Source organism: Ursus arctos, unplaced genomic scaffold (genome assembly GCF_023065955.2).
Source record: "Ursus arctos isolate Adak ecotype North America unplaced genomic scaffold, UrsArc2.0 scaffold_18, whole genome shotgun sequence".
NCBI lineage: Eukaryota > Metazoa > Chordata > Mammalia > Carnivora > Ursidae > Ursus > Ursus arctos.
In genome coordinates, this window is record NW_026622852.1 from 6,972,041 (window position 1) to 7,116,219 (window position 144,179).

The window sequence follows — 144,179 nt, forward strand, 5'->3', positions numbered from 1 at the left end:
ATAAACACTTAAATATATAAAGAAAATGTTAACAGATACAAAAGGAGAAAAGGCAGCAACACAACTAGAGTAGAGGACTTTAAAACCCCATTTTCATTAATGGGAATATTATCCAGACAGAAATCAATAAGGAAACAGTGGATTTGAATGAAACATGAGAGCAGAAGGATTTAACAGCCACATATAGAACATTACATCCCAAAAGAGTAGGATACATATTTTTTTCCCAATTGCACATGGAACATTCTCCAAGATAAATTACATGTTAGGCCATGAAAAAGAAGTCTAAATAAGTGTAAGAATACTGCAATTGTGTCAGGCATCCTTTCTGGCCACAACAGTATGAAACTAGAAACCAACTACAAACAAACAAACAAACAATAACAGCAACAAAACTGGGAAAAACATAAACACGTGGAGGCTAAACAACATGCTACTACTGAATAACCAATGGATTAATAAAAAAAATCAAAGCAAAATTAAAAAAAAATACCTTGAAACAAGTGAAAATAAAACACAATATTCCAAAATCTGTGCACCATGGCAAAAGCAGTTTTAAGAAGGATGTTTATAGCAGTGCAGGCCTACTCAAAAAACAAAACAAAACATAAAGACTCCAATTTAACAATCTAACCTTACATTTAAAGGAACTAGAAAAGGAACAAACAAACTCCAGTTTATAGAAGGGAGGAAATAATACTGGTCTGAGTGAAAATAAATGAAATATAGACTAAAAAAAATGGAAAAGATCAATGAAATTGACTTGGTTCTTGAAAAGATAAACAGAATTGATAAACCTTTAGCCAGACTCATCAAGAATAAGAAAGAGGAATCAAATAAAGTCAGAAACAAAAGAGAAATTACAGCAAACACCACACGTAAACTAAGGATAACAAGGAACTACTACAAAACACTATATGCTAACAAATTGGACAACCTAGAAGAAATGGATAAAGTCCTAGAAACATGTAATCTTCCAGGACTGAATCAGGAAGAAATGAAAAATCTGAATAGACAGAGTACTAGCAATGAAATTGAATCAGTACATAATCAAAAAACTCCCAATAAACAAAAGTCCAAGACTAGATGGATTTCCATGCAAGGTGATTTCTACCAAACATTTAAAGAAGAATTAATACATATTCTCCTCAAACCAGTCAAAAATAGAAGAGGAAAGAGTGTTTCCAGATTCACTCACAATGCCAACATTAACCTGACACCAAAACCAAAAACACTACAAAAAAAGAAAGAAAGAAGAAAGAAAGAAAGAAAGAAAGAAAGAAAGAAAGAAAGAAAGAAAGAAAGAAAGAAAGAAAGAAGGAAGGAAGGAAGGAAGGAAGGAAGGAAGGAAGGAAGGAAGGAAGGAAAGAAAGAAAGAAAGAAAGAAAGAAAGAAAGAAAGAAAGAAAGAAAGAAAGAAAGAAAGAGAAAGAAAATGCCAATTTTCCTAATGAGCATAGATGCAAAAATGCTCAACAAAATCTGTAATACTAATTCAACAATACATTAAAAGGATGATTCACTATGATAAAGTGAGATTTATTCTAGGGATGCAAGAATGTTTCAATATTCATAAATCAATCAACATGATATACCACATTAACAGATGAAAGACTAAAATTCATATGATCTACAAACCATAAGAGACTCTTAATCATAGGAAACAAACTGAGGGTTGCTGGTGGGGAGGGAGGTGGGAGGATGGAGTGGCTGGGTGATGAACATTGGGGAGGGTATGTGTTGTGGTGAGTGCTGGTGTCGTGTAGGACTGAGGAATCATTGACTTCTACCTCTGAAACAAATAATACATTAATGTTAATTAATGTTAATTAATTGAATTTAAGTAAAAATTCATATCATCTCAATAGATGCAGAAAAAGCATTTGATGAAATTCAACATGCATTTATGTTAAAAACTCAACAAAGTGCATACACAGGAAAGAGCTCTCACAGGGAATAGATATAAAGGCCATATATGACAAACTCATCGCTAACATCACGCTCGGTGGTGAAAAGCTGGAAGCTTTCTCTCTAAAATCAGGAAGAAGACTAGGATGTCCACTTTGCCACTTTTAACAACATAGTAGTGGAAGTCCTAACCATAGTGACCAAAGAAGGAAAAGAAACAATAAACATCCAGGTCGGAAAGGAAGGAGTAAAACTGCCACCATTAGCAAATGATATGATACCATATACAGAAGCCCCTAAAGACTCAAAAAATGATTAGAACTATTAAAATACCAATAACATTTTTTTGTACAACTAGAACAAATAACTCTAAATTTGTATGGAACTGCAAAAGACTCCAGATACCCAAAACAATCTTGAGAAAGAACAAAGGTAGAGACTCTCTAGGTATCACTCTCCCAGATTTCAAACTATACTACAAAGCTATAGTAATAAAAATAGTATGGTCCAGGCACAAAAATAGACACATAGATCAACAGAACAGAACAGAGAGCCCAGAAATAAGCCCATGTTTATATGGTCACTTAATCTCTGACAGAGAGGCAAGAATATACAATGGAGAAAGGATTCTCTTCAATAGATGGTGTTGGGAAACCTGGACAACCATATGCAAAAGAATAAAACTGGACTACTTATGCCATAAGTAAATTCTAAATGGACTAAAGACCTAAATTTAAGACCTGAAAACATAAAACTCCTAGAAGAAAACAGACCATAAGTTCTTGGACTTCAGTCTTAGCAATATTTTTTTTGCCTCTGTTTCATCAGGCGAGGGCAACAAAAGTAGAAACAAACAAGTGGGACTGTATTAACTAAAAAGTGTTTGCTCAGCAAAGCAAACCATCAAAGAAAGTACAACCTCCTGATTGGGAGAAGATATTTGCAAATGATATATCCAATAAATGGTTAATATCAAAATATTCAAAGAACTCATATAATTCAGCACAAAAACAAACAACAATTCAAATAAGAAACGGTCAGGGGACCTGATTTTTTTTTTCCAAAGACAACATAAAGATGTCAATAGTCACATGAAAAGATGCTCAACATTACTAATCATCAAGCAACTGTGAATCAAACCACAGTGAGAAGTCACCTCACACCTGTCAGAACGGCTATTATCAAAAAGACAAGAGATTAACAAGTGTTGATGAGAATGTGAAGAAAAGGGAACCCAGGTACAGTGTTGGTGGGAATGTAAATTGGCGCAGCCACTGTGAAAAAACAGCATGGAGTTTTCTAAATAATTTCAAAATAGAAATTTCACACAATCCAGTAATTTTGTTTTAGGTATCTACCTAAAGAAAACAAAAACACTAATTTGAACATAGATATGTACTCTTATATTCACTGTAACATTATTTACAATAGCCAGGATATGGAAGTGACAAAAATATCACAGGTTATACACCTGACAAAACATATCACTATGTTATACACCTGAAATTAATATGATATTGTATGTCAATTGTAATTCAATTAAAAATATAATTAATTAGGGGCGCCTGGGTGGCTCAGTCATTAAGACTCTGCCTTCAGCTCAGGGCGTGATCCCGGCATTCTGGGATTGAGCCCTGCATCAGGCTCCTCCGCTGGGAGCCTGCTTCTTCCTCTCCCACTCCTCCTCCTGTGTTCCCTCTCTCACTGCCTGTCTCTCTCTCTCTCTCTGTCAAATAAATAAATAAAACCTTTGAAAAAAGAAAAAAAAAGTTAATTAAAAGGCAAAGCAAAACAAAACAATCTTCAATAATTTGCAAAAGCAATTATGAAGAGGTTGTAGGATACAGGGTTAATTTATAAAAGTCAATTGTTTTCCTATATACTAACAATAAACAAATGGATTTGAAATTAAAAACACAAAAGATTTTGGTCCCAGATAGCTATGTTGGAAAACCCTGAACCCACCTCCTCCACAGGTACACCACATCTATACCTATTTATAGAGCAGTTCCTCCTGAAGAACTGAGGGCTAAATGAATAGCTTCTTCACAACAAAAGATAGAGAACACATAGAGAAGGCAAGAGATAGACACTGTAACATAGGGAACCCCCACCCCCAATATTGGGAACTGTGATGAGGAATTATAGTACTGAGCCTGTGAGTAGATTTGTCTCCTGGAGCACAGGGGGAAAAAAAAAGCAGTGGTTTAAAAGGGCAACTAGGATGTAAAGGAACCAGCCCTAGAAACCTGCCAAATGGTAGAACAGTTGCTGGAACTCTCTCAGAGTCAGAGAGGCTATTAAGCATCACAATTTATTTCCCCCTCCACTTTGATAGCACAGGCAGGATCAGGGTTTTGATGCCAACGCTGGCTTGCTGTCTCAGGAAGAACAGGGCCTCTAGCCCACTCAGCCCTGGATGCACTGGGGCACAGAAAAAAACAAGCTATGTTTCAAAAGAGCAACTAGAATATAAAAATCCAGCCCTAGAAGTCCACCAAACAACAGGGGAGGAACTGGAAGCACTGGGTTAGAGGTGCTGTTGGGTTGCAGGTGCTGTTGGGTTGCAGGTGCTGTTGGAGCACCACAGTTTATATTACTCCTTCATCTTGATAAAATGAATGGGGACAGGTTCCAGATGCCATAGCCAGCCCACGGCCTCATTGAGTTCCAGCCATCCCAACAAAGCAGCCCCAGTACAGCACACAATGGGACACCCCCAATCAGTGCTCATTATAGTTCCAGTCATCTTGATGAGATGAGATAGGTACAAAACACTCCAGAACACTCTAGACGTATACCAGTTTGGATCCAGATGGCTTGCCAGGACATCTTCATTCAGAGTGATCCAGGACCATCTTGCATATGCCTTCTTTGGTTCCAGCAGACCCACAGGACACCCCTTGCATGGAGTACTTCAGGAACCCCCAACCCATACTGGCCTTGGCTCCAACCACCCTACCAGGCACTCCTTGTGCAGAGTGCTCCGTATACCCTGGCCCATATCCCACCTCAGCTCCAGCTACCCTGCCAGGGCATCCTCTGTGTTGAGCACCCCAGGACATCTTGAATTGCACCAACTTCAGCTTCAGTTGTCTTCCCAAGTTACCTTCTGGGTGGAGATCCCCAGGAACCTTTAGCTTACACCCACTTTACCTATAACTGTCTTGCCAGGGTGTGCCCTGCATAGAGAACCCCAGGACCACCCAGATCACGCTCTGCCTTGGGTACAACCACCCCACTGGGATGCCTCTTGCATGAGGAGAACGGGAGCACCTCAACTCAGCTCTCGCTTAAACTTTAGCTACCTTGCCAAGGTGCCATCAGTGTGGAGAAAGCTGGGGCCCCCCTGGCTTGCACCAACTTCAGCTTCAGCTGTCCTGCCAGGGCACTTTTTTCACAGAGAGCCCTAGGACTACTGGCCCACCCCCACTTCAGCTTTAGCAGCCCTGCCAGTGTGCTCTCTGTGCAAAGAGCCCCAGTACCACCCAGTTTGCACCCACTTCAGCTTCAGCTATCCTGTCAGGGTACCCTCTGCAAGGAGAGCCCTGGTACCAACCTAGTCCATGCCCACATCAGCTCTGGACATCCACCAAGGTAGCCCAGCACATAGTGCCCCAAACCCCCAGCTCATACCAGCTATGGTTCAATCCATCCAGCCAGTCACCAGGCATGCAAGTTCTACACAGGAGATGACCATACACAAGACCATTCCTTCAATGCAAGGAAAAATAGCTGTTCTGCTTAATTCATAGAAACAAATACAGAAAGTTAAGCAAAATGAGGAGAAAAAAAGAATATGCTCCAAATAAAAAAAAAAACAAGATAAAACCTGAAAAAAAGAACTAAATGGAAGAAATAGTGATATTCTTGAAAAAGAGTTTAAAGTAAAGATCATAAAGTGCTCACCAGACTGGAGAGAAGAGTAGAAGAACTCAGTGAGGACAACAAAGAAATATAAAATATAAAAAGAACCAGTGAGAGTTAAAGAATATAATAACTGAAATAAAAAAATACCATAAAATTACAGTAGATTAGAAGAGAAGAGTAGATTAGAAGATGCAGAAGAATGGATAAGTGATCGGGAAGACTGGGTAATGGAAAGCACACAAACTGAAGAGCAACAAAGTGAAAATTTTATAAAGAGGATAGGTTAAGGGATCTCTTGCACAATATCAACTGAACAAACATTCTCATTCTAGGAATCCCAGAAGGAGAAGATAAAAGGGGGGGGGGCAAAAAACTTATTTGAAGAAGTTATTGCTGAAAACATTCCTAAACTGAAAAGGAAACAGACATTCCGGTTTACGAAGCACAGAGAGTTCCAAACAAGATAATTCAAAGAGGTCCACACCACAACATATAATAATTAAAACATCAAAATTTAAAGATAAATAGAATTTTTAAAGTATCAGGAAAGAAGAAAATAGTTACAAACGAGAAACTGCTTAAGGCTAGCAGCTGATTATTCAGCAGAAATTTTGCAGACGAGAAGATAATGTCATGATATAGTCAAAGCGCTAAAAGGAAAAAAAAATTTACAACCAAGAATATCCTACTTGTCAAGTCTATCTTTTGGAATGAAGGAGAGATAAAGAGTTTCCCAGACAAACAGAAGTTAAAAAAGTTCATCACTACTAACCTGACCTTACAAGAAATATTAAATATTTATTGATGAAATATTATTTCAATGAAATATTTTTCAGCCATAAATGAGAGTAAGTTCTTGCCATTTGTGACAACATGAATAGACTTGGAGAGTATCATTCCAAGTAAAATAATTTAGAGAAATACAAATACCATATTATTCCATTTATACATAGAATCTAAAGAAACAAAACCAACCAATGAGCCAATCAAAATCAGAAGCAGATCCATAAATACAGACAGCAAACTAATGGTTGCCAGAAAGCATGGGGGAGGGGAATGGGCAAAATGAGTCAAAGGGAGTAGGAGATTTAGGCTTCCTTCCAGTTACGGTATGAATAAGTCCTGAGGATAAAATGTACAGCAATGATATTATAATAGTAATGGTGTGTAGATGGTAGCTACACTTGTGGTGAGCATAGCAAAATGTGTAGACTTGTTGAATCATTATATTGTACACTTGAAACTAATATAACATTGTTTGTCAACTCTACTTCAATTAAAAAAACCCCACAGTATCATTCATATTTTCACTCTAAAAATGAAATATTTAATATAAATATGATAAAATATGTACAAGATCTATAGGAAAAAAACTCCAAATACTGATGAAAGAAATAAAAAAAAATTGAGAAATATTCCATATTAATGGAGAGAAAGACTTAATACTGTCAAGATTTCAATACTTCCCAACCTGATGTATAGATCCAACGCAATCTCAATCAAAATTCCAGCCTGTTATTTTATGGCTATTGACAAGCTAATTATAAAGTTTATGTGGGGGGCAAGACCCCATAATACCCAACACAATACTGAAAAAGAACAAAGTTGTAGGACTCAAACTATCCAATTCAAGACTTACTATAATGCTACTACAGTGTGGTATTGGCAAAAGAATACACAAATAGAACAATGGAACAGAATAGAGTGCCAAGAAAGGACCCAGATAAATGCAGTTAACTAATCTTTGACCAAGGAACAATAGAAATACAATAAAACAAAAATAGTCTCTTCAAAAAATGGTGCTGGAACAACTGGACATCCACATGCAAAAAAATCAATCTAGACACAGACCTTATACTCCTAACAAAAATAATTCAAAATGGATCACAGATATAAATTTAAAATGTAAAACTATAAAATTCCTAGAAGATAACATAGGAGAAATTCCAGATGACAATGTTTGGTGTTGACTTTTAAGATATAACACCAAAGGCAAGATCCATGACAGAAAGAATTGATGAACTAGATTCCATTAAAGTTAAACTTCTCTGCAATGAGAAAGTACTGTCAAGAGAATGAAAATAAAAACCACAGAGTGGAAAAATATGTTTACAAAAAACACATCTGATAAAAGATTATTGTCCAAAATACATGAAGAATAAGAAAACAAACAACTTAATTAAAAAATGGGCTAAATACCTGAATGGACACCTAGCCAAAGAAGATAACATAAATGACAAAAAAGCAAATGAAAAGATTTTCTATATCACATATCATCAGGGAAATAGAAAGTAAAACAAGATATCACTACACGCCTGTTAGATTGGCCAAAATCCAAAGCATGAACAATACCAAACACTGGTGAGGACGTGGAACAACAGGAATTCTTACTCATTGCTAGTGGTGATGAAAAATGTATAGCCACTTTGAAAGAGTTTGGCAGATTCTCACAAAAGTCAATATATGTTTGTCATATGATCTAGCAATCATCCTTATTTATATCTACCCAAAAGAGTTGGTAACTTACATCCATATAAAAACCTGTGCATGTTATTTATAGAAACTTTCTCCATAATTGTCAGTACTTGTTAACAACCAAGATGTCTTTCTGTAGGTGAATGAATAAATAAACTGGTATATCCAGATAATGGAATATAATTCAGTGCTAAGACAGAATGAGCTATCAAGCTATGAAAAACAATGGAGAAAACTTAAATGCATATTACTACATGAAATGGCCAATCTGAGAAAGCTGCATACCATATGGATGATACTAATTCCATGATATTCTAAGACAGTGAAAACATCAGTGTTTGCCAGAGGTTTGGTAGGAGGAGGAATGAATAAGTGGAACACAGAAGATTTTTAGAATGGTGAAAACACGCTGAATGATACCATAATGATGGAGATATGTCATTATATGTTTGTCCAAACCTTTCGAATATACGACACCAAGAGTGAACCCTAAGGTAAACTATGGATGTTGGGTGATTATCATGTCTCAAAGTAGGGGTTTATCCTTGACAAAAAGAATGTATCATTCTGGTGAGTGATGTTGATAAGGAAGGAGGGTGTGCATGTGTGAGGGCAGTAGCCATATGGAAAATCTCTGTACCTTAATCTCAGTTTTATAGTAAGCCTCTGACTGCTTAAAAAATAGTCTTTAAAAAAAAGATCAGTGGTTGCCAGAGGTAAGCAGAGAGGGAGAAATGAATAAGGAGAGGACAGAATTTTTAGGGCAGTGAAATTACTCTGGATGATACTATCATGGTGAACACATGTCATTATATATTTTAAAAGACATATAAGGTACAATACCAAATATATATACTAATGTAAAATATGGACTTTGGATGGTAATATCACGTCAACATAGGTTCATGAGTTCTTACAAATGCACCAGTCTGGTTGGGATGTTGACAGTAAGGAAGCTTTGCATATGTTGGGGTTGGGGGAATATGAAAAATCTGTGTGCCTTCCACTTAATTTTGCTGTGAACGTGAAACTGCTTTAAAAAATAAAGTCTATTTTTAAATTTTAATAGTAAGTATAATGTTTTGTGTGTGCGTGTGTTCTGTGAGTTTTCCTAGTGAATTATCAAACTTGCACAGGTAGTGGGAATCCCTGACTCTATGCCGTGATGGTCATATGTGAGAGGGCTTGAGAACATCCAAACTTTTACCTAGTGTCTGAAATAAAGTCTGTCTTGTGGGGGAGTATACCCCCTAACCTGTGAAGTTTGGCCTAACTCCCTGCAGTTGATTTCAAAAGTAACTGCAGATTGAAACAAGATAAAAATAGAAGGCAACAAAAATTGAGCATGATCTTTAAATACCTTCTTGAAGTTTGTCTTTATTTTAAATTCTCTTAAAATTTTATCTATTACTGACTTTCTGTTTCAGAGGGTCATTAAGATTTTCTGACAGTGACACAATGAGGATTTTACCCTCCAATTTTTAAGACTTCCAATGAATAATTCACTGTCATTGTCTACATCCATTCATTCTTTTACCTGCAGACCAGGCTCCACATTCCAGCAACAGTGATTTTTACAAAATAGAAAAACTCTTTACATGATCCCATGGGGGGGGGGGGGGAATGCCTTTAAAGCTTCTCAATGCTCTGAGATAAATAACATAAGACTTAAGATGGTCTTGCATGCCCTTCTGATGGAGTTCTTATATTTTTCCTTCAACCTCATTCCTACCACGTCACAAATCTCTCCCTATGCACAGGCCACAGCAGCCTTCATTCTGATCCACAAATATGACATTAACTTGTTCATCATGACAATCTTCCTAAATTCTTTATGTCCTTGGAGTCAACCATCAGGAGGAGAGAGCTACACTGCCAGCATGATGATGCCAATATGAAAGATGGGAAGGAAGAGATGAGAGGTACCTCAGAAGAAAAAGAGACAGTCCCTGGTGACAGACAGTTTCTGAGGGGCAATTTGCCCCAAACAATGATAAAAAATGGAACTAATTGCTATGAAATGAGATAGTTTGAGTTCAGCTTTCCCGTAATTAATGTATTGTGTGAATGCCTAATTCTCTCACATTTTTCTCTATTTAATTTAGTGAAAAAAATGATTGAAGGTTAGAACAAAAAAAGATTTCCTTCCTGAGTATAAAGGCATTATTCACCTATCATTTTCCTTGACACCTTCTCTAGTAATCTGAATATATTAATTAGGTTTCACTATAGACTAGAAGCATAAAGACATATATGAGTTATTTTAATCACATGACACTATTTTAAGGGTTATAATTATTAAAAAATACCAACAAAAACCCACAGATTATTCCTGAATAGCTGTTTAAGAAATACTTCTTGTAGGGGCACCTGGGTGGCACAGCGGTTAAGCGTCTGCCTTCGGCTCAGGGCGTGATCCCGGCAATATGAGATCAAGCCCCACATCAGGCTCCTCTGCTATGAGCCTGCTTCTCCCTCTCCCACTCCCCCTGCTTGTGTTCCCTCTCTCGCTGGCTGTCTCTATCTCTGTCAAATAAATAAAATCTTTAAAAAAATAAAAAGAAATACTTCTTGTAGTGATTTCTTACTTTTGATCCAAGTCTAGTTGCTGAATGAAAGATTTGTCATTTCACATATGAAGTCAATTAGAGATTTTTACTAATATTTTTTTTTCTACTAAATACTCAAGAATGAACAAAGGTAGCAAGAATGAATGTTACAAAGCTTAAGAAATGCCATGGAAATAATCTGTTTTCTACTGTCAGAATCCTCTGGGAATGGCAAATTAGGACTTTGTTAGTCTTCTGCTGTTACTTTTTTTTTTTTTTAAGATTTTATTTATTTATGTGACAGAGAGACAACCAGCGAGAGAGGGAACACAGCAGGGGAGAGGGAGAGGAAGAAGCAGGCTCCCAGCCGAGGAGCCCGATGTGGGACTCGATCCCGGAAGGCCAGTATCACGCCCTGAGCCGAAGGCAGACGCTTAACGACTGCGCTACCCAGGCACCCCTTCTGCTGTTACTTTTATTTCTAAAAAACAAGGTTTCCAATGTCTTCTCCTCTCCAGCTCTCTCCCTTCAAAGGGAAGGCCAACGGGCTTCATTTCACCAAAGTCTCTCCTGCCTAAACTGAAGATGTTACTACAAAAAATAGGTTAAATAAATAGACCTAAAAAATTAATTACATATTGGGGCACCTGGGTGGTGTCGTCGGTTGAGCGCCCTTCTCTTGGATTTGTCTCAGGTCAGGATCTCCAGGTCGTGAGACTGAGCTCTTGTCAGGCTCCATACTCAGTGTAGTCTGCTTGAGATTCTCTCCTCCTCCCTCTGCCCTTCCTGCTCATGCTGTCTCTCTCTAATATAAACAATATTACATATTGTTTATATTACACAAAATGTAATTAATGCCTAATATAAAATAGACAATAAACAATTAAGCTTTTAAAAATTAATTACATATTAAGATAAAATATAAAAGAAATCAAATTACATTATCAATTTCATAGAATGATCTATTTGTTTTTCTTATATATTCTCTTGATTCTGGGTTATAAAATAAAGTAGGTAAAGAGTGATTTCAATTCTTTAAATGCTACCCTTAAGCCATAGATTTTTTTTTTCATTTCTTAATTCTAAGAAACAGATATTTTTAATTAACTAAATGTAAGGATAAAATATATAGGAAATGAAATTGCATTTACATGTTTTTTTCATAGATGGTTTATACATGTATCTTTCTTTTAAACTCTGGATTATGAAATAATATCAGTGAAAAAGTGATTTCACTTTTTTAAACTCTATCTTTGAGCCTTACATATATGCATATATTTTTAATTTCTTAGTCTGTGGAATCAAAGATGCAACTCCCAAACTCTATGAAAGGCAACATATTTTAGGAAGCTCTTTTAACTATTTATACTATTCAATGAACAACAAAAATAAAACTTTATCAAATTACATACTCTAAAAGTTTATGCATGTAGTGAAGGTCATAAGGACATCTATTTGAGGGCAAGCTAAACCTAATATATCCTTGAAGTAATCTGTCTCTTTTGAGGATAAAAATTTTGAAAGATCTCAGATACATTAGAGAAGAAAGGGCTTATTTTTTATTAAAAATCAATATTACTTACTTCACAAAATATATGTAAGCTGAGTCCATTTAGAGACCTGCCAGTATCCTCCAAACTCATATTACAGAAGTTTAAATCTCTCTGGAGGGCGGGGCAGGGAGTAGGAGATAAACATTACCTGCTGAATCCCATTCAGTTCTCAGACAATATACTGACTGCGTACCTGGCAGTGTACCTGATCATGGTCTATGAGGCAATAAATACCGTGGGTTCCTGACCTGGGATTAACTGAAGAGTTTTGAAAAGTTAATGTGATTTACTCATAGTATGATTTAGAAGGGAAGTCAGTCCAAAATGCGTTAAGTATTGACTGCAAAAGCAATTCCACATTGTGGAAGCTGTGCCAGATTATAGAAGAGGATAAAAGTCTGGCCTCCACTGCATTCCCCAACCTGTAATTTCTGAAGTTACAAGAAAAAATTTAACTTTGAAACTATTTCAGAAAGCCCATAGGAGGAAAAGTACACTATGGAAAAGGCTGACTTAAAAGTGAGATTTTTTTATATGGTATGTTTGGTGCTAAATATGGAAATAGCAACTTTGCAGTAATTAAGGACTTGGGAAACATCTAGCAGATTTCTGTATATTTTAATAATATAATAAGTAAAGGATTAGATATCCTTTGTACTGCTAAAAATTTCTGCAGGGGAAATATATCAGGGTTCAGATCTTTGCAATGCAATGATGGTTATGAAGAATACCTGTGCCCAAGACAAGTGCCTGACAGGGATTTTATTTTCCATTTTGTATTTTACTATTAATGTTAGGATAAATTGGCCATGTCCTCATTAAGCAGGAATTATCCTGCCTATATGCTGAAGGGTGGTATAACTAGGCTCTTAATGCTATAAAAGCTTTGAGAAATAAATAGCTGTGAAGTGTCAATTTTTCCTCTTTTCAAGTATTGCTTGGTAACACTAAAAATCAACTTCCTTTCAGTTAGTCCCTTCATAATCCAATTATAGCTTCAAAGTTTATGTTATGTGTACTAACAAGAAAATTCACAGAGAAGACATGTAATTTTCAAGTTAATAATATAGAAAGAAATTATTTGAAATGTAACTTTTCTTTCCTACAAAATTATTGACATTTTGATACATTAGAGACATACAAACTATGGACTTGCTTTTTGGTGGCAGCCATTTTACATGTATCAAATAATAACTTGTTCTGAAGATCCTGCAGTGTCTTGAAGAGGTAAACACTTCTTGTTTTTATGAGATAAACTGAAAATTTTGATTTAGACTAAAACTAGATCTTGGTTCAATTGAATCATCATGTGGTCCTACTCTTTTTAGTCCTTCAGACTTCCCCATTTCCCAACATTTTATTGCTGTGATGTATGATGATTAATTAAAGGGGATTATATCTGTAAAAGACAAACACTGACACTTCCTCCTGCTGATTCCAGTGCTTTTGGAAACCTTAGCCCTGTACTAAATTAGAATGTCAAAATATGCTGATGACCTTTGCATCGAAGAGAACTATATGGAAGTTAATAGGAACGGGCTATTTAGACTGCAGTTATCTTATTAGCGCAAGGATGTGTTAAAGCCAGCAATAATGTATAGCAAGCATTTTATTATCACAAGGAGTGGAAGACGATTCACACAGTTAAGCAGTCAGTGCACAAATATTTGTCCATCCTTATCTTCAGTATAGTCTAAAAGAATTAGAAAAATAAAATAAAGCAAAATAATAGAAATATACCATTTCTGTGGATTCAAAGTACAGAAGGAGTGTGGACAATTTTAACACACACACGCACACACACACACACACACACACTGGATGTAAATTATTCTTTCTTCATTTTTCTCTTCCGCTTTTCCTCCATTTCATTTTTTTTAAAGATTTTTTTTATTTATTCAACAGAGATAGAGACAGCCAATGAGAGAGGGAACACAAGCAGGGGGAGTGGGAGAGGAAGAAGCAGGCTCATAGCAGAGGAGCCTGATGTGGGGCTCGATCCCATAACGCAGGGATCACACCCTGAGCCGAAGGCAGACGCTTAACCGCTGTGCCACCCAGGCGCCCCCCATTTCATTTTTTGATTGGACTCTTACCAACTCCATATTTACAAAAAAAAAAAAAAAGTTAACCGCAAACGTTTATTGTTGAAAATTAATGCTGTTAATAAAATGGTTGATACAACTAGATTTTAATTTCTTATTAGACTATCTAATTTTATACTATAAAAACAGCTAATTGTTTTTAAAGTATGCATAAAGACTCTAAGGAATGGAGGGCTTGGGAGATGTGGAAAGGAAAGAAATAAAAAGTGACAGAACAGATAAAAGGGTGAAAAGAGAAACTCTAAGAGGAAGGACCTGTGTGGGCAGTAAATGTACTTTGGCAGAGGAGGGAGGCACAAATGGCAGTGTGAGCAGAAGACACCCACTTAGAGGAATTCCAAGTAGAAAAGTTTGTATATATAGAGACAGCTGTCTCCAGGAAAAATATACGTCTCCCTGGTAAGTCCCAAAGTGCTTCATTCCTCAAAATCTGATAATTATCTGCTTCATATCTAATTCCATCTAATTCAGCACAATGTGGATTTGCTCCCTGCCTCTGGCTGGTTTTCCTGAATCAGATCAAACATCCGAAGTTACCCAGAAACTCCCAGATTACATCCAGAATCCTGATGTTATTATTAACAGTATTCTCTTTTACTCTCACCAGTGGTGAGACTTAGACAATAAATTATATGGTCATTTAAATATGTTGTGGAAATAAATGAAGACCAATTAAGCAAGAACAAGCAGAAACTATTCAGAGTTTGTGATAGCAAGGGGGTCAGCCACCACCGTTTGCATTCTGGGAGAGACTCAAAAACAGGAAGGGTAGTTTAAAAGTTTTATAGTGGAAAAAAGAGAAGGTTTCAGTTATGCTCTGAGAGGAAGTTGTTCACATGGGAAAGCTGGAGGCGCACTTCCAGAACCAGACATCCCATGTGGTAGGCTAGGGGGCATATTAGGTTTTCTCTGATTGGTCCTAAAATGGAAGGAGGGTGAAAAGTTAGGCAAGCTAGTAATTATAGACTATGTCCCAACCATTTTTAGTCTATAATTGCAAAAATTGGTTGTTGCAGATTGTTGGTCAGAGTTCAAATTTTATATGCGGTTAGGCCATTGTCAGTTTGTTCCTTTGGCCTCTAAATAGCTGCTCAGATTAGTGCTTCTTTTTTCAAACAATCATTTATGCTTTTCCTTTGAGCAGGATGCTGAGATGTAACTGACCTGTGAATGAATAAACTCTGCAGTAACCATCTGTATCTCAATTACATCAAGTAAGATATAATTGCATGGGGACAACAATAACCATGTTCATAAATTGCTTATCTAGATTTATAGTTAAACATCAAAGTTGTAAATAAAACCTTTTTTCTTTAGAATACTAATGCTCAAGAATACAGTTTACTTTTTCTCCCCTTGAACCTTGGTTTCCATATCTATAAGACAAAAGTATTTGAAACACAGGATACCTGAGCCTCTGTCCAGCACTCACACGCTATGCTTATGTGAAGTGACAAAGTTTCACACACTTTGGAAGTTTAAGGATGCCAGTTAATTTAGACTTCCAGTCTGATTATTCCTTTGGCATTCGCTTTTCTATTTGCCTTTTGAGTAATAGACTCCATATGAATGAGCCTGCCCCATTCAACAATATTCAATGACTGCAATTTTTTAAAAAAAGAATTACTTAATTGTTTCTAATTAATCTCTGTTCTATCTCCCTTCTCCCCATACACAAAAGTGTCTAAAATATTTATTTTTTTTCTTAAGTTGCTCCTAAATTTAAATATGACATAAGGAAAGGTAATCAATCATAAAAAATAAAACCTTTAAAAAGCTAGTAAGGGAAAAGAAGAAAACCAACTTCAGTTCACAGATAATGAGTTCTTCTTATTAAATATTCAGATGTTCCACTCTGCGTGGATGGTACAGAAACCTCAATTTAAAAATACTGAATCCTGGGACTGCTGTTAAAGTCCATCAGGGAAATCCAAACACTGCCTCCATAGAGAAAAACCACAATTAGTGAATTATTAACTATCATAAAAGTATTCAAAATGAAAAATAAATAGCATAATGCCCACTTATCTCGATTATATATGTAAGGAAAAACTATGAAAACAGGCCAATGTAGAAAAATAACTCTAAAGAAAAAGATTAAGGTAGTAGAAATGATAGAGGTGGGGGGAGGATTAAAATTTTGCCTTTTTGTGTTTTACATTGTCAGAAAATAAATGTTCTTAGTTTTAAAATACATTTTATGCATTAAAGGTAAAACTCCTATAAGGTGACTATACAAAATATGTGAAAAGATTTTCTGATTTTTCTGATACAACATTAATTTGAAAGATTCATTTTAGAAATATAAAAGATTCACTTATAAATTTTATAAATATAAAGATTTTAGATCTTCACATCAGATGTAATTGTTTCAACAAATTTCTAAAATCTAGAAAATTAAAATTAACATGAATTGTATGGCTCGCTGGGTGTTATATGCAAGTAATGAATCATGGGACATTACATCAAAAACTAGGGTTGTACTGTATGGTGACTAACATAACATAATAAAAAATTATTATAAAAAATAAATAAATAAAAAATAAAGGGAGTGATGGGAATATGAAGGGGGGAGGTAAACAGAAGGGGGAATGAACCATGAGAGACTGTGGACTCTGGGAAACAAACTGAGGGCTTCAGAGGGGAGGGGGTGGGGGAATGGGATAGGCCAGTGATGGGTATTAAGGAGGGCACATATTACATGGTGCACTGGGTGTTATACGCAAATAATGAATCATGGAACATTACATCAAAAATTAAGGATATACTGTATGGTGACTAACATAATAAAAAATTATTATAAAAAATAACTTAAAAATAAAAGCGAAAAAAAACCCATGAATTGTAATCTTACTATATAAAGACTATCAACATTTATCTGTTCCCTTCACTGCATATTCAGAGTATGTAGTGTGCTTGCTTTAGTGGATTTTATAAAATAGGATATCTTTCTTATATAACATTTATCCTGAATTTTTAATTTGAAGCTATATTTTTGGCATTTAACCTTGTCAATTTTTTCAGCATCATTGTTTTTAATAATTGCATAAGTCTATTTTAAACTTTAAATTTCCAATTTTATGCTCTTATAAAAAAGAAGTCATATATTTCCTTATATGGATAATTCATGAATCACTTACATTTATTTCTACATTTTATATTTCACAAAATTATTAAAGCATATGGATTTTATGGAGGCTCTTGACTCAGATTTTCATATTAATATTCACAAAATTTGGACTAACCAGGTTTACTTAAAAAAAAAAACCTTTTCACAAAACAATTATAAACATGGCATATAATCAGTTATAGAAATATTTGACAATTTGATAGGTGACAATACCCCATTTATTTTTTAAAAAAGAAATAACTGCTAAAAAATAAATAAACAAAAAGGGGTAAGTGCTAAAACACATTTCATTAGTCACTAATATGCTCTGGAAGGTCCTAAAGATTTTACTTCTAAAATGCTAAGCAGGCTGCATATTATTACTCTGAGTATTGAGATAAATAAAAACAATTGCATTGTAATGTTCCAAGTTTGCAGTAGCAATAACTGTTCGCATTCCACCAATAATAATATTTCAAACCATTCTGAAAATGTTTAGGGTTTCTTAATAGGAATGTAATGGTTTCAACTTTAGAAGCTTGGGTTTTAGCTTTCAAATTCTGTCTCCATGTTTAGATGCTGCCTCTGAGTTCATTCACAGAGTGACTTTGATTAGTTTTTATATTTACTGGGGTTTTACAATGTACAGTATGAACTTGGCTAGTCATTTATCGCACTTGAGTTCTGCTTCCACAGTTTGACATATAGAATAATTATTAGAATTCTTTCATAAAGTTTCTTTATAGCAAATTGACAGAATTTGGAGCACATTACAATATTAATGTCCTCTGATGCTAAATGGCTAATATGTCACCTACTAGTTTCTTATATGTAAAATTAATGATATCGCAGGCTGTAGTGTTAAAATGAAATAGAAAGATGAACGGGACCTGAAAACAGATCTGAATTATGTTTCCAATTTTGTTACTTACTCAACGACACCTTACTATGATAAAATTTTCATAAGTTTAGAAGTCTTTCCTCAAAGTGAGTAACATATCTTTCTTAATTCAATTTATAATAGTATCAAAAAGAATAACATACTTAAGAATTAACCAGGGTGATGGAAAATTTGTAAAATGAAAACTACACAATGATGCTGAAAGAAATTAAAGAAAACGTAAATAAATGGAAAGTCATCCCATGTTCATTGGTTGTAAAACAGTATCGTTGTCAATACTGTTCTAAGGAATCTACAGATTGATTGCAGTCCCTATCAAAATCCCAAGGACGTTTTCTGCAGAAATAGAAAAATCCATTCTAAGATTTATATGAATCTCAAGGAACACCAAGTAGCCAAAACAATCTTAAAAAAGAGAACGGTCTTTTTTTTTAAAAATAATATTTTTTATTATATTATGTTAGTCACCATACAGTACATCCCTAGTTTTTGATGTAAAGTTCCATGATTCATTACTTGCATATAACACCCAGAGCATCACGCAATAGAGAACGGTCTTTTTAACAACTGCTCTGGGGAAAACTGAAAATCCACATGCAAAACAATGAAGTTGGACCCTTACCTAACACCATATACAAAAATGAATTTAAATTATCACAGACCTAAACTTAAGAGATAAAACTATAAAATTCTTAAAAGAAAACAGGGGGAAAGTTTTATAACATTGGTCTCAACAATGAATTCTTGGATATAATGTCAAAAGCATAGGCAACAAAGAATAGACACCTTGGATTTTATCAAATTAAAAACTTTTGTGCATCAACGGATACTATCAACAGAATAAAAAGACAACCCACAGAACCGGAGAAATATTTGCAAATTGCCTATCCGATTAGGGGTGATACCCCAAATATACTAAAAACAAACTTCACAACAACAAAAAACAATTAAAAAATAACCAGAGATAAATAAACAGTTTTTCAAAGACACACAAATAGTCAGCAGCACATGAAAATGTGCTCAACATCACTATCAAGGAATGCAAATCAAAACCACAATGAGATACCACTTCATACTCATTAGAACAACCATTATTTTAAAAGGTAATCATAACAAGTGTTAGTGAGGATGTAGAGAAATAGGAACCCTTGTGCACTGGCAGTGGGAATGTAAAAACAGCATTGAAGCCACTATAGAGAAAAGTAAAAGTTCCTCAAAAAATTAAAAATAGAATTACCATATGATCCAACAATCTCACTTCTGGGTATATATCTAAAATAACTGAAACCAGGAACTTGAACGAATATCTTTACATCCATGTTTATGGCAGCATTATTCACAATTGACAAAAGGTGGAAGCAACACAAGTGTACACTGACAGTTGTACGTATAACCAAATATGGTACACTCATAAAATGGAAGACTATTCAACTTGGAAAGGAATGCAATTCTGATACATGCTACCACATGCATGAACTTTAAAGACATTGTACTAAGTGAAATAAGCCAGTCAAAAAAGACAAATACTATATGATTCCAATTCTATGAGGTACCTGGGGCAGTCAAATTTCATAGAAAAAGAAAATAGAATGGCTGGGTGAAGTAGGGAACGGGGGTTTGCTAAATGGGTCCAAAGTATGTTTTATAGACAAAAAAATTCCTGAAGATGGATGGTAGTGATTGTTACGCACCAAAATGAATATATTTTATTTAAGTGTAAATGTACACTTACAAATGATGAAAACTGTAAATTTTGTTATGTATATTTTATCAAAATTTGAAAAAAATAAAACAACAAAAATCAAATGCTGCAAAAAGAAGCATTTTAAATGGCACAGAATTCAAGCTAGTGTAATACAGATGAGTCAATGTTTTCAAGCCCCTCGAGTACTTAGGTAATTAAAATAAAATTAAGGAAGGGGAAGAGGTGCATTCCTTTCAAATAATCTCTCTGTTGGCTTTTTAGGAAACCAGGTAACTGCTAAATGGCTGAGTCATCAAGAAGATTACTCATATTTACAACTTTGAAGCTTTCTTATAAAGTTCTCACTTGAAGCATTTATTTGACATTGCCAGCAGTGTGAACAATTACAGTTTCCAATAAAAATCTCATGTTCTTTGTATTTTGAAAATATACTAACAAAGTGGAGGAACTCATAGACTTGTAAATACAGACCATTCAAATCGTTACACTGGTATTTTGTTATTTTCTTAATAAATATTACTATAGGAGTTACCTGTAAACTCATTTTTAAAATGCATTCTGGAAAACTAAAACAATCACAAAACTAAATGTGTTAAAATAAAAAGTATTTTAGAATGCATGTGTGTGGGTTTATCCCCCTTAAGGTAGGGATATATAAGATAGGGTATATAGATTTTTTTCCTTCTTAAAAAAATAAAGCTTTTATCTTACTGTTATAGAAGCAGTTGCTATGTGGAATAACATTGGATTCTTAGTTGCAAGTATTGGAAACATACTCTAACTTCAGTAGGTAAGGACATTATTAAAAGAGGTCTGACTCAAGTGTTCAGAAAAATCAAAGAACCGACTTTGGGAGCCACATATCTAAGAGAAATGCTACAAGAATGCCAAATTTCCCTTGAATTCACTCCTGACAGCGTGTACTCCTAGACCCTGAGCTAGTGCTTCCACTACTATACCCACTTGCAATTAGATGTGGCTCCCGCTGCCATGCTTTCTGAGATGGGTTGTTAATCCTCCACTGTTCATCCAAATTTGTAGTTTCAATCATGGAGTGGGTATAACTGACTTGAGCCCTCAGAATATACTAAATCTTACAAACTTGGGCGGCTAGGAGACTAAAGAACTGGTATTATCAGCTTTGATCATGAGAGATGCAGAAAAGGAGGTCAGATGTTACACAGTAGAACAAAACAAAAAATGTCAACAGTAAGGTTCAGCCCTAAAAAAAAAGATTCAGAGGGCTATCTCAAAATTAAGGCTCTATTATTAGCTTGCTGTATGATACTTAACATCTGATCAAGATGGCCTTAGTGTTCTCCTCAGCTTGACTAGACTTTAGACAGGTTTCTTCCTGACTTTAGGTCCCTTAGAGCATTTACTCTAGAAAACTTGCAAGTGTAAATTATTTCCCTCCCTCTTTGAGTTGTAAATCTTCTTCCAGCCTCTTGCCAGTTTCATATCTGAGGATTGTCATTCTCAAAGACATGGGAGCCATCCCTTTGAAATGTAATCATCAAGAAAATTAGGGCCTCTATCTCCTGCTCTCTGTGAGAGGGTAGGAGCCTAACTTCAGTAAGTACCAAATAGCAAACACAGATGAGCTTAATCATATGACCAAACTCCCCACTAATGTCCATCCTATTATTTTTCCACTAGCTCACCCACGCATTCTCACCTTTTATATTAATGGAGTTCAACCTCTCTCCCTATTGCAATAGTTTTGGTCTGCAAAAATCTTGAATAAATCTTCCATACCTATTTAATTCCATGAAGTGCAATGTTTCTCTGACACAAATGATTAAAGTATGTATAATTATATCAATTAGTAGATACAGCTATGATATGTATGATAAATGTATATATACAAGCATAAATATACTACATGGCATATCTATTTACCTAAGTCCTATAAAAACGTAATTTTCATGAGAGGATAAAATCATGGCTCATATGCATATATCAAAATGAACTGTGTTGAAAAACACATAAACAATATTTACTCTTGTTTTTTAAAATAATGCTAAAAGGCTGAAATATAATGTAAGTAGCTATAAATAAATGAATTTATTATTTCCTTTTGCTTACAGAACAAGTGTCTTTTTCTGTTTGGCACCTCTGTCATTATGCCCTCTAAATATTTTACATAGCTTTCTCCAAGATCGTATTTTGATCAACCTCCTGGCAGGGCTGGGGACTTGCTCATTTCCACTTCTAGCATATATGTTGCTCAAATATTGTTGTTTTTGTTTTGTGGAATCGAATAGAATGGGGAATAGCATATTCCTCTGGGGAAATGGGCTCCTGAGTTGACCCCAAAAACAGTATAATGTTCTTTGGGTTTTGCTTTCTTACCCTTGCAGTGGAGACCCCCTAAAGAACAATCTGAAAGGATATTTCAAAGTCCATGAAAAAAATGTACAAAATATTAAGAGAAATGATATTGTCAACAAAGGTGTGGAGAATGTGTTACTTACTGAGTGCGTGAGTGCTATAGTTCTCAATGCAGTACTGTGATATTCATGTCCAACTTTGACCCAAGAGAATGAATGCAGTGCATTTATAATTAGATTTTCTTGCATGGGAGTGATGAATCATAATTCTAATCCTTGATATATGGCATTTTGTATTCTGACCTTTCAGTAAAGGTACATGCTTGATTAGAAAACATTTGAAACACCCTTGCCATTGGAAGACAGAGTTGTAAATGGTAAAAGCAATGAAATAAGCCCCCAACTCAATATAGACTCTCCAAAGGTCAGGATGAAGCAGCCTGTCTATTTAACTGCACAAATATACGAGTCATTCATTGAAGTACAAGGCAGTTTCATGACAAAGATCATAAAACAAAAGCAATGGCACTATATTGAGTTTATAGTCTGAATTAATAAGATAAAATTCCACGTATTTTAATATGTATACATGTATATATATATTCTAGAAACTATAATTCTGTAGCTGAGTTTATAGTCTATGTTAATAAGATAAAATTCCATGTATTTTAATCTCTCTCTCTCTCTCTCTCTCTCTATATATATATATATATATATATATATTAGAAACTATAATTCTGTAGGTGGTTCTTCTTTGCCATAACATGACAATAATTTTTATTCTATAAAGTTTGACAGATATTCCATAAGATTAATTTAAGAAGGCTGGCAATGAATTTAAAAAGTTTCATCAGCAAAAAGGGGATTCCTAATAGCTTCTTAAAAGAAAAACTTTCCTTACTCAAGTTTGTTGCTGTTTTGTTTTTCTGTGAGAATTAATGGAGTGTTTTCTGTTCTCTTGAATTATTAAGCTTCCTGATACACTTTCTTTAAGCTACTGTCTGTAAAGGCCACCTTCAGAATTGTTGCCTCAGCACAAATAAGTGAGTTTGAAAACAAAAACAAAAAGCTATTGGCTTAAAAATATGCGTATTTGAAAAAAAAAAAGGAAATAATGTTATCATTAGACTTTGCAATACAATAGTGTTTATATTGTATATTCTTAAATCATATATTGGGACCTCACTAGAAATTTCTAGTTACCTGAAGGTGACTTTTTAATTTCTGAAATATTTTTATTCATTTCAATTTATAAAACAGGAAAAGCTAATAGAGTTTTTTAAAAAATATTAGGTATGTCAATAAAACAGAGGAGATATAAGTTCCTAAATCCTAGAAATTATTGTTTGATCTATTTAAACAAGATTCCATTGGGTTTTAAAAAATACAGTTTTCCTTAATACCTACCACCCAGTTACCACATCCCCCTCCCCCCTCCCTTCTGTAACTCTCAGTTTGGTTCCTGCAGTCCAGAGTCCCTCCCTGTGGTCCTCCATGCTAGTCCTTATTTCCACATATGAGTGAAACCATATGATAATTGTCTTTCTCTACTTGACTTATTTCACTTACCATAATACCCTCCAGTTCCATGTCGATATAAATGGTGGGTATTTATCCCTTCTGATGACTGAATAGTATTTCATTGTATATATGAAACACTACATCAAAAACTAATGATGTACTTTAAGCTGACTAATTGGACATAATAAAAAAACATAAAAAATGAAATCTTGAATCAGAAAAACAAAAAAATACAGTTTTCCATATATTAATATAATATACACAAATGGACCAATTGTTTCAATTCTTACTTCCCATATAATCATACTACTGAACAGAAGTTCAAAAAAGCTTTTTTTCATCATTAACAAATATTTCTATATTTGAAAATCTATTACATCGATATTCTTCTGCATATTCTATGCACTTCTTATGTAGAGCTAACTTTTCTCAATATTTAATTATCCTTTTCTGGCTTTCATGGAATAAATTAACCTGATCTCATTATTTATACCTTTGACCCATATGCAGGGCAATGGGATTTATGAGTGATGTTCACTGGTACTCTTAAGCAGGATGCTCATTTTCTAACATGAATAAGACATTCAGAACATTTTTTCAGGTCTCATCGCATTCGTGAGAATGAAGTATCTTAATGTAATGCAGGAAAAAGTGGGAAAATTAGCAGTAATTTAAATTATAATACAATAAGATATCTTCTGTGGGTAAAAACATTAATTATGTACATTTGTCAAAGATAAAATAAAAACACCAATATTATAGGCTCTTTAAGGCTTCAAAACACTATAATAATATTGTCTTATGAGACTAAATAAGATTCCTGGGATAATATAGTAAGACTATTGTGCCTATGTTAAACAATGAGAACATAGAGAAAAATGAAGAAAAAGAAAGAAAGGAATAAATGACTTGCATGGATCTGAAAAGTAATTTAGTAACCGAGGCAATCATTTCACAATGGTGCTAGGTGCAAACGGTCGAAAGCATCATTTTCTCTCAAACTTTCAGACTGCTCAAGTTTAAACATTGTGAACAATGCTCAAGTCCAGACAAGTTAACACAAAGGGAACTGGAAGGAGAACCTGGCATAGGAAGGCTTTAGGGTGGGGAAAGGAGTCCATGTTAGAAGTAGATCGCCCCCACTCAGAGTAAGAAAAAAATCATGTGATTCAGTTTGTAGCTATCAAAATAGCTAGGGTCATTTTAGTTTTAGAGAGAGGTCTCCATATGTAAAAATCCTAACCCCTTCTTTGACACTTTACCCATTTTTCAGCATATCACTTAGGAATCAAGTGTGCTTTTATAATGAGCCTGACCTTATCATAAAACAAGTCAGCAATTAGCACAGAAAGTTTAGGCATCCTTAGCAAAGAAGGTTGAATTATTAACTACTTCATTGAAAACAAGATTAAAGAGACAGAATTTCCAACAGTATATCAGAACAGGGAAGGGCTAGGGAGCAAGTAGATGGGACAGCCTGGTGTGAGGGCAAGATCCCAGATACAGAAGGCTGATTAACCACTGGATATTTGGAAACATGGAATGAATAAATGGAATTAAAATTTTGATTCTCAGTACAATGGTTAAAGAATGTCTTTAAGTCTCTTCCATACCCTGTAGATGACAACAAAGGCCTAATTATTCTTTAGAGATTTTCTTTTATTTAGGCATGTTAAAATTTATCAGTTGTCTTTTTGAAGGTAAGGTTTTCAGTTAATTCTTTTCTATATTACTATGTTTTGCTGAATGTGTTTTACTGGTTGTCCCCAGAGCACCAGAGTAGTCCCTATTCTACCCATAATTAATCTGGGTGTCCAGACTGATGATACCACATTATGTGAATGAGATACAAAAAGATCTTTTACTCACATATTAAGGTTTTCTAAGAAGAGGAGGGTAACCACCCAAGCTGTTCTAAAATGGCTTGAGCAAGGGCATGTTTCTAATTGGTGATGGGCAGGCGAGTAGGGACAGGGGAGGATGTTTTTGTGGGCTCAGATTTCCATGGATTGAACTTCCTCACCAAAGATAAGGGAGGCAGCAAGCATGCAGTGTCATTTGATTGCCCAAATGTGAAGCAAGAAGAGAAATGAGAAAAGTAGTCAACATTCAAATATCAAAACTTGAGTCTGACTATCCTTTTTAGATACATAAATAAATACAATTTTATTTAGAGACAGAAACATCAGGAATAAAATAAAAGTCAAGCTATCTTCTACTTTAGTTTTTCATTTTAGTCATGAGGCCTAATAGAAACTTTCTTCTATAAAATGATCCCCTCTCATGACCTATTTATACCTACTTATTCTTAATCATCACTGTTAATGACAAATGTTTTCTATTTCAAAAAGCCCTACCTTGAGTTTCCAAATGGAGTTTAATGCTCCCTCCATGTTTCCTTAGTGACTCATTTATATTTCTACTGTAACATTTCCCATTTTGTGTAATTATTTGTTACATGTCGTTGAATTATGTTTTTCTTACTCTCCAGAATTTAGGATGGAAGTCTAAAGCTTAGACAAAAAAAAAAAAATGTTAAGGACCTTGCTATTAATCAAGCTATCATTCATTTGCCCATTAAGATCCACTACCCAACTTTCCATATTTCTCCATTCTTCTCTCTACCCCACATGAAACACATCGGATTCTCTTGCTCTCTGGTTCTCGTTTGGTTTTAGCCAATGGCGAACATTGGAAGATACAGAAAGTATAAGCTAGGAAGGTGTATGGTTAACCTTGGAGTGACTGCAACCTCCTACTTATTTTTTTCCTCTAGTTTCTAATAAATGCTTCCTTCTCTGTTTCTTAAGGTTGTCAGAGCCTGAGGGTTCTGCCCTCACTTCATGAGTCTCTTCACTTTGTCCATGACTTTGTCAGATGTACTATTATTAAACTCTGCTTGAAAAATACTGCATGTGTCATTTATTTGCTGTCAGGAACCTGATTTATACATATGCCAAGATTATTGACAAATGCTGCACAAATCTGTGCAGGAATTACCAAGGGATACAATAGACAGACTTGGAACCTTCAACTATATTACTCATGAAAGTTTTTAATAGGAGACCAGAGATTCAGATCATTGATAAATTTTATGAGTGCTTTGATTATTCTCCTCTACTCCCTCAAACTGTAGATATACAGGTTGTTTGCAAGAAGGAAAGCCAGGCACTTCAGTCTTAAGTTACAGAATTGCTGCTTGCAGAAATTATTAAACCATCTTCATATAGCTTCTTGAATGCAGTATAGTGTATTTGTTTTCTATTGTTGCTGTAACAATTGCCATACTTAGTGATTTAAAGCAATATACATTTATTATCTAATACTCCTGAAGTTCAGAAATCTGAAATGGGTCTTTATAGGGTTAAAAACAGGGTATGTTTGGAGCTCTATTCTTTCTATAGCTCTCTGTTCTTCGCTTTTTTTTTTTCAGCTTTTAGAAGCTACTTGCATTCCTTGTCCGTATCAGTCCAAACTCTGTCTCCCATTGTCACATCTCATCTTTCCCAGCTATTCTCTTCCATGTTATATGGACCTTGGTGATTACACTGGGCCTACCTAGATAATCTTGGATAATCAACCCCCCATTTCAAGATGCTTAAGATAATCACATACACAAAATCCTTTCTGTTAAATAAGTAACACATTGACAAGGTCTGAGTATCAGGACATAGATATCTTTGGGGGGTCATTATGCAACCTACCACATGGGATGACTTTGGGGGATATGTATAACCTAGAAATTGGGACAGGTGTGAGCATAGACTCTAGTTCTTGATTACTAAGTAAAAAGATAAGACTAAATGCAAGCTGTACTTGTTATCATTTGGATAAACTGCACTTTTACCTTTTAACAGAACTAGGATGTGGGGCATTTTATGGCACTAGTGAACTCCATGGGAACAGATGGCTTGAGTCATTACTGACAGACCAGCCTAGGAGGGCCTTACCAGGGAGGAAGAACTTCAGCAGTAAGAAGTTCTGTGTGGCATCCCTGTCACAGAACGTAATGTGAGGAGGAGGGAGGTATCACAAGATCAGCAGAGGAGAGTGCGTGCCATGTCGGAGAACGGTGCAGTGTGTCAGTGTAGAGAGAAAGAGTAAACATAAATGTGCTGAAGATACTATGTGAGCATCTGCAACACCAGTGGCACAATGGCCAGCAAATATCATCTAAAGAAATAGCTAAAACAGCACCAGGCAAACAAGAGGGCTGTAGCAACTTTCTTTTTCCCATCCTCTCTTAGCCATGACCCTAGAATATCGAGGAGGGAAGAGGAGATAAAGAGTGAGCATTGAGGAGTGGACCATGTGTCTCTTTGACACTGGTGATCCCTGAACTGGAAGAAAGAACTGTGTTAAGGAAAGGGGACATTACTGACATTTTATATGAGATTTACTATTTTTTTTTTAGTATTAAACGGGATTGGAAGTTTTAATAAGTAAACACAAAATGTTTCCTGACATATGTCTGAGAGTGAGAACAGAAAAACCCAAGAGAGCACATTTGAAAATAATAAACTATAGCCATATTTTATTTTTAGCTCATCAGGTCCAGCTCATTCAAAACAGAAAAAAAAAAAAACTATGCAGATTAACATTATTAATGTTAATCCCCTTTTCTCTACTTTCAGATTGTAAGTACAAACAGGAGGTTTTCCCTCTAATTATCTAAGTGTGATAACGTTGTGCTTCTGTGTATATCCCCCCTTTTGTTTATTTAATTATATTCCGTAGGAAAGGGGAGCCTTTTAAATTAATAATACATCAATGTATGCTCTGATAAATGGTAAATATTACAAAGAGAAAGTTATTTGTTTGTACATGTTTGTTTTCTGATATATGTGAAAGGCTTTAAAAACCTACAGAAGACTGCAAGTACTTTCCTGGGCATTCTAAATGGGGTTTAGGAAATTAGTTTTTACATTGTAGCATACCTAGGTGGAATAAAGTTAGCAAGAATAACAATAAAAACAATAACACAAACACATGCACCAACAAAACCAACAATAAAAACATGCAAATGAAAAAAAAAACTTTGCAGCTGGTGAGAAGGTAAAGGAATAAAACTAGGGGAAAGAAGGAAAATCAGGAACATTTATCAGTTAACTCCAACAACTTTGGAGCAGAAAAGAAAGTATACATTTTACATCATTTGCCAGAAATCCAATGTGTTCATCACCGTCAAATACAGCATAGTAAGTACTGGACAGAAGCTTTCAGAAAATATGAAAGTTTCCATCATAAAAATGGTATTTCATGGACTTCTTTGTTTTGCATTTCATGGGTATCCACCACTTAACTTTCTAAAACAGTGGTTTACCAGCATGTTTACCAAGAAAAAAAACCTTTAAAACAAAACTTAGGTTTAATTAAAGCAAGGTACAAAATCATCATATAAAAATTCCAAGAGGTGTAAAAGAAAAAAATTGTCTTGATCTGTGTAAATATCATATATAAACATATAATTACAGAATAATTTATATCAATTATATTTAGTTGGAATAATATTTTTGGCTTTGTTCACAATTTCTCATGTTAGTCTTTTTTTTATATACAGTCCTCTCCATCACCATAGCAATGGGATGCAGACATTTATCCCTAATCAACAGACACAGGTTCCCCATACTTATTCTCAAAAAACAAACAAACAACCAAAATGAAAGAAAATAACAGAAAAAAGAAAGAAACTAAAAAGGAATAAGACAGAGCAGTTAAATAGCACTCAGTTATTATTATGGCAGCTTTCAGGTTTTTATTACATTGGGTTGATACATTTATTTATGAAAAATAATATCTATTATGGACCACATACTCTGTGATGCAATTATCATATAGAGTCCATGGGGAGTTACCCAAACATTTTAGGGATTTTTGGAAGCTAATTTTATCAAATGAATTGTTGGAAGTATAGACAATTTCAACATTTATGTTTTACCATTAATGTAGGAATTATAGAAAATGAAATGTGCAATCTGTGTATAACCATTAATTTATAAATCTAGTCCATTTCTTGAAGTCTTGATATCACTGGCAGGGTCTTTAGAAAAGTTCCTGGCAATTAAGTTTTTATTAAGTGACAGCAATTATTGTATTGTTGCTTTAGGTGTTCTGAATTTTGAATTTGGAAAATTGACAAAAGTTCTGCAATATTTCACAAGAACAAAGATAAGAGTCCTTGTTAGTGGTAAAATCACTTCTTTTCAAGATTTTACAGGTCATGTTATTGTTCACTCTGGACTTACAATCTCTGCTAGGATTCACAGATGGATTAGTATGTGAATATGGAAGGTATTTGTCATTAAAACCATTTGACATATACATAAATTGGTTTCTCCTTTCCCCCAACAAATACCCCTGTAATTTTATATGTTGAAAATTAAAGATAGGACAGAGTCCACAAGAGATTCCTTGGGATATTCTAATAATATTTTTAAAAATCAAAACCCCATCAGTAATATTAGATATCAATGGGGAAATAAAGAAGGAAATAAACATTACTTACTTGAAGTGATCAGTTGTAGAGATAAATTACCTGATGTAGACAAGCCATTTAATTCTGTGGAAGAGATAACGTACCTTGCAAAGGGCCTTTATTTCCAAAGGGAAGAACACTTTATTCTCTCCATAAAATGATGCTCACATCTGACAACAATTAAGAAAAATGGCATCACTTAGCCTCTTGAACTGCAACAATCACAAGAGAGCAAAGAATTGGAGAAAGAAATGTTAAATGATTGAGTGCAAATGAACCACTGTATGAAGCTATTCAGATAAAGTATTTTAGGTCCAGAAATAATGTTTTCAGGGAACAGTACTTTGACTACTTATTATGTAACTCATAACTTACAGTGTCAATGTCCCTGACTTCTGAGATTTTGTGAGCAATTTTAATTTAGAGGTATATTGCTGGAAATCCACACAGTTTTCAGCAAGTCAATTAGAAACAAACAGGAAGTTCCCCTAATAGACTCACAAATTATAGTGTCTCCTCCCAGTACTTTTGACTTAAGTAACATCTATTACAGGCTAAGCAAGCAATATCATTGTTTAAATTTCTCTCAGTCCATTTTTTTTTAACTCTAGAGAACTAATGCTGCCAAAGATGTCTCAGAACATGTGTCTATAATTCCCTTACATGACTCCTGGGTCACTGAGAAACTGTTAACATTTAGTGAACTTTACACAATTAGCTCTGTCCTTTGGGTGTTCAAACACATTTCCTTTATCCTTACACTGTGTATGGGAAAGGAAAATTTACAGTGGAGATGTAGTCTTGCAATCTTCTTCATTACAGTCTCCCAGGGCACTTTACAATCATTAAAAGTTATAATTAGCACTGAAGTACATTCAACTCCTAAAAGGATCATTTTTTAAACTAATAACTTTTTTAACATCTGTATTTTAAAATCTCAAAACAGTTTAAGAGCTCCCAACTTCAGCAGATAATGACTTCCTAAGCATAGAGGAAAGAACCCAAAATGTTTTTAAATGCTCTGAAAAATATTTTCTGACCCCCTCTAGATTCTGCTCATTGAAAACAGTAAACTATTTATGTAATTTAAATAGGGTTTCTTTATTTTAAAAGGTGTCAGGTAAGGAGATAAGTAAAACTATAATAGTACTTTGGCTAAGAAGATCATGGTAAGAGTTATGAATTTTATTGTCTTAAGCATATTGCTAGTTAAAATTAGGCCTTTATATTAATCTCTTCTGTATATTTTTAAGGAGTTCAGTTTCATATGGTAGAAATTGTTGGTTAGAAACTCAAGCTGTATACACAATCTTTTCTCCTTACCCATCATCCAGGTGGAGATACGTATATGACACAAATCTAGCCAATGTCATTTTCAGGAACTCCAAAAGATCTGACATTTTACGCTGTTTATAAGCTAACGAATGTGCCCATCACAGTTTCATAGATGCTGGTAGAAGACACAACTGTCCTGGATCAGAGACAAAGTATAGTTCACAACAGCAGTAGCTAAAGCATCATCATTTTCTTTTTTTAATTTAATTTTATTTTTTGCTATTATTATTTATTTTTATTTAAATTCAATTAGCCAGCATATAATACATCATTAGCTTCAGATATAGTGTTCAATAATTCATCAGTTGCGTATAACACCCAGTGCTCATCACATCACATGCCCTCCTTAATGCCCATCACCCAGTTACCCCATCCTCCTGCATACCTCCCCTTCCCCAACCGTCAGATTGTTTCCCCCAGTCAAGAGTCTCTCGTGGTTTGGCTCCCCCTCTGATTTCTTCCCATTCAGTTTTCACTCCCTTCTAATTTCTTATCAAGTCGAAGCTGAAAAATTTGACCAGTATAGGGCAAGACCTTTTAAGATTGAGACTGTTTATTACGTAGATAGCAAAAAGCAAGAAAGGCAAAGGTGCCTGCTTCTGTGTCATTTGTCCCTAAAGACAGCATTGAAACAAAACGGGACAGATGCATGACAATACAGCCTGAGTTATGGGATACCCCATAATAAGCAGCCTGTCATGCTGCTGCAAAACAATTTTAGAACCTACAGCTATACCCTAAGAAAGCAAGGCAGATAGCCTCATAGCTCATCACAAACTAGAAGGCTGTGAAAAAATGTCTTATGACAGCTTCCCAGGGGAAGTAGGAGACAAGTAGAAAGTGGCCTGGTAACAACTCTTCACAAACTTCCCATGATCTCATGAGCCAGAAGATCATAGGATATTCTGCCAAGACTGAAATTTCCTGCAGTCAAGTCTTGCCTATGTAGTCTATGTAGAAATGTACAAGGCTGCCAGGGTACCACTCATTCCTGCAGATCCCCCAAATCTCAGTTCCCATAGGCAATACAGTAAGAGCCAGATGTACCGTGTACTCACAGCGGGTCATATTACAAGAGATGGACTTTCTGTTTAGGAAACCCCAAACTTTAATAATGGCTGCAAGCTAATATCCTTATCCTTTTTCATAGGAGACACTATCTTGACTTTACAGGACAGCACACAAACTTGTCCTCTACATTGGAGGGAGAATCTGTCTCCAAGGCTGTTCACCATATAAATAGCTGAAAGATTACAGAAAATGAAACACTGTCAGTGACTTTGCATACATGCAAAAGCATGAGACTCACTGAGAATTGTCTCCAAATAGTCATGCATTAAGAAGTAGCAGGTGGCATTTCTCAGTAAAGCTTCTCAGAAAGATTTTGCTTTCTTGACTAAAACAAACAAAAAATAGTCTCAGTAGTTCCAACCTTGGATTCACAGCCTTTGCACCTACTCCCTCCCTCAAATAGAAATATAATGTCTAATGTATTGTAGGGACCAATGGGCAGAGGACAAGAAAATTATACACAATACAGATGGTAGAATGAAAAAATAGAAACCTATTTCAATCAAACATTGTTAAACAGTTTTAATTGCTCTGGACTGCCTTCCCTCATTTTTTGTATGAATTTTGTGTGTATGTCTGTGTGTGTGCATGTGTGCACATGTGAACATGAGAAGAGAAGGAGGACGCTATTTGCTTAAGCAACCATGAGGTAAATACTCTGTTGCTTGTATTTGAAAACATTCTTAATAAAAACAGCTTGAATTCAGAGGAAAATATATGTCATGATTCCTTGATATTGAATTCAATTCCAAATCTCCATTACTGAATGGAGCCAAGACTCTCAAGTGATGCTGTTATTCCTAAATTGATAGTATTGTCCCATGCTTAGTTGTGTGACTTTAGGAAACATACTTAATCCACATTGGGCTATTTCCTTTTCTGACACTTTTGGGATAACATTATCTAGTTGGCTTGGTGGGAAGATTAACTTATAGTCATTATAAATATCTTTCCTGAGGCCCATGTAGATGCTTAATAAATATCTGTTTCCTTAGAGCAAAATGCTCTTGCTAACCTCCTGTGAAGATAATGGTGATTGAAATTTCTTTTATTCAGCTCCTGCTTCAAAAATCTTAATAGGATTTTTTACATATGTTTTGTCCCCAGGTCATGTTTGATAATATTTTATGTTCACAGATTTTTTTAACTGATTTACCATGGAACTAAACAGAACAGAAGTAATTTGGTTGATCTTTATTCTAGTGGCAAATAGGTTTACTTAATTTCTCTAACAAGTCTTGGCAAAAACAATTAGGTATTTTAATTTATCTACAAACAAGACAATATTTATTTTTTGTTTTGTCATCTTTGTTGTTTTACTAAACCCATAACATTATTTTAGGTAAACATGTTTAACTATAAAGGGAAAAATAAGAATTTTTTAAAAACAAGTGTTAATTTGGAGTTTGAGTAGAGTAATAGATTTTTGCAGCATTTGTCCATTTGGGATTCAACTTGCAAATATTTTGTTGAGAATTTTTGAATCAATGTTCATAAGAGATATTGGTCTGCAGTTTGCCTTCACTGTAATGTGATTCTGGTTTTGTTTAGGGTAATGATGGCCTTATAGAATAAATTAGGAAGTGTCTACTCTGCTAATATCTAGAAGAGATTGTGGAAAAATAATATCATTTTTTTCTTAAATGATTGGTAGAGATAATCTCAACAAATATTAACTATAAGAGTAGGTGAATGCACTCATGATCAGTGTATAGAAGTTGAGAGAAAAAGAAAAAAAATATAGCCCAAAGCAGTTGAGCTATAAAAAATGTTAACAGTGACTATAACATCACAATAACTATAATTATTATAACATTAATTATATAGTTAGTTAAAAAGAATGGTATTATTCTATTACACTAATCATAGTGAAACAAGAATAAATTTTTTCATGAATTAATGATTGGAAATAAGAATGTAAGTGTGAAGTACTGAGTTCAGTGTTATCAGCATTGGCCTGAATGCAAGACCTAGCCAAATGGCAACATGGTGCACTAAAGGAATTTGTACCCAGTGAATGAATGTTATATGTCAAGTGCATCCTTAATAATGGCAATAATCTCATCAAATTGTGCTACGTCTCCATATTTCACAAATGATAATGTGCTTGAAGAAAAAGCTAGCGAGTTTGAATTTCTTTCACTCCAGCAGCATCCTGCTACTCCCACAAGACACCATGCTGATTCCCTGGATCAGAAGATAGAACTATCATCTGGAAAGTTATCAGATGATAGGATTTAGGAACATTTTGCTAATTTATTATAAGTTTATCCTAGTCATTTAGCATTAATACTCCACTTATGCCAGTATTAGTGATTAGAAGCTTGGATAAATGGAAAGATAGACGGGTGGAATAATATTAGAAACAGGAGGCTTTCAAGAACATCAAAAGAAGTTCGGATCTATTTATCATTTCCTGTTACTCCTGAGCATGAAATCCCATCCTCCCTGATCCTCAAGATCTCAAATTCAGATCCTAGGGAGAAGGCAATACAATTAAAGCCAAAGGGCAATTCTCTAAGATGTTATAAACCTGAGGAGCTATAGCACTGTGTCTCCTCATATAAATGAGGTTGGAACTCAGGGTGGGTAGAGGTATTTTTTCACTTCATCAAAATTAGTAGGCCTTGGCAGTACTGGCATGAGGGCTCTGTACATTCGTGCTTCTGGTTCTAGAAAATTTGGCAGTCAATCATCTTCAGTTATGCAGTAATTAATGTGGGACAATTCAGATGGATGTTAATGGCAAAATAACTAGTAACAGTAGTAGTAGCAGCCCTGAAAGCTGACTTCATTGAGGGTTGTAAAATGTAAACATTGCTTTTAAAACACATGAAGAATTTATTTCCTATAACTTATTTGAGATTCTGTAAGAGCTCCCACCCCATTCATTGGTAGCAGGTGTAAGGAAAAGTTGTGAAGACACTGAAATGGGCAAAAATTATTATTGCCCCACTGAGTGTCCCCTTCCAGGTTATCTTTGTCCTTCATTGACTTAGCCATTTTAAAAATTTGAAAGTTGTATAAATAATTTAAAAAATGAAATATATTTTGTCCATAAAAATACAAATAGTGCTTGGTGAAGACATAAAAATTGCCTTGTGGATATTGACCAATGTCTAATAAATTCATTTCAGCCTTCCTAATAGCCATTTACATGAGTGTTTTTAAAATTCTCCCTTGAACCACTTATAACACCTACTGGTTACCTCATTAGTTAATGAATTGATAAAAATGTTTGAAACATGAGAAAAAAATGTGTTTTTTTTCGGGGCGCCTGGGTGGCTCAGTCGTTAAGCGTCTGCCTTCAGCTCAGGGCATGATCCTGGCATTCTGGGATCGAGCCCCACGTCAGGCTCCTCCACTGGGAGCCTGCTTCTTCCTCTCCCACTGCCCCTGCTTGTGTTCCCTCTCTTGCTGGCTGTCTCTCTCTCTGTCAAATGAATAAATAAAATCTTTAAAATATATATATATATTTTTTTCTGCAAGTAAAATAATTTATTTAGATCTTGCACTTCTTTGATGAGATGTTGTTAATTAATTATTTGATTTATTTTATGGATCAATCCAGATTATCTATTTCTCCTTGCATGAATTTTGGTAGTTTGTATCTTTTAAGAAGTTTATCTACTTCATACAAGTTATCAAACTTAAGGGCATAGATTTGTTCATAGTATTCCTTTCTTATCTTTTAATATCCACAAGTCAGTAATGGCAACTCATACTTTATTTCCCATATTGGTAATTTTGTTTCTATCTTTTCTTAATAAGCCTAGGTAGAGATTTATCAATTTTATTGATCCTGTCAAAGAACTTTCTTTTTTACTTTCCTCTATTGTTTTCCTGTTTTCAATTTTATTGATTTCTGCTCTTTTTTCCTCCTTCTGCTTACTGTGAGTTCTAATTGCTCTTCTTCTACTAGTCCCCTAGAATGGAAAGTTTGGTTATTGAATTTTTCTTTTCTTATACATATATCTAATGTTATGTTTCCTTCTAGACACAATTATCACTATGGCTTACAAAATTTGATCAGTTCCATTATTATGTTCATTTACTTCAAACTATTTTTCATTTCTTTTGAGGCTTTCTTTGACCCAATGTACTTAGAATATTGCCATAAGCTTACCACTATTGTACTCTTTCCTTTTAAAACAAAAATCCTTGGAAAAGTCATCTCTATTTGTTTCTCCCAAGTGTTCAATTTCTATTCTTTCCAAAGTCAGTCAAATTGACCAATGTTTGTTACATTATGGTTTTGATTGTCCCTATTTGTAGATGACATAATCTTTATATAGAAAACCCTGAAGACCACACACACACAGTTAGAATAAATGAATTCAGTACAGTGGCAGGATACCAAATCTTCAACAAACAAAAATCAGTTATGTTTTTATAAACTAATATCAAAATATCTGAAAAAGATAGTTAGGAAAACAATCTCATTCACTGTAACATCAAAAATAATAAAATACTTAGGAACAAACTTAGCCAAGGAGGTGGGAGACTTCCATGCTGAAAACTACAAAGCACTGATGAAAGAAACTTTAAAAACACAAACAATGAAAAAACATCACATATTCATAGATTGGAAGACTTACTATTTTAAAGTGTCCACACTATCCAAAGTGATTAAAGATTCAGTGAAATCCCTGTCAAAATCCCATTGCCATTATTTACAGAAATAAAGGGAAAAGCAATTCTAAAATTGATACAGAATCAGACCCCTAATAGTAAAATCAATCTTGAGAGAGAAGAACAAAGCTGAAGGAATCATGTTTCTTGATTTCAAAATATATCACAAAACTACAGTACTTAAAATAGTGCAGTACAGGGATAAAGACAGATATATAGAATGAAGGAATAGAATAGAGACCAAAAATAAATACTCATCTATAAAATCAACTGATCATTGTCAAGTATGTCAAGAATACACAATGGGCAAAGAAGAGTCTCTTCCATAAATGATGTTGGGAAAATTGGATATGAACAAGCAAAACAAAATTGGACTCATTTTACACCATACACAAAAAGCAATTAAAAATGAACTAAAGACTTAAGTGTAAGACCTGAAATCATAAAAATTCTAGAAGAAAACAAAGGGAAAAAGCTCCTCGACATTGACCTTGGCACTGATTTAGTGGATATGAAACAATAAGCAGTCAACAAAAACAAAAACACACACGTGGAACAACATTGAACAACAAAACATTCTGCAAACCCCATAATCAATGGAGTGAAAGACAGAAGGGAGAAAATATTTGTGAACCATATATCTGATAAAGGATTAATTTTCAGGAAGTGCTAAAACTCAGTACCAACAAACAAATAAAAAAATAATGGTTTATAGGCTTAAATAGACATTTCTCTAAAGAAGACATACAAATGACCATCAGGAACATGAAAGATGCCTGTGGTACCTGGTGACTCGGTCAGTTAAAGTCTAACTGTTGATTTAGGCTCATGGGGCTCCTCACTCAGCTAGGAGTCTGCTTCTCTTCCTTTCTCTTTCTCTCTCTCTCTTCCTGTCCCCACTTATATATGTGCTTTCTCTCTCTCTAAAATAAATAAATCTTAAAAAATCTTTAAAAAAAAAGAAGATGCCCAATATCACTAATCATCAGGAAAATGCAAACTAATACCACAAAAAGATGACATGTCACACCTGTTAGAATGACAATTATAAAAAAAACAGTAATTTTTTTAAAGTATGAACAGGCATGTGGAGAAACTGGAACTCTTATTTACTTGGTGGGCATCTGTTACAGAAAATAATATGAAAATTCCTCAAAAACTAAAAATAGAACTACTATACGATCCAGCAATCCCACATTTGGGTGTGTATCCAAAATAACTGAAATCAGAATCTTGAAGAGTTATTAGCACCCTTATGTTTTTTCCAGCTCTAGTCACAATATCCAAGTTCTATTCACAATAACCAAAAACTTAAAGGTCCATTGATGGATGAATAGGAAAGAAAATGTGATATATACCTACCATAGAATATTATTCAACTTTAAAAAAGAAGGAAATACTGCAGTATACAACATAGATGAAAAGATATAAGAAAACTACAGACAATATCTCTCATTAACAAAGATGCAAAAAATCCCCAACAAAATATTAGCAAACCAAATCCAACAATGGATGAAAAGAATGATACAGCATGACTAACTAAAATTTTCTCCAGGTACTCAAGGTTGGTTTAACACTTGAAAATTAATTAATGTAGTCCATCATATCAATAGGCTAAAGAACCAAAAAACATGATCATATAAATAAATGCAGAATAAACATTTGACAAAAATCCATCTACCATTCAAAATAGAAATTCTCAATAAACTATGACAGAGGGATATTTTCTCTATTTGATAAAGAATAGTTGCAAAAATCCTACAGCTAACATCATAATGAATGGTAAGCTTAAATCTTTCCTAGATCAAGAAAAAGACCAAAAGAAAGTCCCTCTCACCATGCTTTTCAACATCATACTGGAAGTTCTAGCAATAAGACAAAGAAAGGAAACAAAAGGTATAGAAATAGAGAAAGGAGAAGAAAATCATTCTGGTTTGCAGATGACATGGTGGTCATTTATGTAGAATATCTGAAGGAGTCAACAAAGAAACTCCTGGAACTAACAAGTGATTGTAGCAATATTGCAGCATATGAGGTTAGTAGATAAAAATTAATATATGTGTAAATGTACTTGGAGCATGTAAATAGTTGAAAGGAAATTGTTAAAAGTTAGATTTTTTAAATGTAGAAATAAAATATGCAACAGATATTTATACCAGAACTTTAAACTGGATTCAGTTGAGGAGGGAACTTTAGTAAATTACATATAAGACTAAGGACGGCACCTGCAATGTTGCACAGATAAACAAAATTACAAGAGTAGTAAAAGATCTGGACATAAAATGGAGAGGTTGAATATTCTAAAAACCAACCCAGAAAATAAATAAATAAATAAATAAAGAGAATAGAAGAAGGTGAAAGAACACAATATTGTAAATAAAGAGAACAGAAGAATGTGAGAGAACACAATATTGGAAAAGATCATTTTTGAAAACAATTTTTGAATTGAGGAAAAATATTGATTTGCAGATAAATGTACTTCAAGTACCAAACAAATTTAACACATAAACTGAAACCAAGATATATCATAGCATAATTGACATCAGAAAAGTTAAAGATGTACCCTTAAAAGCTATTCGGAGGTGGGGCATGATACAGATTACCTTCAAATGAACAATAAGGGAAGAGTTTTCTCACTGGAAAAATTTCTTTATGACATTGCAGAGATACTATACACATGTTGTAGGAAAATAACTGCTAACTAGAACTATACACATTCAAACTAGCATATATGAAGTAAGACAGATGAATAAACCGTTATATGTAAAAGCCGAAAAAAATTACCATTTGTTAGTCTTTCTTTAAAATACATATTATGTAACATAGTTCTTCATGTTGTTGACTGAAGAAAGGTTTGGGAGTAAACTAAACAAAGGGGCATAGAATTTACGAAATTTATACTAAAATTTATTTAACTGTTTACTATATCATAATAGTATCCACATATTTTGTTAAATAGATATACAATAAAATTTAAGGGAATGCCAATTTGGAGAGCTGTTCAATGAGGAGTTCAAGCACATTTTAAAATTTTCTAGTCAAAATAAGGGTATTAATGCTCAATAATTCTACATTTTATTGGAAAATATACTCCAAATTCAAAAAGTTAAAGAGAAGCACTAAAACAATGAAGTGATAAATATATAATGTATACTTCAAAAATTAAGAAAGGGAAGAAAAGAGGGAATAAAACTAAGTCTAATGAAAGCCAGAGTGGAAATAAAAATCAAATATTGAGAAAAGTAAAGAAACATGAAAAAATTTAAAAGTAAACATGGATCAAATTAATTTAAAAATTAACGAAATTATGTGGTTCTTGTGAAAGATACACCAAACTAAAGTCACATGGAAACATTTAATCATAAACTACAAATCATTACTGAGTGAAAGTAAAGAACTAAAAAAGTAAAGGATATTCAATGTTCATACACTGGAAAACTGAATAAGATAAAATTGTAAATTTTAGGCACAGCAAACTGTATATATAATACAATCTCAATCAAAACCACAGCTGTATGTGTGTGTGTTGGGGAGTGGTGTATGATCATAGATTTGTGAACATTTCGAGGGGGGCTGAAAACTGATTCTAAAATTTATTTGGAAATGCAAAGGGTAAAAGTGCCAGGGAATCCAAAGAAGTAGGAGAAAGCTGGACAGTTTATAGTACCAGATACCAGATCCACTATAAAACACTTTAATCAGGAATTGTAGTGTTTGTTTTGCAGGTAGATATGCAAACTTATCACCAGAATATCCTCGAGATTCCCAAAATCTACCTGTATGTACATTTCACCTAATTATGGGAAGGACAACACTGTAGTACAGAAGCAAAAGAAGGTATATTTCAATAAACGGTATTCTATCAAATGGATATTCAAATAGAAAAAGAAAACTCTCATTTCAAATGAAAATAAATTCAAAAGGAAGTAAAAATGTAAATATAAAAGTTAAAACAGTATAGCTTATTAGAAGAAAACAGCAATACACTTAATACCTTGACTTGACAAATATTTCTTAAAAATGGCACAAAAGGTTATCAGTCTAAAAGTACCTTTTCAACAGTAGTAACTCTAAAAACATCTATTCATGAAAAGAAACAGCAGTGAGAAAACTCAACCCATATGGTGTTTGAGGGTATTTGCAAATGCAACAATTATTATCTATAATAAATAAGAACCTCAAAAGAAAAATAAGCAAATAATCAAACAGGCACTTCACAAAAGAGATCTAAATAATCATTAAAGATACAAAAATATATTCAACTTAACTTCATTTTCATCAAAAAATGCAAATTTTTGTGATGACACTGCTAAATGTCAATCAATGAGGATAAAATGAAAAGGAGACAATATCAAGTTTGGCGAGGATAGGGACAAACTAGATCCTCTGCTTTGCAGTGTCTGCTAAAGCTGAACTAATACAAACCTTGTAAGTCAGCTTCCATTTCTGAATAAACAAAAATGTGTACATATGTTCACAAATCCTTATGTACAAGAAAGTTCATAGACGCACGATTCATAATTATTAGAACATGGAAACTACTACCAAAATGCTCATTGTCAAGGGAATGGATAAATTGTGGCATGTTCACATAATGGAATAATCTACAGCAATAATCATTACATGATGATATGGATTGTCTTAGTTTGCCATAACAAAATGCCACACATTGCTTTGTGTCTTAAACAACATAAAATTTCCTGCATTTCTGGAGGCTGCTAAGTCCAAGATGAATCTTCTAACGGGTTTGGTTTCTTTCTTTTTTAAAAAATATTTTATTTATTTATTTGAGTGGGAGAGGGAGAGTGAGCACGAGAGAGAGGGAGAGGGGCACAGAAGGAGAGGGAGAAGCAGACTCCCCGCAGAGCAGGGAGTCCACTGTGGTACTCAATCCCAGGACCCTGGAATCACCACCTGAGCTGAAGACAGATGCTTAACTGACTGAGCCACCCAGGCATCCGAAGGGGTTTAGTTTCTAGTGAGACTGCGCTACTTGGCTTGCAAATGGCTGCCTTCTTGGTGTGTCCTCCCATGGCAGAGAGAGAGCAAGTTCTATGATTTCTCTTTTTAGAGGAACACTATGCTATTGGACAGGAGCCCCACCCTTATGGCCTCGCTTTAATCCTCATTACCTCCTAAAGGCCCAATTTTAAATGCAGTCACATTGTGAGCTAAGGCTTCAACATATCAAGTTTTGGAAGACAAATTCAGTCCATAACATGGATGCATCTCACAAGCCTGATACTGAGTAACAGAAGTCAAAGACAAAAGAGTATAAACTGTATGATTCTATTGATATAAAATGCAAAATATAGAAAACATATGCTGTTAGAAGTTAGGGTAGTCATTGCCCTTGAGGAAGGGTCTGGCATTGACTAGAGGAAGCATGAGTTATGTTTCTGCAGCTGGTAATACCTGGCATCTTAATTTGGGTGCTGGTGGCACAGGCGTGTTTGACTAGTGAAAATTCACCAAAGTATATAGTTACTGTATATGCATTTTCTGCATACATTCACTTCAATAAAATATTTATAAAACTTATTTTAGCTTTTGCTGACATACATTTATATGTTTTCACTCTTTTTAAACAAGGTCCAGAAAAGACTACTACAAAATAAATACTTGTAAAACATTTAAAAAATGTAGACAGTTTGGGAATAGAGACAAATAATTAGATAAATACAAAAATAATGCTAATGTAGCAACTTTAATATCAGAATAAAATAAATATAAACATGAAGTTAACCTTAAAAACAACAGTGATAAAGCACAATATACTTTAAAAAAAAAACAAACCTAGAACTTGTTTGTTGTCAATGATAGCGTCCTCAAATATAGAAAGCAAGACATGGCTAACTTATAAAGAGAAGGTAGCAAATTCATGGCCATAGTGGGAGATGTTAACATGTCTGTATAAGACATGAGAGATTCAGGGGTGCCTGGGTGGTGCAATCGTTAAGTGTCTGCCTTCGGCTCAGGGCGTGATCCCAGCATTCTGGGATCGAGCCCCACGTCAGGCTCCTCCACTAGGAGCCTGCTTCTTCCTCTCCCACTCCCCCTGCTTGTGTTCCCTCTCTCACTGGCTGTCTCCGTCAAATAAATAAATAAAAAATCTTAAAAAAAAAAAAAAAAGACATGAGAGATCCTGCTGGCAAAACAACAACAACAAAACACTATATGAAAGATCACAGTAAGAAAATTAATTAGCTCTCGAAATTTAAAACAGTGGCTACAAAGAACTTTGCAAGCAAGACATGGAGAACATCATTTTCAAATGAAAGTAGAATATTTGCAAAATCTGTCACCTAGCATTTCACAAAAAAGGTATAAATATAAAGTATCATATAAACTATATTCTGTGGTTGACAGCAAAAGGGAGAAAATGGTTTAAAAAGAAGCATAAGTAATGAAATGGGAAACAGATTAAAAAGAGTGTGAAAAAATCTAGTCCTATGAAAAGAGTAATAAATTACACACTTTGCTTTAAAATGGTCATTAAAAAATAAGAAAGGCAGAAAGGAAAAAAAATCAGAAACAATTTTATTAGTGTCAGTGCTATCATTTACAAATAAGTAACTAATTACATTGCTTTAAGTCAAGTGTTTATGAAAAATGCATAGTTAAAATTTTAAAAAGAAAGAAATGATTCTTCAGGTACGGAGTTAAAATTAATTGTTAGTTTGAGGCCATAATGATTTTATTATGTCTTTTCTAGCTCTTGTCACAGAGGTGACCTGCAATTAAGGTGTACCCTTACCCTTATTACAAAAATTTTGCTTGCCTGGGAAGAGTAGATCTCGTATATGGTGTAACGAAGTAGAAAGATGCTCACAAAGCTTCTTCAGAGAAAAGAGAGTCCAAATAAAAATACTCCCTAATTAAAACAGCCTAAAACAAACAGCCTCCTCGTAATACTCAATAAGATTAAGTATATTTAAGTATAGTTTGCTTTAAATCACAATAACTATATTCAGTATTACTAATTTCAAACCATTACTAACATAGTTATGTTTAATAGATGCTTTAAAAATGAATACAATATTGCCCAAATATTTACATCAAAATCACTATCAGCAAAAAGAAGGGAGATTTTTACTATAACACAGTGGCCATCAAATTACAAACATTTATAAATTAGGTATTACTGAGCTAATTACATTATTTTTTAAAGTATATTTTTTTCATTACATGTTCAAGTGACTTTTCCATTAAATTCAAAAGAATATGTCAAAATCTGCAGTTCGGTTTAGAAAACTACATCAGGATTCAATCAGAGCTAGATTATTTTAGATGTCAAGTGGAAAGAACAGAAACACTTATTTCATTGTGTGGCAATTAGTTCCCTCTGTAAGATCACTGACCTTTAGGATGTGTTCCACTCATTCTTCAGATTACTAATTTGTCAACTTCATCATTGGTCAGATTTAGGCTTTGTTCAACCAGAAATATAAGCCAGGTTTACATTCTTTATTTTGCAATGCTATTATAATCACCTCTCCTTCTCTAAAGGAAAATCCTTATTTTTTCCCCTCACATTAGAGAACATATAAAACATAAAAAGTTCATTATTACATCATCTCTTCTTCATGAAATGTCACTTATTAAATAATAGTTTGTACATTTTTCCATTTATGTCAATGAACAATGGTTTTGATAATATAGATAGTGGGATACTGCCCAAATAAGATATTTTTTTTACTTCCTACACATATAATGATTGGATAGTTAGGGATAACTATTAACTTCCATAATCTCATTAAGGAACTAACAAAATTAAATTAATAAAACACCCAAAATGCATTGTAGATTAGGAAGAACACAACCAAATTATTTGGGCTAAATTTATTAAATTATAAATTGCACCTATAATTCTTAGCTTGCTGAAGACTGAAAATAATTATACAAGTAATGTTCATAACATCATTTTAAGATAATGCTTACATGAAATGCTAAAAGTCGATTTAATGCCACAGAAGCAAATGTGGAAAAAGCAATACCAAACACATTTTTAGAAATGGGGAGAAAACATTACATTCAATAAGAAAACAAGGGAATAAAGGTTTTCTTTGGAAGAACTTTTAAAAAGGAAATGCTAAAGATAAATTTTATAAAGGCTAACACCGGATAATTATCTTTAGGAAACAAATTTACTACAAACATATTTGTTAGGTTTTGGTTATAAAGAGTAAGAACTTTTGGTTTTTACTGTCCAAAATCACTTAAAATAATTTTCAGATAATGTAATAGGTCACAAAAAGTAAGAAATATAAAAATTAATAGTGTTTAAAATTGTGACATTTGATAGAAATGATTTATCAATACATTTATGAGGCTTTAGTCAAAAATATATTCTATCAAATATGTATAATAAATTTTATATTTGGGTTGACTGAATATGGGTATTTGAAATGTTTAAATTATTAATGTACCAGTAGAATATTAAAAAGCTAGACAGTATGCCAAGATTTTTATTGTTGATAAATTTCGTCTGCCATAGCCACAAATACTTCACAAATATACTTACACAGATAATTTTTCCAAATGCTATTTCAAATTCTTTAAACTCACAATTACTTTTCAAGGTTGAATTTAACATTTTATCTCAAAATATGTAATTATAATTTCTACCAAGTGAACGTACATACTCACATATCCCTTTATATGTGCCAAGAAGTATGCCACTGGGCTCAGCCCTGCATATGATGGTTTCATTCTGATTGTTTTAATAAGATGGCATTACAGGTCATGTGTATATATGCTGAAGTTTAGTTAGCGAAGACAGTTCTATTTTTATATTTAAGCAGAGGGAAGTGCCAACATAATGCCTAAATCTAAAATATAAAGCAGTAAAATTGTAACATTATCTAGATTTGGGGAGATAAATACCAAAAGTGGTAGCTAAAAGTCAACCTCTGGGAAATAATTATAGAGAGGAAGGACACAAGAGCAGTGGGAGGACTTATGAAATAATTTGAGTCATTTGGGTATAAAGGAAAGTTAAACTGAAGAAACACGAAGGTACATAAATCTATATCAATTATTAAATGAATCTTCTTTGTGATAGTAAAAACATTACCATATTTTCCTCATGTTAACAATTATAAACAAAGAACTGTAACTTGTGAAGAGCTTTTCTATTTCATTAGTTTCCCTCCACACATACCATAAGTTGTTTGATCTCTTTCGCAAGTTTTATTTTTCCCTATGTTGTCTTCTTTTTCTTTCTTTCTTTCTTTCTTTCTTTCTTTCTTTCTTTCTTTCTTTCTTTCTTTCTTTCTTTCTTTCTTTCTTTCTTTCTTTCTTTCTTTCTTTCTTTCTTTCTTTCTTTCTTTCTTTCTTTCTTTCTTTCTTCTTTCCTTCCTTCCTTCCTTCCTTCCTTCCTTCCTTCCTTCTTTTAATATCAGCAGTTTGTTTCTGTTTATGCACTGATGCTGGTCAGATCATGGGAGGCCAGCTCTTGATAGCTAAACAAGAAATATGAAATTTGATGAACTAAGTATTTAGTAGAAGGTAGTCCAGACAGTAGACAAAACCATTACAAAACATACATAATCTGCCCCATATATGATATCTGTTCTTCCCAAGTTAGCAAGATCTGTGCATTAAAACTATAGATTCTGCAGAAAGTCTGATTTCTTTACCTCCCTAGTTTTTAGGCAGACAAACCAGGTCACCTTTCTTTTGCATCAATGGATGATAAATATCCCTTTAGAGTACATAGAATACACGTTCCTTCCATTTTTGTGCAGTATATTTATTCAGATTATATTTAAGCTGGGCTAATTTAAAAGTTTCCCCTTTCCCATAACATGGCTTTACCTTTAACAATCAGAAAGCAAAGATTGCAAACATTTTTAAAACGTGGATGGTTCCTCACTGAGCTTTATGGGACAATCAATATGTTATAACCACTTCTTTTTCACAGTTGACTATCAATATTGATTCACCTTTCATCATTTTAACACAAATTTCACTTCATGTTTCACTATATAGTATTAAAAAAAAAACTTATCATGCCAGGCTTAATTTCAGTGGCTTTACTCTGTGTGAATTTAATCTTCACTATGCATTTTCTCTCCTTTTATGTGAATATTGCTGAATGACATTTTAAGTGATTTCAAGCAAAACCTAACATTGCAAGCCCAGACCTCTCAATCTCAGTAAAAAATAAGCTCATTATTTTTGGGGTGGGGTGGGGGAGACCAAAGAAGAGTTACATCACACTTCTGATGTGACAGCTGTTCTTGATTAATTAAATTAACACTAATATGCATAATATATTCATTGCCTACCTCCTCACATTTTTGTTCTTTTTTGCAGCACAAAAGCTTAGAATATATCTTGGGTATCACAAGACTAAACATAGTCTATTTTTAAAATTTTCTCATCTCAAGTTATTTTAGGTTGTTAAAGTTTATTTTGCATATATATATATTTTTTTTAACTCAGTCAAAGAATATTCTGGTGTTCCTTTGCCATGACAGGTCTCACTGAGAACCTCCAGATCATGAGTGGATCAAATTCCATCCACAGAAATGAATGCTCTAGATTCACCATAGAAATATCACCTACATGTTCTAGAAAGTTGACTAGCTCCTTGATACCAGGTTTCTTGGGAGTTAAATTTGAAATGAAAGATGACTCTCCAATGTCCACATATATTTAAAAGTATTGATAAGTCTTTAACTTGTACTGATATTTTTCTGACTTATGGGTCTGAGAAAGCCTAACCTCTTTCCCATCACCTCTAGAAGGGGACCAACAGATGTTGGCAAATCAAAACAACAATGTTCAAAAATTTTTAATCACAAAATGCATTGGGTAAAGAGGAACTTGTAAATAATATTTTCATGTCAGTGAGTCACTGACATGAATATTTGTTATGAGAAATAATTTATATGATTGTTGTAGGACTATAAAAGTTACTTTAAGACTGAAAGCATCTCTGTCCTTGAATTGTGCTCTCTTTAAGACCATTTGGAATGTGATAAATGAAGGAAATCTCAATTCAAGAATTTTTAAAAATCCAAAATACTGGTGATTTATTTTAAGACCTACTGGGCTTTTTCTAAGTGCATCCCACTTAAAAGCAATGACACTGAAGTGGAAATAGTTTATACTTACACAAATATACTGATACACACGTGTGTATAATTAAAGTTCTAATAGAAATACCAAGAAATCTGTGAGCACGGAGGAAGAAAAGAAAAACCTGATAGCTTAGGCATAATTTTTCAACTAAATATTGAAAATTATTCTATTTATGTCATAATGTCAATTTTGCATTGAGAAATGGACATAAATTCTGCAATCTATATCCCCATTATATTTAAATGAAGTCTAATGATAACACTTGCAACAAAGATACATTTAACATTTTCTTTTCAAACAAAACCAAATTTGACAAATCACTTTCTTGTTTTCCTTCACAAAGTCCTCCCAACTACAAATGTCAGGTGTTCTGAGAAATCACCTCTGGATTCTTCAAAATTTTTGCTAGTAAAGCATATATAATTAAAGAGGAAATAATTACCAACTTTACTAATCCATGTAAAAAACCAGGTAACCTCACATTAAAAGGCATTGCTAAAAGCTCAGTTGGATGAAGCAGATTATACTTTTACTTTGCCTAAATCCTCATCATAAATCTTGCCTTGGAATTATCAAGAGCCCTTAGACAGAAAATAGATCAAACTTTCCACCTTGTGCCTCTGGAATGTTGTGATTAATTGGGCAGAAGATTGTGACTAGGCCAGGAAGAAAGAGGCAGATAGAGAGAGTACTATATTTGAATGAAGGAGGATTTTAAAAAGATATTCTGGATGTTTCTTTGAAACAAATTAGTAAAAGGCGATCTCATTTTATTAAAGATCACGTTCCAATCAATCAGCATAAGCATGTTTCTCCTTTGGGGAGGATGCATTAACAAGACAAAGTCTTACCAGAAATTCCCTCTCTTGTTCCAGAGGCTAGACTCTAGAAAGAAATCATCAATAGTCCTTCTAACCCTGAGCACCCTTTTCTAGTATTTCTGTCATATTAGATTATTTGCATAACAATCTTGTTGGTATTAGGAGAGCGAAGCCTTTAATCACCATTTGTCTCAGTGGTTCTCTACTGCTACTTAAGCATCTCCATTGGTCTTTAAGAACACCAGTCACTTTATATATATTTATTATATATATTATTTATATTAGTATTATATATGATAATATATATTATATATTAAATATAACAGATTTATATAACATATATATAAAACATATATATATATTATTTTTTAGTATGGGAAGTCAGATTGAACATTTCAGTAATGGGTGAGAGAAATGAAGCTTCAGGGTGACAAACGCAGGGTCCATCAAGAGAAGAGACTGAGAGCTAGGGTTAGGCCTAAATCTCACAAGTGTGTAAAGAATTTTTGTTTCTCTATAGAACAAAATACCAAAGGCTACATGAGCCCTTGTATATACAGAATAGGGCAAAGTTGTTTCACTCCCAAACAGGTTTCTGACCTGATGGTGAAATAAGACAGAATGGGACACAGGGAGGGGAGTGAAGAGTGTGCTACTTGTAAAAAAGGAAAGGAACAAAGGGAGAGGGATTTTCTCTCAACACAAATCTACGGGCAGAAGCTGGAGATGCACACGCAGGGGACAAGTGGAAAGGTCCCTGCAGGTGCTGCCTGTGCATTGGGGGAGAAGGTGCGTGCAGAAAGCTCATAGTGTTCACCTGCCCCAGCCTCCTGGCTCCTTGCTCTTTGGACTGGAGCGGGTTTCTGAGTGGGGACCATGGGCCAGGTGGACCAGCTGGCCAGACAGATGTGAAATTTATATTTCCAAAAAGATTGGCAATGTTGGGGCAACTGGGTGGCTCTGTAGGGTAAATGTCTGCCTTTGCTCAGGTCCTGATCTCAGGGTCCTGGGACTGAGCCCTGGGATAGAGCCAAAAGTTTTTAGTCTTTATAAACAAAAACTTATAAATACATTTCAGGGGGGTGTCCCTTCTCAGCAGGGAATCTTCTTCTATCTCTTCCTTTGCCCCTCCCCCCTGCCTGTGCCCTTTCTCTCAAATAAATAAATAAAATCTTTGGGAAAAAAAAGATTGGCAATGTTTACATTTCTATCAAAATTGCTTTTTCTTATGTGTGTGCATGTGTAAGAGATTCTTATTTTAATATATGAACATTACCCAGAAATGCAAAACTCTGAACTTTGGATACTGTGTTATATCTGAAACAGAAAAGGAAATAAAATGTTAGGACCACAATCTTCCTCTCCCACTTCTCACTATATGTAGATCTCAAGCATATTCAAATGCTGAATGAATAAGGAGAAAATGAAAGTCTTGAGTCTTAGTTCTCTTGGGCCCTTACTGCTACTTGTATATATATTTACATAAAATTTACTAATTTAAGAAGTTTATGAACCCAGACTGCAAGAGTCTGGGAAGTTGCCAATCTGGGCTAACAAGTAGGAAGCTGAACAAACAGTTCAACAACTCTTCTTAGATCCTTAAAAGTAGTGAGAACATAGAGCAAAGTACTACCTAAAATACAGGAGATACAGGTAAATACAGAGAATCATAACCTACAAGAGAAGAAACATCCACCTAACCAATTCCAGGTGAGGAAACCAGAACTATTATTGGCAGGGGCACCTCGGTGGCTCAGTCAGTTAAGCTTCCAGCTCTTGATCTTGGCTCAGGTCATGAATTTAGGGTTCTGAGATTGAGCCCTGCGTTGGCTCTACGCTGGGTGAGGAGCCTCCATAAAATTCCTCTCTGCGCCTCCCCATCTGTAAAGAAAAATGAACTGTGATTGACAAATTGCTGCAGGCTCAGAGTGGATTACTTTGAGTTAAAAAAAAAAAAAACTGAGGGAGACCCAGGAATTGAAGTTCTGCTTCCAGCACAGGGAGAGGAAAAGAGACTATTTTGAAATATACCAGGACATTTTATTCTTCTTAAAGAGGTCAGCCTTCAGGAGAAACTAATTACCCATATCCTAACCCGCTGGAGTACTATCAGAGCCTAACTTATCTGGGATAAGAGAAATAGCCAAGTCTAGATGGCTAGCCTTCCTGGTCAAGGAGAGATAAGATCCAGTTCTAGCCCACTCCTTGTCCCAAAAGGAGGGGGAACACTGAAGAGCACATGTGAAGCTCACAGTATAGAGGCCCAGACTCACTGAAAGACTGAGACCTAATCATAGGATTAGAGAATGCTTCCCTTCCCCCAACACCACACCACTGCATTACTAAAGGCCTATTTTCAGCCATTCTTCCACCGGCTACATCATGTCGAAGTATAAAGAAAAAATCATAAGGCAAACCAAAAGGCAAAAAGCACAAAATGAGGCAACAGGGCAATTATTAGAACCAGACGTAGTAGGGATGTTAAAATTATCAGGACTGAAATTTAAAACAATTATGATGGATCGGCTAAAATGGAAGTAGACAGGATGAAGTAGACAGGATGGAAGCAGAGAGATGAAAATCCTAAGAAAGAACCAAAAGAAATGTTGGAGATCAAAAACACTGGGATGCTATAGCAGAAAATGAAGTGCTTTGCTGGGCTTATTAGTAGAGTGGTCACAGCTAAAGAAAGAATTCCTGGCATTAAGCACTTCTCAATAGAAACCTCCAAAACTGAAAAGTAGAGAAAAAATATATTAAAAATAATAATAATAACAGAATATCCAAAAACACTGGTTCTACAAAAGGTAAAAATATACACAAAGTAGGAATACTGGGAGAGAAAAAGGAAAAAAAAAGAAATATTTAAAACAATAATGACTGAGAATTTCCCCAAATGAATGTTAAACAACAAACAACAGATCCAGGAAAGTTAGAGAAACCAAGCAGAATAAATGTCAAAAACAGTATACTTAGGCATATCATTATCAAACTATTGAAAAACAAAGGTAAAGAAAAAAAATTTTGAAAGAAGACAGAGGTGGGGGGAAAAGCTTATTTATAGAGAAACTAAGAATTACATCCCACTTCCCAGAAAAAAAAAATGCAGGCACGAAAAGAGTGAAGAGAAATAAAGTGTTGGAAAGAAAAAAAAAAAAAAGACCCCTTCAGTGTAAATTTCTGTTCCCTGTAAAATTATCCTTCAAAAGTGAAGAAAAAATAAACACTTTTTAGACAAATAAAAATTGAGGGAATTTGTTACAAGTAGTCTTGCCTTGCAGGAAATGTTAAAAAAAATTAGGACAAAGGAAAATGATATAGGTCAGACATAGATATACGTAAAAGAAGAGCACTGGAAAATGAATAAATGAAGGTGAAATAAAAACTTTCATTTTTTAAAAAATAAAAATTTGATCTCACAGGTAATAGTTTGTTGAAAATAGCCACAATGTATTAAATTATGTGTGTACATATATATTTATATATGTTTATATATGTGTATACACGAATGAAATAACATCAATGATGCAAGGGACCAGAAGGAAAAAAATAACAATTATTTTGTTATCATAAGGTATTTGTATTACTGATGAAGTAAAGTGAAAATGAACTTGAAATAGTTGTAAATGTGTATCACATACTGCAGGGCAACCATTTTAAAAAGTAGAATAAGTGTAACATAGATGTTGAGAAAGGAGCAAATATGGAACCATATGAAATGCTCAATTGAAACCACAAAGGACAGGAAAAGATAGGAAGACAAGTATAGGGAAAAAAGCAAGAACAACAAATGGAAAGCTAACAAATATTATAGATAAAAGTCTAACTCTCTTAATAATTTCTTTGAACATCAACAGTGTGAATACACCAACCAAAAGATACATTATAAGAATAGATTAAAAAAGAAATCCAACTATATGTTGTTTACAAGAAAACCACTTTAAATATAAAGACAAATAGTTTAAAAGGAAATGGATGGAGAAAGATGTACCATGTTAACCCTAACCAAAAGAAAGTGGGATTAGCTATACTCATTTCAAATAGAGCAAACTTTATTTATTATTAAAGCTTTTATTTACTTATTTGAGAGAGAGAGAGAGACAGATAGTGACAGAGATAGCGAGAGAGAGCACAAGAGGAGGAGAGGGAGAAGCAGGCTCCCACTGATCAGGGAAATCTATGCTGGACTCGATCCCAGGACCCTGGGATCATGACCTGAGCTGAAGGCAGATGCTTAACTGACTGAGCCACCCAGGCCCCCCTCAAATAGAGCAAACTTTAAAGAAAGAAAAGTTATCACAGAAAATGAAAGACATTACATAATAAAAAAGGAGTCAAATTTCCAAAAACACTTAGTAACTTCTGAAGTGTCTGTGCCTAACAACAGTATTGAAATATATGAAGCAAAAATTTAACACATAAAATGTGTTAGGAGGAAGCAATAAGTCTATTAATACAGTGGAGACTTCTACACCTCTATCAGAAATGGACAGTCCCAGTATGCAGAATATCAGTAAAGATGCAGTGGAACTCAGCAACACCATCAATCAACTGGATATAATGGAAATTTATAGATTACTTCATCCAGTAGCAGCACACAACACTTTATTCTCAAGTGCATATGGAACATTTATCAAAATAGACTACATTCTGGGCCATAAAACATGCCTTGACAATTTTTTTTCATTCATATTTATCTTTATTTATGAGTAAACACATTTGCCAAGAAAAAATCATTTTGTAGAAAGGCTTGCTTAGTCTTCATTTGTGCTCTAAGAAAAATATTTTGCATATATCTGAGGTCTATCTTAATATTTTACCATTTTTACAACATGTTTTACTTATTTCTTCTATTTTTTTGAACCAATCAAGGCTACTAAAAAGTCCTATAATTTTATGTTAGCTCTGTGAAATGAATGGATTTCATGAAAATAACATAAATCTAATTAATACAAGTGATATGTAATATCTATGTTTTAAAATGATTGAAATAGTACTAAATATTTTAAGCATACTATGCATAAGGAAGTTTAGTTCTTAAACAAGGCAAGGTAGGCACTAGTATATAATTTGACTTTCAGGTTTATGGGTAAAATCTCAAATTCAAATATATTAAGCCATAAATGATGCATTACTTCAAAATACATGACTATTACCTATGAATATACATAATAATTTTATTTTCCATCATCATATCAGATAAAAATACATTTGAAAGTATATTTAAATTACTCTTCCAAAATGAAAATTTTTTTCTACCTCTTTTAATCAATTATTTTTTTGGTGACCATTCAGAGGCCTACCTTCTTTTTTTCTTATATTTAGTAAGTTAACATTTAATTTGTTATGTAACAATATCATCCATTGTTTTTATCCTTTTCTAGTTTGCCTTTACATTTTATTGTGATTTTTCATTCAGAAGTTTGTTTTATCTTTTTTTTTTCTTTTTACCTTTACCCATTTCTCCCACATCCACCCTCTGCTTCTGGTAACCATCAATCTGTTCTCTAGATTTATGAACTTGTTTTTTGTTAGTTCATTTGTTTATTTTGTTTGAAGACTCCACATAGAAAAGAGATCACATTGTATTTGTCTTTCTCTGTCTGACTTATTTCACTTAGTGTAATGCACTCAATGTCCATCTATGTTTCTGCAAATGGCAAAATTTCCTTCTTTTTTATGGCTGAATGATATTCCATTGTATATATATGCCACACTTTCTTTATCCATTCATCCATCCATAGACACTTCAGTTGTTTTCACAGTTTGGTTATTGAAAATAGTGTTGCAATATCTTTTTGAGTTAAATACCCAGATAAATTCTCAAAAGTGGAATTGCTGGATCAAATAAATACCCAGAAGTGACACTGCTACATTATAATGGTAGTTCTATTTCTAATTTTTTGAGGAACTTCCATAGTGGCTACACCAATTTACATTCCCATCAAGAGCACACAGTGTTCCCTTTTCTCCACATCCTCAGCAATACTTGTTATTGTTTATCTTCTGAAAATAGCCATTCTAGTAGGGCTAAAGTGATATCTCATTTGGTTCTGATTTATATTTCCCTGAAGACTAATGATGTAGAACATCTGTTCATGTACCAATTGAACATCTGTATGTCTTCTTGCAAATATTTTCTTCCATTCAGTAGGTTGCCTGTTCATTTTGTTGATGGTTTCCTTTGCTGTGCAGAAGTTTTTTCGTTTGAGGTAGAATCACTTGATGATTTTTTGCTTTTGCTGCTTTTGTGTTTGGTGTCAGAATGAAAAAATCGTCGCCAAGACTTATGTTAAGTATCTTACCACTTATGTTTTCTTCTAGGAGTTTTATGGTTTCAGTTTTTACACTCAAGTCTTTAATTCATTTTTAATTTATTTAGGTGTAGTGTAAGATAGTGATCAAGTTTCATTCTTTTGCATGTGGATGTCCAGTTTCCCCAACACCATTTATTGAAGAGACTGTTTTTTCCTGTTATATACTCTTGACTCTTTTGTCATAAATTAATTAACCATATACACATGGTTTATTTCTGATCTCTTTATTCTGTTCTATTGATCTATATATCTGTTTTTAATGCCAATACCATAGTTTCTTTTTATTATGGCTTTGTAATATAGTTTGAAAACAGGGAGCATGATGCCTCTAGTGTTGTTCTTTTTCAAGATGGCTTTGGATATTTGTGGTCTCTGGGGTTCCAAACAAATTTTAAGATTATTTGTTCAACTTCTATGGATGACTAATGCTATTATAATTTTGATAGAGATTGCATTGAATTTGTAGATTGCTTTGGGTCATATGGACATTGTAATACTTGAAAGCAACCAAGATGTTTTTTCAGTAGGTGAATGGATATATAAACTGTGATCATCCAGACAATGAAATATTGTTCAGCGAGTGCTAAAAAGAAATGAACTATCAAGCCATGAAAAGAAGTGGAGTAACCTTGAATGCATATTACTATGTAAAAGAAGACAATCTGAAAAAACAAAATCCTGTGTGACTCCAACTTAATGACATCCGGAAAAGGCAAAACTATGGAGACAGTAAAAAGATCAGTGTTTGCCAGTGGTTAGAGGGGAGGGAAAGAACACAAAAGATTTTTAGAACAGTGAAAATACTCTGCACTATACTATAATGATGGAGACATGCATTTGTCTAAGCCTTTTGAATGTACAATACCAAGAATGAACCCAAAGGTAAATTGTGGATTTGAGGTGATTATGATGCATCACTGTAGGTTCATCAATTTCAACAAATGTATCACCCTGGTAGAGGATGTTAATAATGAGGAAGCTATCCATGTCTGTGGGCAGGAGGTATATGGCAAACCTCTATACCTACTGTTCAGTTTTTTTGGTAAACCTAAAATGTCTCTAAAAAAGAATAGTGTTAAACCTTAATAACTCACATGAAGAAATATGAAGAAAGCAGACAGGCCAAAATAACTATGCTTATTATTTGCAATAATAAAAAAAGAATGTACCAAGAATTTTGGATAAAAAATGTTAACTCTTGAAAATGGGTAGGGGAAATTATATATCTTACAATGTACTGGAATTGCAAACCTAATTTTAAAAAATCTTTTTGTCACAGAATCAAAAAGCTCTACAAATCTCAAACAGGATTAATACAAATAAACTGTACCCAGAAATGTCATATGACAATTGCTGAAAATAAAACACAAAGACAACAACCTGAAAGGAGGGGGAGTGGGGGCTCTGGAACGAAATTTAAAGGAACATCAATAAAGTGACAGCTGGCCTCTCAAAAGAAAGAATGGAAACCAGAGCACTATAGAATTATATTCCTTATGCTTCAAGAAAATAACTTTCAAGATAAAATGAAGCCTAAATAAAGACACTTTCAGCCAAATGAAATAGAGAAAATTCACCAGCAGCAGATCTGCTCCAAATACAATGGAAAAGAACAGTCTTCACTCAGAAGGAAACATAACCTCAAAGGGAGCTTGAAGGGAAAGAACAAATATGAGAAACAGAAAAAGTTTATATAGCAGTAAATTTAATAAAATATTGACCAACGAAACAGTAATGAAAATATTTGTGGAGTTTACAACGTGGAGACAAATGAAATGCATAGCAACAATCACATGTAATTTAAGAAGGGAATGCATAATATTAGAGTGTTTCTAAGGTTCCTCATTATTCAGGAAATTTTAAAAGCATTATTTTATATTCAAATTTAATAAAGATTACATGATGTAATTTCTAGGGGAACCATTAAAGGCAGAGTGAAAGCCTACATGAGTAAAAACAGATAAAGGGAAACGCTTAATAGTTAAAATACTTAGAAAGAAGCTAATTTTAAAAAGATAAGAGATCATGTATAGAAAATAAATAACAAAATGATATATTTAATCCCAAATTATATTGGTAATTATACTAAAAGTGAAACAACTAAATGAATCAGAACATTCTATTTCCAGGAGCTTTTCCTTCTAAAGAAAAAGTTTCATTTAATCCAAAGATGAACGAGGAAACAAAAACAAAAATATAGTTAAAAACATTGTTTATATATAATTTTAAGGCTGAGCCAAAATTTAGAAGACTGTAAATGAATTACAGAGACTTTAGCAAAATTGTTATCATGCACACGTGTGCACACACACACACACACACACACAGACAAACACTACATGAAAAAAGTAGAGTAAACTCATTGACATCCACATGGGAAATAGTGAAACACTGAATACGAAAGAATAGAAAAATCACAAACCAAAGAGTGGGAGTCTATGCAAGGAGAAGAGGGTTTAAGCATTAGATAACATCATTAGTTTAAAAGTAACCATTATAACATAGGTAGAAACATTTTAAATATGAAAACATCTCTAGCAAGCAGTGAAAAAATTTAGGCCCTATAGTAAAAAATGCATGCTAAATAAAACATAGAATATTTTTAACATAAAACTTAATAAGAGAGCTAACAGCACACATAAATTCCAATAATAAATGTAAATTGGCTGAAGAAGAAATTGGCAGAAGAAGAAAAATTTTCACAATGACTCACAAAACAAAACACAACTCTACATTCTATATAAAAATTCACCAAAAGCAAGGTATTATGAATGGAGAAAATATCAAAGAATAATCAAACTATATCAGACAATTCAAACAAAACTTAAGCAAGTATAAATTTTAAATCTGACAAGGTGAGCTAACTTTAAATAGAGTAGGATATTTTATAATAACCACAATTCTCAACAAAGATAAAACAGTTATTGGTAGCTGTACACAAAAAATCAGCAGCCATCCTCAAAAAGCAGAGACTAGAGGACATACAAGTAGAAAGATACAGAAACTGCCCAGAAACTCCTGCAGCATAGAGCTTTCCCTAAGCTGCTTGGAATACTGCCAGCTGCCAAGTCCCAGTTGTTAGCTCTCTCTAAAATTTGTGTTGGCCAGAGGGAGGTGGCTCTTTCAAGAACAAGGCCCCTTTTGGTGACAGACTACATCCAGAGACCAATCAATGTAAGAGTATAAATGCCTGCCCCCATCCATCTAACATGGGACCGCTCTAAAGGGCCATTCCAGCTTCACGGTTCTAGGTTTGCTGTCTGAGCCTTTGTGGAGACTGCACGACATCCCAGCTACTTCCTCTGGACCATTCCGGCTCTTTCCATTTTAATCTATAAGTATTGATCTCAAGAGCACTTCTTAATAAGCCTCCAGCACACTATTTTGTCTCAGATCAAATGGACAAAAGGTTAAGCAATCAATAAAAGGCTTTCATTGATATATCCAATTGTGCACTCTGATACTAGAAAGTACAGCTACTTTTTATGTGCTTATGGAACATTCTTTTATTTAAAATTCAAAAGAAAGTAAATTTGTAAATATTATAATCTAAAATTAAAACTAATAAAAACTGAATTGCAGAAAAGGTAACAGCAAAGGAAGAACTTGAACAAAATATTTTCTGTCAATATTATAGACAAAACGTTAAAATGACTGGATATATATGATACTCTGAAAAATAGAAACAAAAGAGAAAGTTGACCAAAAAATTATAAGTGAAGGTGAATAGGGGGAAAAATAGGAAAATAGCCCCTATGGACATGAAATTACATTGAACATAATAAAAACCACAATACATAAAACTTCACAGTGATACCATTTCTCTTTTTTATCAGATTTACAAAATCAGAAAGTCTGACAATATACTCTGTTGGCTAGGTTGGAAAAATACAGAAATTTTTATATGTTGTGGAGGATTTCAAAATGTTACAACCTCTACTGAGTGGACTTTGATTCACTTCTACAAATATAAAACAACATCATTCACAAGAGTATTATTATACTGTTATTTATTATAGCAAAGTTTGGAAACAACTTTAACACTACAACAGGTAACTAGTTGAATAAACTATGATACTGGCATACAGGGGAGTACGAATTAGTAAATAATTATTAACATAAATAAAATGTTCATTAGAGATTTATTTCTAGGACATATTGTTAGTTAAAATTTCAGGCTACAGATATATATTTTTAGCTAACTAAAATTGTGTAAAATATAAGCAGCAATAAGCAAAATATGTATTCATGCAATAAAGGATAAAGGACAAAATATTGAAAATGATTTGTTGTGGGGAGGACAGGAAGAAAGAGTAGAAGAGATATAAATGAAAGTAGTATTTCTCTGAATATGCCGTTTTTTAAAAGTTCATTTTTGAACCATGTCAGTGTTTTGCATAGTAAAAATATAAGACTCGATTTTTAAGAAAAACACAAGCCTAAAATTAAAACAAGAGAAAAATGAACAGAACTATATATCAGATAGTTAACACAGCTGTAAAGAGACAGTGTTTTGTAATAAACTTGAATACAGTAGTCTGACTACTAGTCAGTAGTCTGACTACTAATATTGCTAGTAAATGTTCCGTATTAGAGAAAAGATAAATATAAAATCAATGAAAACATGGAAAATATTACAATATTGTATTTAAATTGGAAATATTAATTAAGATGTAGGTTTTAACAAATACAAATCCATGACTTTTGGTTTAAGTGCTAATATGTAAAGAACTTGGAAGCTTTACATTCCTTCTTACAATAAGAAACAACTGAACAAACTGAAAATCAGTGCCCTATCTTGGACACGTTGAAGAACTGAGTTTGCAAGGGAAACTGCCACTTCGAAAGCCAGAGAGACTGGCAAATCCGGGGAGTCACATCTGGGAGCAGCTTCTAACCTGGAGAAGAAACAGCTGGAGCCACAAACTGGTAGGGAGAGTTTAGACAATGGGATTTTGATGAATTTGAGGATGAATATAGACTACTTTGTAGTAAGTGTGAGAAACTCTTGGGACTAGAGTCTTCAGAAAACACAAACTTCTGTGTGTTTCTTCTCCAGAAAACCAACCAGATTCTTGTGAAGAGTTGCCAAGAAAACTCCCCCCATGAATCTGTCAGAGGAGGGAAAAGTAACCATTATAAAATAGGTTCAGAGCTTTTTCCATAACATAGACTGACTCTCCAGGAAAAAGACCTTGTCAAAGCTTTATTGGATCTGGGGAAAGGTCATTTTCCCAAATTATCCCCTTTGGCCTTTCTTTCTCACCTGAGGGGAGAAAAAGCTGAGAAATGCTTACAAAAGCCACAACTCAGGGACACATTTGCACTAGAACACTGAGATTTAATCATAATATTATAGAATCCTTCCCCTTCCCCATGCCTACCCATCACACCAACAGAAACCTTATGGTAACAGACGTTACAGTAAAGACCTCATCTAAAGAGTAGTTCTTAGGAAAGCCCAAAGACAACACGGAGACCAATGCAAGGATACTGGAGGAACTTGGATCTTCTGGTGCCTACAGTTATAGCAAATATTATAAACACCCCAAATCTTAGAGAGAAATAAATGCTCACGGTAAGGCCTGACTACCTCACTTTCTATTTTCTGATGCATCATGTCTGACATTCAACAAAAATCTTAAAAATTAAAAGGCATACTAAAAGGGAAAAAACGAAACAAAAAAGTCTGATGGCACAGCATCAGAAAAAAACAGATATGATACAGATTTTGGAATTATCAGACAGGGAATTTAAAATAATTATGATTAATATGATGAATACTCTAATGCAAAACCACTTTGGGAGTGTTTGGAAGTTTCTTTCAAAGCTAAACCTGTTACCATGTGATCCATTAATTGCATTTGATAATATTAGAAGCATCATTTAATCATAAGAGTATTTCACTGCATTCAGAGACAAAGGATAAATTAATTCATGTAACGTACCTGGAAATGTGCCTAGTACTTCATACACATTTATGTAATTATTACTTAATAGTAGTCACAAAATCAAAATGGTTTGAAAGATTATCTGCATGTAGTATTTTTTTCATTACTACTTATTCTCTAGCTCAGTTGTTTTAAAATCATTTTTCCATAAACATTATTATACACATCTATAGCATATGGTGTAGAATATTTAAAAGACACACAGATGTAATTTTTTATCTGAGTAATTTTCACCTTAGTTTTGAACCTAGCATTCAAGAAATATGTGATTCTACAGAATACAGTATTTTTAAGAACATTTCACTATTTTCATTTCATTATACGATATTGCACAGGTATTATTGCTTATACTTTAGGCTTGTTTCAGCAAGTTAGGATTTAGAAAATGTGATTCACTTTTCCCGGCAATATAACATTACTGGGTACATAGAATTACATGTTCAATGAAATACTTGCAGGCTCATTTTTATAAAAATATGTGTTCAATATTCTTTTTTCAAGTCATCTAGAGCAAAGTCACTGTAAACAGAATTACTAGTGTTTATGTAAATCACATATCAATGAACATCAACAATTGAATAGTGACTCTCTAAGACGTAAACGGTGATTGTGTTGTAATAAACCTTTCAGATGAACAGCAAAGTTTTTCAGTAAAATGAAAAAAATTATATATGTGCAACATAAAATAATATATATAGTTATCATATCATAGCATATCAATAACAATTTTGTTCTACACATTTTTATTAGTTACAGTTTTTGTTGTCAGCAATGAAACTGTTGTTCACAAACTGGCCCCAATACAGGGAGGCGAAGGAGGGAATGAAGAAAGAGACCACTCCGTTGCTTGGTGGCAGGTGTATCAAGCAAGGGAACTTACTTACCAGGCTGTCTTGGGCAGCTGCAAGACAAGTAGATTGCTGCACCCTCCCACCAGAATCTTAAAGTTTATACAGAGGCCTTAACTGGACTGAGTGCATATATTATCCAGATGATATCAACATACCACCATCTCAAGTCTGTGTCCTCGGGCAGCGTCTAGTATGCAGAAGGCACAAGTGGAGAGCACATTCCAAGGACAGGGGAGACAGTGAGGTCAGCTGGAGGTCATGTCCTCTCAGTGACCTCCTCCAACAGAAATCTTTTGGAAATACAATTTTCCATTACTTTTCACTATTCACTATGGTGACCACTATGAACAGAATGTAAGTGTCAGATGTTTGATTACTTATACTTGGAAATTTCCATGCATTGCCTTGAAATTCCTGATACTGCAGACAGAAAAGAAAAATTCCTTTCACGTATTTCTGCTAATTCCCAAGAAATATTTAATCTAGGTCAGTGATTATCCACCCTGGAAGCCCAACAAAATCACTTTGCAGCAATTTAAGTAGCCACTCCAGATTAATTGAACACAAAGATTTAGGGTAGCTCCTACGTATACGTACCTAGTTAAAACTCTGTAAGTAATGCTAGTCTGTAAGCATGGTTGAGAGTCACTCCAGTGTCTTGACTTGATTCTGTTGTCTTTATGTGGTACCATATTGATTTCAACACGAAACTCAGGCAATTTTTCAGATTCCGCAATGTATATTTAGTGCATATTACTGAAATTAGTATATCTTACCAAACATCCTTTATTAATGATTTAATTATATATTTGAAGATTAGATAAATTTTCAAAGGCAACTTGGAACTGACAGTGTTACATTGTCTTTTTTTCTGTGTCCCTTTAGCACTTTGCATATGGTTCTTAAAGAATGTAACACCTTCCATTGTAAAGATTAGTATAATTGCCATATATTGGGAATTATGCAGACAGAGATCTTTGTACATCTGGTTTGACTATGTTTCCAGAAAGGTTTAGTCCCAGGCATAAAAATATGTTCAATATATGCTGGATGAATAAATATATGAATGAATTTATACAATTCTGGATGGATTTATTTTCTTCCCAAATGATTTCCCTGATAGCCAAAATATGAACACTTCTGAGAATCTTGTACAGTAGTTGGTTATCTATTTGTAAGTGACAAAACCGCAACTTAAATAAAGATGTAAGAATTGAAAATCTATCTGTTCTTTATTACAAACAAAAGACTTGAGCTTCTATCAAGGATCTATAAAACCAAGGACACAAAGATATGTACACTGCTTTTCTCCTTCTCTCTCTCTCTCTTTTTATTTTTCTCTCTTCCTCTCTCTCTCTCCCCACTAATTATCACCTCATCTTTCTGGATGTGGTTTTCATTTTATTGGAGAACACTTGTGATGAGTGTTGGTTTTGTATGTAAATGATGAACACTAAATTCTACACCTGAAACTAATATTACACTGTATGTCAACTAACTGGAATTTAAATAAAAATTTGAAAACACACACACACACACACACACACACACACACACAAGAAGATTCCCCATTGCTACATTGCTAAAAGCGTTTCTGGATTACAGGCTTTCCATCAAAGCAAAACGAAAGCCTTCTTGCCATCTCTAGAAAAACATGATAAGTAATTACTCAGGTTGGTCCAGTTTAGCAAATGAGCTCAGCCTGGAATCAAGAGTTATTTTGGGAGTAATGATTAGCTCACATTTTCAGCTTTATTCAAAGAGGCAAGTCTACCACCAGGAAGACAGGGAAAGCACAGGCAGTTATGAGGAAGTGGAAAGGTTGGTAGTAATTTTAAGTTTTCTCTATTGTATCTGATAAAATTTATATTCTAAGGCTACAAGATGACTATAAACTAAAGAGAAAATATAAAAGAAAGAAAAATATAGAGCTACAATATTTTCATGTTGTAAAATTAAAAACATATCTGCTAATAATGTAAAAATTCTAGCTTTACAAGGAGGTGATTAAAATTTATATGTCTACCGCCATTCTATTCAATGTGATATTCTAACAAATGTTTGGACAGAACAAGTAATTGTTTTTAATATTACATCAGTGATTCCTAATTTTATGGCATGGATAAAAACTAAATGCTATTTTGCCTAGCTTCAATATATAGGAGATAAAAAAATCAGTCAATCATAGCACCTCTACACCTCTATGTTAATTTTTAAGGAGATGTGACACACACAAACTGTCACCACTATTATGCAAATGAACAAATAAAACACCTTTGTAATATATACAGAAGGGAAACAAACTAGTATTTTTAAACCTTTTCCTGCTTTTATAAAAATTTTCAAATAAACAGAAATAAGAATAGTATATGAATCTTCATGACCTCATTATCTAGTTTCAACAAAACATTATGCCTTTTTATTTCATTGTACCCTATTTTATTTCTATTGTACCCTATTTATTTCTATATATTATAGAAAAATTTAAAACACATATATTTTATATGCTATGAAAATATACTATAAATATATAGTTTGTGTATGTATGTATATATATATTCGTGTATATATATATACTAACATATAAGGAGTTTTTTAAAAATATTGTCAACATGATTAACACAAACAACAAAATTAGAGGTAATTCCTTATTATCAGTTAATAAACAATCTCCATTAATTTTTTTAATTTAATTTAATTTTTGTTTAGAATTTAGATCCAAATAAAATCTGTACATTGTATCTGGCTTATTATCTCTTTAGTCTGTCTCATTTTTCCCTGTGGTATTACTTTAAGAAAACATATCACATGTTACAAAGAATTTTCCATATTTGGAAGGTTCAGCTGATTGTATTTTTACAAAGTCATTCAGCTTGTTTCTCCTCATGTTTTTTCTAAGCTGATATAGTTAATAGTTTGATCCGTATTCAGTGTTTGGAGAGCAGGTCAGGTAGTATTGTTCAATTCCTATTGTATCATATCAAAAAATACATCATGGGATGCCTGGGTGGCTCAGTCAGTTAAGCGTCTGCCTTTGGCTTGGGTCATGATCCTGGGGTCCTGGGATAGACTCTTGCTTTGGGCTCCTTGTTTCTCCCTCTGCCTGCTGTTCCCCTCGCTTGTGTTCTCTCTCTCTAACAAATAAATAAATAAAATCTTTTAAAAAATACATCATGTCTGTTTGCCTCTTGTTTAATCATTTTAACACTGATGAGAGATCAAGTGATTAGTCTGATCTCCCTATCATAACCCTTCACATCAACATGCCACAATGGTTAGCAGGTGTTGATGAGTTATAAGTATTTATTAGCTATGATTCCTCTAGAAAGTTGATCTTTCCACCAGTATCTGGTTATCTTCAAGTACACTCCATATATGAAAGGTAGGATAAGTACTTTATTTTATTCATAAATTATGATGTTATATGTTATTAGATCATACATTAGAGATATATATATATATATAAAACATAATATATATGATTCTATATGTGACAGGTACAAGAGCAAGGCAGTTGGATATGGAGTTCAGAAAAAGTCATGGAGATAATATTTATTAGTTTGTCATGCTTTTTGTGAGAGCTAGAGCCATGGAAATTAGTGAAATTGACCGAACACAGAGAAACAAGGACAAAATAAATAGGCCAACAAAAATATCTATAGAAAGCCTACATTTTTTTTAAAAAAAGAGTCTCTTATGGTTTGTCTCCCTCTCTGCTTTCATAGAAAGAAAGAAAGAAAGAAAGAAAGAAAGAAAGAAAGAAAGAAAGAAAGAAAAAGAAAAACAGACTACATTTTTTAGTGTAGAATGCAGCAGAAATTGAGGTGCTGAAGGAAATAGATACCATTTGGCTTGAGCGGCAGTGAGAAAAATAGTGAATATTCACTACTTGAAAAGTAAAAGAGGATATTTGCATCAGGAAAAGATTAATGCTTAGCAGATTCAAAATATCAAGTAGGACTAAATTTGACATGAGGTAAACATTAACATTTGAAAAATAATAACAGTGGAATAGAAAAAATCTACATTTAGATTTAGATTAATTAGATTAGAAAGGTACAGTGAGGATTAGAAATGTTGGATATAAAGTTGAAGGTATTGAATATTGATTATTAATTTTCAGAGTTTTAAAAGTAATGTGCCTAGGTGGTGAGTTGGCTAAGCCACCAACTTTTGGTTTTGCTCAGTTCATGATCTCAGGGTGGTGAGATTGAGTCCCACGTCGGGCTCTGTTCTCAGAGGCAGAGTCTGCTTGAGTTCTCTCTCCCTCTACCTCTCCTTCTTTCTCTTTCTCTCTCACCATCTCTCAAATAAATAAATAAATCTTTTAAAAATAAAATAAAAGTAATGAGAAGCTGGATAATAATTTCTAAGGGGAGCATAAAATATAAGACTTGATCAAATTTTTAGTATAAGGGAATTTTTTTTTTAAGTGGAGTTAGAATATATTGTCAAAACTTACTTGGTAGATAACAAAAATACCCATAAGACATTTTTTTTTCTTTTTTTCAATTGGCAACCATGACTTTTGTCAAAATGGAGTAAGGGCCATGGAAAAAGCTTCTGTGTCTATATATATATCTATATATCTATATAGACATACATTCAGGAAAAGACAATGTGTGTGTGTGAAAAGATATGTGGCTAACTGTTGTCTTTCTCTATATAATTACACAAAAAAGTCATTGACAAACTTCCACTGAAAATACTTCACAGAAGGATGTATCCCTATATATTTGCTTGATTTTACTTATCCATTTTGCTAAAATCAGTAATGACTTAAAATACCAGGAGAAAATCATTTCAACAAAAGCCATTACAAACTATTCCAAATCATATGAACTTATCTAATTATTACATGCTGGAGGAAGCACAAAATGCTGTAAATATATTATTACAGACTCTTTACCAATCACTTATGCCTTAATAGTATAATTTCATAAAAAACATTCCTCAATGGAGAGTTAATGTTATTGTCTGTGTTTTATGGAATAACTTCATGATAATGAATTTACCACAGGACGGATAGCCTTTATTATTTCACATTTATTTTGTTCAAATTATTGACTCTATCCCATGTCCTCACTCTTTGTGTCTGTATTGAAAGACTAGTTTCAAATATTTTCATATAAAAGCTGCTTTTCACATTTTAATTTTTAGCATCACAAGATAACCAAAGTCTCATTCATTTTCTTCCCTCTTGGGTGCGTTAAACATTTCCTATAAAGTCATTATTTCTATCAAGTTGCCCTGATAAATACCCTGCATATGACAATATACATAGGGAATCTATGAAATCTGCAGGAAAAATAAAAATTATCCTTTTTATTCAATTGCCAAGAAAGCTCAGATTTTAATGTATTGATTAAAAACACTATTTCTTATATTAATGTATTGATTAAAAACACTATTTCTTATATTAAAGTAAATCAAAATATTATACAGGCAAATACAAATTTCACATGAATTTATAAAGAAATTATTAAAGCTCAAAAAATTAAGAATTGGATTTATTGCTTCTGGATATGCCCTCTGGAGCCCTGTAGATCTTTGCTTACTTTCTTCTAATTTCATCATGCTTCAGGAAGGAAGAAAGAAAAGAAACAAGATGTGAATAAAGATATGTGTATTGTGGCTTTATTTGTAGATTTCTTGTCCTTTAAATTATCCCTCAAATTTGCTTATTCAGGGTTCTGTAACTAAATTTACTTTTTAATGAAGTCCCAGCCTACTGCTTAAAACGGTTTATTCACTCTTCCTAAAAAGATTTCTAATTTGCCTATGTGATTTCTTGCTTATTTTGGAAAATTGGTGATAGTTGCAGATGGACTTAAGAAAGAAGGAAGAAAAGATAAGGGGAGGAGATGAAGAAAAAGGAGGAAGAGAAAGATGAGGAGAAGAGGGAGACAAGCTATGTCTTCTTCTATCCTTGTTTTGCAAGTCTATCCCATGTTACATAAGATGCTAAAAACTGTAATAGTCTTGAATTAAGCTCTCCCCCAAACCTGTTTTATTCTCCTTTTTTCTGTGATTACGTGTATACTAGTGGAAATTGCCGAACAGTTTTCAACTTACTATACTCTCCCTATCAAAGTTTTTATGTATGTATTTTTCAACTAACTGTCTATCCACATAGGAAATATTCATTGTTAATTACCTATATGTAAGCTCAAATATCTCCCTAAGGTAGTAATCTCAACACAGGTGGAAATTTTAACTAAAACTCTTTTATTTAAGAGTGTTGTATGACTATTCTAAATGATTTTTTAAATATAGTTAATGATATACTTTATAATATTCCATCAGGAAATGTAGCCAACATCTTGGTATATTTTACATTGCAATCTGGACATTTTGGAACCTTGAAAGAAGTATGGTTCTCAAATAATTTATAATAATTAGATAACACTCCTATTTTTAAGTAATACTAAATATATTCACTAATCCATGACACAACTTTTACATAAAGATTAATACATTGGTAGCAAATGCACTGGTAAATTAGCTGTTTCTTTCAATATTTACTAAAACACACACACACACACACAATTTCACTCATTAAGCACATACTTTTTTCACTGCGTGCCTGAAACTGAACTAGGTGATAAAACCAACAGACGAAAAAATAAAATACTCTCCCTGCCTTGGAGAAGTTCACAGAGTGGTAGTGTGTACTAGGATAAATGATTTTTGGAAGCTCTCATCCCCTAGGTGTAGATGGCTACTTGTGTTATTTATTTTCAGTGCTTACTGTCTCAGAATCAATCATAGAAATGTCATGTATGGGACAATGTTGGTGAAACTACTGTGCGATCCTTCATACCTTAGAATCTCCTGGGTTGAGTAAATACGTGTGAGACAGTGACAAGGGAATTACAAAGGTCAGATCAGAGAGATACGAGAAGGGTCAGGAAATCTTGCCAAAGCAGGTAGTAGGTAAACTGACTCAAGAAGGACTGATTCCCTCTCTTTGCAGATAACCAGTCGGTGTCTAAAGCAAAAGAGAATATCCCATCTATAATTGTCAGAAGGTAATTATTGAAGACATGGCACCAATTTTCTAGCTTAAAAGAGTTTGTCAGAGGCAGTGATTCTCCAGTGACAAGTGGCTGAGGAGGTATTCCAATTTATCAGTCCTTTTTGTTCCATTGTTTTCTCGAGGGCCAAGATACTGGAGACTTCTGACTGCAGTGGTTTACTAACCTTAAAGAAATGAGGGTAGATTCTGAGAAGTTTTACCATATGATCAGCTGCAATACTGCACACCCATAAAAACATTTGGCTTTAAGAAACATTTGGCCAAGAATATTTGAATTGAACAACTTTAAGGAATTATTAAGGGAAGAAAACATCAGAGGAAATAAGATAGTTAAGCGTCTCTTTATGGTGTCAGAGGTGATACAGATATTAAGAAATACTATTATTTAAAGTGAATAGCACTATATTATAGGAAATTTTGAGACTCGTGAGCTTAGAGAAAGAATAATCAATGATGACTTGGTATATCTGCCCTGTGTCCTGTTAAATCCAATACCCCTTTGTTCTATTTAGCCCAGGTTACATACCACTACGTCCATGAATTTGTCCCATTGAGTTCACCTGAAAAAGTGCCATTACCTATTTCTAAGTTTTTATATTTTGCACTTCCTTATTTATAGCCCTTATCACACTTGACCATATCATCCTATTTTGACCTAACAGAAAGATTTAGGTGAAAGAGCTCTGAAAAACCTGTTTTATAATTTCTGATTACTAATTTTCTGGTTGTGTTTTATCATGTACCTACATTTTGCTTACCTTTGCAATGGGCTTTTAGGTCTATGTACTTTCTTGAGGCAGGTAAGTGCATCATGTAGTCCTCACAACCCAGACTGTCTCATGTATTTCAGAATAGTCGGACTGCTTCCAAGGAATCTTATCAAGAAATGCTTTATTTTCTTCTGTTTTTCAGGTAACCAGCTAATAAGCTAGTGCATTCTAATGTAATCATGGGAATGTCCATTATTAATAATATATCAATAGAAAAATTAATATGTCAATATGGCATCTAACATCTTAAATGCAGTGATTTTAAAATACTTAGAGAAGGCTAGGGTTTGTTCTGTGGAAGTGCCTTGGAATCACTGTGAATGACAGGAATGGGTGAGATTTGGTGTAGAAACAGAAATAAATGGACTACTCACCCCAGTTTCAACCAGTGAAGCTCAGTTTTTAATTTGATTTAATTTGGCCCTGTCCAATTCAATAAAAAAAAATCAGCTGGTAAAAATAGTTTGAAATCCATTGGAACAGTGATTGTAACAAAGGTAGTGTCTGCCTAGCTTTGCCACTTAGAAGCTTAATGACCTTGAAATATTTATGTTTCTCTTGCCCTTGAGGATCAGATGATTTATCCTGCCTTCTTTCAGTCACATCTCACGGACAATTTCCCAATCTTTCCTAGAAAAATCTTGGTCCTGAGGTTCACCAGTTGAGGATTGAAAACACATATTTGCATTTCTGCATCACTATACATGTCTGGTTTTTGGTCTGGAGTATAATCAATCAGTTGAAGCAAATTCTAAATTGTGATGATTTCCTATGGAACATCATTTTACCAAGTATAATCATGGTGCAGTTCTTTTTCTGAATTCTAAGACTCATATTCTCTATGACTTTTGAGTTAACAGATTTTCCCATGAAGATGCAATCAAACCAGGTTTTTGATATCACCCTTTCCAAAGGATATTTTATTACTTATTTGACTACTTGAAGTAACAGCTTGGTATCTGCATTTACAAGGATATGTTTTGGAAAAGGCTTTATAAGAGCTCTTTCATTGGGGGCAGGAATACAAGATAATCAGTATCATAAGTGGATCAAGTGCTTAGTTTTACATAGAAAGTGATAAATCAAGATAGATTCATGATTTTGACATGTAGTCTGAAAGAAATTTCTATTTTATGTAAATTAGTTTCAACTTGTAAACCTAACGGCATGTACATTCTTCATGACAGTATAATTGAATGTTTTATATCTAAGCCTAAAACCATTCCTTTCAATCTGAAATGCATATACGGAAACAACTAACAATGTTTATCCTTAGCTAAAGGGAAAATTTTTAGCTTAAAAATATATACATATCTATATTTTGTGTTAAAGTCAGAATGAATGAAATATACATTACTTCATGTTCAAAATATTTTGGTACTAAATCCTATACTGACGCCTTAGTACTTTTTCTGAAGATTGTTGATGTGGAGGAAATGGTCATGCTGTGAAATGATGCTATTATAACAAGATGCTAAAGTAAAGTTAATAAATGAAAATTCATTTCTATCATATTGTGACAAGAAATGAAAATATAATGAAATAAAATTATAAGTAGAAATATCATTATAACCCATAAAAACCAGTTATTTTTAAATATTTGCAAATATAGCAATGTCACATATTATACCTTCTAATAATATAGCAAAAATATATTTATTACTAGTAAAAACAAGTCATATATCGAGTACAGCATTCTCAAATTCATGCTTCTCACTCATACATCATTTCATCTCTGTCTTACAATTACCCAAGCCCTTTTTCATAATAATCCTGAGCCAAATTACCTAAATTGTTAAAGCGGATGCCATAGTTTCTTTTGACAGACCTCATTGAATTCAAAGTTACATGGTTATTAATTGCCAGTGATATCTTCTAATCCAGGTAAAATTGATCATAGTTCAAGCAATTTTTCTGTATTGTTTAAGAAGCCACTGATCCCAGTCTAGAGGCTGTGACATTATTAATTTTGTTCTACTGCTCTCAGGGTAATTAATAATCAATTTTGGTCCTGTTCTAATTTATGCCATAACAAGGACAAAACTGTCAGCTTTGTGTGTCAGATAAGTATACTGCAAATTAGAATCTTTTGTGTTAACAGAAATCTTTTGTTTATGGCTTTTGGTTTTCAAAATTCAAAAATAAGAATCATTCAGTTTAAAATCAGTTTTAAAATCAATTATGTAGGATGTGCCAAATGCCCTTTCATTTGAAGTACACATTCATAACAACGCTATTGATTGCATCTGTGAGAATCGTCTATAAACCAAAGATACACCATTGGCTTACCTTCACATTTGACCCAGCAGGTCTAGAAAGTATAAGGGTAATTTTCTGCAAGACAGAGAAGACAAAGACTATTTTTTTCCTATTCCCTGATTTGATTGCATTGAGAATGGAATTAAATTTAAACACACTTAACTATATCATATTTTCTTTAAGGCTTTAAAGATCTCATGAAGGCAAATGGCATATTGTCCTCATTTCACTTTGAAAGTCTACCACTGGCATTGCTGTTTAAAGCCATATTATTGATAATATTTATAAACTGTTAAATGACAAAAGTGGAAAATAGTACTTTACATTTAATTTCATTGTCTCATTCTGCTTTAATACATAAAACCATAACTTTTATGAAAGTTGGTAATAAAAGTGGAGTGGGGAGAGAATATCGAATTTCCCCCTGCTGCAAAGAGATAAGTTTAAAACATAGGCTATTTCTGGGGCGCCTGGGTAGCGCAGTCGTTAAAGCGTCTGCCTTCGGCTCAGGGCGTGATCCCGGCATACCGGGATCGAGTCCCACATCGGGCTCCTCCACTATGGGCCTGCTTCTTCCTCTCCCACTCCTCCTGCTGTGTTCCCTCTCTCGCTGGCTGTTTCTCTGTCACATAAATAAATAAAAAAATCTTTAAAAAAAAAAAATAAAAAAATAAAACATAGGCTATTTCTCTCTTACCTAAGGGATTTCATTTCCACTTTAATTCACTAATTCTTTTAAACAAAATTTTATTTATAAATATTATTTATAAATGTATTATATAAAAAATTTATTTATAAATTTCTTAAATTCAATTAATTGATGCTAAGCACAGAGTCTTTAGTTATATTTTTGTCTACTCATCTACCTTAGAGACAGGTGTTACAGGACTGAATATTAACTTCAAGAGCAAACAAAGTGGGGGCACCTGGATGGCTCAGTTGTTTAAGCAGTGGACTCTGGATTTCCGCTCAGGTCATGATCTCAGGGTCCTGGGATTGAGCCCCATGTAGGGCTCTGTGCTTAGTGGGGAGTCTGTTTGAAGATTCTCTCTCTCCTTTTCCTTCTGCCCCACCCCCTTCACTCTTTCTCTGTGAAATAAATAAATAGATCTTTTTTAAAAAAAAGTTTTAAAGAGCAAAGTATATAGTGGAAGAGAAATCTGTCCTATAGATTATGTTCTTTAAACCCTTAATTAGTCAATTAGAAAGGAAGTTTTAAGAATTACCTGTGCTAACTACTATAGATATATAAAGAATGGCAACATCTAGTGGTAAGAAAGTGGTAAATAAAAACAAGCACTATGAAGAACAGGTAAAAAGTAAAAATTTATTATTTGAACAGCATAAGAACCAGAGTGGGTATGTGTGTGAAAAAATTTATTAAACTCTCTCTAAATATTACTTTGATCTTGCTTTCTTTCTCACTTCTCTGTCTCTCTGAGACTCCAGTTCTTAGTATATTAGAACTTTTCACTGCATCCCAATGTTTCTGACACTCTTTTCTCTCTTTTGTTTCTGTTTTGCTCTCCATTATTCAAACTGGATATTTCTATTGACCTGTCTTTCATTTCAGTAATCCTCTTTTCTTATGGCCCCATATACTATTATATACTGAATTCTTAATTGTTGCATTTGTCAGTTTTAGGTTTTTCTGTTCTGTTCTTTTATTATTATTATATTTTTAAAATATGTAATCCAGTTCTCTGGTGAAGTTCTTGTGTCCTTTTTGATATACTTATCAAAAGTGCATCAAACCTGGAATTTCTAAGTGCAATTATTTGGGTCATCTGTCAGTGACTCTCTTTCTTGGTTCTGATTCTTGTTCTGTACAGTAATTTTTGATAGACTAGAATCATCTTTGTTCAGAAAGGGCTGAATCCTATTCTCTGGTAGACAAATAGAATAGGAATAGAACATCTTAATCTAATTAGAGGCTGAGCTGACTAGATTCTGGGCTGGAATTTTTGTTAAGCTCTGCTTACCCCTGTGTAGTACCCCAGATGTCCTACCTGAGAGTCTAGGGAGTTTGCTGGGGCTTTTCTTCCTTGGAAGGTCCTGAATTCCAATATTTGTCTCCTCATCACTGTAAGACTGTCATAAACTGCCATCTGTTTCCACATTATTCTGCTTAGTTTGGCAGAATTATCAATTCTGTAAAAGCCTCCCGGGAAAAGCTGCTGAGAGCAGAGCTTACTTACCCTTCATCTCCCTTCTCACTGGACTATTGACTCCCTCAAGTCCTGTCTACCTTGGGAGTGCCAAATTCCTTTCTTTGTTTCTCCAGCTCTATGAGACCGCTAAGACTTCTGGCTTGTCAGCTATAACTACTAGATTTCTCAGTATCTGTCCTGATAAATGGTCAGAAAGGAAATTGCCTTGCAGAATTTCAACTCACAGTGTTATTCTTTACTTTCTGCAATCTTGACCCTAGAAACCTTTTTGTCTCAACAGCTCTCCAGTGGCTTCAAGATGTCTTTTCTACTTTTTCTTGATAGGATCATTAACCTGATATAGCTACTCATGGTGTCCAGAAGCAAGAGTACTAAACAATTCATTTGGATATATATTTTTATAACATTTGAGAAGAGACTGAATGATAAAGTAAGAAAGCAGAATTGTAATGGATCATGTGTGCCATATTCAAACATAAGATCTTTACAATGATATTCTGTTGAAGATATTTTATTTTATTATTTTATTTTATTCTAATCTGTTGAAGATATTTAAGAAATGGAGGGTATATGGAATTTACATTTAAAAAAGACAAAGCTGCCACTGCAGAAGATTGGTTGGAAAGGTCTGAGAATAGAAGCTTTCTATGAAAGACAATCCATTAGATTTTAAAAAGGGAACCATTGGGAAACTATCAAAATCATTTTGGGTGGTTGTTTTGTTGCATTGAGTTTTTAATGGAAAGGGAATTAAGAGAGACCAGGAGAGTCATTGCTGGGAATTTTTGTAGAGAGGGGAATATTTCTTTAGAAGATATATTTCTTAGTGAGAAAACAATATAATTTTCTTAAAAGGATTATCCTAAATGTTAATCTGTCATCCTGAAAAGATAGATAAAAATGGTAAAAGAAAACCATAAGTAATATTTGGAAGTAGATAAGTACTAGCATTTTCTTAAACAATATTTTCTCTACTGGAAACCTTAAAACTGAAATTTTCACATATTTCTTACTCAGATTTGTAAAATGAAGTAACTCACTCCACTTTGAAAATAAATTGCATGATGTTGAGAATGCTAGATGTAAACTTTGGCTTCGCTATAGAAATATCACAAAAAAATAATATCACACAGTGAAAGAAATACATATCTCTGGCAAAATGTAATTTTTATATTCACAAATGATATAAAGTCATTGAAAATTCAAGAAGAATCCATGTATTCCTAACTTAACACCTTAATTCTAATCATTTAAATAAAACTTTATAGACTTCACTATTTCAGTTCAGAACCCATTTCCTTCTTTCTTCTACTAAATTGATGAATCATTTTCATCATTATATCCCCAACTTAGAAGCATTTGAGCGTTACAAAGACTTAATTGTTATAGATTAATAAGCATATGAAATGGAATCAATATTTAGACTATTAAGAAACCACCATTATTATTTTCAAATGGTCAATACACACAATTGCTAATAGCGCCAGCATATTCTATTAAACCCCCTTTCATAAAAGACAATAATTTATAAGAAGTAAATCCTTTGTATATAGTAAAACTAATAAAACATTTAAGAACACATAATGGCAAAAAGCTATTTTACTCTTGGAAGAACACTGCATAACTCTTAGAACTCTGGATAACTTGGCAAGAAACTACAGGAATAAAAAAGGTTGAAACCTCTCCTGGAAAGATCAGTTAATAAGTTTTTCTCTTATTTTGGGCTTGCCCAAGAAAAATTTAGCACATAATAATCATAACTGTACCATTTTTCTTTGTGTATTTTAGTTGTGATAACATTTGTTATAAATTCAGCTGTCATCTACTTTATGTTATTAAATTTCTTGGAAAATGTTTCTTTTATAAAGTAGCAAAAATGGAAATACAGAAAAGGAAAAGAAAAAAATGTCAGCACATATGGTGTTTAAATTTTCAAGAAGTCCAAAATTGATTGAATAAAATAATATTGTAATGAAATTTTACATTATTGCATATTTCTGTCTGACTCTATTAATCTTTGAAGTTGGCTGGTTGGGAAATGATTTGATAAACTTATTGATTGAAAACAAATAAATGAACAACTGTTATCAGTTCTGGGGTTACATCCTAAAACCTAAAATTTGAAATGCTATTTAACTATCATTTGCTAGTATTTGGTGGCAATAATCAGTTTAACAATTTTTGAGATGCAGAACATAATACAATGAATAATTTATTACATTTAATATTCAGAATGTACATAGGGATCCTTCTGTCCATTACTATCATCATTATGACATTAGCAAGTTGTTCTTTAAACATATAAAATATGAATTATTAGTTCCTTTCCATTTAACTCAGGATAAAAGTAAATATACAACTTCATTCAAACTACATTTCTATTATTTTATAACTTTACACAAATGTATATCAATGATTCCCTTCTAAGAATTTTTCAACTTTAGAGACAGTAATATCAATGTATTTACTAAAATTAAATGCCAACAATGTGAACATTAACATATAAAACAGCTTTAAAAAGCTTATTTTATTTTTTGTAATCAATCACATGAGCAAATATGACTTATGCTTAACTCAGTCCTGAATGTATGTTTTCCAAAATGATATTATTGTGACCTTTAGATAGTAATTTAATTACTATAATTCTGAGAATTACATAAGGATTTAAAAATTACTTTCCATTAAGTTATATTAATTATGCTGCATATTATATCAGACAGTTTACTAATTACCTGAACTCAGGCAATCATAAGCAACCAAATCTAGCAATGAGAAAATTTAATATCTTAAATACTATAAAAAATGTGATACATCAAAGAATGTAAATTTAAAAAATGTGATACATCAAAGAATGTAAATTTAATTTTTAAAAAAGGAAAAAAAAAGAAAGAAAGAGACCAAATGACTGTTTTTCTTTGGGGGCAAGGGGAAAGGAGAATAGGTCTGTAAACAATAGTGCTTTATAATATATATGGTGCTAAACACATTAGTTGTTTTTATTATTATTCCTTTTGGGGGGGGGAGCAGAGGGAGAGAGAGAGAGAGAATCTTTAGCAGGTTCCACGTTCAGCACGGAGCCCTATGCAGGCTTTGATCTCACGACCCTGAGATCATGACCTGAGCAGAAATCAAGAGTCGGATGCTTACCAGGCTGAGCCACCCAGGAGCCTCTATTTTTATTATTATTCTTGTGTTCATACTGTATTAATAGAAATATTCAAATAAAAATAAATTACAAAGCATCATATTTGAATGAGTCTTTGTCAGTGGCAACACACTCTAGTGATGAAAGTAGACTTGATCCAATATTCTCTAATTTTCCACTGGTGTGAAATTGAGAAATTTCATTAATGTCTGTAAGAGTAAATTGCTCAACTGTAAAAATGGGTGTAATATCTACCTATTGTGATTAAGTAATGCTTGAGAAACAATGAAACATTGTATGTGGAATAAGACAATCAATTTTAGTCAGTCAGAAATAAATACAAGCAGAAGATAAACTGAACTGAGAGGGATGATTTATTGTTTAATTTACAAATTTCAACCAGCACCTCTTGCCTCAAATTACTTGAATGCTGACTCAATTTGTGTCAAATATAAGAAAATAAAATAATATCCTTATTTAAAATCATTAGGGTCAGTGCCCTCTGAAGTAGCATGGTGAGTATGTGACCTCAGAATTAGAAGTAGGACTATTCTTCATATCTTTAGAATTTTTCATAGAATTATACATATAGAAAATGTGAAACTGAGATTAGTAGAATCGTGCAATATGCAGTCATTTGTGTTTGGCCATTTTTCCCCCAATATCTCATGAGATACATGTAATTTTCCATGGTGTGAATATACCATAGTTACACAGCATACCACTGATGGAATCTTAGGTTATTTTCATTTGGAGAATATATATAATTCTGTTAAGTATCTAAGAATGGAATTACTAGGTTATACTTCCAAACATTCTATCCAGGTTATTTGTACAAACTTACTCGGCTTGGCAATTATCATTCAATTTTTCTCACGTATTATCAATATTTGACATTTTCTGCCTTTTAAAAATTTAGTCATTCTGTTGAGTGTGTAGTGATTTGCATTACGTTTTAATTTACATTTCCCTTATAACTAATAAAATTGAGTTCTAATTCAAAGTTTATTTATCATTTTTGTTTTCTGTTATGTGAAATGCCTGTCTAGATTTCCCGTGATGTGAAGGATTTTTAAATCTATTACAGATTTTAGTCTTTTGATATGTATGTATCAATATATATTAATATGTATATATTTACAATGGACATAAAGTTTTGGGTAATAATCTTTTCAGTCCTTTTGTAATATTGTTTAAAAAATTGAATTTCTTAATTTTAATATAATCTAACCTATGTTCTGCCTTCAGTATTTTCTGTCCTGTTTGAGAAATCATTACCTACACCAAGGTTATACAAATATTGTTTTCCTATAGCAGCTTTCTTTTTAATACCTTTCATATTCACACTGATTTACCTGAAGTTAATGTTTATTTATTGTGTTAGAGAGTGTATAAGATTAATGTTTTCCAGAAGGATATCCAAAGACCGCAGTACATATTATTTAAAAAGGCCTTCCTTATCCCAACACATTGTGATGTCTCCTTAGGTGTAAATAGGTGACTATATATGGGTTGTTTATTTCTGAATGATTATGTTCCATTTGTCTGCTTTTTCCATTGTTGTACCAATAACCAATACTAAACACTCTTATTCCCTATATACTTATGTACAAATATTGATATCCAATAGTATAAATTCTCAGGCTTTGTTCCAACCCCGTAAAGATTGGTGTTATGTAACAAATATATTCTGGAATCAGATTGGTAATTTCTACAGGACACCGGGTATATTGATAGAAATTGAGATGGATCTGGAGGTAATTTTAGGCATTTGGAGTTCAGTTTTGGAGACAACTTTAATAATTTGGAGTTCTCTCATATATGGCTTTATACCTAGAAATAAATATTTGTATAGGGTATAAAAAGCTTTTAAAAAGTCTAGGTTCAATTTATTTGCTGTTGATTGTTTCTATTATTAATTTCTATATAACACAAAGTACCCCTAAATATAATGACTTAAAACAAGACACAGTTATTTTGTTCACAAATCTTTATGTGCCAGCATAGGGTGGAAAGAAAGCCTTGGCTACTCTAGATGACACTTCATTCTAGTTGTCAGCCTTCCAGTCTACCAGAGGAAAAGAGGCACGCTCTATGAAGAGAAATAACATCTTTGGCGGGGACTTTATACCTTTAAAAGATAAAAAACAATATTTTTTTAACTTGAAACACCAAAATACTGGAACTGAAACCAACACATTGAAACAGACAATGGATACAGGCTTAGATTTGATACAGAATCTGGTGTTAGCTAGGGGCGCCTGAGTGGCTCAGTCAATTAAGCAGCTGACTTTTTGTTTCTGCTCAGGTCATGATCTCAAAGTCCTGGGATGTAGCCCTGTCAGGGGCTCTGCTCTGAGCACAGAATCTGCTTCCCCTCTCCCTCCCCCTGCTTGTGCTTTCTCTCTAAAATAAGTAAATAAAATCTTTAAAAATATATATACAGAGAGCTACTTAAAAAGCACATTATTTTCTTGAAAAGTGAAAATCATATTCTCAAGATATACCTGAATTTTGTAGAAATATGACACTTAAAATATGCTGGTATCATTTATCTTATAATTATTCCTGAAAAAATCAAATTTAAATTTTCAATAAAACCCAATTCTGTAAGTTTTGCTGAAGCAAAGTTATCACTGAAGAAAATTGCAATATTGCTTTGATAAGCTGCAGATCAGGGAACTAAATCAGGGCATAAACTTTGCTTGTGGAATATAATAATGTTTTAAGTATTTGTATATAATGTCTTTTGTTAAGTTGTTCACCTCTGCTCATGAACATTTTTATTAGAATTACTAGCATTCTTTACAATTGTATGAAGAAAATGCAATACATGTTATGAAACAAATGTACATCTTTTCCCAAAACAGAATGAGATAAACTGAAAAATTAGGCTGAACCATAGCTGTCATTTCTTTGCACGTTTTTTTTTTTAAAGATTCTATTTATTTATTTATTCGACAGAGATAGAGACAGCCAGCGAGAGAGAACACAAGCAGGGGGAGTGGGAGAGGAAGAAGCAGGATCATAGCGGAGGAGCCTAATGTGGGGCTCGATCCCATAATGCCGGGATGACGCCCTGAGCCAAAGGCAGACACTTAACTGCTGTGCCACCCAGGCGCCCCTCTTTGCACGTTTATTAACAAAGTTTTTTTGGGGTAACTTTCATCTTATTGCTTGAATAAAATAATGATGTTATTAATCTTATATCTTATATCTGTTTACAAGTTTTTAAGACAGTTCTACATAACTACAATTTATTGAATCCCTACCGTGTATTATGCTGTTTATAAAATGACAATCTTTAATGAAAAAGTTATGATTATTCCCATTTTTGCCGGGAGAGAATGAGGCTTTGAGAACTTAGTAAGGTCATACCTGTTTAAGGCCAGAAGTGGGATCTGTTTCAGTCTTTCATTCCAGGTCTTCCTTCTCAAGTACCATAAAATACCACCACATACAATAGCCCTGGGTGATGGTTTAGAATTTTTTCTGCTCATTTCATAGGGATGAAACTGAATGGATGAGTCATGGAAACAGTAAGTGATAATTAAGTTATGCTGTGGAGAAATGTTTGCCCAAGTCAATTGACTGCAAATCTAATTTTCTTTTTTTTCCTTAAAAACAATTATATATATATATATTTTTAAATTGACCTTTACTTAGCCTTATGGACATTAGCTGCATTAGGTCTGAGTTTCACACAGTAGTTCATTTTAGTTCAATTCTTGTGGTCAGAATCATAAACTTAAAAATTACAATTTAATATCAGAGTTGTGAAAGAGTACTTATTTAAACTGGATCTCTGCAATTGAATTGCATGAAGCATATTACTCTAAGGAAGAAAAGAGACATTTTCCTTTGCTTAAAAAACTCAAGAACAAAAAACAAGAAAATCCAAAAATAAATGTATTTGCTATTACCAATAGTTAGAAGTAATTCTTCAAAATTTTTTGAGATGAAAATAAAAATACACAAGTAATACGCAAGTAAGGATATTCAGTTTAGAAATCAAGAGGAACTTTCTGAATTGACATAAGAGGGAATGTCACTCTTTAGGTGAGGAAGTTAATTCTTTGTTACTATGAGGAGAACATAGACAATTACCTTTCTAGGACAATTTAAGTGTAGTTTTGTTAAAAGTCCAAAGTATTGGTGAGATGGTTATTCAATATCATATTTGGACAAATTGTTTATAAATTCTTCTTAAAATAGAAATATGAATATTTTTAGATATTGCATTTTCAATGAAACACAATTGGAATTATCTGCATAGTCAAGATTGTGAGAAACAGTTGCCAACCAAACATAAAAAGAAGATAGTTGGGTTGTTTCACAGAAATAAAGTCATAAGGAATTTCCTAAAACTACCCTACACCATTAGAATAAAATATGGTACATTATTTTTATACTATTTGAAATCCATACTCAAGTTTTACGTTGAAATTAAGAAACATGATACTATCTAGTATGTTTTAAAAATAAAATTTTACTTGAATTTTTGTATATGGTAATACTTGATTGACCAGGGTTTCAATTCCAACAATTATTAGTCACACTAGCCTGGGCAATTTGTTCCTTGCTTAGGATTAACCTTCACCTTTTAAAAGAAGATACCAGTTTGGCTGGTGGGAGATCCATGTCAATTATTCTTTTAAGAGCTAGTTGGCAAGAATCTTATTGACCTACATAGACCCTGGAGTGGTAAGCAAAGCACTATCCTTTGTTTAGACTTGGATTGGGCACCAGGTTTCATGGATGATTACAATTGCTTTGGGCTGCTAATGGACAGTGAAATCTGGCTAATAACCAAGGAAAGGCTCAAAATACCAACAGGCCTCCCCATCTGCTATAAGATAAATAGATTAGAGATATGCAGGAACATTTTTACAAAAGTGATAACAATTTTTCTAGTTTGAATTCCATACTAAGCCCTTGAGAATCAAAAAAGAAGACCAAGAAGGGAACCAAGCATAGAATAAATGCTACCACAAAAATGGGAAACAGAATACTGAGAAAAAGTAAATGATCTGTTTCTTATCCTTGGAAAATAAGAAAAGAAGGATGAGGGTTTCAAAATCTGGGAGGAAAGATGAAAAATGTTATGGAAGTCAGGTTTCCTGATAGAGGGGATAGAAATGGAGAGGCTACTGGGAAAGAGGAAGTCAGCCAAGCTAGTTTGGTGGCATACTAACTGGTGCCAGGCATTAGAGGGGAGGTAACCCAATCCTACTCGGCCCAGATAAAATGAGATGAGGTCCAAGTCCAGTAGTACACCAGACCAGTTGGAGAAAGGCATTTGGAAAATATTCTAAATGAAATGGAATATTACTTGAGAGTGTAAGCAGAGAAGTGATGTGAGATGATTTACCTTTGTGAAAGACAACTCTGGTTGCCCTGCCAAGATCAAGTAAGGGGTAAATCAGAGAAACAAGTCAAGAAGCTTTTATTATAGGGGCGCCTGGGTAGCGCAGTCGTTAAAGCGTCTGCCTTCGGCTCAGGGCGTGATCCCCGGCGTTCTGGGATCGAGTCCCACATCGGGCTCCTCTGCTGGGAGCCTGCTTCTTCCTCTCCCACTCCCCCTGCTTGTGTTCCCTCTCTCGCTGGCTGTCTCTGTCAAATAAATAAATAAAATCTTTAAAAAAAAAAAGAAGCTTTTATTATAATCTTGGTAGGCATGGGAATACTGCTTAGTCTAGAATGGTAGTTGTAAAGGTGAGACTTGGGTAATTTATAATGTAATTTTAGAGATGGAGTCAAAAGAAAGAATCAGGAGGGGTGCCTTAGTGGCTCAGTTGGTTGGGTCTCCAACTCCACGCTAAGGCTCAGGTCATGATCTCACAGTGGAGAGATTGACATGAGCCCCACATCAGGCTCTGTGCTCAGCATGGAGTCTGCTTATCCCTCTCCCTCCCCCTCTGCTCATCTCCCCACTCGCTCACACACACACACATGCTCTCTCTATCTCTCTCTCTCTCTCAAATAAATAAATAAATAAATAAATAAATAAATAAATAAATAAAATCTTAAAAAAAAAAGGAAAGAATCAGAAATGAGTGATAGGATTTTATCTTAATCAACAGTATGGGTAGAATTGCCAACTATTAAAATGGAAAACATTGAAGGATTTGACAGATGAAGGGAAGGGTAGGGAAAAAAAATCAACATTTCTGTTTTAAACATGAAGAAATTAAGTTGCCAGCTGGTATCTAGCTGAAGGAGATGTCTAGCCAGGCAGTGGAATACACTGAGTTGGGCATTCAGGGGGGTTTTGAGATATATATGAATAATTGCACTATTGCATTATTATATTATATTACTATTTTATTAGATCACATTATAGATATATATTGTTCCTATAAAATCTTCCCTGAATATAAATGGATAATTTGAAATATATGTGTGTGTATATATATAGCACATATATAATGAATATGTGTGTGTGTGAATATAGACTAAAATGTCATTTTTAATAGTCTAAGCACTCTAAAACCACAGGCCTAGATTTTAAATTTAATCACCCTGCACCATTCTCCACAACACATTAGCTGACTAATTTATAAGAGAAAATATCCAATTTATCAGTGGCTAAGCTGTATGACATAATCTAGTCCGTGCCATACTTTACATAGATAAAAATGAGGGGAAAAGCAATATGAAACATTTTTAGTAACTGTTCCAGCCATTATATAAATTTAATTTAATGGAGAATACTATATACTTATTAATATTTTTAAATAGCTAATCACAAAGAAAATTTTCATAAATTAGACTACAATGATGTTAATTGGAATTAAATTAATTAGATTTTAATTGGAATTTTAAAATTCTAATGCGTATCTCTAAGTATTCATGACCATAACATATAAATATTTTAAATATTAGGCAATCCAACAGTAAGATGTATAAAATCTTGAGCAGAAATTTCAGAAATGATGATATGAAAATAATCAATAAAATATGAAAAGGAACTCAACTCTGATGTGCAGAGTGAAACACAAATTAGTGCCACAATATGATACCACCAATCCCTCACCAAAATGGCTAATATGAAAAGACAAGGCAGATAATATCAATATTGACTATGGCGTAGAGCAAACAAAATTCTCATTACTACTGATGTGAGTATAAACTGATAGCACTCCTTTGGAAAACAGTCTGAAAAAAATCCACTGAAGCTAAGTAAATGCATGTCCTCCAGTCTTGATATTCCTACACACAGAAACATGAACGGTTCTCACAAAGCTATCAATGAGCACAAGAAGCCAGGCACAAAAGATTACACATTTTTTCGTATAACTGTGTAGGTTTTAAAAGCTAATTGATGGTATTAGAAGTTAGGATAATAGTTACCCTAGAAGAGAGGGATAATATCTGGAAGAGAGAAGAGGGGACTTCTGAGGTGCTGGTACTAGCATGTTTTGATCTAGGTGCTGGTGTTCACTTTGGAAAATTAATGCAAACACATTTGTACACTTTTTTGCATATATATGTATATATATGCATGTGTATATATATATCATTATATATATATATATATCATACTGATTTAGCATATGACACATATCCAAAATGCCTAGGAGAAAAGATATCAAGTCTCATTATATAGAGGAAAATATGTGTATTGTATCTTTCTGCTTTTTGGAATTTTGAAGGTCCTCAGGTGCCTGGTAGTTTGTCTAAACACAATAGTGTCCATTTATTCTCAGATGAAACTTGATTTGTAAGTGCGTATTCAAATGCCTGACTGAAAACACAGAATCTGTATTCTTTGCATGAAAGAAATATTAAAAGAAGATAGTGAAATATTTTAGCATTAACCAAAAATACATTCATCATAGCTTCTTGGTTATGAAATGTTAGAAACACAGAACTGTCATCACCTCCAGCTCAGGCCTGCTTCACCCTCTCCATGAAATTCACACGTGTAGCTTGTTAGAAATAAATAGCGTGAAAGACACTCAGTCTCAATGTGACTAAAACATTATCACCTCAATCATGAAGGAACTCTTTCCATCTTTATTATCCAGATGGATTTTTCCTATACCTATAATTACTTTTTTTTCATTTTGAATAAATATTACTTCACCAGGCATTTAGTCCTCCCATGTAAACCAAAATAAACACGGCATAAATCTAGTTCACATGCCAATGCAAAATTAAATAATTTTCAAGCTATATTTCTGATAAAGTTTCACTTAACACAAGGAAAATACAAAAGAGATTATACGACATATCAGAATATTAGACTATTAACATTCATATATCTACTTTAGGTAGTTATTTACTTTCATCTGCAGTATATAAAGAATTAGAACGTTAGCCATGTTTTACATAGGCAAATATATTTTTGAGATTTCAAAGTTTTTTTTTTCTTAAATATGTGCAACAAATCCTTTTTCTGAAAACTAAGCAATAGAAAAATAGAAAAGGTTCTGATCAGCAAAAAATAACACTTGTGCTAAGTTACTCATGGAGAATCAAATTCAATAAAACATGTTATAAATCACCTTGCAATTCCCCAATCCAGTTATATAGTAAGTCAAATCAGGAACTCCAAAAAGTAAAGTCTCAAACCCAGGTTTTACTATAATAATGACAGCATTAGACAAAGATGGTTTTCTTTACCCAGACTTATTTGTATTTCTCAATATTCTAAGGAAGATCTAAAGAAAAGGCAATTTACAAAAAAAGAACCTCTCAGCCAGTGTATTCTTACAGAAAGTAGTAGCTACAAGGTACAAATGTTGTTTTGGAGATAGAGAACAATACAATACAGGGAGCAAATTGTAAAATGTAGTAAAAAATTCTGCCATATTAAGAAGGTATTTCAATTTCTAGTCCTCATTTTACTCATCTGTAAACATGGGAGAGATGATGATAACTCTAACCTCCCTCCTATGTTTTTTGAAAAATTACATATAAAATAAAATACTTTAGGCGTGGTCCCTGACACAAATCTTTTCACAAATGTTGGTATTAAAATAACATTATGATATGTCATGTGATATATCCTGGCTCTCAATCAAATTTCAATTATTCTTTTTTTATATCTGTTTTGGTCCATAGGTTCCAAATTTATTAAATAGGTTAAAATCATTGAAAGTTTACTTTGAAGCTCAAATTGTCCAAGATTTGGCCAGTGAGAGCACATTAAAGCCTACCCCTGTGTCCTTTGACACGTCTCCATTATTTTTTGAGCACTTCATTGCTCTCTGGTACAAAAAGATCTTGCAAGTTTCTCTGGTAATTACTCTTTCCCCTCATGGAATCAGTCATTTTTCGGAAGTCTTTGTCCATTTTAATGGCCTTGACAAGCCAAGACTTAGGTGTTAGATATTCCCATTACTGTGGTAGTGTTGCTGCTTCCATGCTCTATCAGCAGACAGAACTATTTATGCATACACAGATATTTACATCTGTATTTATTCCTGCATATTTATACATATTTTTAAAACCACAAGTTTACACCTACACCTCAATTACAGTCCAATAAGTTTTAGTCTAGTTTATTCCATTTTCATATTTGTAATATCTTCCTTAGAAAGTAATATGCTTATATCCCATTATCACTAATATATGTATTCATTTGACCAGTCTTTGTGAATCTCCTTTCTCCATTACCAATTCCATCCCTGTAAGTTCCCTTCTTCATCCTGCTTAGGCTACCACCCACCCCACCATGTGGGTTTTCTCCTCAATCTGTTGGGGCTGTGACATGTATTATGGACCATCCCCATACATGTTCTGATTCTACATGCCAAGAAGTCCCCTAAGTGACCCCACCCTCATCCTATTTGGGCTCTCACTCCCTCTCCCAAGCCATCAGGTTCCTCATCCTCATTCCTGGCACAAATTTTTTGTCTTTATCTGTCCCAAGTAATGGCTTTATGTCTGAATTGCTCAGACAGAGAAGATAAATAAAAAGAATAGAAAGAGGAGAAAAAAGAAGTGACCACTACTGTAGATTTGATAACAAATCGATAATGGAAAACTTTTCCAATGTAATATATACACAGAAATACTATTTACATTAACCTGTAATCACCAAACTTTCAAGTTTATTATCTAAATATATTTCATCAACTGCCACAGGTACTACACAAAATGTCATTTTTGTATTCTCAACCTGACTGTCCTACAATGCTATGTCTGATTAACTTATTTTATGGAGTTTTGAATCTTTGGTTGAATTAACAATTAATAAATATAATTTGATATTAATGACGCTTTTGGAGAATGTCTGGTTTGCCCCCAGCTTGTTAAAGAAGATGTTGAACTAATTTTTAATAGAGGACAGGAGGGGCGTGGTTGGAGGGCAATCTTAGGCTGCATCTTGTTCAATGTCAAGTTCAGAGATACTACAACACGTGTCAAACACTGGGGTTGAAAATGTGTAGATCATCATTCAGAATCAATTCTAATAAGAGCCCCTGGATGATTTAGTTTTAGGAATTACCACCCACCTAAAAAATCAAGGAGTTCTCCTTAGCCCAATGGGTTGAATTCCATTACAGATAGTCCTTAATTTATGAAAGTTTGACAAGATTTTTTTTTTTTTACTTTACGATGGTGGGAAAGTGATATGCATTTAGTAGAAACTGTACTTCAAATTTTGCATTTGGATCTTTTCCTGTGCTAGCAATATTTGGTAGGGTACTTTCTCATGATGCTGGACAGCAGCAAGCCGCAGCTCCCTGTGAATCACATGAACACAAGGGTAAAAAGTCGATACGCTTAACAACCATTCTGTACCTATAGAACCATTCCTTTTTTAACTTTCAGTACACTATTAAATAAATTACATGAGATAATCAATATTTTATTATAAGACACACATTGTGTCTATGATTTTACCCAACTATAGACTAATGTAAGTGTTCTGAGCATGTTTAAGATAAGCTAGGTTAAGCTATGATGTTTGGTAGGGTTAGGTATATTAAATGCATTTTTGACTTATGATATATTCAATTTACAATGGGTTTATGGGTGTATAACCCTGTAAGTTTAGGAGGATCTGTATTATATAAAGAGTTTCTTATTTCTTTCTAGATGACATTTATTGTGAAAACAGAAAACATTTTTAAAGAGGTCACTAATACAATATCAAATCTTTTCAGCTGACAGGTCTTTACTACTTATAAACTGTAAAGAAGAACTATTTTTGCACCTAACTTGACTTAAAATCTATAATTATCTAAAGTTCTTGAATTAATTGCTTTTTTTGTACTACAAAATAGCAACTAATCATTTGAAAAACTCTAATTATGTGGTTCAAATCACTTAAAGTAATTTCTTGATAACACTCTGAGGCACCTCAAGCTTCATAGTACATCTTAGGAGAAAGTAACTGCAGTTAAATCGTTTATTACTTCTCATATCAAACAATATGCTTCTATTATAAAATAATGTTTCTTATAATTTACAATACATAATAAATTATATAGGTAAACATCTTTTGATAAAACAACAAAATGATCCCCTCAGTTAAAAAAATTTTAGAATAATAAAATATATTTGCTACTTTCATTCGTGTAGTAGATATAAAATGGAAATACTGGGTGCCTGGTTGGCTCAGTCAGAAGAGCATGCAACTTTTGATCTCTGGGTCATGAGTTCAAGCTTCATGTTGGCTATAGAGATTACCGGAAAAAAAATAAACTTATAAAGAAAAGGAAATGTACAGCTTAATCATCATGACTAGCTGGCCCATATTTAGAAAAAAAATTATTTTATAGTATGAATTTCTAAATATCAATAATCAAAGAAAAATATTTAAAGACTAAAATTCACATTTCACAAAACAGAAAAATGCAATGTCTAATAAACTTATAAAAAATTGTTTAATCACCATTACTCAGGAGGGAAATGCAAGTCAAAACTACAAGAAAATAGCACCACACACTTAACAGAATGACTACAATTTTTAAAATCAATGTTATTATTTCTTGACAGTCATGTGGAGCAACTATAACTATCATATAATTCTGATGGGAATGTGCACTGATATAACCATTTTGGGAAATCATTTAGCAGTTTCTACTATAGCTTTAATTAACTTATGATCCAAAATCATTCCTATTAGAGTAGATATGAGAAAGTTCTCAACAATACACAATACACTTCAAAACAGCTCAAACTAGCAACAACCCACACTGTCAATAAATTTGGAATAGTACTATATATATATAGAGAGAGAGAGAGAGAGAGAGAATAGTATGATATATGATAGATATATCATGATAGATATATGATATCTATATATATGCAGATATATATGAATATATACATACATAAACATACTTTGTAGTTATTATATTCAGTGATATGCAGAAATAAATATATGATCAATGAATACCATACAGCAATGAGAAGAAAAAGGATGATGCTACAAGCAAAAAAAGAGGCAAATATCAAAAACTTCTTGTTAAGTAAAAAAAGCCAAACATATTATAATTTTTTTTCTTTTTTCTCCTTTTTTAAAGATTGGGGAGGGGCAGAGAGTGAGGGAGAGGGAGTCTTAAGCAGGCTCGATGACCAGCATGGAGCCTAATGCTGGCTTTGATTGCACGACTCTGAGATCATAACCCGAGCTGAAATCAAGAGTTGGATGTTTAACTGACTGAGCCACCCAGGCACCCCACACATACTACAATTTTAAAAAGCAAATTTATGGTGATAAAAGTCTTCATAGTATTTAGCTTTGGGCTGTAATGAGTTTATGGAACAACAGAAGAACTTTGGACATACTGGAAATGTTTTATTATCTTGATCTGGGAGCTGGTTAAATAGATTTAATTTGTAAAAATCTGAGCTTTAAGTATAATGTATTTGAAAATATTCCCTTCACAGTTTTATAAATTATAGGGTTCCAGGCATGGTTATTTTCCTCTGTGTAGTCCTAGTCATGAGTTGTACCATAAAAACTGTCTTAGAGATAATCTGACCAAACTCTACTCTATTTTTTTTAAGATTTTATTTATTTATTTGATAGAGAGAGAGGCAGCCAGCGAGAGAGGGAACACAGGCAGGGGGAGTGGGAGAGGAAGAAGCAGGCTCCCAGCAGAGGGCCCAATGTGGGGCTCGATCCCAGGACTCTGGGGTCACGCCCTGAGCTGAAGGCAGACGCTTAATGACTGAGCCACGCAGGTGCCCCCAAACTCTACTCTAAAAAGAGAAAAATAGGTCTTGAAGGATTAAGTTATTGGTACATATTGGTACACATCAAGGCTGGAACAAATCTAAAACTTCAAACTCAAATCCAAGCCTCCTAGATTCTGAGTTCATTTTTCATAGGGCATTTATTCATTCAACATCTTTTTAAATTTAATACATTTACTTCTAATATATACCAAAATTCCTGTGTGTTCTACTAAACATTATCAATAGTCTAATGACAATTTATTAATCCATTCTGAGAAATAAGTGATATGATATATATATGTGTGTCAAACCAGACTGTAACAGACTGCTGCAATAGTGCTTCATGATCATACTATTAGACACAAAAATGATGTGTTATTATGAATAATATTATGAATACCATTATGAATGTCTACATACGTTATATATCTTCCAGATAGATGAGATTTGCTATGTTGCCCACTCTTTCCCTGATAGTGTGCAAAAGGCATTTGAAATTTTTAATTCAAGGAGAATTTATAACTGGTCATGGTTTTCCTTGATACAGACCTTTATATAAAATAGTTATATTGTTACAATATAGTATGAAGCTAGAGATAAAGCACAAATTGTAAAAGACTGTCTGATTATGTGATGGTCTTCTGCATACATTTACAGTATCTAATTAATTGAAGTTTCCCTAGCTTTTCCAACAAGAGATCACAAAGAAAGTCTTCTGGGGTTTTGCCTATTTGATTCTGTTACACATACAGGAAATTTGATATTGTTGCTATGTTTAAGCTCAGTATTAACCTTAAAGATGTATATAGAATATGAATATGTGTGATAATTAAACTCAATACTCATATCTCTCTGAAAGTTTCTGGGTACAGTGACCTGAGCAAGCCAGTAAGAGGAAATAGGACCAAAAAATAATTTCAAATAAAGTATGTTAGCTTATGTTATGGACTAAATGTTTTGTGTTTCCCAAAATCCATAGGTTGAAACCTTCCTGCCACAACACAGTGGTATTAGAAGATGAGACTTTGGGGAAGTAATTGGAATTAGATGAGGTCATTAGGGTGGAGTCCTCATGAAAAAATTAGTGGTCTTGTGGTCCCCGGGTGGCTCAGTCAGTTAAGCATTCAGTTGCTGATTTCAGCTCAGGTCATGATCTCAGGATCATGAGATTGAGGCCTGGGTTGGACTCTGTGCTGGGTATGGACCCTGCTTAAGACTCTCTCTCCCTCTCCCTCATTCCTTTCCCATACCATGCTATGCTCTCTCTCTCAAAAAAAAAAATACTAATAATAATTAAATTTAAAAAAATTAGTGGTCTTATAAAAAAAAAAGTTTGCTTCCTCTCTCTTCTTTCTACTATGTAAGGATATAATGAGAAAAAAGGTCATCTAAGAGGAAGTCCTCCCAGACACTTGATCACTTGATCTTGAACATCCCAGCCCCCAAAACTGTGAGAAATAAATGTTTTTTGTTTAACCTATCAAGTCTATGGTAATCTGTTATAGTAGCCTAACCTGACAAAGACACTATCTCATCTGAAGCAAATTCTATCAACTTTTATTTCCTAAATTGAACATAGCCTGAACTTGTTCTCAATATAAAAACATATACCCTATTCAGGGCTTGCAAATTTTTTACTAATCGATGTGATTTTCTTTTAAAAAAATATTTCCCAATGTTCTTATCTATATAAAATACCTTGGGCATATGGGTACCATTAAAATAGTTTGATTGACAATAGCCACCAGCCATCTAGACATCCTGAAACTGTATACAGTTATAGAAAATGGTCACTTGCATTCTAGTAGTGACAGGTAAAAGAATAAATTCTGGGTTGTTAGGGAAACTGTACAAAGGATTGAAAACACATCGCTCTCTATCCGGAAAAAGAGAATTATCTCCAGAGCAGTGTTCTTGTCAGCTATGAATCAAATAAATGATTTGCCTTACTGAAGTCAGGAGGAAAAACAAAAAGATTCTTGAAAATATAAACATGAGCCTAGTATTTAGTTAGATAAATAATAAAAATGCTGTCCCTTCTCCCTTAATTCTATTTTCAGTAATGAGAATACTATCCAATTTATAACTCTTTTGACTTGATGTGTATATAAAATGCAGACAAATCCATGAAGGTAGAAAATAACCCTGCAAAACATGCTTCAATTTATAAATCAGCTCAAACTGATAACCAAAAACTTGACTGAAGATGATGTTAGGAATAACATCTCTCTTGGGCACACACATGCACTCTCTCTTCTCTTTCTACCCTATTCTGTTTAAGACTTTGTAGGACTTTGAGCTTTTTATTTCTTAATTACATTAGGAGGTTTTCACTTAGTGTCTTAGTTTGAGGTCTTAAATACAAAGCTTTTTTCAATGATTCTCCTTAAAAATGTGCTAGAATGGGAACAAACAAGAATAATATATAAACATTCATTTATAAATACACTAATTATCTAGTGATTGTTTAAAACCAAACATATTTTATAATTTGATGCATTAACATTGATTAAAGAGCTATGAGGGTGTAATCCCCTACTGATAAAATGTGTCAAAATATACATGTTGTTTAATTAAAAAAATAATTAAAATAAGCCTTTGTACCAGAGCGCCTGGGTGGCTCAATTGGTTAAGGGTCCCACTCTTGGTTTAGGCTCAGGTCATGATAAAGAAGATGTTATTACTCAGCTATTAAAAAAAAAAGGAATCTTGTCATTTGCCCTCTGCCACTCCCTCTGCTGCTCACCCCCCAAGTAAATGAATGAATACAATGTTTTAAAATAATAAATCTTTGTATTATGGAAGTTACCCCATCTTGATATTCCATCTTGACTTTCCGAATATTATTTGGAAATCAGAGAAAACCAGGGTAAACTATTTTCTGGGGGAGAACCAAATAAATTAAAAGCTTTTGTTCCTTGATTGAGATAATTATCAGATATTGGCTCTCAATAACACATCTAAAAATCACCAGATTTCCATAAAATTACTTTACAAATTTTTTGTAATTTTTAAAATTTAAATTCAGTTAATTAATATCTAATGTATTATTGATTTCAGAGGTAGAGGTCAGTGATTAATCAGTCTTATTACTTTACAAATATTTTAAAAATTAAGTTTTACTTAATTTTACTTAATTTTTTGTTTTACTTAAAATTTACTTAAATTTACTTAAATTAATTTTAAAAATTTTAAAAAACACAAAAATTTAAGTTTTACTTTAATTAAGTAAATTTATTTAAATTTACTTAAATTCATCACAAGTGCACTCCTTAATCCCCATCACGTATTTCACCCAGCCCCCACCCACCTCCCCTCTGGTAACCATCAATCTGCTACCTATAGTTAAGATCTGTTTCTTTTTTTTTTTTTAAGATTTTTTTTTTAATTTATTCATTTGACAGAGATAGAGACACCCAGCGAGAGAGGGAACACAAGCAAGGGAAGTGAGAGAGGAAGAAACAGACTCCCAGCGGAGGAGCCTGATATGGGGCTCGATCCCGGGACTCCAGGATCACACCCTGAGCCGAAGGCACACGCTTAACGACTGAGCCACCCAGGCACCCCATGTTTCTTGTTTTTCCTCTCTTTTTTCCCTTATAATCATTTGTTTTGTTTCTTAAATTCCACATATGAGTGAAATCATATGGTATTTGTCTTTCTATGACTAACTTATTTTGCTTAATATAATATTCTCTAGCTCCATCCATGTCATTGCAAATGGCAAGATTTCATACTTTTGTATGGTTGAGTAATATTCTATTATATCTATATCTATATGTATATATATTTCTATATATCATCTATATTTATATAGCTATATTTTCTTATCCATTCAACAGTTGATGGGCATTTGGGCTCTTTCCATAATTCGGCTATTGTTGATATTGCTGCTATAAACATTGGGATGCATGTATCCCTTTGAATTAGTGTTTTTGTACTCTTTGGGTAAATACCCAGTAGTGCAATTGCTGGTTCATATTTTTTTTTTTTTGTTTTTATTTTTATTTTTATTTTTTTTTTGTTTTTTTTGTTTTTTTTTTTTTTATTAATAATGATTTTTTATTATATTATGTTAGTCACCATACAGTACATCCCCGGTTTTCGATGTAAGGCTCGATGATTCATTAGTTGTGTATAACACCCAGTGCACCATGCAATATGTGCCCTCCTTACTACCCATCACCGGTCTATCCCGTTCCCCCATCCCCCTCCCCTCTGTAGCCCTCAGTTTGTTTCTCACAGTCCATAGTCTCTCATGTTTCATTCCCCCTTCTGATTACCCCCCCTTTCTTTATCCCTTTCTTCCCCTACTGATCATTCTAGTTCTTATGTTCCATAGATGAGAGAAATCATATGATAGTTGTCTTTCTCTGCTTGACTTATTTCACTAAGCATTATCTCCTCCAGTGCCGTCCATGTTGTAGCAAATGTTGAGAACTCATTCTTTCTGATTGCTGAGTAATATTCCATTGTATATATGGACCACAACTTCTTAATCCAGTCATCTGTTGAAGGGCATCTCGGCTCCTTCCACGATTTAGCTATTGTGGACATTGCTGCTATGAACATTGGGGTGCATATGGCCCTTCTCTTCACTACGTCTGTATCTTTGGGGTAAACACCCAGTAGTGCAATGGCTGGATCATAGGGTAGCTCAATTTTTAACTTTTTAAGGGACCTCCACACGGTTTTCCAGAGTGGCTGTACCAACTTGCATTCCCACCAACAATGTAGGAGGGATCCCCTTTCTCCACATCCTCTCCAACAATTGTTGTTTCCTGCCCTGTCTATTTTTGCCATTCTAACTGGCGTAAGGTGGTATCTCAGTGTGGTTTTGATTTGAATATCCTTGATGGCTAATGATTTTGAACATTTTTTCATGTGTCTGTTAGCCATTTGTATGTCTTCATTGGAAAAGTGTCTGTTCATATCTTCTGCCCATTTTTTGATTTATTTCTTTCTCGTGTATTGAGTTTGAGAAGTTCTTTGTAGATCTTGGATACCAGTCCTTTATCTGTAGTGTCATTTGCAAATATCTTCTCCCATTCCGTGGGCTGCCTCTTAGTTTTTCTGACTGTTTCCTTGGATGTGCAGAAACTTTTAATCTTGATGAAGTCCCATAAATTCATTTTATCTTTTGTTTCTCTTGCCTTTGGGGATGTGTCATGAAAAAGGTTGCTTTGGCTGATGTCGTAGAGGTTGCTGCCTATGTTCTCCTCTAGAATTTTGATGGATTCCTGTCTCACATCGAGGTCTTTCATCCATTTGGAGTTTATTTTTGTGTATGGTGTGAGATAGTGGTCAAGTTTCATTCTTTTGCATGTAGCTGTCCAATTTTCCCAGCACCATTTATTGAAGAGACTGTCTTTTTCCCACCGGATGTTTTTTCCTGCTTTATCAAATATTAGTTGCCCAAAGAGCTGAGGGTCCATTTCTGGGCTCTCTATTCTGTTCCATTGGTCTATGTGTCTGTTTTTGTGCCAGTACCATGCTGTCTTTGTGATCACAGCTTTGTAGTACAGCTCGAAATCCGGCATTGTGATGCCCCCAGCTTTGTTTTTCTTTTTCAACAGTTCCTTGGAGATTCGGGGTCTTTTCTGGTTCCATACAAATTTAAGGACTATTTGTTCCAGTTCTTTGAAAAACGTTCTCGGTATTTTGATCGGGATAGCATTGAAAGTGTAGATTGCTCTGGGTAGCATGGACATTTTAACTATGTTAATTCTTCCGATCCATGAGCATGGAATATATTTCCATCTTTTTATGTCTTCCTCAATGTCTTTTAAGAGTGATTTATAGTTTCTAGAATAAAGGTCCTTTACGTCTCTGGTTAAGTTAATTCCAAGGTAACGTATGGTTTTTGGTGCTATTGTAAATGGGATGGATTCCCTGATTTCTCTTTCTTCGTTCTCGTTATTCGTGTACAGAAATGCAACTGATTTCTGAGCATTGATTTTGTATCCCGCCACGTTACTGAATTGCTCTATAACTTCTAATAGTTTGGGAGTGGCTTCTTTTGGGTTTTCCATATAGAGTATCATGTCGTCTGCGAAGAGAGACATTTTGACTTCTTCTTTGCCGATTTGAATACCTTTGATCCCTTTTTGTCGTCTGATTGCTGTTGCAAGGACTTCTAGTACTATGTTGAATAATAGTGGCGAGAGTGGGCATCCTTCTCGTGTTCCTGATCTTAAGGGAAAGGCTTCCAGCTTTTCCCCATTGAGAATAATATTTGCAGTAGGCTTTTCATAGATGGCTTTTATGAGATTGAGATGTGTACCCTCTATTCCTACACTCTGAAGGGTTTTAATCAGGAAAGGATGCTGTATTTTGTCAAATGCTTTTTCGGCATCGATTGAGAGGATCATATGGTTCTTGAGTCTTTTCTTGTTGATATGATGTATCACGCTGATTGATTTGCGAATATTGAACCACGCTTGCATCCCAGGTATGAATCCCACTTGATCGTGGTGGATAATCCTTTTAATGAACTGTTGGATTCTATTAGCAAGTATCTTGTTGAGGATTTTGGCGTCCATATTCATTAGGGAAATCGGTCTGTAATTCTCCTTTTTGAGGGGGTCTTTGCCTGGTTTGGGGATCAAGGTAATATTGGCCTCATAGAATGAGTTTGGTAGCTTTCCTTTTGTTTCTATTTTTTGAAATAGCTTTAGGAGAATAGGTATTATTTCTTCTTTGAATGTTTGGTAGAATTCCCCAGGAAAACCGTCCGGGCCTGGAGTTTTGTTATTTGGAAGGTTGTTTATCACTGACTCAATTTCTTCATAATTAATTGGCTTGTTTAAGAAATCAATTTCTTCCTTTTTCAATCTTGGTAGTTTATAGGTTTCCAGGAAGGATTCCATCTCTTCCAGATTGCTTAGTTTATTGGCATATAGCTGTTGATAAAAATTTCTAATAATCCTTCCAATTTCAATGGTGTTCGTCGTGACCTCTCCTTTTTCATTCGTAATTTTAATAATCTGGGTCCTTTCTCTTTTCTTTTGGATAAGTCTTGCCAGTGGTCTGTCAATTTTATTGATTCTCTCCAAGAACCAGCTTCTAGTCCTGTTGATCTGCTCTACTGTACTTCTGGTTTCTGCTTGATTGATTTCAGCTTTAATTTTGGTCAACTGCTTCCTTGTGCGTGGATTAGGCCTGTCCCTCTGTTGCTGTTCCAGCTTCTTGAGGTGAGAATATAAAAACTGCATTTTAGATTTTTCTATTCTTTTGAGTGAGGCTTGGATGGCTATGTATTTCCCCCTTAGGACTGCCTTTGCAGTATCCCATAGGTTTTGGACTGTTGTATTTTCATTCTCATTGGTCTCCATAAATTGTTTAATTTGATTTTTGATTTCCTGGTTTATCGAGTCATTCCTGAGCAGGATGGTTCTTAGTCTCCAAGTGTTTGAGTTTCTTCCAAATTTTTCCTTGTGGTTGAGTTCCAATTTCAGAGCGTTGTGGTCTGAGAATATGCAGGGGATAATTTCAATCTTTTGGTATCGGTTGAGACCTGTTTTGTGTCCCAGAACATGGTCTATTCTTGAGAATGTTCCATGGGCATTAGAATAGAATGAGTATTCTTTGGTTCTGGGGTGTAGTGTTCTATATATATCTAAGAGGTCCAACTCGTCGAGTATGGCATTCAAAGCCTTTGATTCTTTGCTTAGTTTTTGCCAGGGTGTTCTGTCTATTTCTGAGAGTGGAGTGTTGAGGTCCCCTACTATTAATGTATTTTTATCTATATGTCTCTTTATTCTGGTTAAGAGTTGGCTTGTGTATCTTGCTGCTCCCCTGTTGGGGGCATATATATTTATAATTGTCATATCCACTTGTTGAATACTTCCTTTAAGAATAATATAGTGCCCTTCTGCATCTCTAACTATAGTCTGTAGTTTAAAATCCAATTTATCTGATATGGGAATTGCTACCCCAGCTTTCTTTTGAGGTCCATTTGCGTGAAAGATGGTACTCCATCCCCTTACTCTCAGTCTGAATGCATCTTTGGGTTCGAAATGAGTCTCTTGTAGACAGCAAATGGATGGGTCATTTCTTTTTATCCAATCTGCAACCTGTGGCGTTTGAAGCCAGAATTTAAACCATTAATGTTCAGGCTGAGTACTGAGAGATATGCTTTTAATTCTGCCATGTTGTCAGTAAAGTCTTTGTATTGGCTGTGACTTTCTGTTTTGTATCACTCTTGGGGCCTTTTTACTTTTATAGAACCCCCCGTAATACCTCCTGTAGGGCTGGTTTCGTGGTTACGAAATTGGCTAGTGACTGTCGATTCTGAAATGTCTTTATTTCTCCATCAATTCTGAATCACAGCCTTGCTGGATAAAGGATCCTTGGCTGCATGTTTTTCTCTGAAAGACCTTTAAAAATGCTCCCCAAACCCTTTCTCTCATTCCAGGTCTGTGTAGACAGGTCTGATGTAATTCTGATGCCTTTGCCTTGGTACATGAGAAATTTCTTTGCCCTGGCCACTTTCAATACTGTTTCCTTGGATCTCATATTTGCGAATTGCACTGTGACGTGACGTGGTGTAGGTCTGTCATGGTTGAGCTTGGGAGGGGTCCTCTCTGCCTCTTGGACACGAATTTTTGTTTCCCTTGCTAGATTAGGGAAGTTTTCAGCTACAATTTGTTCAAATATCTCTTCTAGACCTCTGTTTTTCTCCACCCCCTCGGGGATGCCGATGATTCTAACATTGGATCGTTTCATTGAGTCAGTAATCTCCCGTAGCCAACATTCGTGGGCGTGGATTTTCTTAAGACCATCTTCTATTTTTATTTTTTCCTCTATTAACCCATCCTCCAATTCACTAACCCTTTCCTCTGCTTCCGTGACCCTGGCCATCAGAGCCTCTAGTTTTGCCTGCATTTGGCTCATAGAATGTTTAATTTCTGTCAAATTCACTCTCATTTCCGCCCTTAGGGATTGTATATTCTCAGTAATATTTCCCTGAATACTTTTTTCAAGTCTACTCATTATCTTGACCATTGTTACTCTGAATTCCATTTCTGATAATTTGGTTACATCCATATCCGTTACTTCTGTGGCAGAGGCCACTGACTCACTGTCTTTTCTTTGCTGGGGGGGGGCTTCTCCTTCTTGTCATTCTGATGAAGAGAGGTTGCGGGGTTTCCAGAGCCCAAAATTATTGACTGGGTCCCAGGCCGTGCCCCTTGTTTTATAGGGATCTTAGAGATGTGGGCTTCTTCTTTAAAGATTTTATTTATTTACTTATCTGAGAGAGGGAGGAGTAGTTCTATTTTTAACTTTTTGAGGACATTCCATACTGTTTTCCAGAGTGGCTACACTAGTTTGCGCCCCACCAACAGTGTAAGAGAGTTTCCCCAGAAAGGAAGTATTTTTTTAAAAGAAGTGTAAATGTCTAACATATCTTGGTATAATGGAGATTTCAATATAGATACCACAAATTGAGTTGAGTTGAATCAAACATAATATAAGTACTATTCCAGAACACATATGCATATATATGTAATATATATTATATATGATAGCCTTCAATTATATATATAAAAATACCCCCTTTATGTATGTTATATGTGTATCTATTTTTAAATATTTCAACATTGTATAATGAAAAATCTGTTACATCTACTACATAGAGATACAACTCATTGTTTAATGAACTGCATAATGTTCCATACAATAGGTATATTAATTTATTTAATCATTGTTCTCTTTGATGTTTTTTAATTTGCTTAAATGAATATATTCTTAAATATACTCTTCTATCAGTCCATGAATAACTATCAAGTAGATCTGTAAAAGCTGAATGTACATTCATTATTTGAATAGGCGTAAACAAATTGGAATGTCTGCACCAATACATATGCCCTTGAATTTGAGGGTTAAACATAATACATTTTATCTCCTTTTTAATATTGATTCAGCTTAATCTACTTTTGCCTTATCATGTTGGTCATGATGAGTAAATACTAAAATTATGCCAATGATTGTAGTTTTAATATCTTGATTCTAATTTCAATAGAAATGTTTTAAAGAGTTTCCATATTAGGTATCATGTTTGCTACTGATTTCTAACAGATATGTTTTCTCATGATAGGAAGTTTCACTCCAAGTTCAGATTCACAAGAGTTTTGTTATTTAATCAAGAATGAGTGTCAAAATTATTAGATGTCCTTTTCATATCTAAGGTATTTACATTCATCCATTAATATGGAGAAGTTCATAAGTGGTTTTTCCAATCTTCAGTGACCCTTGCAGTCTTTATTAAAACGTTCTAAATCATATCACAGAAGTCTTTTAATATAATGCTGTATTAAATTGCTTATATTTCATTTAGAATATTTTTCTATGTATATGTCAGTTTGGTTTATTGTAATCTGTCATATTCAATATTTCACTAGATTGCGTGTTAGAATTATAGTAATATCATATAACAAACTGAAGAATTTATCTGCTCTGGAAGGTTCTCAAAAAAATTTTCCTCAATATCTTTTTCTTCTCATCCTCATGATTTGGAAAGAACTATAGTTACTAACAGATTATTTTCACAATGATACTTTAGAGTCAGGAAGCAAATTCTAGAATAATTTGCACAACAGCTTTTTTTTTCCCTGTTGAGGATGGCAGTCACTTAATGTGGCATGCAAACTCACCACAAAATTAATGATCAAAAGCTTAAGATGTTGATGACTTTGCTGTTCATATCCAACAACAGTATAGAGATAACATGTTCACAGTCTTAATCTGTAAAAGGTGCAGAGAGAATTTAAATGACGGGAAGAGTCTTATGTGTTTCCTCTTTCTGTACATTCTTCAACATCTTTTTTTTTTTTTAACATCTCCACATCTTCCTTCTTTGTGTAGAGTATTTGTTATTTCTTTTAACCCTATTGATTACATTAAGCAGGATTTGTTTTTCTCATTTTGTAAAAATGAAAATTGAGGTCAAACTGGTAAAGTACTGACTCAGGCAGTTTTTCATTTAAAAAGTACTCAATATATTTTATTATTTTAATTTTTTGTCTTTTACACTAGACAAAAATTCTCAAGGTAGGGCAATGCTTATTTTGTTTGCTGTTATAATCCTGATTTTTTCCATTACCAAAGCAAAGTATGTGCTCATCATAATCTTAATTAGCTTGAATTAAATTGGTCCCACAAAATATCTATTAATTTACAATTTCTCAGTATTATGCAAAGATGAAAGGGTTCAATTCAACAAATATATACTGAGGGTATGTCTATGAGCCAGACCCTTACCTTGATACCATGCAATCTCCAGGTTGAATAAGAACCTTGTATTCAAGATGTTTATAATCTTGTGGGAGAGACTTGTAACAACCAACTCAAATAAAACATAGAATTTTCAAAGTGTTAAATGATGGCACAAAGAGTACTCTTCTAAAGGGCAGAATAGAGAGAGAGTAATTATTTTGCAGTAGGGTGAGTGGGCAAAGAAATCACTGTTTGGTGTTCTTTTCCTTTTCATTCTTAATACTTCCCATTTAACAATTTCTCTCGGTAGCTTACAGAAAGTAAAACAGATATAATAATAATAATTACATCACCAGGGTGCCTGGGTGGCTCAGTTGTTTGAGCGTCTGTCTTTGGCTCAGGTCATAATCCCAGGGTCCTGGGATCAATGGAGTCCCGCATCTGCTCCCTGCTCAGCAGGGAGCCTGCTTCTCCTTCTTTCTCTGCCCCCCGCCTCCGTTCATGCTGTCTCTAGCTTTCTCTCTCAAATAAATAAATGAAATCTTTTTAAAAATTACATCACCAGGGGGCGCCTGGGTGGCACAGCGGTTAAGCGTCTGCCTTCGGCTTAGGGCGTGATTCCGGCGTTACAGGATCGAGCCCCACATCAGGCTCCTCCGTTATGAGCCTGCTTCTTCCTCTCCCACTCCCCCTGCTTGTGTTTCCTCTCTCGCTGGCTGTCTCTATCTCTGTCAAATAAATAAATAAAAAAAAAAATTACATCACCAACAACTGCAATTACATCAGCAATAATAGCTGTTCTAGGAAGGTCAGATATGTAAAGGATCTTCTGGAGTGCAAGTAACAATTGGTAATAGGAAGATCAAAGAAGTGTCTCATCAACAATTGTTAAAAACAGGAAGAGATGACTCAGAAAATGCCAAATAACGGTAATACTGGTCATTTTAACTTTCACTTCCTTGACAATATGTAAATACACATGGAGTAATGAGATGTTGAGAGAACAAGCGGTTGTAAAAAGAAAGAACATTCAATAATTTATAACATGGTTAATTTAACCCATTTGTGAAGAATAGATTTCTAGAAAGCAAAGGGCATATCAATTGAAATTGCCTCTCATGACTCTAAACCATGACAAGCAGAAACTCCTGTCCAATCTTCCTAAAGATGTCATATAATTTTTTTTAATTCTTAAAATGAACAAATTTCTTATTCTCTAAATCATCTTCCAGACCTAACCATTTATGAGTTTAGTTAATTCTGCCTTTTGTAAGTAGGAGTCAACAAATTTAATATAAATTAGGAGCAAGATTTCCTGTATATGACCATTTTAAAACTAGTAATAATTATAAAGTCATTTGATGTATTATATTTCTCAAGGATTATCATTTACAAAGTACTTTTATGTATGTTCTCTCACTATATAACCTTAAACGTTAAAGTAAACACGTCATGAGGCTCATTTTATAGATTAAGAATTTAGGTGCATGTGTTAAATGGATTGACCAACATCATAGAGTTAAGTAGCCAAAAGTCAGCTATACAAGAACCTTCACCTTCAGCCTTCAGGGTCAGTTTAGAAAAACAAAACAAAACAAAAATTGACTCAGATTATTGTTCTGATTTCTAATTATTCTTTGATCTTTGATGACATTATTCTCTACTTATTATCACACAGTGCTATAGAATGAATATCAAAGAAAGCCACATTTTGATAATTATCTTCTTTTCCCAAAGGAAATATTCCTAAGGCTTTTTGATTTTTAAAAAAGTGCACTTTTCCCACTTTCTTAGCAAGTGTCAGTGGAAGTGTTAAAACAGTCACATTTAAGTCTCCTAAAATAGCCAACCCATGAAATGATACAAAGTCTGTTAATTGGTACGAACCCTGAAAAATAAAATTAATTCAAGGGATAAGAATTCATTTGTTGAAATTGGTGATCTATGGATGTAGTTTCACAGGATATTTTAAAGTAAGCCAAATCTTCCTTTCTTATTGACTGATCTAAATGTTACATACTGGAAATATAAAAACGACATTTTTTTCCAATTGAAGTAAAGTAATTGTTGTGTCCCTAATCTGCTATATTACTAAGTATTAAAAGCTAATTAGATCAATTTTAAAATATGTTTTCTTGGGGTGTAAGTGTTTCTACTTAGTCATTATAATTATCAGACATTTTTATAGTTGAGGTGTATTAGCTATTAACCAAAGCACTCAGACCAGTGAAATGTAATGGTATTATTTCCTCACATATTAAAATATACTAATTACATTATTATTATAAATCTAAATGATAATTTAAATGTAACTTCACAGAAAATACAGATTAAAAACTTAAACTCTCCATCTCTGTAATATGAGGGTTTCACTAAGGAGATGAAAGCAATTGGATGACTTGCATAATTGACATTTTCTAATGAGCTGAAAGGAATGTCACTGTGTCCTGATATTAAGCGGATATCAGAATGCACAATGGAATGTGTCTCTTGATGCCCCCAATGGCCTTCTGTTCATTCAAAGAGTATACACTACTGCAGGACGTTTTAATCTAGTTTATTTGTGAGCTCAGGCAGTGTGATTATGTTCAGAATTGAACTTTCACACTGGCCATGAAATTTACTTTAGTCAGGAAGAGCTAAAGAACAAAAGGCAACATCCTCATGATACCTCACACTTGTAACCCAGTTTGTTTTAGGAAACATAACTTACCAAATAGTTCACAGGGCAGGGATCCTTTGACCCATCAAAAGCTACAATGTATCCACTATCTTCATACTTGACATTGCAGTTGGTTGGCAGAAGCTCTTGAGTTTGACGAGCACAAATCAATGAAAAACAGTTCTTGAAAAACAGTAACAGCACAAAATAGAGGAACCAAATTTCAAGCCACTCCTCTAAACTGTAAATGAGATTGATGTGAAGCATTAGCACTTTTTTTTTAATGACTATATAAATGTTTTTATTAGAGATTAAGTGGCAATAGAACATATTAAACCATGGCAAACATCTGGAAGACTCTCTTTAGCAGTTTAATCACAGCATTTCCCAAAGTCTGCTCATACCAGCTATTTCAGCATATCATGGCTTTATGCAAGTGGATGAATATCTGCACTAACTGAAGCATGTTCATTACTCAAGGGGACTCCCTGTTTTCCACTAGCAAATGTGAAAGACTTTCAGTTCTAAAAGTAAGAATACTTGAGAAAAACAGAGTATCTAAACACATTATCTAAAAGTCAAATTAGTATCCATCCTAAATTCATACTACCAGATTACTTCCTTTTAAGCATAGCTGTAATAATTTGTTGTCCTGATTATAAAACTCAACCTCCTCTGCATTCTCCAATCATCTTCCATTTAAAAATGTCCTTACTCAATAATACCTCATCCTAACATTCACAATTCTCTATATTCTGGATCAAACTTTTCTTTTATTGCTTTCACTTCTCTCTTACATATACTAGCCACTGCTTCCAAACACACTTTGCACTATTCCTTCACTGCCTTATTGTGATACGCTCTTGCCTTTCGACAGGAATGTCCACATCAGTGTTCAGCTCTTATAGACTTAATTAACCAAATCAAATATCATTTCCTTCACAAAGCATTTATTCTAGATATTTCCAGTTGAATGTGATCTCTTCCTTGTCTGAATTTCCATGGTGTTTACAAATCATGAATCTCAAATAAACAAGGCAGGAGAGAATATGGTGATTTTTTTCCTTTTTTTTTTTCTGTTTGACTTGTTTATTTGGATTCATATAAGCTTTGAGCATTGCCCAAAGAATATCCTAATATTATGTGTATTATTTTCAGATTTTTAAACCATTATGGTTAAAAAAAATACTTTAAACATTGCTGAAATCATACCATTGTATCATTCAGCTATCATTAAATAAATATTACTAGTAGCTTAAACATACAATACTTATTTGGCACTAGGAAATTGTTTAATTCTCACAACCCTATGAGATACTGATGTATATTTGCATGCAGAGAGGGAAAGATAAGACTTGGAGAAATAAGAAACTCAATCAAGGTCAGAAAAGCAGCAAGAGCTAGAGAGACTTTATGGGCCTTACTCAATTCTGTACTCTTAAGCACTTTATCTAAACTGCCAAACCTTGACAGTACAATGGTAATGAATATTATCCTAGGATCTGACCTAGTGAAAAAATAGGTAAATAACTGGAAATTATTCCACGGTCTGATAAATTCTACAATTAGAGATATATTTGGTAAAAATGGAGTACGATTCAGGAGCAACTAACCTAGTCAAAGAAAGTAATAAACATTTTGACTATTTTAAAAGTGGAGGGATGTGGGTGAGCAAGGGAGCTGGCATTTTTTACAGTAGGAAATTTACAAATCACAAAAATGTTAAACATCATTATACACTGTAATCTCCTTAAGAGCAATGGATATGTTTATATTTTAGATTCCAAGGCTTAGAGAAACCTTAATAACATAATAAAATATTTTGTTGATTGCATTGAGAGAAGTGGCAAATAAATGAATGAAACAATTAATTAATAAATAAATCATTGACCCACAGAGAGAGAGAGAGAGGCCTAAAGATAAGGTCTTTGCAAAAGATCCCCAGGTATATCAAAGATGAATATAGCTGGAGCCAGTGTTTCTCTAGTATGTCTTACTCATTTAACTTGACCATCTCCATGTTGAAGAAATAAAAACCACCTTGTATTTTGCAATGAATTCATTTTTATGTCACTTTTTGAGATTCAATTAACCAATGTGAAAGAAAAAGAAAGTAAGAAAGAAACAAAGAAAGAAAAAGAAAAAGTCCCTAAAAGCAAGGAATACTGCCTATCTTTCGCCATTTAATTTGTAATCACACAAAATGGAGGCAAAGCCCTGTCATCTGTACTTTCAATCAGGTGCCAAACACAGGGTTATGATTCTGTTCTACTAGGAATATTTTCCATTATTCAACGTATTTAATAAACTGTCACTTGAAAGGGGATCTGATAGGCTTTTTCACAATGAATCAAAGAACTGCTCTGCCTTCCTGCTTTATTATGCATGCTACATTTGAAGCTAATGAAGCATAACCTCTGAGCTGATACTTTTGTAGATGAAAGAGACATCATGTCACATCTTCTATTTATTTCATCAGCTACTCATAGCCAACACAAAACACATTGATTGTCTTGCACTTCATTTTTGACAGATGATGGGCATTCTTGTTGCTATCTTGTCTAATCATTTCCTACCATATGCATATTTTAGTTATTAACTATGAATAAAACTACAAAGAAAAATAACCTGTAATATCAATGGCACATTTAATTTAAGAAGTATAATGCAAATAAACTTGATTATTCTATTTTACAAAATTTGATACACTCTCCCCTTCCCCCTAGAGCAAATATTTACTCAAAATAGTTATTTTTAACAAGTGTAATATCACCTAATATTGTTTTCATGAGGTCTCGGTATTTTTGGAAACAAATCTAGAAAATCAGCTCAAGTAACACCATACAATCTTCTCCACAAGTCAGACTGCTTCATTATTAAAGGGCATCAGAAGGAATAATTTATCACTAAAAAAATACTTTCATTACAGTAACAGTCTTCAATGTCACTAATTGACTAACAATAGGCAATTCAATGTGTAATAAAATTCAGACATAAGCTATATTCAATCAATAACATGGTCTAGAAAATAGTCTTTATTAATTATAAAAGCATGTGATTATATGTGATACAAAACAAGTTTGTATATATAAGGTTTAGTAGCTTTTTAAACTTTAAAAAATGCTAATGTAGTATATAACTTTTTAAAAATCAGCTCCACAAATTGAATTTTAAGAATACGAAGTTATTTTGAAAATAGTAAAGGCTTATCATTACCAATACATATACAGCCTTCACTCATAAGAATAAAATATAAGTTTTGCCTACATGCATACATTCACACAGATACTAGACAAATATAGAGTCTTCATTTTATTATATAACTTGCATCTTTATACTTAATTGCTGATACATTTGATAGTGAGGAAAAGTATTTGAAGTAGGATTATAACATACTGCAAGACATTACACACACATTATTACAGGGAAATTGTTTCATGAGTTATCAATCAAAACAGAAGTGGAAAAGCTCTGGTAAGTCAAAACCAACTAATTGGAATGCTGTTCCATGGGTGAATAATAACAAGTCAGTGACATCAAAATTAATAGAGAACAAACCCCATGTACAAAACCTATGTAAAACCTCTTTTATTAAAGATAACTATCAAATATCATTACAGTAAAAATGACTACACAAAAAGGAATGAAAATGAGAATGTGTAATTTAATCAACAAGTAACAATTGGGCTCCAAATTTGGCATTCTCACATATATAAGAAATTGTAGGGTTTTAAAATTTATTTAAAGGAAAGTAAAATATGAAGAGTAAAAATTATTTTTCAACAAAGTAAATATTATCCATTTAAACTCAAAATTAATATTCTGTTCTTTCATCTCTTCAGCTATGCTAATCAATCTAAATCGTGTGAGTCACTGATTCAGGATCCATTTTGGCTAAGGTCTTATTAACTGTGCGCTATACAACTGAATTAATTCTCAGCTTTTAGTCCCCAAGAGACAATCTGGCTCTGTCTTTGCATGAAACAAGTCTGTTCCTAAATATAGTGCTGTCAAGTGTACTACATTAGAAATCAAAAGAAGCCCATTCTATTCTTGTTTCATCCACTCTGGGCCAGTTTCCTCATTTGTAAAATAAAGTGTTAAATCCACACCAAAGCTCTAAAATTTAGTAATTCTAATTCATCCAATACTACACATTCTATATTCATTTTTAAAAAATAGTGGATTAGAAATCCAAATATTCAAAAAATGAATATGTGTATGTGTTCTGTATAAAACACAATTATACCAAATACAGCTGTTGTTATGTATAATCAAAGTGTTTATTGATGAAATAAGTCTAGTTATTCTTATTGTGGTATCATGTAATTGAAAATATATCTACATTTGTCCTTTATGTGTCTCCTAAATCAAAAAAAGCTATTTCATCCTTTAATCTTCACTACACTAAATAATTGTATTCTAGTAAAATGTTATATCAAACTTCAATTTCAATTTCTCTGTAAAAATCCCATTGTTAACCTATTCTGACTCATAAAATTCCTGGGTAACTTAATCTCATTGGGAGTATTGTTTTCAAAATTGTTCGTATCATATTATCTTACTCTATTCAGTATCATATTTAACAGCTATCTACAAAGATTATAACACTGATTACATGTCTATGGATTGTGTAATACCTAAATTCAGTCTTTTATAATTCTTTCACAGCATCTTTGATTGTCTAACTATGACCCTTTAGAAAGTGTATTTGTCCATGTCTTCCTAGAATATACATGTCAACAATAAATTAACATGATGAGAATTTAGTAGTTAAGTGCCTCAGTTCAAGAACAAAGCCAAAATTTGGCTGGACTGCTTTTTACCCTGCATTTGTACAAATCTCTAGACCTTATCTTTCTTGGATATAAAACCCCTAGGACTAGAATATACTTCATATGGTTTTCATGAGAATCATATGTACTATGAATATGATGTACCTAGAATAGTGTCAGAGTACATGATTATTGTTTTTTAAATGTTGTTATATTTAATTGTATAAATATTTCATCAAATATATATAAATTATATATGGTCATCATTGCATTCTAGATTTATCTTACTGATATTCCTTCATGATATAACATGCAACATATAGTTATTATAGGTACCATAATATAGATTAAATTACTTTGTATAACTAAGAAATAGAAATAATAAAATCCTGAGACAAAATTGGGTATATTTAAAACATTCTATTTGATATGTGCAGATGTGATCAAGCCTTAATTCTGCATTTCAGGGATTTATAAACTTTTTTCAAGTATTATGTTCATATTGAAAATTTCATCAAATGGAAATACATGTTCTCTATAAGCTCAAGAATGAGTGAAAGGATAAATTTGTCAGACCTACAATACAAAAATATAAATATAAATATCTGTAACTACCATAAACATTTATTGTTCAAATACGTTGAATCACAAATGAGGTTCTTGTTAAGTTTGATTATCATTGTCTTGGTTTATCAGCAAGCTACATTTCTCCTGTGCTATTTAAACATACTTCATTATTTCTGCATTTTTGTGCAGTTACAAAACAATATAAACTGGATTTGACATAAAGAAACATATTCCAATCCTATATCTGTAACAAATCAATGCAATATGCAAGTCAACAAACATGCATTAAATTGCTTCTCTATACAAGATCTTTTCCTAAGTGCTAGGGACAGAGATTTGGCAAATAAACCCTAGAAAATTTCAAAGTTTGTTAAAAGAAGGTGAAGAGTGGGACATTAAATTTTATTTAAGATACAGAAATAGGGATCTCATTGATGAAATCTATCTAAGGGTATAATTTTGGATCTATAATCAATTTTGTCCTACTGGACCATAAAAATAACTAGTAATTCTTATATAATCCTATAAGGCCTTTGTATTATGATTTTATGTCTTTATATCAAATTATATGATTTGATAATGATTCCAAGTGAAAACCCAAGCTGATGACTATATATAGGATGCAAAACAAAATTCTAGCCTATCGCAATATATCAAATGTCATCCCAGGAAAAGTATTGTTGAGTATTGATGGCTTTTTTTTTTTTTTTACAAACTAGAATTCCCAGGAATTTTCAATATTCAAGTGCTCAAAGAGCTCATTATTGTCATTTGACATTAGGAGACAAATGGTTCTTTTTGAGAATATCTGTTCCCATCCTCTGATAGCCTCTGGGAAATCTCTTCCTTAGAATCAATCCTACTTTTACTGTGCACTCTTTGGTCAAGAACTGAATGTCACACAGATACAAAATACTTTCATTCAACTCCATTCCTTTGTCTGCCGATACATCATTCAACAATGGATTTTTTACGTAGTACCAAGAAGTGTAAGCTTTAAGCCTTTTATTTCCTGTGAAATTCTGTCATCTTTTAAAGCTTGGTTGGTGAGATCTAAGCCTTTACTTTTTAAAAATGTTTCACATCCATCTAATATGGTTGGATGCCATGTGAATATGTAGATGTTGTGCTGATGTATGACTATGCAGGTATCAGCATACTGTACATTCCTGTGTGACTCTCTCAGTAGCTTTAGGTGATTCTCATTATCTTTTGAATTGGGACATAGGAATTAGCTATGCTTTATAAAGCTGCTTACCTCTGAAAAAGGAAAAAAAATGAACAAACAATATATGATATTTCATGCCTTAAAAATGTACAGAGTAAAAACCATTAAACAGAATAGCTGAACCATGAAGGTCAGTGTAGTATTTTATATGAGTAAAACATGTAGCTTCTTGATAGTTTTTCTAATCTGATTGTAACACATGTAATTTCTTGCTAAAGCTTAAACAGTCTGAATGGAGATCTTTTATATGTGTAAATCGATAGCCTGAACATATTTTTTTCTATTATCTGGTTCAAAACTGTTACAAAAAGATAACTGTGAATTTGTACTGTATATTATATCAAAAGTGATGCTTCCTAACCAATTGGCAGTAGTGGCCAGAATAATAAGGGTTTTAGCCAATAATGAAAAGATGGATGTTTACTTATTTGTTGATGTGGATAGTGCTAAAAAACAAAAGACAAAACAAAACAAAAACACATTAAAGAGGGAAGACTAATATCTCCAACAGTTTCCCTAGTGCAAATGAAGACGTAATAACTGAGGAAAAAACAAACAAAACCTCTTACTAATATAATTTATTAAAATGTTTTTTTCTAATGATTTTTTATTATATTATGTTAGTCACCATACAGTATATCCCCAGTTTCTGATGTAAGGCTCGATGATTCATTAGTTGTGTATAACACCCAGTGCACCATGCAATACGTGCCCTCCTTACTACCCATCACCGGCCTATCCCATTCCCCCACCCCCCTCCCCTCTGAGGCCCTCAGTTTGTTGCTCACAGTCCATAGTCTCTCATGTTTCATTCCCCCTTCTGATTACCCCCCCTTTCTTTATCCCTTTCTTCCCCTACCGATCATCCTAGTTCTTATGTTCCATAGATGAGAGAAATCATATGCTAGTTGTCTTTCTCTGCTTGACTTATTTCACTTAGCATTATCTCCTCCAGTGCCGTCCATGTTGTAGCAAATGTTGAGAACTCGTTCTTTCTGATAGCTGAGTAATATTCCATTGTATATATGGACCACAACTTCTTAATCCAGTCATCTGTTGAAGGGCATCTCGGCTCCTTCCACGATTTAGCTATTGTGGACATTGCTGCTATGAACATTGGGGTGCATATGGCCCTTCTCTTCACTACGTCTGTATCTTTGGGGTAAACACCCAGGAGTGCAATGGCTGGATCATAGGGTAGCTCAATTTTTAACTTTTTAAGGGACCTCCACGCTGTTTTCCAGAGTGGCTGTACCAACTTGCATTCCCACCAACAATGTAGGAGGGCTCCCCTTTCTCCACATCCTCTCCAACAATTGTTGTTTCTTGCCTTGTCTATTTTTGCCATTCTAACTGGCGTAAGGTGGTATCTTAGTGTGGTTTTGATTTGAATATCCTTGATGGCTAATGATTTTGAACATTTTTTCATGTGTCTGTTAGCCATTTGTATGTCTTCATTGGAAAAGTGTCTGTTCATATCTTCTGCCCATTTTTTGATTTGTTTATTTCTTTCTCGTGTATTGAGTTTGAGAAGTTCTTTGTAGATCTTGGATACCAGTCCTTTATCTGTAGAGTCATTTGCAAATATATTCTCCCATTCCGTGGGCTGCCTCTTAGTTTTTCTGACTGTTTCCTTGGCTGTGCAGAAACTTTTAATCTTGATGAAGTCCCATAAATTCATTTTATCTTTTGTTTCTCTTGCCTTTGGGGATGTATCATGAAAAAGTTTGCTTTGGCCGATGTCGTAGAGGTTGTTGCCTATGTTCTCGTCTAGAATTTTGATGGATTCCTGTCTCACATCGAGGTCTTTCATCCATTTGGAGTTTATCTTTGTGTATGGTGTGAGAGAGTGGTCAAGTTTCATTCTTTTGCATGTAGCTCTCCAATTTTAACAGCACCATTTATTGAAGAGGCTGTCTTTTTCCCACCGGATGTTTTTTCCTACTTTATCAAATATTAGCTGCCCGAAGAGTCGAGGGTCCATTTCTGGGCTCTCTATTCTGTTCCATTGGTCTATGTGTCTGTTTTTGTGCCAGTACCATGCTGTCTTTGTGATCACAGCTTTGTAGTACAACTCGAAATCTGGCATTGTGATGACCCCAGCTTTGTTTTTCCTTTTCAACAGTTCCTTGGAGATTCGGGGCCTTTTCTGTTTCCATACAACTTTAAGGACTATTTGTTCCAGTTCTTTGAAAAATGTCCTCGGTATTTTGATCGGGATAGCATTGAAAGTGTAGATTGCTCTGGGTAGCATGGACATTTTAACTATGTTAATTCTTCCGATCCATGAGCATGGAATATATTTCCATCTTTTTATGTCTTCCTCAATGTCTTTCAAGAGTGATTTATAGTTTCTAGAATATAGGTCCTTTACGTCTCTGGTTAAGTTAATTCCAAGGTAACGTATGGTTTTTGGTGCTATTGTAAATGGGATGGATTCCCTAATTTCTCTCTCTTCGGTCTCATTATTCATGTGTAGAAATGCAACTGATTTCTGAGCATAGATTTTGTATCCCGCCACATTACTGAATTGCTCTATAACTTCTAATAGTTTGGGAGTGGCTTCTTTTGGGTTTTTCATATAGAGTATCATGTCATCTGCGAAGAGGGACATTTTGACTTCTTTTTTGCCGATTTGAATACCTTTGATCCCTTTTTGTCCTCTGATTGCTGTTGCAAGGACTTCTAGTACTATGTTGAATAATAGTGGCGAGAGTGGGCATCCTTGTCGAGTTCCTGATCTTAAGGGAAAGGCTTCCAGCTTTTCCCCATTGAGAATAATATTTGCAGTAGGCTTTTCATAAATGGCTTTTATGAGATTGAGAAATGTACCCTCTATTCCTACACTCTGAAGGGTTTTAATCAGGAAAGGATGCTGTATTTTGTCAAATGCTTTTTCGGCATCAATTGAGAGGATCATATGGTTCCTGAGTCTTTTCTTGTTGATATGATGTATCACGCTGATTGATTTGCGAATATTGAACCACGCTTGCATCCCAGGTATGAATCCCACTTGATCGTGGTGGATAATCCTTTTAATGAACTGTTGGATTCTATTAGCAAGTATCTTGTTGAGGATTTTGGCGTCCATATTCATTAGGGAAATCGGTCTGTAATTCTCCTTTTTGAGGGGGTCTTTGCCTGGTTTGGGGATCAAGGTAATATTGGCCTCATAGAATGAGTTTGGTAGCTTTCCTTTTGTTTCTATTTTTTGAAATAGCTTTAGGAGAATAGGTATTATTTCTTCTTTGAATGTTTGGTAGAATTCCCCAGGAAAACCGTCTGGGCCTGGAGTTTTGTTATTTGGAAGGTTGTTTATCACTGACTCAATTTCTTCATAATTAATTGGCCTGTTTAAGAAATCAATTTCTTCCTGTTTCAATCTTGGTAGTTTATAGGTTTCCAGGTAGGATTCCATCTCTTCCAGATTGCTTAGTTTATTGGCATATAGCTGTTGATAAAAATTTCTAATAATCCTTCCAATTTCAATGGTGTTCGTCGTGACCTCTCCTTTTTCATTCGTAATTTTAATAATCTGGGTCCTTTCTCTTTTCTTTTGGATAAGTGTTGCCAGTGGTCTCTCAATTTTATTGATTCTCTCAAAGACCAGCTCCTAGTCCTGTTGATCTGCTCTACTGTACTTCTGGTTTCTGCTTGATTGATTTCAGCTCTAATTTTGGTCAACTGCTTCCTCGTGCGTGGATTAGGCCTGTCCCTCTGTTGCTGTTCCAGCTTCTTGAGGTGAGAATATAAAAACTGCATTTTAGATTTTTCTATTCTTTTGAGTGAGGCTTGGATGGCTATGTATTTCCCCCTTAGGACTGCCTGTGCAGTATCCCATAGGTTTTGGACTGTTGTATTTTCATTCTCATTGGTCTCCATAAATTGTTTAATTTGATTTTTGATTTCCTGGTTTATCGAGTCATTCCTGAGCAGGATGGTTCTTAGTCTCCAAGTGTTTGAGTTTCTTCCAAATTTTTCCTTGTGGTTGAGTTCCAATTTCAGAGCATTGTGGTCTGAGAATATGCAGGGGATAATTTCAATCTTTTGGTATCGGTTGAGACCTGTTTTGTGTCCCAGAACATGGTCTATTCTTGAGAATGTTCCATGGGCATTAGAATAGAATGAGTATTCTTTGGTTCTGGGGTGTAGTGTTCTATATATATCTATGAGGTCCAACTCGTCGAGTATGGCATTCAAAGCCTTTGATTCTTTGCTTAGTTTTTGCCAGGGTGTTCTGTCTATTTCTGAGAGTGGAGTGTTGAGGTCCCCTACTATTAATGTATTTTTATTTATATGTCTCTTTATTCTGGTTAAGAGTTGGCTTGTGTATCTTGCTGCTCCCCTGTTGGGGGCATATATATTTATAATTGTCATATCCACTTGTTGAATACTTCCTTTAAGAATAATATAGTGCCCTTCTGCATCTCTAACTATAGTCTGTAGTTTAAAATCCAATTTATCTGATATGAGAATTGCTACCCCAGCTTTCTTTTGAGGTCCATTTGCGTGAAAGATGGTACTCCATCCCCTTACTCTCAGTCTGAATGCATCTTTGGGTTCGAAATGAGTCTCTTGTAGACAGCAAATGGATGGGTCATTTCTTTTTATCCAACCTGCAACCCTGTGGCGCTTTATGGAGAATTTAAGCCATTCACATTAAGACTGAGTACTGAGAGATATGATTTTAATGATGCCATGTTGCCAGTAAAGTCTTTGTTTGTATTGGCTGTGACTTTCTGTTCTGTATCACTCTTGGGGCCTTTTTACTTTTATAGAACCCCCCGTAATATCTCCTGTAGGGCTGGTTTCGTGGTTACGAAATTGGTTAGTGACTGGCGATTCTGAAATGTCTTTATTTCTCCATCAATTCTGAATCACAGCCTTGCTGGATAAAGGATCCTTGGCTGCATGTTTTTCTCTGAAAGAGATTTAAATATGCTCCCCCAACCCTTTCTCTCCTTCCAGGTCTGTGTAGACAGGTCTGACGTAATTCTGATGCCTTTGCCTTGGTACATGAGAAATTTCTTTGCCCTGGCCGCTTTCAATACTGTATCCTTGGATCTAATATTTGCGAAATGCACTATGACGTGACGTGGCGTAGGTTTGTCGTGGTTGAGCTTGGGAGGGGTCCTCTCTGCCTCTTGGACATGAATGTTTGTTTCCCTCGCTAGATTAGGGAAGTTTTCAGCTACAATTTGTTCAAATATCTCTTCTAGACCTCTATTTTTCTCCACCCCCTCGGGGATGCTGATGATTCTAACATTGGATCGTTTCATTGAGTCAGTAATCTCCCGTAACCTACATTCGTGGGCTTGGATTTTTTTAAGAGCAGCTTCTATTTTCGTTTTTTCCTCTATTAACCCATCCTCCAATTCACTAACCCATTCCTCTGCTTCTGTGACCCTGGCCGTCAGAGCTTCTAGTTTTTCCTGCATTTGGCTCATAGAATTTTTAATTTCTGTCAGATTCACTCTCATTTCTGTCCTTAGGGATTCTATATTCTCAGTAACCTTTTCGTTAATACTTTTTTCAATTCTACTCATCATTTTGACCATCGTTACTCTGAATTCCATTTCTGATAATTTGGTTACATCCATATCATTATTTCTGTGGCAGAGGCCACAGACTCACTGTCTTTTCTTTGCTGGGGGTTGGGGGGCTTCTCCTTCTTGTCATTCTGTTGAGGAGAGGTTGCGGGGTTGTCCAGAGCCCAAATTATTGACTGGGTCCCAGGCCGTGCCCCTTGTTTTATAGGGATCATAGGGATGTGGGCTTCTTCTTTAAAGATTTTATTTATTTATCTGAGAGAGAGAGACAGACAGTCAGCAAGAACGGGAACAGAAGCAGGGGAGTGGGAGAGGAAGAAGCAGGCTCCCAGCGGCCGAGCCCAATGAGGGACTCCTTTTCAGCCTGCCTTCTGTGTTCTGGGGGAGGGGCCTGCTGCGCCGATACTCAGGCAACGCTGTTTGGGTACAGTCTCCTTTGCCCTGCGAGGGGGGATGGGGATGGGCATGCTGTGAGCCGGTATTTACAGGCTTTTGTTCTCTGGCGGCTTTCCCTGGCGGTCGGCTATGCCTCTTCTGAGAGTCAGAGCAGCAGAGGCTGAATTGTCACATAACAGAGGGATTGCGGCCCGTTCTCCACTGACGTTCTGGCCACTTTAACTCTGTTACTGTTGGTGATGCTCAACCCTGTGTCGTCCAGGGATGTGCGCCCCACACCCGGCGTCCCTGCCCTTACTTCCAGAGCTGGCGCGTCTCTGTCCTTTGTGTTTCTAACGCCGGCAGCCGCCAGCCGCCCCTGCGTCCTCCCGGATCTCCCGGTCTCAGTCTATGCCCGGTGAGCACACCCGGATTCCCGAGTTCCGTGAGAAGCCTGGTGGCGCGTACACCCGGTTCAGGGTCTCAGTCTGCTGTTTCGCGGGTGCCGACTGCGAGTCCGCCCGGTCCCCCGTGCAGGTGGCCCGCCAGCCGCCAGCCACCCCTCACACACTCGCTCCGGGAGCTCCCGGTCTCAGTCTGGATCCCTTGAGCACACTGGGATTCCGGAGTTCTGCGAGATGCCTCGTGGCGCGCGCGTTCACGGCTCACCGGTCTCAGTCCGCTCTCTCGCAGGTGCCATCCATGAGTCCGCCCGCTCCCCCATGCAGGTGGCTGCCGCTTCCCGGGGCCCGAACGCGGCGACTCCCTCCCCCTTCCATTTATCTTCTAATATCTGTGTGTGGTTTCCCGGCTCCCCGCTTCGTACCTCAATACTCAGCGTTGGAGATGTTCATTTGTAGAGATCCAGATGTATCTTCCTGCGTCTTAGGCTGATTCCGTGGATGTTCAGGCTGGTCTGGTACCTATCCAACTCGACTCAGGGGACCGGCTGAAAAAGGGGTCCCCTACTCCTCCGCCATCTTAACTCCTATTAAAATGTTTTTGTTTGAAGATTCCAAAAGTGTGGCAAAGTGTTTGTAGTTGGTCACTCTCTCTACCTTTGTAAATGTTTCTAAACATTCATCAGTAAAATGATTTTTAAAATGTAGTGGACACTTGTTTCCTATCTCATTATAGGTCTTCCACAATGAAGCCATTTCTAAGGCTCACTGCTGACGTCTCCAGTTCTTTCTCCTCAGTTCCTCTGGAATATTTACAATTGCTGCATAGTTGTTGCTTGTTGGCTTCTGCTATAAAGGAAAATAATCCTGGGGTGCCTGGGTGACTCAGTCGGTTAAGCATCTGTCTTTGGCTCATGTCATGATCCCAGGGTCCTGGGATTGAGCCCCAAAATGAGCCCCACATTGAGATCCCTGCTCAGTGGGGAGTCTGTTTCTTCTTCTGCCTCTCTTCCCCTGCCCTCCACCCCAGCTTGTGCTCTTTCCCTCACTCTCACTCTCTCTCTCTCAAATAAATAAAATCTTTAAAAAAAAAAAGAAAGAAAAATAAAAGAAAATAATCATGATTCTCCATTTATCTCTGTGTTTGCTTTTACCCAGATTCCTTGATGAACCCCTCTTCCATGACTGTATACATCTATGTAAATATTAGTAAAGTTGTTACCCTTTGCCCTGTTATCAGAATCCTTGAAAAATTTCATCTACCTCATATTTTCAAGTACCATTTTTATGTAGGTGGTTCCCAGTTCTGTACTTCCATACCTGTCCAACGTCCTGAGGACCAGGACCAAATTTCCAAAGAGATGAGGACTGTAACACATATATGTCCATCACCACCAGAAACTGTGATCAAAACCAAACTTCTCTTATTCTCTAATAATTCCTTTTATTTTCCTTCTACCTATTCCGTATATTGTACACCTCATTTGTCCATGACTCATTCATCTCCCCTCTTCCATATTCACCACTTATCACTAAGTGCTGCTAATTTCCCTTCTTGACTCTCTAATGTCTCACATCAATAAGCGCATTGCCACAGCTATTTCAGAACTTGTTACTTCTCACCTAAGCTGCCGTCTTAATCTAACTGCCCTTTCCTCCTCTCTCACTTCTCTTCACTATCCAAGTGTTGTCAGAGCTATGAGAATATCTTATGATTTCCAAGGACTGGGTAGGATAAAGCTCAAACTCTAGTCTGGTCTACAAAATTCTGCAAAATCAGATTGATGTCCACTTTCTCATCATTTCTTCTCCTGCCCACTCTTTAAGCTCCTCCAATCATTAAGGCACTCAAGACTTTTTCTTAAAGTTATTATTTTAATCACCTTAGAAGTGATGAACTGAGAATTAGGGAATTTACATTGGTATCCCAAAGTTACATAATTTGAGCACTGAAATCAACCATCAGTGCAAGGTCTTCTGATGCCGAGTCCAAATCATAACTTATACTGAAGAAATCAGAATAATACAAATATTATTTTCCTCAAGATGAAAAGTGGAAATTAAGAAAAAAATAAGTAGAAATTATTTTCTGAAATTAAAAAAATAGTTAAATATAATCAAAGGTAACTTAAAAGAGTTTTTAATATTTTATATGTTTATCAGCAACATAATATTGGGAGAACATATGCATAATTTACAATAACACATTTTTTGCACTAATAATAAGAGGAACCATTGTTCAACAGCTGAGGAGTTTTTATTTATTTATTTTTATATCTTTTAGAGAAAGAGAGCAAACTGGGGGAGAGGGGAGGGAGAGAAAGAACCTTAAGCAAGCTCCACTCCCAGCGTGAAGCCTCACACGGGGCTTGATCTCAAGACTCTGAGATCATGACTTGAGCCAAAATCAACAGTCAAACCTTTAATCAACTGAGCCACCCAAATGCTCCCAGCTGAGAAATTGTTAAAGTGTACATTTAACCCTTACAGTAAGGATTATTTTCTCCACTTTCACTAAGAGAATACATGCTAAGTGTCACACAAGAATTGTAAGAAGGAAACCAGGAATGAAATTCAGATATGTTGACTTAAAGTCCACTGTTCTCTTTAATAATTTCATGAGAATTACGAAAACCCCTGTCTCATCCATCTCTGGAGGATTTCTTCTTTGTAAGGAATATTTTAATTTAGAAATATTTAAGACATATATTTTGAATACATTTTTAAATAATATTATTTTAAAACAACTTGGCCAAATTAATGTAATCTGATGTAGCATTCAAAAAATTTGACCAATTCCCATGTTTTAAATATTTCTAGATTAAAGGAATTGAATACAGAAAGAATTATTTTGAACAACCACAGTCTGCTTACTCCAAATGCTGAGAAATGTAAATAAGAACATCAAGAACCAAAACATGATTTTCACTAAACATTGGTTGGTATGAATAGTGCCCCACAGAGCTGTTTCAGGGTAATTCATTTCATCTATAATGAGAAACAATGGGGTAAATTTTCAAGCACTGAAGACACATAAATGGCACTGCCAATTATCCAGTGCCATCACAATATGCTTCTTCCTTCTGACAAAATAGTGAGTGAAATTACAATAAGCGCAGTCTAGAGATATACAGCAACTACCAAAGAAGTAGTTGCCTAATCTTCGTGATTATGTCCTCAGTGCACTCCTTTCAACAATTTCATTTGGATTTAGGCATTTTTTTTCCCCTCTGTGCCTATGAATACTGTAAAAGAAAAATGGTGTGTTTCAGCCTCAAGGTATCTGTGTTTCATTGGTGGAAGTCTTTTCTTCAAAAACTTTTAGAAACCTTTGAACTACACTGTTCATGGTGCATCCTAGGCAGGCATCAAACTGAATCTCACTCGGCCTTTTCTGAAATCATGGATCTACATTGGTATATAGTTTGAGTATGGTTCGGAGGTCAATTGGTGGATTATAAAGAGACATTCCTGCGTCCAAAGATCTGAATCAAATTTAATTCCACACTTAACCACAACCACATTCATTTGGGATGCTTTTTTCTAAGGGAAAACCCCACATATTGTGACTCAATAACATAGTTTTGACTTCTGACAACAGTCACATGTATTAGTTGTCTAGTGCAAATAGATATGGCTTTAAAAAAAATTGTTATGCCGTCCTAACTATCACAAGGACTAGTTGTGTAAGTTAAACCAGATTATGTCATATGTCTGAACCCGATGACAGTCTATCTGTGAAATGTGTGAGTTTGTGACTAACATAAATAAAATAAGATTCTCTTCTCATGGTTTCAAAGACATGGAGGTACATTCATTTTCATGCCTTTCTTCATTATACTCTATGATGTTAGATGTGTGTGAAAGACTTTCCAATGACTTATGATGACTATATTGCCTTATTGTGGTAAGTAGCTCTCTATCTAAATTTAATAGTGTGCCAAAAAACATTCACTGAACATTCACGAAATGCCACTAAGTGCTAAACAGTATGTTACGTGCTAAGAGTAGAAGAAAAATATAATACAGATTATGCCCTAAAAATGCTATAGAGAAAATAAAACATGAAAATATTTGCTATTGCTTGTGTGCTTACGATGCACTAGGCATGAACTGGTTCCACAGTTAGATGAATAGAGCAATTTGTATTCAAACCTAGATTTTACTGATTCTAAATTCTGGGTCTGGTCACTCATACTATATTACCACAAAGAGGAAAAGGATTTAGCAAATATTAATTTAGGATCTTTGAATTCCAAGCCCTGTTTAGTACCTTCCTTAATGCTTATAACCTACTGGTTTATCCCACCAAATTTCCTGAGCCAATCCTGATCAACACAGCTTATTTTAGGTCCCTGTTCCTTCCACTGGGTGACTAAGGAGCCACAAACTGTACATTGTGTCACAGGAAATCCTCATTAATGGCCTCTTAACTCACGGCCTGATAGGCCCTGATCACTTGCTTTGCGTATGCTAATCCCCTCCCCCAAGATAATGGAATTGACTCTGTAACCAGAGTTATCATCTGGAGTCTAGACAGTTTCTTATAATAAGGACCTATATGAAAAATAATCCTGTCAATAATCAGGCAGAAGATATTATATTACCCTTGAATTCGATGCCTAACCTTAGAATGCCAAAAGTTGTCCCAGATTTTGGTCTAATGACTATTTTTCTTAGGGCTGACCATAATGTTGGGCTTTTTCTTGGTCTCAGCCCCATCTGATCCTGAATTTCCACTGTTATCCTTCATCCAGCTGAGGGCCTGAAGAATGTCAGTATTATTTTCCTATTTAAGCATCTTGTCACTATTCATTTTATAGTAATTACATGAACCTGATAAGCAGACCATCAATCCAACATGTTTTGCTTCCATAAAATAAATGTATCTTGCTTATGTTAAATGAGTATAAGAAACTTTTGTAATTTTTATAATTTGTCTTTAGAGAATAAAATACAAATGACAAGCCTTTATTGAATAGGTTCTCTGGTTTTCTTGTACTTAGAATCAAAACAATGACTGTGATAACCATGCACTACAGATGCCAAGCTCTTTTGGCACAAGTGTCTTTTTCTTTCTCTCTGTCATCTATATGTTTTATATTTTTATGGGCAATACCATCCATTACTCCAGAATTAACTTGAAAATGTCTGTGTCACGAGGAAGCTAAAAACACCCCATGCTTTGCAGGGTGCCATGTTTTGATGACTTAATTAGCCTTGATCTCTAGGAACAAGTACATTTTAATTGATATGCAGATTTAATTGTACAGATGCTACATTTGTAAAACCAATATTTTAAGTAAGTGTACGGTGGGTGTTCTGTATGCTCCTATTTGAGGAGAGAAACTGGCTTCTTTTAAATGTAAACACATTCAATTGATTTAAAGTGCAGCTATTCTTTGAAAAGTTTCCTACTCATATTATTATAATTTTGATGGAAATTATTAAAATTGATACAATTCCTCAGAGATTTTCTTTTAAAAAAGATATTTATTTTAAATATTATCAATTAGGTAATGGCTATATTCACCAAAATTCCATAATTAGGGGTAACAATACCAATCATAATAATAGGATTTTGGTAATAGTACCTCACATTGCAGAATATTAAAATTTGCAGAGTTCTGTAAAACATGGACCTTGTAACATAAGTTACTTAGATAAGAAGCTTATTTTTTATTTACTGATTTTATACCTATAGAATAATCCCAACCTCTCAGAACAGTTTCTTACCATTAAAATGAGAATAAACATATCTATTTTATTGGGTGGCTTAAAGCTTTATCTGAGTTAATATTTGTATTTGTTGACAACAAATGTTTAATATATATTAATTTGAATTAGAAGAGATTATAGCCACAAAGAAACTCTATGAGATCCCCAACCACCCAAGAAGCTCACTTGAAAAAGGAATGATTTTAGACATGGATATAATCATCTTAAGAAAGTAGTGTTAGTCAATTATTTCTTTAGTATTTTGAGAAAAAAATGGTGATACACTTTGCTGGAATAACAGATAAAACAGGAGAATAAGGAAGAAAAGCACTTGGAAAGAATGAGAATGAGTTATGTCAATTTTCTAAAAAACAGATGTTTTCACTGTACTGAATAATCATCTTAAAAGATTTGACGATGTCAGTGTAGAAATGCAATTGATTTTTTAACATTAATTTTATATCTTGCAATGGTGATGAATTCATTTATTTATTTTTGTGAAGGCTCTAGGGTTTTCTGCATATAAGATTATATCATCTGCAAACAGAAGTAATTGTGCTTCTTGCTTTCTAATTTAGATATCTTCTATTTCCTTTTCTTGCCTAATTGCTTTGGCTAGGACTCACAGTACTATGTTGAATATAAGCAAAAATGGGTGTTTTTGCTTTGTGCCAAATCTTAGAGAAACATTTTTCATTTTAGCATTTAGTATGATGTTAGCTGTGGGCCTTGCATATAGGGTCTATATTGTACTAAGGTAAGCTCCTTCTATAACTAATAACATAAAAAGGTGTTTAATTTTGCCACATGTTTTTTCTGAAGCTATTGAGATGAGAATGTGATTTTTTTTATCCTGTTCTCTTAATGTGGTGTATCATATTGATTGATTTGTGTATGTTGAACCACTCTTACATCCAATGAACAAATACCACTTGGTCATGGTGTATACTCTTTTCAATGTACTGTCAAATTCAGTCTGTTGATACTTTGTTAGGGGTTTTGTATCTATGCTCATCAGGAGTAGTTTCTGGTTTTTTTTTGTTTTTTTTTTTTTTTTTTTTGTCCCTTTGCTGGCTTGTGTATCAGGGTAACTCTGTCTCACAGAAAAACTTTCAAAGTGTTCCCTCTCCTATTTTTTGGAAGATTTAAAAAAGGGTTGCATTATCTGAAAAGGAAATAAAATAAATGAATGAATTTACAATTATGCCCAATAGAATAAACTACTCAGGAATAAAATTTACCAAGGAGGTAAAAAATTTATGCACTGAAAAATATAAAACACTGATGAAAGAAATTAAAGCAGACACAAATAAATGGAAAGACACCCTGTGTTCACAGATTGGAGTAATGCACATTGTTAAAATACCTCTTGAATTTAGAATGACTTTATTCAGTGATTTCATTCTGCTACTGTTCATTGATTTTTTCCTATTATTTCTCTCTTTAAATTTGTAATGACACCCATGGTCTTAAATTTTTATCCACTCAACATTTATTCCCATGTACTACACCTCTTATCCTCAACTCTCAGCTGAAGTTAATCTAATAAATTATCCAAGATTTCCTTCTTACAACACTCATTGGCCTTGTCTCATTTTTTATTTTAATCGTATGCTCTGTGACTTTATTCAATTGACCACTGGTTGATTTAATAATTCATGAATAGATATCATATTAATTTAAATATCAGAATATTCAAAATTAATATCAAATCCAGTCGAATATAATTCATTAATTGAACAAGTTATGCAAGAGAGAATAGATGAGCAAATGAATCCCCAATAGAAACTCACAGTGTATTTTTGAAACTCTTTGCTATGTATTTCTCTGGACTCCTTTGTTATTTCTAGTTTTCTCAATACCTCATGATCACCTTTTTCACCTTAGCTGTGAACTTCACATTATCACTGTATAATTTTTTTGTCCCTTATATTACTTAATTCACCAACTTAAGTTTTTCAATATCACCTCTGTGGTGAAGACTCCCAAAGCTGCTGCCGAGTCCTGGACTTTGTTGTTTTCCAGTTTCAAATCTCTAATTGTCTCCTAGGCAATCCCATTGGATATTCTCTTTTTCCCTCAAATATCTCTTAGCTAAACTGGATTGATTGATTTATTACACTGCCTTTAACTTTTTCGTATAGAACTGTGCACAACACCAAGGCTGACACTTGACAAAATAAAATTAGCAACACTTTTTTGTTATATACCCGGACTTCAAAGCTCAGTGCTCACCTCCTGCCAGCATCTGGGATCACTTTGTTCCTTACTATTAGCCAGGGGCAAACCCACAGAGTGTCATCACATGCTCCTGCCCCCATGCTTTTGACAGCACTTTATCTCCACTCCTCTCTTGCTTTTCCTGATAGGAAATACAAAGCTCTATAATTTCTCCCCATCACACGTAGCAGCAGTTGTCAGGACCGGCCACACAATAGAATTACCTTGGGAGATTTTAACAAATAATGGTACTTAGACTAGATCCCCAGATATTATTAATTTTTTTTAATAGTAAGAAGTAAGATTTGAGCATTTGAATTGTGATAAACTCCCTGGATAATTCTAACGTGTATCCAGACTTTCTAACCACTGAATTACAAGATAACATCTGGATTATTTTGTTTAATGACAAACATTGTCTAAATGCTGCTTTTTTTAGGCTCCAAACTCAGCTCCCCTTAGTACCTGGCACTTCAGCGGTATGGCATAGCACCTGTCATTCCTTGAATATATCATACAGCATATTTCGCAGTATTGAGGTGTTTCTCATCTTCTCACATTTTTCTTTTTCCAAATTATTCTTCAAATCTCAGCTCACACACTGCCTCTCCCAAGAAGCCTCCCTGGAACTGACATCGCTTCACCTCTGCCTCTACCCACACCTCTGTTCACTTATAATAAGAGAATAGAGAGTGACATCTTATTTCCTAAATTTTAGGGAGTTAGATTCATACAGTACTACAATCTCAGATTCCCTGTGGTCACTGATGAAGGAGTTGGGCTGCTTACCTGAAGACAGAGTGCAAAGTTTGTTAAGTCTTACCACACCAAGAGTCCAGAGTAATCATTGCTATTTTAGTATATTGATCCAAACTTTTGGCAAATATGTCCCATTATCTTCCCATTTATGGAGGTGGGAAGTGACAAAGAGGCAATGGGGAGAAAAGCTAAACCAATTCTGTATTAAAATAGAGCAGGAGCATTAGAATAGAGCAGAACATCCCTTTATGGAAAGGCGAAAATTATGTAACAAAAAATATCCTAATGGAATCAAGTTTTCCGTATCAGCTGCATCACTTGAGATTGAATTATTTAAGTTTTTATTATTAGATTTTGCAAAATTCCTTCCTCTGTTTCTTTTAGACTCTAAAACTTTCCAAAACACTCTATTTTATTCTTCATTATTCATTCACCCTTCCTCAAATTGTATGACAACTATCCATGAGTGCCTACTCTATATTAGATGGTAATGAATTTAAATTCATTAACTCTAGAAGATAGATAAACAAACCCACACTCAGAAAAGTGAGGGATATTTAATAATCACACTGTTAAAAATAAAATAACCTGATTAATATAATATAATATAATATAATATAATATAATATAATATAATAAGTGTATCTTTACTATTTCTTCTAAGTGATAAAAATATTCTCAAGCCACTTAGAGTAAGAATGCCACTGTCAGTGTTTAGTAAAGCCTTAGGCATATGAAAGAGATTGGGTAATATTAAAAAACACAAGAACAAAACAAAACAATAACTACAAAAGGCAAAAAAATTCACAAATAAACTTACTCAAAAGTAGGCCTAGAGTAAAGGGATTGGCTATGCACTAAGAAGAAACTAATAAAAAGTAGAAAGTTGTCAATACCATATTCTTTGAGCACTAGAAAGTTTGTGTGTGTGTGTGTGTATATATGTACTCACACATATACATACATACATATGTTGATTTATAAATGTATGAAACATAAATATATATGTATACAAACATATACACACATATATGAAACAGTATATACACACACACACTCATACAGATATAAATTAGAACAATGCCTAGAAAATATTAAGAGCTATACAAATATTAGTCATTGTATACAATCTCCCTAAGACCTGAGGAATTGATGAACTGGCATGTTAAAGAAGGATCCTAATGACTTTTCAGTAGAGAAGGACTACAAGGACACAGAATGGAAGAGAGAAATCCAATGAAAATAAAATTACAAGAGAAGAGTTTGAATATGACAGTAATTTGACTATGTAGGTAGAGGTAAAGTTGGAAAGAAATTGTGGATTTTTAGATATATTTTAAAGGAAAAGCCAATAAGACTTAACCATGAACTATATGCAGAGTATTAGACAAAAGAGAAATGCAAGGATAGTTCCAAGGATGAGAGTGATTGAAGTACAGATGATTAGTCTTTTCAGGGTTCCATTTCAAGGTGGCAATGTAGGAAGACTCTGAACTCACTTCTTCTGCAGAACACCCCAAACTACACCTATCAATAGAGTGATTCCTCCTGAAGAACTGAGGGCTGACTCAACAGCTACTGAACAATCAAAGATAGAAAGAATGGCCGGATAACAAGAAAGATGGATAATAAATGGAATCTCCACCCCCAACACTGCAAACAGCAATGGGGAGGGATAGTACTGAGGTACTGGGAATGGGTTGCTCTGTCCTTGGGCATAGAAAAATAGCAATAAAAAACACATGGTTTAAAAGAGCAACTAGTATATAAAGGAGACAACACTAGAACTCTGCCAAACACTAAAGGACTTGTGGGAAAGCTCTCCAGGTCAGAGGGACTGGAAAGTGACATGGTTTATATCCCCACCCCATCTTGAAAGACTGGGCCAGAGCAGAGTCCAGACAACCTGGCAGGCAGGTCTGGTAGTCTCTGGGCTTGTGACTTTAGTAAGCCCAAGGTCCAGAGACCCATACCAACCTTAGATCTACTGGTTACAGAAGAAAAGCCACATATTAGAGGGGCCAGGGATCTGCAGGAACACTCACTCCTCCTCCACCTCAAGGGTCTACTTTAGAGCTGGGTCTGACCACCATAAGGGACAGATTCAGACACCATAATTGGACAGTCCTGATTCCTTAAGGTCATTCATGACTCCATAACTGGTTGGTTTGGTCATCACAGGAAGTTTGTAACCTCAGCAATCTGGGGGTCCTGAAGCCCAGACCAGTCCTGGTCATGTTGGAGCACAGAAAAAAAAGCCACAGTTGAAAAAGGCCAAAGAACTGCAAGGACATTCTCTCCCACCTTGACCATAAAAGTCTAGATGTGTGAGCCTGGGTAGCTCAGTTGGTTAAGCCTATGCCTTCAACTCAGGTCATGATCCAGGGTCCTGGGATCGAGCCCTACATCGATGTCCCTGTTCAGTGGGGCATCTTCTTCTCCTTCTCCCTCTACTATTCCCCCCTCCACTCGTGCTCTGTCTCTCACTTTCTCTCAAATAAATAAATAAATCTTAAAAAAAAAAAGTCCAGACTGCAGCAGAGTCCAGCATACAGTTAAATGGAGACCTCAGTGAACACAGAGTCCACAAGCCCACACCAGTCACCCTGTGATGCTGGGGCACAGAAAACAAGCTGCAGTTTTGTGGGTTTTTTCTTTTTTTTTTCCTTTAATTGTTACTGTTTGATTTTATTTATTTTTTTTCCTTTTCAAATTTTATCTTCTTTTCTTTCTTTTTTTTTGGTTTTGTTCTTTTCTGTCTTGTTCTCTTTTTTTATTATTTTTCTCTCCTTTTTTTCTTTTTCTTTTCTTTTATTATTTGTTAGTATTATTATTATTGTTTATTTATTTATTTTCTCTGTAAAAATCCATGATTTATAACAATAACTAGCATATACAGCCATAGCTCCTGCCAGCCAGCAAGTCTGCAAACATACACAATGGGCATAGGTATCACCATACACAAGATCACTTCCTCAACTTTAGGAGATGTAGCCATTTGCCTAATCCACAGAAACATAGAAAGTCAAGTAAAATGGGGAGACAGAGGAATATGCTTCAAAAGAAAGAACAAGGAAAAAATTCAGTAAAAAATTTAAATGAAACAGAGATAAGCAGAATTAAATGAAAACAGAGATAAAAAAATTAAATGAAACAGAGATAAGCCTGATAAAAAATTTAAAATAATGATCATAAAGATGGGCTGGAGAAAAGAATGGAAGAATTCAGTGAGACCTTCAATAGGACCTTCAAAGATTAAAAAGAACCAATCAGAGCTGAACAATACAATAACGAAAATAAACACACACACACACATACACACACACGAGGTAATCAACAGCAGATTAGAGGATACAGAATGTATCAGTGATCTAGAAGACAGGGTAATGGAAAGCACACAGGCTGAACAGCAAAAAGAGAAAATAATTTTTAAAAAGTGAAAATAGATTAAGAGATTTCTTGGATAACATCAAGCAAACAAATTTTCACATTATAAGGGTCCTAGAAAAACAAGAGGGAGAAAAAGATGTAGAAAACTTATTAAAGAAATAATAACTGAAAACTTCTCTAACCTAAGGAAGAAAATAGACATCCAAGTCCAAGAAGCACAGAAGAGTTCCAAACAAGATAAACCCAAGGAGATCCACAGCACAGCACATAATAATTAAAACGCCAAAGGTTAGAAACCAAAGAGAGAATCCTAAAAGCAACAGGAGAGAAATAAAACGTTACGTACAAGGGAAAACTTAAATCACTATTAACTGATTTTTCACAGAACTTTTAGGCCAGAGAGAGTGGTTGATATATTCAAGGAAATATCCTACAACCAAGAATACTTTACCCAGCAACGTTATCATCCTGATTTGAAGGAGAGTTAATGAGTTTCCCAAACAAAAGATAAAGGACTTTATCACCAATAACGAGGCTTACAAGAAATGTTAAAAGGACTTCTTTAAATAAATGACCATAATTAGAAATGAGAAAAATACAAACAAAAAATGTAAAATATGATAACAAATAAAATGTGGAGAAGGAAGTTAAAAGGGAAGATAAGGGGTAAAAGAATTTTTTTTTTAGAATTGTTTGAGCTTAAATGACCATCAAATTAACAGGGACTGCTATTTACTTAAGATGTTATATATGAACCTCAGAGTAACCACAAACCAAAAACCTATGATACATACACAAAAAATAAAGGGAAAGAAAGTCAAACAAAACACTATAGATACTCATCAATCACAAAGAAAGAGAGCAGAGAAGAAGAAATAAATAAAGAACTACAAAAACAACCAGAAAATAAATTTTTAAAATGGCAATAAGTATATATCTATCAACAATTACTTTAAATGTAAATGGCTCAAATGCACCAATCAAAAACACAGAGTAGTAGAATGAATAAAACAAACCAGCCAACCTCCCCCACACCATTATAACAAGGAATAGGTCAATAAAGAAATTGAAAGAGAAATTATTTAAAAGGGGGGGCACCTGGGTGACTCAGATGGTTAAGCATCTGCCCTTGCCTCAGGTCATGATCTCAGGGTCCTGGGATTGAGACCCACATCGGCCTCCCTGCTCAGCCAGGAGTCTGCTTCTGTCTCCTCACTCCTGCTCTCCCTGTCTCTCTCACTCTCACTCTCTCTCTCTCAAATAAATAAATAAACAAAATCTTAAAAAACAAAACATAGAGACAAATGAACATGAAAAAACAACGATCTAAAATCTCTGGGACACAGTGGAAGGAGTTATTAAGAAGGAAGTATATAGCAATACAGGCCAACCTCAAAAAACAAGGAAAAAACTCAAAACAATCTTACCTTATCTCTAAAGGAACTGAAAAAAGAAGTACAAACAAAGCCCAAAGTGAATAGAAGAAAGGTAATAATGAATATCAGAGCAGAAATAAATGAAGTAGAGACAAAAAAAGAATAGAAAAATCAATGAAACCAAGAGATGTTTCTTTAAAGAGCTAATAAATAAATAAGTAAATAAATAAATAGTAAATAAATAAACAAACAATAACAAACTCTTAACCAGATTTATCAAGAAAAAGAGAATGGACCCAAAAAAGGGAAACAAGAGAGAAGTAAGAACTGATACTACAGAAATACAAATGATTATAAGAGAATATTAAGAAAAATTATAAGGCAACAAATTGGACAACCTGGAAGAAATGGATAAATTCCTAGAAACATATAATCATTCAAAACTGAACTAAAAAGAAAAAGAAAATCTGAATAGACCAATTACAAGTAACAGAATTGAATCAGTAATCAAAAAACTATTTTAAAAATTCCAGAACAAAATGGGTTCACAAGTGAATTCTAGCAGACATTTAAAGAAGAGTTCATTCATACCCTCCTCAAACTCTTTGAAAAAAATAGAAGAGGAAGGAAAGCTGCGAAATACTTTCTACAAGGCCAGCATTACCCTGCTACCACAATCAGACAAAAACAGCACACAAGAAAGAAAACCACATGGGAGCCTGGGTGGCTAAGCTGGTTATGCATCTGCTTTCGGCTCAGGTCATGATCGTGGAGTCTGAGGATCCGGCCCCATGTCAGGCTCCCTGCTTCTCCCTCTCCCTACCCTGGTCTCATGCTCTCTCTTGCTCTCTCTCTCCCTCAAGTAAATAAATAAAATCCTTTAAAAAAGTAAAAGAAAACTACAAGCCAGTATCCCTGAAGAACACAAATGCAAAAGTCCTCAACAAAATATTAGCAAAGCACATACAACAATACATTATGAGACTACTCACCACAATCTGGTGGGATTTATTCCTAGGATCCAATGATGGTCCAATATTTGCAAGTCAATGTGATAAACCACATCAATAAAATGAATGATAAAAATCAGATGATCATTCAAGAAAAGTATTTGAAAAGATTCAACAACCATTCCTGATATAAACTCAATAAAATGGGTTTAGAAGGAATATACCTCAACATAATAAATATCATATATGAAAAACCCACAGCTAACATCACCCTCAATGGTAAAAAACAGAATTTTCTCTCTAAGGTCAGGATCAAGACATAGAAGAAGAGTCCTCTTTTACTCAACATGGTCATAGAAGTAATAGTCACAGAAATCAGTCAAGAAAAATAAATAAAAGGCATTCATATTAGTAAAGAAGTTAAATTGTCACTATTCACAGATGACATGAACTATACACTGAGAAATCCTAAACAATTCCACCAAAGCAATCCTGAGAAAGAAGAACAAAGCTGGAGATATCACAATTCGGGATTTCAAGTTCTACTAAGCTGTAGTAATCAAACGAGTATAGGACTGGCACAAGAATAGGCACATATACCAATGGAACAGGATAGAGACCCCAGAAATAAACCTATATATATAGATAGATAGATATCATCTATCTATCTATATAGTCAATTAATCTGTAACAAAGGAAGCAAGACTATAAAATAGGGAACCATCAACAAAACAAAAAGACAACCTGAATGGGAGAAGATATTTGCAAATTATATATCTGATAAGGGGTTAATATCCAAAATATATAAAGAACTCATACAACTTAACATCAAACGAACAATCTGATTTAAAAATGGACAGAGGACATGAACAGATATTTTCCAAGGAGACACATTGGCCAAGAGACATGAAAAGATGCTCAACATCATTAATCATCAAGGAAAAGCAAAGCAAAACCATGATGAGATATCCTTTTACACCTGTCAGAATGGCTAAAATCAAGAAGATAAGAAGTAACACGTGTTTGCAAGGATGTAGAGAAAAGTAACCCTTGTGCACTCTTGGTGGGAGTGTAAATTGGTGCAGCCACTGTGGAAAACAGTATGGTGGTCCTCAAAAATTTTAAAATAGAAATATCATACAATCCAATAATTCCACTACTGTGTATTTACCCAAGGGAAAAAAAATACTACCTCAAAAAGATATATGCATCCTTATTTTTATTGCAGTATCATTTACAATAGCCAAGACATGGAAGCAACTAAATGTCTATCAGTAGATGAATGGATAAGGAAACTGTGGTATATATACACAGTGAACATTACAGAGCCATAAAGAAAGAAGAAATCATGCTATTTGAGACAATACGGATAGACTTAGATGGTATTAGGCTAGGTGAAATGAATCAGACTGAGAAAGACAAATACCCTATGATTCTACTCATAAATGGAATCTTAAAAAAAATGAATAAACAAGCAAAAAGCAGAATCAGAACTATAAATACAGAGAACAAACTAATGGTTGTCAGAGGAGAGAGGTTGTCAGAGGGGTGGGGAGTTGGCCAAAATGGGTGAAGGGAAGAGGAAGATATAGGCCTCCAGTTATGGAATAAGTAAATCATGGGAATACAAATCAGAGCATAAGGAATACAGTCAATGACATTGTAATAGCAATGTAATGGAATAGATGGTAGCTGTACTTGTGAATATAGCATAAATGCATAAACTTGTCAAATTACTAAGTTGTATACCTGAAATTAATGTAACATTGTGACACTATACTCAGAAAAGAAAGAAGAAAGAAAGAAAGAAAGAAAGAAAGAAAGAAAGAAAGAAAGAAAGAGAGAGAGAGAGAGAAAGAGAGAGAGAAAGAAAAGGAAGGAAGGAAGGAAGGAAGGAAGGAAGGAAGGAAGGAAGGAAGGGAAGAAGGAAGGAAAGAAGGAAGGAAGGAAGGAGGAGGGAGGGAGGAAGTGAGGAAGGAGCCACATTTAGATGAAGAAAAAATTTGCATCCTGCTATAAAGAGAAAAAAGGTGCATCAATGAGATCATATTTTTGGGGGGCCTTCTAAATCATTATTGAGCAAGTGTTTTATAGAACATAAGCATGAAATATATTTATATATTTTTTCATTTATTTCTCTTAAACAAATTTATCTTCTTCTAACCTCCACAGTTGGTGACTGATGATAAATACAACTTCAGCTGCTTATAAAGTTTCCAATGTGTGCGCATGGGAGTTTATAAGGAGCTAGAAAAAGGGGAGGGGCCATATCTTTTGTCAATTCCAGTCATTATTATTGTCATTACCAATACTCATTCTATGACTCTACATTGTCTCTGTGTAATAATCCACTGATATATTTCAAGAACTGTGGGACAGGTCTCTTACAGCGATCTATTCTACACACCATAAACTCACATAACTTTTGAGGAAATGTTCTGGGAATGTTCCATATATTCTGCCACACGCAGAAGCCCCCCAGACCATCAAACATCTTAGTCTTTAGAAATATCAAACCAGTTAAGGTGGTTTGTTTACTTGACATTTTCCTCAACAACAACAAAAGCCCACTGAGTGAAGATTGTTATCCAGGTACTTGAAAATTTCTGATATTTTTATTTGAAAATACATAGGCCAATAAATGCTACCCCTATTTCTTCTGACATCATGCAATGAACTAAAACTTAGAACTGATCTTAATTACTTCCTTAAAAATGGATTAGAAAATACCAATAGTGGAGGAAAAAAAAGAAATCTCAAATTGCTGTTTCCATAAATTATCCTAATGTAGAATTTAATTTTTGATAGCTGTGGAAATTGAGAGAAGGTATTCAAGGGAACGTTGCTAACGCATTACTTTTTTTTTTTTAAGATTTTATTCATCTATTTGACAGAGAGAGAGACAGCCAGCGAGAGAGGGAACACAGGCACGGGGAGTGGGAGAGGAAGAAGCAGGCTCCCAACGGAGGAACCTGATGTGGGGCTCAATCCCAGGACTCCGGGATCAGCCCTGAGCCAAAAGCAGATGCCCAACGACTGAGCCACCCAGGCGCCCCTGCTAACGCATTACTAAAATACTAAGGAGGAAAAATCATTTTTTATCTAGCAATTAAGCCTGACTTGTTCTAAAAGCAAAAGCAGCTCTGCAACTCTGAGATCTTTGGTTTTTATCTACCTTTGCATGTAATATTAAAAATAATTCCCAGGCCAGTGATGGAATTCAGGGTATATATATTTTTTTCTTCTGTCAGTCATTTCCATTAGAGGTTTATTATATATGGAAGAAGAATGACAGCATCATGGAAACAGTTAAAAAGGCTGAAGATAGTCATAGACAAATAGAATAGAAATCATAGAGAATGTTACTATTAACCGTGGACTTCTGGGTAGCTACGTCTGATAAAAATAACTCCATCACAATTAAATTCAGAAAGATACTACAGATTCACAATAACAGCATTATGCAAACTACATTTCACACTTCAAATGTCCTACAATTTCTAATAATGAAGGTTTTTAAGATATCATTTTCTCATTTTTAAAAATTTTCAATTGTTAGCAATTTTTACATTTGATTTTTACCTCCATGTACCATATATTTACCTCCATGTATCATATATGCTCCTTAGCTAGATGAGAAAATAATAAAATGTTACCTATTTTTTAAATAGTTACATTAAGTTAGACTCGTATAAGATGCAATAGTTAATTAGGAAAAAAAGACAAAGTCCTGGTGGTTGTTTTTCCCCCTTTCTTTGTTCCAGGAACCACTTGACAAGTCAGCCAACACGTTAACCTTTATTCTCCCTCCCCAGAGTCTCTAGTAATAGAGCAAATGTGATGCTTCCTATCAAAGATGAACAATGTGTCTGTGGGCTAAGGGGTTTGAACTTCACCTTCACCTTGATTAGTCTTGACTGTTTGGATCCACGCATGAGTTTACAAAGCATGTACAATCTTAAGCACTTTTCTTTCTGAGAGACAGTAAAATAAGGGAGGTGAAGAGAACATTGTATGTGTGTGTATATGTATAATGAGTCAAGAGCTATTCAAAACTATTTTTAAAATCTCATGTAATCATTATAAAAATACCGCAAGTGGAAGTTCCAGAAGACCCTTAGGAAAACTTTGTTATTTGCAACATAACAATAATCCTTACTTCACCTTTAAAAAATTAGATTGTAGTGATTTATTCTCCATTTTCCCCTTAGATCCATGTTCCATCTTTCTTGATCCTGTAATATCCTTCGGCAGACTGTCTATGGAACACATGATTCAGGCTCCATTGTCATGTGACTTTCCCTTGGGTTTGGCCAATTGGCGGTGCTGGCAGAAGATCAAAGATGAGGAAAGAGCACACCTAGGATATATGTTTATCCCATCTTTCTATCTGTGAACTGGTTCTGACAGAGGTTTGCCCATCTGTGAGAACAGATTCTGTGTGGGAGCTCCCCTTGTGTGATCCCTGAACTTAGCCAGGCTTCAATTCCACACTTAAAAACACACAACCTCAGCTTTAGATATGCTGTTGTGAACATCAGGGTGCCTTGATATCCTTAGCTGATTCCAATCACCTAGCCCATACATCTATCAATAGTCCCTTTATTATGAAAATCTCTTAAAAATCACACTTCAATAAACTGTCTTATTTTTCTGGGAACTAGACTGACAATGTCATTACAAAGCTCTGAGGTTTCACCCCAAAAGAAAATATACTCAAGTTATAAAAAAGGAATAAATATGAATTATTCTAAACAGAAAGTCAACAAAGAAACATCTGTATGTTTCCAGTTCCTCTATCCAAAGAAATTATATGTGTTGACTACATTGTGGTACTTCTACTAAAAAAAAAAAAAAAGGAAGCTACCTTTCAATTGCCCAAGTGAAAAAAGAAAAAAATATATATAACCAGACATTATCACTGTCAACATTTTAGATAAGTGATTTCAAATTGTAGGTTGTAATCTTTAGTGCATCATTAAATCTAAGTAATCAGTCAGGACCAGCAATTTTTTTAAAGTTACAATAGGTTAGACAAGTCAGGGATTTAATTAGAATAGAATATAAATAATCACAATACTTTGAACATAGAAAGGATATTTCTCATGAATCTTGATTTATTAAAAACACGTATGTGTTTATGAATTTGTCTCAACACAAAATAGTTTTCACCATGACTTACACTTTTAAAAGCTTAAAAATTTCTATTATAAAATAGAGATCTGATCCTTCCTTCTTTTGGAAGTATTTATAGGGTTGTGTCCTCAGAAATTGGCTCGGAATGGACTACGATATATCTATGCCTTCTAAGATTGAAGGAGCCATCACACTTCAGGATTTTGACACAAAATAAAGAAAACAGCTGAGGGTTTGGAGAGCAGTTTGAGAAAGAGCACATTTTTACTTAATATATCTTGTGTAGAATATAAAAAAAGGTTTTGTTTAACCACAAAGTTCTGAATCTCTTGCTCACGGCTTAATGGAAAAATGTACATGCATATATATTTGTACATATATTCCTTTCATAAACAGCGCACAGGAGATTTAAGACTTGGCAAATAGAAAATTCCTCAGATCACATGCGAGGATTACCTTTAAAAAAAAAAGGAAATATTATTTATGTTTGAGAGAAGAGGGAATTTAGACTTAGTTGGAAAAAGTAATTTACACCGAAACAAAGCCGACTTGAATGGCGTTGCCCTTTAAGTGAAGGTATAATCTAATGATTTGTAGGATAAGCCTGGAGACAGACTTCTTTGCTATGGTTGACTAGGTGATCTTGTATGTGTTTTTAATCTCAATTCCTCAGCTTTTCTTTGTCGGGTTTGGCCAGAAAACCCTGAGATGGGGAATGAAAGATTAGTCCCAACACCTTAGAAGGAGAAAGAAGAGGCCTGGGGACCAGACGCTCTACTGGCAAAAGCCTTCGAGCCTAGTTTTGTCTCCGCGGTTATTGGAGTTTTATCAATACACCAAACGCAAGCACAAAACAAGAAGGACAGTGTAACTTTAATGATCAGGACAATAATATATGGGGCTGTAGGTGATAAGGGCAACAGTGCTCGTGATGTGCATGCAAAGCAAGGAGGTCGTGAAGTACGCGACCATCCCAGGTGCCTGTTTTTCTTCAAAATTTAAACACTTACTCCCTAGATGAGAACCTCGAGCGCAGTGAGAATCTGGCCACTTCAGCCAAGAGGCTCCAAAGGAGACCCAGCGTTCCAGGCATTCCTCTTCTGCTTTTCAATTAGTCTCCTCCAAGGAGGCATATGCAAGTCAGATTTTGTCTATCCAGACACTATGAATCCCCACATTTCTTCTTCAAACGGAGACAATAAAATTATCTACCACTTAAGATTGTTTAGAAAATTATGTAAGTTAAACAACTGCTTAGTGCCTGTCATGTCACAAGTACCTCATAAAGGCCAGCATCCACTCTTTCTAATTTCTCTGTTCACTTTTACTCAGAATCTCCATTTCCTGGTTCTTTCCTCTAGTATATCACAATGGTGCATAATGATTAAAATACCCATATCTTTTATGTAGGACCATGTTAAGCTTATATAAATGCATATTATGTATATATTATCTTTTATTTCTTGCATATTTGAAAGATTAAAAAGATTATCTTCTGATTTTCCAGCAACAATCCCATATTCCATATAACATATAGATTAATATATATTACAGAGCATATAAATAATATAACACATAGCTAATAGTGTTTTTCTTTCTAATTTGAAAATCTTTGTGATGAGAGAAGTGTAATATCAAATTCGTACAACAGTATCAGGGAATATGGTATTTCCTATAACTAAATTATTCAAATAATTTTAAATTGTTCAATTACCTTCGACGGGAACTTTTAAAAGAGTATATATATATACTTTGCATATATGGGGCAGTATATATACTTTTACTTTTAGAAAAAAAATATATATATATATCAGACAGTGTGATGTGGTTCAAATAGCACTGTATTACATATTAGACCTGATTTCAGTTCTTTTTCCTTTTTTAAGATTTCATTCCAATAACCGCAGAGACAAAACTAGGCTCGAAGGCTTTTGCCAGTAGAGCGTCTGGTCCCCAGGCCTCTTCTTTCTCCTTCTAAGGTGTTGGGAGTAATCTTTTCTTTCCCCATCTCAGGGTTTTCTGGCCAAACCCGACAAAGAAAAGCTGAGAAATTGAGATTAAAAACACATACAAGATCACCTAGTCAACCATAGCAAAGAAGTCTGTCTCCAGGCTTATCCTACAAATCATTAGATTATACCTTCACTTAAAGGGCAATGCCATTTTATGAAAGGAATATATGTACAAATATATATGCATGTACATCTTTCCATTAAGCCGTGAGCAAGAGATTCAGAACTTTGTGGTTAAACAAAACCTTTTTTTATATTCTACACAAGATTAAATGTGTAAATTTAAATTTTTAAGTAGAGAGAGAGGGAGAGAGAGAAAGAGAGAGCACGAACGGGGGAAGGGCAGAAGGAGAAACAAACTCCCCACTGAGCCAGAGTCTGGGAGACCTCGATGCTGGGCTCAATCCGAGGACCAGGAGATCATAACCTGAGCCCAAGTCAAACACTTACCTGACTGAGCCATCCAGGTGCCCCCTGATTTCAGTTTTAACATAGAAACTTACAATGTCTTTCTGGTAAGTTCCTTAACTGTACTGGACTTTGATTTATTCATCTGTAGAATGACATCTTAGAATCACATAATATCTAAGGTACTTTTCTATAATTCTCTGATTTAGTATAAGCATTATGAATATAATTTACTGGCACTATTCCAATGCATTAATTCTCTTAGGGACTGTTTGGAAGAGTAGTGTGCTACTTCCCTCACAGTAAAAATCTCCAGTCTTTAGTCTTCTCTGATTCTATGGAATAAAACTTTTCTTTCACAATGGTATAAATATGCTCTACTGCTTTTCACTATTTCAGTGCTGTTGCATTTAATTTCATCAAACTAAAATACGGTGCAGTGATTAAGAGTGTTAATATAATTTCTTTTACTTATTACTTACAAAACCTTAGGTAATTTACTTGAATCTCTTAAATCTTAGTTTTCTTATTTGTACAAAAGAGATATTAATAACAGTACTTATTTCACATTGGGAAAAATAAAATAATTTATTTATTCAGCAAGTCATTGACTGAGTTCTTGCTACAGACAAGCATTATTCTATGTGCTCCTGGGCGGCAGTATGCATGTGAAGGGGTTTGGGACAAGTTGTCCCAAAATATGCTACCTTTGTCTGTGGGGTATTTTGAACTGAAGGCAATGGAGACCCTGCAGCCTCAAGGGAAACTTTTGCCCCTCCCTTAACTACATACACAAATCTAAATTGGGGGCCTTTCGCAGATTTTTATCAGAGATAGTTTTATCTGAGTGGCCCATCTGGATGGCTAGGCAAACATCTACTTGCCAAAAAAAAAAAAAAAAAAAAAAGCTCTTCTTCTTATTTCCCTGTAAATTGAGTTCCTTCCCTTTGAAGGCTTAGACCCCGTACCCCTTTCTCCTTAGTTCCCGGTGACCTGTATACTTCATTTTGCCCATCTTTGGAATTTCATGTCAGTGTGGTTTCCCCATAAATAAGAAATTAAATTTGATTTTCCCTGTTAGTTGTCTCAGGTCAATTTGTTTTCTTAGTCCAGCTAGAGAGACCCTGAAAGGGGCAGAAAATTCTTCCTCTCAGACACATGACAACCAATGCCCTCATGGATCCTGCTCTTAGAAAGAGATGCAAACAACAGACAAGCAAATTGATATAATGTCAGAGGATAGTAACTAAGGTAAAAAAAATAATAAAGTGGGGTAAATATTTAGAAAGTGATGGACAGGGGCACTGTGGTGGCTCAGTCAATTACGTATCTGACTCTTGGTTTCAGCTCAGGTCATGACCTCAGGGTCTGAGATCAAGCCTCGAATGGGGCTCCGTGCTTAGTGAGGAGTCTGCTTGGGATTTGCTCTCTCCCTCTCCCTCTACTCCTCCCCCCACCCACTCTCTCTCTCTTAAATAAATAAATAAATCTGAAAGAAAAAAGAAAGAAGAAAGAAAGAAAGAAAGAAAGAAAGAAAGAAAGAAAGAAAGAAAGGAAAAATGTAAGGGTGTGATGGGAGATATTTTGACTGGATAGTTAACACCAACAGATACAAGAAATACCCCAAAAATCTCAATTACTTGACATTGTTTAAATTTACATCCTGCTTATATCTTGGTCCAGTTTGGGTCAGACTGCCTCACAGACAGCTCTGTATTAAGTGAGACTGATATTCAGGTTCTGTTCGTATTGAGGCATCATCCTACCATTGTTTTTGCCGTTGGGGAAGGGAGGGAAGGAAAAATCATGGAAGTTTTTTCAGCCAGCCTGATATATAGCATGCCTCGTATTTGTCAGGACCCAGTCACACGACCTAAACTTAATTATGAAAGAGAGTGTGAAATGTAGCCTTTTTTGATACCCATAGCAAAGGAAGTAAACCCAGATTTGATGGACACTCTGAGAGAGACTTTTAGCCCCTCCTAGTGGAGTTATGCTGTGGAGTACAGGCTTTTCTGAGGAGGAGGCATTGTGATAGAAATATCCTGCTTCCAGCTTTGCCAGTTAAGGGGAGCAGAACTTGGTACCCCAAAATGGCATAAGGATTATCTTTGGCATAAGGATTATCTTAACCTGATTATTTTCAAGAAACTGTATACACAGAGAACGCTCTGCAAACCAAGTATTAGTTATCATTTTGTAAGAGAAATTTAATTCTATAAGGAAAATCTCTATTTGTAAGGGTGTCTCCCTCTAGTTACCTGGAAGAGGAGGATGAGTAAATCTAGTAATTTATCAGTGGAGAAGGCATGGACTTACATATGCATAAGAACCATGCCCTCATTTACCGTGCTTTGCCCAATAACCTCCCATAGCTGGTTACCCAACATCTTCTTCTGTCTTTAGCTAAACACGTTCCTTAAGATGTCACTTGGGCCATTTCAGGGAGTCAGCTTTTCTGAATATCTCCCATATATACAGGAGATATACATGTTATTAAATTTCTGTTTCTTTTTCTCTTGTTAATCTGTCTTTTTACAGGGATTGATCTCAGCCAAGAAACTAGAAGCATATAGGAAAAATAATTGTTTCTCCTCTACATACTCAATAAAAAATTGTTTATGACAATTTTTATGACAATGCAACAATTCTTACTATTTGATCCCTAAGCCATGCATTCCTTTTTCCTGTATTCTAGAACCTGTTTTACATATATATATATATATATATATATATATATATATATATATATATATATTCTATTCCTCCTGTGATCCACCATCTATTCTTTGATTTCACTACTGCATTATATTTTAATTGTTTATGTATTTTTGAAACAATTTTTAAAATCAGTAAATTTTCATACTCAGTAATATCAGCAAATACCAACAAATAAAATAATTCATAGAATTACATTCACATTTCATTTTCAAAAAAGAAAAACAGTTTTCCAGAAATTAAAGGTGCATATCTATTTGAGTGCATACCACACTTAACACACACCCACACACAATGTGAGTTTAAGTGCACTTAAATTCAGGACTGTTTTTATCATTTTCTTTTCAATGGAATTACTCAACCAGAAAAGATCCACTGGTTTCCGAGGGAGAAATTTTGTAAGTAGAAGCCTATTGCTTAAAGTAATTCCCTATGGGACTACTACCATCTGGCAAAGAAATATGCACATCAAAGCAGAGAGAAAACAGCACCTCTTAAAAGTAATTTTCTCTAAGGGCTGCCTCCTGGTATCCTGCCAACAGTATTCTTTAAATCCTTACCTTCCTGCACAGTGAGAAGCTTCCAGATTAGGGGAGCCCTGGTTTGCACTTCTGATTCTGAATAAAATAAATAATAATATTTAGGGGAACCAAAATATAAACAAAGATTTTTAATTTTATGGCAGGCATATCACTGAGTCATTTCTTTTCCTTCATTAATCACAGATTGCTTCTGAAAATTTTGGAATATTGAGGCAACTCTAATTATTCACCCAGTGTAAAAAAACTCATGCTGATGGGTCTCAGAATATGTGTGATGCAAATTTACCTAGGTATAGAAGTGAAAATAACAGTGATAGAGAACCATAATACAGAGACAATAACGATAACTATACTAGTTGCTGTCATTTTGTATTTACTGTACGCCAGAAACCGTGAAAAATGTTTCTCAGGAGTTACTTACTTAAATGAGACAACAATTCTAAGATAGGTCTCATAACTAACTTCATTTTGCAGATATGAAAATTGAGACTCAAGACAAAATAATTTTTCCAAGAATGCCTAAGCAGTAGAGATTTTTGACGCCACAATATTTGCTCTTCGTCCTTTGACCAATCATCTTTTATTCAAATAGATCTATGATGCATTCAAACATCTTTCATCTTAAACCACTTTGTATTTTCTCTGTTAACTGTACTTTCATTCTTTCCTTCATTTGGCCATATATGTTTTCACCAGGTCAACCTGCTTAAACTTCTATTGTTAATGAGTTTTCTTTGCTTAAAATTAAGTTTAATTTCTCCCTAGGGACTATCAAAAGAAATTCAATAACCCTTATGCATAGTGGCCAAGCCTTTCATAAAATTCCCCTCCTATATTTAAAACTCAGAAAAGACTGCATTTTGCTGAAAGAACAGGGTTTTTCAACATTCTCATGAGTGTAACTCATGCATCTTATATATACTGTAAGTTGCTAAAGTTTTCTAAGTATTTTATCACCTTTGAACTTTGTATTAAGCTTTAACTTATGATTCTATTTAGAGCAAAAGTGATATTATTTTAAAAAATGCAAGACATGGAATATTTTTAACAAAAATTTTCTTTTGAGCACCTGGGTGG